General features: G+C 42.1%; 2 protein-coding genes across 5 annotated transcripts; one reads left to right on the top strand and one right to left on the bottom strand.

Annotated features, from left to right (window-relative positions):
• Nucleotides 1-34,313: 34,313 nt before the first annotated feature.
• TYW3 (tRNA-yW synthesizing protein 3 homolog) lies at nt 34,314-64,494 on the bottom strand. Of its 3 annotated transcripts, XM_075557351.1 has the most exons (7): nt 64,187-64,494; nt 57,374-57,454; nt 55,664-55,762; nt 50,383-50,454; nt 45,777-45,910; nt 45,442-45,554; nt 36,541-36,679 (listed from the first exon to the last, which is right to left on the bottom strand). In XM_075557351.1, exons 1-6 carry the CDS (start codon nt 64,358-64,360, stop codon nt 45,467-45,469), a joined length of 648 nt encoding a protein of 215 aa, XP_075413466.1. In that variant the 5' UTR covers nt 64,361-64,494; the 3' UTR covers nt 36,541-36,679; nt 45,442-45,466. The 3 variants fall into 3 exon arrangements, with proteins under 3 accessions (XP_075413461.1, XP_075413459.1, XP_075413466.1); XM_075557344.1 differs by lacking the exon at nt 45,442-45,554 and having other exon boundaries at nt 34,317-36,679; XM_075557346.1 differs by lacking the exons at nt 45,442-45,554; nt 55,664-55,762 and having other exon boundaries at nt 34,314-36,679.
• A 132-nt stretch (nt 64,495-64,626) lies between these two features.
• On the top strand, nt 64,627-97,668 carry CRYZ (crystallin zeta). Of its 2 annotated transcripts, none has more exons than XM_075557335.1 (9): nt 64,627-64,742; nt 70,681-70,804; nt 72,146-72,298; nt 77,752-77,915; nt 83,472-83,523; nt 88,395-88,544; nt 95,825-95,926; nt 96,047-96,142; nt 96,779-97,651. In XM_075557335.1, the coding sequence occupies exons 2-9, from the start codon at nt 70,694-70,696 to the stop codon at nt 96,941-96,943; spliced, it is 993 nt and encodes a 330-aa protein (XP_075413450.1). In that variant the 5' UTR covers nt 64,627-64,742; nt 70,681-70,693; the 3' UTR covers nt 96,944-97,651. The 2 variants fall into 2 exon arrangements, with proteins under 2 accessions (XP_075413450.1, XP_075413453.1); XM_075557338.1 differs by lacking the exon at nt 70,681-70,804 and adding an exon at nt 75,576-75,706 and having other exon boundaries at nt 64,633-64,742; nt 96,779-97,668.
• Nucleotides 97,669-144,179: the final 46,511 nt, after the last annotated feature.

Below are 144,179 nucleotides of genomic sequence, written 5' to 3'. Positions count from 1 at the left end.
ATAACACACTGTGGATAACATTGAGAATGGAAATTCCATTGTGCTGATGCGGAACAGTAGTTAGAACAGAACAAGGAAATTCTGTGCGATGTAAAATCAGGAAAGTTGTGCATCAGAGTGGTATCTTTCATGAGACTGATTCAAACTATAGAGTGAGCTTCGTATTCAATAATCTGAGAGGGGTAGATTCAATGAGGATGAATGTGGCGTAAGATTGGAGAAAGTCTTATTAACAACCTGCAATACGCAGACCGCGTGTCTATCTGTTTGTCACACTGTGTGGCTGTGTGTTGCTCTCATCTGGGAGTTCTATCAGCAGGATTTCAGATTCCGGCGGGATGACCCAAACTGAACAGTTTCAGCAGCTCTCCCAGACCACGAAGGAATGGGCTGTTCCCTTTTGCAGAACTAGCCACAGAAGCCATATGGATACCACTGAGACATTGTCAGTGCCGCAAACCCCCCTGAACCTTATCTGAGCTAGTGCCCGAAGGTGTTCCCCTCAGATCTGCTCACTCAGACTGCCATGAAGGAGGAGCTGTGTCCTCCAAGTCTGTAATAATGACATAAACGGGGCAAAGCCTTCAGGACCTTTATTTGCCAATGGAGCTTGTCTCAAAGCTAGAGAAACAGTAAGGCTTATTAACCACCCTCAGTGTGCCCATGACACAACCTTGCTTCTGAAAATGAGGACGGCTTGAAGCACTTGCTGATGAAGATCAAGGATTATAGCCTTCATTATGAGTTACAACTCAGTGTACAGAAAAGCAAGGTCCCCACAATTGGACAAAAAGGCGATCGTCTTGCTTGGATCCATAATCAATGTTCATGAAAGCAGCAATCAAGAGATCATTGCATCGGGTACATCTGTTGTACAAGACCTCTTTAGAGTATTGAAAAGTAAGAATGTTACCTTGAGGCCTCATCCAAACCTTGATATTTTTGCAGGTGAAAAATGGACCATGAATAATGATGACTGGAGAAGAATCTATGCATGTATATGATGATTCTGGAGAATATTTAAAGGACCTTGGACTACCAAAAGAACAAACAAATCGGTTTTGAAAGACGTACAGTCAGAATAATCCTTAGAGACAAAGATAGCAAGAATTTGTCTCATGTATACGTTAGTCATGTCAGGAGAGAGCAGTCTCAGGAGAAGGAAATCATGGGAAGCAAAAAAGATAAATGTCCTTGACAAGATGGATGGACAGAATTGGCTCAAATACAAGAACGGTTGTGAGGTTGGCAAATACCGGCACATGTGTTGTTTTGCTGTGCAGGGGGTTGCTCTGGGTCGGACCCGACTTGAAGGCACTCAGTAAGAACAACAAGACAATATTTGGGGACATTTTGCTGATAAAGATCAAGGACTGCAGGCTTCAGTATGGATTAAAGCTGAAGGCAACCAAAAACAAAATTCTCACAACTGAACCAATAGGAAACATGATAATAAACAGGAAAAAAGATTGACATTGCCAAGGACTTCATTTTGCTTGGACCCACAATCCATGCTCATGGACGCAGTGGTCAAGGAATCAAAGAGTGTATTGAATAGGGAAATTCTTCTGCACAGACCCCTTTAATTGATGTTTGAAGACTAAGGGAGGTCTGGCCAAAGCCATGGTATTTTCAATCACCTCATATGAATGTAAACACTGGAATAAGGATAACCAAAGAAGAATTGATGCATATTAACTGTGGTGTTGGCAAAGAATATTGAAAGTAGAGTGGACAACCAGAACAAACAATTCCGTCTTGGCAGAAGCATAGCCAAATGCGCATTAGAAGCAATGGCAGTCAGGCTTTGTCTCACATACTTTGGACACGTTATCAGTAGAGACCAGGCCTAGAAAAGGACACTACTCTCGGCATAGTAAAGACACGGCATAAAAGAAGATTGGCGAGATGTACTTCGGCCATGGAGTCAACATAACAATTGTGGGTATGGTGTGGGACCCAGAAAGTTTCCATTCTGTTGAACATCTGGTTGTTATGAATTGGAATTGGAGCAATGGCACCTACCAATAGCAACCGCAACATGAGTCAAAATGGACTTGATTTTAGTAGTTTGGCTTTGGGGTTTTTATGTAAATACATTTATTTTCCAAAACTTGTGGGGAGGGAGTTCAATTATCTGTCAATTCTTTTTTTCTATGAACTTTTAAACGCTCACTTGTATGTTATAAGATACACGAGGGGGTACCCTGCCTAAAAACTGATGCTCATTTGTTTTTTTGATGTGAGAGGGATAGCACAGTTGGAGTTCATTCCACCAGGTCAGACTGTTAATCAAGCTTTCAACTTAGAATTTCTGAAAAGATTGTGTAACAGTGTGAGGCAAAATAGGCCTGGTTTGTGGCAGACAGGGCACTGGTTTTCCCACAATAACAATGCACCTGTTCACTTAGCCATCTCAGTGTGCCAGTTTTTGGCAAAAGAACAGCATGCCTGTCTTGCCCCACACACCTGACTCACCTGACCTAACTCTGTGTGACTTCATTTTGTGTCAGCGAATGATGAAGGACATGAAAGGACAGCATTTTGGTGACATAGAAGAGGGGAAGAAAAAAAGTAGGGAGGTGCTGTGAGCTAGCCAAACAGATGAGTTTGAAAAATGTTTCCAGGAATGAAACCACTGATTTGAGAAATGTATTAAGTGTAATGGAAAGTAGTCTGAAGGTGACAAGGTTGTTTTGTTAAAAATATAATAAAAATACATAGCTTTGGACAAAAAACTAATTCCGTTGGTTTTGTTTTTGTTTTGCGTCCCCTCTCATATTTATATCATAGTCATCCTGCCCTTACTGTAGTATAGTCCTCAGGATGACCTCCCAGCACCTTTTCTGTAGTTTGTTGGTGAAGCAAATGGCCATCCTCTCTCTGTAGGATGAATGTGAACCGTGAAGGGTCAACCGTAGCGTCTGGCCCATTAGACAAATGGAACGTATCTACTACATTTTAAAACCTTCTACAGAAAATGGGAAAGACGTTCAAGGAATTAAAAAAGCATCTTTGGATATTTTAAATGACTGAATTTTATTTCTGTAATCGTATTTTTAATTGGACGGAGACCATTGCAGGTGTTCCTTCTCCCCTGGTAGCCTGCGGTACGTGTGCGGACAGTACTTTAGCTGGCGCATTCTCTCTTCTCTTGGAAGATAACAATGATGGTTTGATGTTCAATATTCCCCTCTCCCGGAATAGTACGGAGTCTCCTATGTTTCTTTTATCTGTGTTTATTTTAGTCTCAAATTTTCTGATTAGGTGCTTTCTCAATAGTCTGGCGATCATTCCCTCTTTGCTTTTTTTCTTTTTAAGCATGTGCAAATAAGAAGCGGAATGGCAGTTCTCTCTAGGTGTGGAATGGTCTAACGGGCTCTTCTGTTTATGGTGAGCTCCCTTGCATGTACCCTCCACATCAACAAAGGCTATTGTCTTGTACAGTTTAGTGCAAGAAAAATTCCAGAAAAGACTTCCAATTATATGTGTAAAGGCATATGCCAAACTGCCAGTATTTAAGGAGCTGAGAGCTGGTAGAATCATAGGGGCCTCAAGATTCACTGAGCACATTTCCTCAATATACTTAAACCTCCACTCTTCACAATTCTTTCTGGTGTTCTTCAATCCAAGGAATACACCTCCAGCTCTACAGCCATATGACTGGAGGGGAATCTGACAGAGGGTGTGTTAGGCTGGGTTGTCCAGTTAAACAAAACCAGTGACATTCTTGTAGGTATAAGCAGAAACGGTGTATCAAGAAGGCTCTCCATTCTAGTCTAACCCAAGTCCATGAATCCATTAGTAGTCAGGTCTCTCTTCAGACTAAGGTAGCTGCAAGCTGATGAAGCAGTAAGGTGAAGCAGGATGCAGGGAGATCACAGGCCAGTGGGTACCGAGTCGTGCGTCAGTATATAAACAGTTCCTAGGTTGGCTCCTATAGTCAGCAGCCCATGTGGAGCCATATCTGGAAACAGACACAGAACCCCAGGAAGTAGCAGAGAAAGTAGCAGAAGTGCCCACTATCTTTCTTATTCAGTGACCACACCCACAAGGAAGCCCAGGTCAGCTTACCTGATTGATAATTGGACTCCACATTTACAGTTACACACAGGTGTCAGGTGACATAAATCCTAACAGCCACCATTTACACTTTCCCCTTAATCACCTACGCTTCCACTTCCAGAAACACCTGTTGCTCAGATTGACTCTCAATTCTGATCACTGCCAGTTTGGGATGCTATTTCCTCAAATCACGCAAGGTCAATGATCAATCATCCATGTGCTTTCCAGCTTCTTAAACTGCCGCTTCTGTCTCCTCTCCCATTCTCTCAGTCTCTGTTGTTCATATCTTTAAAACGTGTTTTAAGGGATGAATTTGATGTAAATATGTACATTTAATTCACTATTTTAATTTGAAATATTAGCTCACAATTTTACAGAATTTATTTCACACAGTATCATGTTTAGTATTCTGCCATATTTGTGATCATTTTGTTTGTTCCTTAGCTATGAAACAAGATGTTTCACTGGGACATCACCACCTTCTATCTGAACTCACTTTCTAACCTATTAAAAAAAGCGATCATTCTTTTTTTTTGTATTTTTTTCCACACTTAGGGACATACTACTCTCTTCTCATTCAATAAAGGTAATGGGTATGTATCAGGTATCTTATTAAGCATCAGTTCCTTTGAAGAATGGTTAAAACATGTGTGCACGATGAAGAAAGAATCAAAGAAAGTAAAACACACATAGACAGGACAACAAGACAAAATGACAATTCTATGTGCTTAAAGTCAGAAGAACTTACTTTGAGTCCTTGGTTTGTTGCTTGCTTGCTGTGAGCATCTACGTGCTTAATTTAACTTCAGTGGGCTCAATTTTCTCATTTAAAACAGAGAAATACTACTTACTTCCCAATCAGTTCTGAGAATTTGTAGAATAGCCCATGTACCACATGTGGATCTATCACAGATAGAATCCTAGATAAAAATGGCAAATTGAAAGTGTATCAGAGGATTGTGTTACTTAAGGGAAACAAGCAATACACACCACAAAAATACATAAGAAAATGATCAGTAAACTTATAAATCTATCAATCATGAATAAAAACAGCCCTTTCTAAAGCAAACAAACAAACAACAACAACAATCTCCGCATATCATGGTGCCCTGGGCCAGCATGGAAACAATTGTAATGGTGATAATATTCCTTGCAGTCTTAATGCAGGACTTACAAGATTGACTCCCCTGTGGGCACGTTGGACTGTTTGCCACAAGGTCAGTCGTTTAAACCAACTAGCAGCTATAAAAATGTACAACACCAGAAGCCCTATCTATAAATCCACTATGAGGTGGAATTGCCAGGAGTGAATTTTTGGTATTAGAGCCAAATTATTTGGCTTAAAGAACTGAAAACATGAAATTATCATTAAGTGAGATACTGAACATTTTTGAGAAAGCAGGTTTAGGTAGATGGTAAGAAGAAATAAGGGACTTCAATTTGGACATACTATATTTGAGATAACTATTAGATATTCAAAAAAGGAATCTTGGTGATATAGTGGTTTGTGATTAGTACCAAATCACCAGCTACTCCAAGGGAGGGAAATGAGGCTTTCTGCCCCTGTAAAGTGTTACAGGCTGATAAACCAATGGGGAAGTTCTACAGAACTGACTCGATGGCAGTGAATCTGTTTATTTGTTTTTTATGACATATTCAAATAGAGATATAGAGTGAAGTAAGCAATTGTATATATAAATATAGAAATCAGATGAGATATCTGGTTTAGAAATATAAATTCTGGAAGTGTTATTATACACAAATTTTTTCTATCTTCCAAACTCCCATGGTGGGAAAAATAATTTATGTCCTTTAAGTGTATAAAATTATCCAATTGATAAAGCATAGTTATTTAAATTATCAAAGAATATCCATTTATTTTTAGAATACACTTTGTTCATCCAAACCATAGGTATTGAACTGGTACTAATGATTTCCTTCATCCCTTCCTGGCAAAACTTGACAGTCTTCCTCTCCTCCTTATCATTCTTGTCTTTCTTTGGGACACAGAGATTCAATACTCAGCTGCTTGATCTCACCAGTCACCCTATGGGAGAAAGATGTGAAAATCAACTTCCATCATTATCAGTAGCGTGTGAACCCCACCTATAGTGGAGCCCATTGATTGATGGCCACAAGCATCTAGGGAGAAGTAGCCCATTGTCCTTAACCGTAGGGAGTGGGCCCAACCTGTGGTGGGACCAGACAGTGGCTCAGTGCCTTCAGGGAGGATAGCTCTAAGCATCTGACCTCCCACCATTTGCTGCCAAATAGCCTCTAAAGTTTGGCGGGTCTTTGGGGGAGACAAAGCTGGGGAAAAGTCTTATGATAATCCTCGTGATCAATTTCTGCTTTCTCCCCCCACTTTCTCCTCCTCTCCTGATATCTCTGTTCTCATTATTGCCCTGAGAGTTTGATCTGTCCTGGATTTCCTGTGTTGTGGGCTCTTAACTGTAGCAGTGTACATGTTCTGATCTAGTCAGATTTGTAAGGTAGAATTGACGTCATCTTAGTGGATAGGGAGGAAGCATTAAAGAAATAGACAAAAGCTGTATGTTTCATCGGTACTATACTACACCCTGACTGGATCTTCTCTTTCTTGTGACTCTTCTGTAAGGGGGTGTCCACATGTCTACAGATGGGCTTTGGGTCTCCACTCACACACACACACACACACACACACACACACACACACACACACACACCTTTCACACTGGTATGATTTTGTTCTGGGTCTTAGATGCCTAATACCTGATCACATCAATACCTCATGATCACACAGGCTGATGTGCTTTTTCCATGTGGGCTGTATTGCTTCACAGATAGATGGCCACTTATTTATCTTTAAACCTTTTAAGACGCCAGATGCTATATCTTTTGATAGTCAGGCACCATCAGCTTTCTTCCCCACATTTGCTTATGCACCCATTTAGTCTTCAGCGATCATATAGGGAAGGGGAGCATCACAGAATGCCAGTTTATTACCTTAATATCTGAGACAGTTAAGGTTTATTGTGCCAACTTGACTGATAAACACGTAGGATTAACTGACAGGCAGAGAGAGAAATGGCTCTATGAGCCCCGCCTTTCTAGTTCTCCGTTTCTTGCTTTCTGATGGCCGGACCAGGGTGCAGCTGCCTTAGCCAGTTCCCTGCCTCAGCTGGCAAAGTTCACTTCCTGTGAGATCCCTGAGGAGAAGCCACATGGATCTACCCTGATGCAGCCCTGGTTGTTGGAGCAGCCATGTGGCGATCCTTGCCAGTGCTGAGATGCTTACACGCTCACTGATTTGACTTTCCTCCTGCAGTCAGCGGCATTGTGTGTGTTTTGTGAGATTGAGGAGGACTTTGTAAATTGGTGTGGAGCATATGGACTAATGTTGAACTTATGGGCTTGAACAGCACTGGATTGGGATGCTTTCTTAATATCCACTTGTCCTTTATATAAAACTATCTCTTGTACATATGAGTTTCTGTGGATTTGTTTTTCTACTCTACCCAGACTAACACAATACCTAACATTTAAATATAGGTACATAGATATATTTCCCTATCATTATATAAAACTATATTTACATATGTACATGCTTGTATTTAGATCTTTATAAATGCCCTTTGCCTCATAGTTCATTTGTTCTTCTCTTGTCCCTGGGTTGGATAACTCCTCCCCCCCTTCCTTTCCCCTATCTCTTCTTCCATGTCCCCTGGAACCTTCAGTCCTGTTGTTTCCTTCTCTGAATTGTTTACCATGCCTATCTAATCTAGATAAGCATGTAGAGACATGAATAAGCCCCCAAACAAGGCAAAGCCAAACAAAAACACAAAGGAACACAAATCCAGCAATAACAAAATAAAAACTAACAACAACAACAACAAAAAGCCAATTATAAAACAGGAAAAGCCTACAAATAGTCCCAAGTCTTGTTTTTTGACATTTAGGAGTGTTTTCCAGTGGAGTCTGATAGGGTGCCACACTCTCTCCCCAAAGTCTATTTTTGGTATTCCCCAGGGACTTCATTGCTTTGCTCCCCTTAGTGTTTTGCCCCAGTGTGATGGGGTCAGATTGAGCACAATTCCAGCACTGAGTCTCCAGTGTTGTCCCCCACTGGGGACAATGAGGGCATGATGTCTCGTGATGGGGACAGCCCTGTGGTTCTCTCGGTGCATTGTCTACTCTGAGCAGGAATATCGTCCTCGGGGCTTGGTGGGCCAGGATGTGTTCCACTCACTCCCCTTCTCTCTTTGTTTACTCCTGTGTGCTCTGATCAGATGTGTCCCTCTCCCCAAGATGTAGCCTCAGTGCTGTCCTCTTAAATGCATTCTTCTTGCGGTGGGAGTTGGGGTGCGGTCCACATGATTATTTTCAAGATTCAAGATTCACTGCTGGGTACTTTTAAACAGTAGACTCTAGAAACCATTAAAATGCTTGTCACTTTGATTGATGAAAGAAAAGCACATACACTTCTGTTACATCAGAGCTAAGCCATGGGTATTACAAGTAAGTTCTGTGTCTTCCTTACATTTATTGCTCAGGTGCATATATTGCTAAGATTTTGCTCTTGCTTCTACCAAAATTGACATTCAGCAATGGCTATGAAGTTGCTGCTGCAATTAATTGATTTTGCAATTGTTTCTAAGAGGAAATTATTTCACAAATATGAGGGATTTTAGTAAATTTGTGGGAAAACCAATTTTTCAGCACACTTTTAAAATTCCCTTCATAATATACTGTAGTGGGCATAGGAGAAAATGCACAGGCTTCTCCCAGAGAATACCTTCCTTGCATTTTGACCTTTCTTTGACCATTTACTATTACTTGAAGGATGAACACAAAAATCATAGATGTGTTCTAAACAATTCGTGACCTGGGCAACACTGGGCTTTAAAGTTCTGCTACCCAGCTACAAAAAGATTCAATATATAGAGAAAGAAATATATTATTCCAATTGTTTTATTTTTAGCTTATTCCCATAAGTATAGGTTTTCAGGTTATTATGAAGGAAATATATTGGCAAAGTCATTTCCTACTTACATGAATGATTTTATTTTTGATATTTTCTTTCTCTCTCCCTGTCAATCACTCTCTATTTAAACAACTAAATACAGAACTGATGAGATGCTGTGATTCATTGCGCGTTCAAAGGAGATTTATTTAAAAATTAAGAACTCTGTGCCTTAAAGATACAATCAAGGCAGTGAAAAGGAACCCTACAGACTGGGGGAAATCATTTGTGAAATATACAAGGAGTGCTTCCAATTCAATAATAAAATTACAATACGTTTGAAAGCGGGCAAAGCATTTGTGTAGGCTTGGTTCCAAAGAAGATCTAAAAGTATCTAATAATCTCATGAAAAGGTTCTCAGCATCATTAGCAACTTGGGAATACAAATCAAAACCCCAGTGAGATGCCGGTTTTCTCCCGCTGAGCGACTGGGATGAGCCAAGATTACAGTTGTCAAGAGGAGTTACAGTGGAGGGCGTCCAACGAGTCAAGGAGGAAGAGGAGCTAGAAATTATTTTGCGTACCATTGTAGTATTTCCACTTTTGAAAGAATTTGGGAACTTCTCAGAAAATTAAGGGCAGCCATTCCGACTCACAGAACTTCCCCATCGGGCTTCAGACGCTGCGCACCTTTATGGGCGCCGTGACCTCATCTCATTCCCGTAGAGCAGTTAGTTGCTGGGCTCCAACATCAGCTCTCTGTTTGCAACCCAGTACTGCGCGTTCAGTGTCGCTCCTTCCGTTTAGCGATGACCCGGTAATTCTATTCTTGGACATGTAGCTATGAAGATGGAAACATCTGCAAGCACAGAGACATCTGCCTGAATGAGCTGGTTGGCACTAATCACAACAGCAGAGGCAACTCAAGTGTCTCTCCGCAATGGACAGACAGAATCCGATATACATACAAAATTAAAATGAATAAAGTAACGGTACACACCACCTCATGAACGAACCTCCAGACACAAAAGGACACGTATTCGTGTTACTCCACTTACCTGATTCTGTTCCCAAAAGGCAGGTGCGTAGTGGAAGAACACGGGCGAGTGTTAACCTAGGACTGCAGGTGGGGCCGCAGAGCGGCTCCATTAGGTGTAAGGCTGCTTTTCAGGCTATTGGATATGTTTTAAAACTAGATATGGTAATGGCTGTCCATTTCAGTGACTATAATAAGATTCATAGAATTGTACTCTAAAATAGACATGTTTTATCATTGTTAAATTATTTCTCAACAAAGTGGTGGGGAAATGGCTAGGGTTCATATCTGATTTTTGAATGGATCACTGCTTCATAAGGTGATGCTCTTGTTGGTGAGCCTCACTTTACTCTCCAAGTTTATAATTGCTCAGGCTTGGACAATATATTTAAGGAGAATATATATGTACATATATAATAATTTTATTAGGGTATTGTACAATTCTTATCACAATCCATCCATCCATTGTGTCAAGCACATTTGTATATTTGTTGCCATCATCATTTTCAAAAAAATTTCCTTTCTACTTGAGCCCTGTGGAAATTGTTTAGACATTTTAGGTTGGGGTGACATGAGCAGAAGGGAAGCATTAAGGACACACCCTTAAATGTGAATTATTATTAGATGAGGACTAAATAGTGTTGATGCGTCTACTGGGTAAGCACTGGACTGCTAAACCTAAGGTCACCAGTTCAACCCCACGCGGGGGGAGAAAGATGAGGCTGTCAGCTCTTATAAACATTTACAAAGTTCAGGACCCCTCTTTAGGGTTCTATGAATTGCAATCAATTGGATGGCAGACATTCTGATTTAGTTTGGGTTTAACAGTATCCCAAGACGTGATCAAAATGATCTCTAAATTCCCATTTGAAACTGTGTTTCTTTGGAAACTCCGAAGAGTAAGCTATGTTGAACTTGATGCCTAACACAAATGTCCTGTTACTTTTGAAAATGATAATAGGTGTCTTTTTAATTAAAGAGACACAGAGCAAGTTTTGTACCAGAGACAATCAGACTCCCATTTCAAGCCTTTCATACCTTCTTCCATTTATCAACCTTATATGCTAAAAGTGTTATGAAATGCTCTCCCTCACCAAAACAAACAAAACAAAAGCCCTTATTTCCATGACGTTTCTGGGAATGAACCCTGTGCTGATGCTAACCGGAACACTGATACCTCTGCTCAGCCTTCCAGCCCTCGCTCCATTTGTTTGTTGTCTGCTTTGGGAAATGAGTGCGTCTTTAAAAGGACAATGGGATCTAACAAGCTCGAGTCTCCTTCCAAACTTATTTATGAGTCTAGAAGTCCACGTTCGAACATGATTGTCCTTTTAAACGAGAAACTTCTCTGCAAATACAGAATAGGGAAATTAAGAAGCCAATGTGCGTTAGTTACCTGCTCCCAGCCCACCAATAATTTTTTTAAGGCTGCGTCCCCATGATGGAGGCTCAAAGGAGGCAGCTGTGCCAAAGTAGTGGACCTTCAATCGCCGAGCAAAAATGAGAGGGGGAGGCTCTGATTGCTCGCAGTACAGGAGTGAATATGCGCTCTCAACCACAAATCAAGCAAGCCGGAGGGGGAAAAAGGCCCAATCAAGGCCGTAATGGCCTCCACTTCACAATCAGGCAAGTGCTTCTTACTTGAAAAATCCTACCATTTATAGCTGATTGCTAACCCTGGCCTCATTTCTAATCTAAAGGGCGAGTCATAATTTGGAAAAGGAATTATAACAACTTCCCAACAATTTAGCAAATTGTTATTATTTCAGGGGGAGGGGAGGAGGGTAGAAAGAAGCAGCTTTTGTAACATGTCTCTCCTGTCTGCTACCAGTTCCGGGACATCAGATCCCTTTGCAGCTATGCTGGGGCGGCCACTCGTCTAGATTGCAAACATGTAAAAAGGGGAACAGCAGCAACACAAAACTTGGAAGGTGATGTGTTGTACGTCGTCGCCTATTTCACTCTACTCCAAGTTAAGGGTCTCCAAAGAATCAGGGAGAAAGAGGAGCTGTAAGCTATTTGTACACATTAATTTATGGTGTGTCCAGATACTTTGCAGTAGATATCCTTTAGAATCACTAGTTTAGAAAGGATTATGACCGTTTGGAGTATTTCAGTGCATAAAAACAAAAAAGAATGCCTTAGATGCTCTACTGGGTTTTACTTTCAGTGTTCACGGACCTGGCTCATGCAGGATTTCTATTACGAGAAGGAGAGCAACACACACACACACACACACACACACACACACACACACATGCACAGTTAATATATACTACAGCAATATATACACATATATAGTTACGTTTCCTCTTGTACTCTGATCTTTGAACTTCTATAATAGAATATACATATATATTATCACTATATTGTTCCCATATTATATATCCTCCTTCATAGCTTCTATTTGCACTGAGCAAGGCCCACACACAAGCAAGAGACTGGGCACATACGTGTGTGTATATAACGCTCCCGTTATGCAGCTACCGAGTTCCTATCTATTATAATATTATGTAAATGAAGTTAGAATCATGCTGGTGTTTGAGAAAGAAAATGAAGTGGCATGAGTAGAGGAGAGAGCGATGTATTAAGTCACAGACCAATATGTAATGAAGCACCCGGGCCAGTCACTTATTATTAGAGGAGAAAACAGACCCCAGAAGGGTTAGTAACTTGCTACAGGTCAAACAACCCAGTGAATGACAGAGATGAAATTAAACCTTGGGTGTACTTACCCTGCCCCACCCCCACACGCACACTTTGCATCACATCCTACTCTGTCAATGCCTTAAGTGGCTTTACATTATACATTTCTAAGGAATGTGGCATGTTAGCCAAATACACATTGGAATTCAATGATTTAGGGGGATGGAATATGCATAATATTAGCATGGACCTTTTAGCATACAGAATCACCAATTATAAATGTTGTTTACCTTCCATTCTTTTTATGAAAAAAAAATCTCTGTAATTTAAAGCTTTTGACCTTAACTCTGAGAATGTTAAATTGGAAATCGATTTCATTCTCTTTCATTTTTCAATTTAAGAGCAGTTGATTAAAGAAATACTGTTAATAATGTATTAACCAAAATACCACGGATCTTTTGTGTTACCACCCAGGTAGGTACTCAAGGAAGAAGTGTGGGCAGAATGCAGGCTCGACAGCCCGAGCCGCGCATAGGACCATTGACATGTCTGAAGCAGCAGCTCCTTATGCCGACTCTAAATCAGAAGCGGTGCATTTTCTTATCCTTTGAATGAATATGTGCTTAATGGATGTTTTAAAATTATTTATTCATTTTTCAGTACACAAAATAACTTTCTTTTGGTAATTTCCATGCCTATTAAATAATAGATTTAGAAAGTAGATCTAGTACAAAACAGCTTTTGAATCAAAGGAAATACTTTGATTTCAAATTGAAAATATAAAACCTAATACTCTGTGCTTTCTGAAGCACAACAGATTTTAAACAGATCTAAAAAATTGGATTTAGAAAAACAAATATAGATATCTTTATTTATGTGTGTAACCAGAGAAAGAGGGCCATTTTTTAGTTACTCAGAAATGATTTATAGCTTGCAATTATCCACTCTCTTCAATATAAACAGGATCATAATTCATATTACATAATCTATAAAGCATCAAAAACACACAATGCTTGTGGAAAAAGATACATTTATCTAATATTATCTAGTAGAACTGTCTTAAGGTGAAATTTTAAAAAGAAATAAGGAAATTTTATTAGTAAGTCCCAGAGAGAGAAAATAGCACTTTTAGAAGAAGCTGGGAAATTTGAAAATATTCAAAAGTAGGAGACCCAGATAAAATGGAAAATACTCAGTTTGTGATAGGACAGAAAAAAAAAAAAGCTTAATTCTGGTGACTACATTTTTTATAATTCAAAGCAGCTTAAAACCATAGAAAAATAACGTGCATTTCACTGTAGCAGCTACAGGGCTTAGAACGTAAAAGGTAGAGCAGGATGCTGACGACTAATAGTGACCACAGCCAGGAGGTCACAGGAAGCGCCATGTCCTTAAACTTGCACCTGGTCATCATATAAAATTAACGAATGCACAAATAAAATCAACTTTAGGAACGAAACTCAAAGCACACCTTTGTTGTATACTTAAAAACTCGAAATATGCAACTACACATAGTCATCGTTTAACGACTGAAAAAATGAGGGCGCAGAATCCAGGACAAATATTTTCATATAGCACATTTCTAGGAAGTGTCCTATCCCTAGCATTTTCCTTTATTAAAACTAAATCGTTTACCATATTACCACATGCTAAAATGACCCCTAGTGTTGAGAAATAGATTCTGTACAGTGAATCAAGGGCATAAAATATTGTTTATAAATACAGTAATAATGCTAGTGAACACACTTTCTGACTGCCTGTAATACAATTAGCTGGTTTAGCCAACACGCACAGTCAATATGCGCACCATTTAAAGAAAATCTCTTCTTTACCTCATTAAACTAAGGAAGAGAGAATTTTTTTAATTTTCATCTCCAGAAAAGATTTTTTGTCTTTTAGTAAGAAACAAATGTTTCTAGTTATGAGTTCTAGCAACTATAGCGACAAGGTGGGGGTGGGGGCAGGGCCGGTAGCGTTTTTATTAAATTTCTGGTAACACTGTCAAGGTCACTGGAAGGTTTGCAAGTCAAGCTTCTTAAGGAGTAAAGTTACCCATTTGTGGGAAATCTCAGTTTCTATGGACTAAGCGTAAGACTGCTTCAGTTTTAGCTGTGTCAGTTGTCAGACACAAGTATATAAATATCAAAACGCACCTGTATCATTAAACCCACACAAGTGAATCCTGTGGTAGCCACTTAGCAATTAATTTCTCTACCTCCAAAAGCAAATCCTTGGGGAAGGATGTACCCACATTGAGGCAGAATACAGTTCCCACAAAGCGTTAGGGAAGGGCGACGTTTTTACTGTGAAGGGATCTTTTTACATAGAAAAACATTATGGAGAGAGGATTGTGCTGTAAGATTCAATGCTGACTCAGCTCGTCTGTGAATCTGCTGTGCTTGTGACAAGCAAATGAAACTTTCACACGTGCCAGTCGCTGTGGTTTAGGGAAGCAAGGCGGGATGAGAACTAAAATTAACACCGGCAACAAAAAACTTCATAGGTTCTAATTAATAATTTTTTTAAACATGAAAATGTTGAAAATCAGGCACAGATTTAAACTGTCTAGAAACTATAGCTCAGAAATGAGGCATTTATGTTTGAAATCAAAGGTCTTATTTGCACTGCATTATTTGTAAATGAAAAAAATTAAAAGTGAGAGAGCTAATAAAATACAGATAAATGATATAATTTAAAAATTACTTACCTAACATCCCAGCACAATGTAACTAATTTCCAGAAAAAATGATATCTACATGTAGATATTAAGAACATACAAAACCTTTTTCAAATATATGTTTTGAATTCTGCTGAGTTTAATATGAAAGCTTTCCTGGAAGACAAATAGGAGGCTCCTTTCTATGGGCTTATTGCTAGCAGACTAATTATCTAAGAAGAATATGCCATGATGATGAACTGCATTACTCCATAACAGTAGTAAACATTAAAATATTTAAAGAGTACTGTAATGCACTATGGTTTCGCCTATTTAAATATCACAATTACAGCAGTCTTTTCCACTTGCATTTCTCTATGGGATGAATTGCCAGGATTTGATAATCTGCAGCTAATGCAAGCTGATATTATAGTCATATGACCTAATTAAACATCAGGATTCATATTTGAAATATATAATTACCACAGTATCATTAAAAATGTAATTACTAGGTTCTGATTTAATAACAAAAATTGATGTTCATGTCAACAGAATCTTGGAAATTTTCTGGAAAACGTGTTGGTTTTTTCCTCCGCGTGGTGTAAAGAAACAATGAACAACCTCAGTGTTGAAAGCCCTTTTTTATATTTTTTGTTTACATAACAAGCTCCCTTGTATTTATCATTGTGGAGCAGTCTACTTCCAAACGTATATTATGCTGTTATTGTCACTTGGAATCCATTCATCTTTCTATGTGGAAACAACGTTTCCATTTTGGCCTCTGAGAAATTGACACACAGCCCTGACTGACTAACCTTGATGGGTCGCGAAACAACAAACTTCCATTATTTTAAAACGAAAGACACTCCAAGATTTAGGGCTTTGGGGTGGAATTTTGCATTCCTGAATTACACAAAATCATTCATAATTACCTCTTAGTGATTTCAAAAATCACAAATCCCCTCTGATTAGCCCTCTTTGAAAAAGAGCGAGCGAGCGAGAGACGAACCGATTCGGAATTGTTTGGCTCTGTTGGAAGCCTTGTCTTCGAGAAGGACAGACTATGTCATTAAATTGAGTCGTGTGTTTTCCATAGAAAGAAGGCATGATACTGGAACTGATACAAGCTGTGTGTTCATGTCTATATTTAGACGGCTCCGCATCCACAGGGCAGCGACACACCGACCTAGCGATGAAGGGTGAAAGGAGCGGTGTAGCTTTTCCGTTTTAAAATAACAACAAGGTAGAATGAAGAGGTGGCGGCAGAAAGAGCCGCTGAAACGGCATTATTTTAAAGAGAGATTCTGCATCCAGTGACTGAGAGCGTGTCCCCACCGACAGGACCTTCCCACTTAGAGGAGGGCTTGGCTTCAACAGGCAAGGGTGGAGGAATCTGGGGACACTGCTCCATGGAGGATCCCAGGAGGAGATCCAGCAAGAGAGCAAAAGGGTCAAGTTCACGGAGGAACGCACGGCAAACATCTCCAGAAGTGTGTGAGTGAAAATACAAATGCCATGTTTCAGAATGTTTTTCAGATGGAGGGGTAACCTACAGATTACAAGGATAAGCCAGATGGCAGTGTGACCACATCTAACACACAACAGCAGTAACAGAGAGACAAATCGCCGAAGATTTCTCAGTTGTGTTTATGTGCCCCTTTGCATTAAGGACCCTACTTCTTACCAGAGTTTCACGTGCACATTAACTTTATTTCGACTCCTCTACGACACTCAATGGTAACCTCGGTACCCGGCCACGCTGGATTTGGCAATCATCAGCACTGTCCCCTAAATGAAAAGTGTACGCTCCACATTTTGCATATATAATCACAAAGATGTTTCAATATCACCACGGTCACTCCAAATAAAAAGATGAAACAATGTACAAGATTTGGAATAATTTGTCGACAGAATCAGAGAGCATCAGTCTTCGAATGGCTCTTCGAAGGAATGAATAGAAGAAATCTTCTACATTTGTATTAGAATGTCAATCTGTAATTTTTATAGTTACTTGTTAATTAAAAGTTTTAAACATCTACCTTACCATTATGAATGATAGACATTAAAGCGTCTATTTTTTAAATAGTGATTTGTAAATCTATAATCCTGACAAATCAACTAATACCTAAACATTGACTAGGGAAAAGGAAAATTTAACACCAATAAGCCGAGGTAGAGATTTTCTCCAAGGTCTGCCAACAAATCAATAGAGTCATCATTGCAATCGGTGCTTAATTTCCCGCCCCCTCTCCCCCAAGGCGATGAGCAACAGAAACGTGGGTGAAGGGCAACAGCGGTCGGTGTAGAACATGAAAACAATAATAATTTATCAAGGGGCACGAGGGTGGGCAGGGAGGAGGGAGGGAAAAAAGAGGAGCTGATACCTAGGATTCAAATAGAAAGTAAATGTTTAGAAAATGATGATGGCAACATATGTACAAATATGCTTGGTACAATTAATGTATGGAATGTTATAAGTGTTGAAAGAGCCCCAAATAAAACGATTTAAGTATATATATTCATCCTTTGAATTTGTAAACAGCAATTTTTGGTATGAAAGTCTTACATATACACATGGTTTATGTGAAGAAGCTATTTAAAGATACAAACACAATCTTACAATTCTGAGTACAGATTTTATACTTTAGCAGACTAAGATTTTGAAGTGAACTTTGTTCCTAATAGTTTCTTAATTTTGTCCTTTAAACTTAATAGAATTTTAATTACATACTGTAACAAGTGAAAATTAATGAGTTCCTAGGTTTTGCCATTAAAATTTCAAATAACAAATAGCATCCAACATTAGATAATTTCGCATTGTAGAAGAGTAAATTGTTGAATTGTTTTATCTAATGTTATTCTTTTCTTTAACATAAAAACATAAGGCATCTTGAATTAGTCCTGAAAAGGGAATAAACCAAAGCTAACACCCATGATTTCAGTCTCCAATGAGGCTCAAAACAGTCTGCCAAATTGACTAGGTGTAGTGTACTGCCATCTGGCGGCTGGTTTGGAAAACTTTAGCCTGTATTTGGGTATTGAATTTCTCTTGGCTTCTTTATCTTAACTTTCCACTCTATTAAACTTAAGTTTCGCAGTCCCTGTTGCTGTGAGAAACATTGGCTAGTTTATGAGGCTTACTCATTTTCTTTTGCTTTGTTTGAAAGCATTGGTACACATTAGTCACTAGATGAAGAGCTTTGAATAACTGCTTGCCAATTGCTAAACAGAATGAAATTGGCCAGAATTTCTTGATCTCTTCCTCCTGGGAGTAAAGAGCCGTTTATGTAAGTCTTACCATATTCTTCAAAGTATGTTTGAGTGGGAATTATGTCGTGAAAAGAGCTGAGATTCAAGTAAATAAATTAAATACAGATACTGAGACAGTATTTGAGTCTGTTTGCTTCTTGCTGCTACATCCCAGACTCAGGAACTTAGTGGATGGTTCTCGATGTCGTTTCTGTCAACACATCTCATGGGCGATGTAAACTGCAGGGCCAGAACCTTGAATAATGGTTACTCGTGAATTGATTATTAAACACTGATGAATTATTTACATCATTATGAAACACCTACTTCCAGAATTTAAAGCCTAAAAACCAACACCACCTATAAAATTCATGTAGCTCTTAATTGCATGAAGTAGTCAATCTGGTGAGTAGCTTAGCTCCTTGAACCTGATAGCCAAGGGTCAGCAGTCTAATCCCCATTCATTATCGTCCGCCCTTCAAGCGGGGAAACTAGCTGTCCAGGTGATGCAAACTACACATAGCACCAGGCAGGAAGTACACTCATATAAATGGATTGTAGCAAAAACTCTACGAAATAAGTTTAACCCCAATATTTTATCTTTTTTGATTTATCCCTTGTCATTCCCCAAACAGCTGGTATCCTGCCAGCTGACCTGGCATGTGGGCGCTCAATCCTCCTCATCCCCTAGAAGGTGATTATTGTAGTGTGGGAATCTGTCTCCCTGGTAACAACTTGCACCTACATTTGAAAGGCCTCCTTTGTTCTTACGTTGGGCTTCAGGAACTTTATGAGCTGTTGAAATTGTACATAAATCTTTGTGCACACATGTCTCTCTAAAGCAGCGGTTCATTCATTTCTCAATTGATCTTCTGAAGATGCTGGTTCATGGCTTCAAAGAGATTATTTAAAATTTGTGAGTAACTCATCAGCACATTCACATTGCAAACTTTCTACCAGAGTTCTTCCCCTTAAATGAGACCCTGAACACTTAATTTCACCACCTTCTTCCTTACCATCATGCTCCATTGAAAAGAAAATCCTCTAAGTCTTTGTTTGTTTGTTTTATCTTGGTATTTTTTAATCATTTTATTAGGGGGTCATACAACTCTTATCACAATGCATACATACATCAATTGTATAAAGCACTTTTGTACATTCATTTCCCTCATCATTCTCAAAACATTTGCTCTCCACCTAAGCCCCTGGCATCAGGTCCTCATTTCCCCCTCCCTCTCCGCTGCCCCCTCCCTCATGAACCTTTGATAATTTATAAATAATTATTTTGTCATATTTTGCCTTGTCGAACATTTCCCTTCACCCACTTTCCTGTTGTCTGTCCCCCAGGGAGGAGGTCACATGTAGATCCTTGTAATCCGTTCCCCCTTTCCAACCCACCCTCCTTCTACGCTCCCAATATCGCCACTCACACCACTGGTCCTGAAGGAAGCCTCTCCCCTGGATTCCCTGTGTTTCTGGTTCCTATTTGTACCAGTGTACATCCTCTGGTCTAGCCAGACTTGCAAGGCAGAATTGGGATCATGATAGTGTGGGGAGAGGAAGCATTTAGAAAATAGAGGAAAGTTGTATTTTTAATCTTTGCTACATCGCACCCTGTCTGGCTCATCTCCTCCCCAAAACCCCTCTGTAAGGGGATCTCCAGTGGCCTACAAATGGGCTTTGGGTCTCCACTCTGCACTCCCCCCCTCATTCACGATGGTAAGATTATTTCTTCTGATGATGCCTGATCTCTGATCCCTTCAAAACCTCGTGATCGCACAGGCTGGTGTGCTTCTTCCATGTGGACTTTATTGCTTCTGAGCTAGATGGCCGCTTGTTTACCTTCAAGCCTTTAAGACCCCAGATGCTATATCTTTTGATAGCCGGGCACCATCAGCTTTCTTCACCACATTTACCTTCGGCTATTGTATCATGGAGGTGAGCACACAATGTTATGATTTTTTGTTCTTTGATGCCTGATAATTGATCCCTTCGGTACCTCGTGATCACACAGGCTGGTGTGCTTCTTCCCTGTGGGCGTTGTTGCTTCTGAGCTAGATAGCCACTAGGTTACCATCAAGTCTTTACAACCCCAGATGCTACATCTTTTGATAGCCGGGCACCATCAGCTTTCTTCACCACACTTGCTTATTCACCCGCTTTGTCTTCAGCGGTTGTGTTGGAAAGGTGAGCATCATGGAATGCCAATTTAATAGAAGAAAGTATTCTTGCACTGAGGGAGTACTTGAGTGGACACCCAATGTCCTTCTGCTACCTTAATACTAAACCTATAAATTTATGCACATAGATCTATTTCCCCATCCTCATATTTAAATATATTTGCATATATGCATGTCTTTATCTAGACCTCTATAAATGGCCTTTGCCTCCCAGCTCTTTCCTCTATTTCCCTTGACTTTCCTCCTGTCCCACTATCATCCTCAGTCCTGACCAGGGTTTTAGCAATTCCTCTTTGTTACATTACCCTTGATTATGCCCTACCAGGCTTCCCACCCCCTCCTCACCACCAATTTGGATCACTTGTTGTTCCCTGTCTCTGGGTTTGTTAACACCAGTACCTTTCTCCCAACCTCCCCCTCTCCCAGGACCCCAGAACTGTCGTTCCCATTGTTTTCTCCTCCAGATTGTTTATCCAGCCTATCTTATTTAGATAGACCTGCAGACATAATAACATGCACAAAAACAAGACAGAGCAAAACCAAGCAACAATATACAACAAACCAATGACAAAAAAAAAAGAACCCACAACAAGAAAAAAAGCTTATAGTTAGTTCGGGATTGTTTGTTGGCCTTTAGGAGTGTTTTCCAGTCCAGTCTGTTGGGGAACCATGCCCGGCCTCCAAGTCCACCTTCAGCATTCCCTGGGGACCTTGCCGCTCCATTCCCTTGCTGTTCTTTTGCACCCCCTTAGTGTTTTGCCTCAGTGTGGCCGGATCAGATTGGGTGTGATTCCCACACTGTGTCTCAAGTGTTGTCCCCTGGAGTGCTATGGGTCAGTGAGGGGCGTCATGTCTCATAGTGGGGCTGGCCATGTGGTCCTCTCTGTGGACTGGCTGCTCTAATTGGGATCATCATCCTCAAGGCCTGGTGGGCCAGTATGTGCTCCACTCTCTCCTCCTCCCCCTTCGTCAGCACCCGTGTGCTCCGATCAGTTATGTCCCTCTCCCGGAGCTACAGATTCAATGCCGTCTTTTGAAATAAATTCTTCTTGGGGGAGGGTTGTTTATTTTCTTTAACATCAAGAAACAGCAACTGTTTAAGGTAAGTTTAGGTTTTCCTGAATTCTTTGGGAATTCTGAGATCTGGGCGATTGGAGTTATTCTCGGCTCTGTCGTGCAATATTCTCTTGCTGCAGTTGAGCCAGAAGCCCTTCCCTGGCAGGTATTCCCTTTGACTTAGAAGGCAACTGTCAGCAAGGATCGAAACTGCCTTTACCTAGAGACTTACTGGGGTGGGGCTGGGGATGGGAGAGGAAGAAAAGAATTTTCAGTGGCCTCATGCTATCAGGCAGCTTTTATTTATTTTTAATTTTTTATTTTAAAAATATTTATTTAATATAATTTTTATTAAATCATTTTATTGGGGGCTCTAAACTCTTCACAAACCACACATCCATCCATGGTGTCAAGCACATTTATACATTTGTTCCCATTATCATTCTCAAAACATTTGCTTTATACTTGAGCCCTTGGTATCAGCTCCTCTTTTTCCCCTACCTCCCTGCTCCCCATTCCCTCATGAACCCTTGATAATTTATAAATTATTATTGTTTTGTCAGAGCTTACACTGTACAACATTTACATTCAACCACTTTTCTGTTGTCCACCCCCCAGGGAGGAAGTTATATGTAGACCCTAGTAATCGCTTCCCCCTTTCTCCCCCACCTTTCCACCACCCTCCAGGTATCACCACTCTCACCACTGGTCCTGAAGGGATCATCTGTCCTGGATTCCCTGTGTTTCCAGTTCCTATCTGTACCAGTGTAGATCCTCTGGTCTAGCCAGATTTGTAAGGTAGAATTGGGATCCTGATAGTTGGGAGAGGAAGCATTTAAGAACTAGAGGAAAGTTGTGTTTCTTCGTTGCTACCCTGCACCCTGACTGGATCATCTCCTCCCCAAAATCCTTCTACAAGGTGTGTCCAGTTGCCTAAAGATGGGCTTTGGTTCTCCACTCTGCACTCACCCTCATTTACAATAATATGATTTTTTTCTTCTTTGATGCCTTATACCTGATCCCTTTGACACCTCACGGTCACACAGGGTCATGTGTTTCTTCTATGTGGACTTTGTATATCTTTTGATAGCCAGGCGCCATCAACTTTCTTCACCACATTTGCTTATGCACACATTTGCCTTTAAGGATCATATTGGGTAGGTGGGTACCCACTGATGTGCGTTTTTGTTCTTTGATGCCTCATACCTGGTCCCTTCTACACCTCAAGCTCTCGGAAGCCTTCAGTCACTTCTCTGAAACATTTCTTCTCTTTCCTAAAGTATGTGACCCTATTCTCCAGTTCTTTTCTAACCTACCTGGCTTCTCTTTATCAATCTTCTTGGCTGGCTTAATTTCTCTAGTTGATTTTAAAGACTTAATGTTTCATGTAAACCTTCCCCCTCCCGTCCTAATGCTTTACTCTCTCTTTATTTTTAATCATTTTATTGGGGGCTTGTACAATTCTTATCACAATCCATACACCCATCCATTGTGTCAAGCACATAAGTACATTTGTTGCCATCATCATTCTCATAACATTTGCCTCTACTTGAGCCCTTAATATTGGCTGCTCATTTTCCCCCCTCCCTTTCCACTCCCCCTACCTCACGAACCCTTCATAATCCATAAATTATTATTATTTTGTCATATGTTACACTGTCTGATGTATTCCCTGCCCTCTTCTCTGCTGTCAACCCCCCAGGGAGGAGACTATATGTAGATTCTTGTAGTCCTTTCCCCCTTTCTACCCCACTTTCCCTCCACCCTCCAGGCTTTGCTACTCTCACCACTGGTCCTGGAGGAGTCATCTGTCCTGGATTCCCTGTGTTTCCAGTTCCTATCTGTACCAACGTACATCCTTTGGTCTAGCCAGATTTTTAAGGTAGAATTAGGATCATGATATTGGGGTGGAGGAAGCATTTAAGAACTAGAGGAAAGTTATGTTTCATTGTTGCTACCCTGCACCCTGATTGGCTCATCTCCTCCCCACAATGCTTCAGTAAGGGGGTGTCCAGTTGCCTACCGATGGGCTTTGAGTCTCCACTCTGCACTCACCCACATGTACAATGATATGATTTTTTGTTCTTTGTTGCTTGATACCTGATCCCTTCGACAGCTTGTGGTCACATAGGCTGGTGTGCTTCTTCCATGTGGGCTTTGTTGTTTATCAGGCAGCTTTTAAATGAGTGCCCAGGCTCCATACAGGCTTTGTGTCGCTTGGCTCCATGCTTGGACTGTCTCTAAAAATGTAATATTCCCAACCATATCCTTCTCCCATACACTATGCTTTTCTCTAGCTTTCCTTTTCCCAATCAATTGTTTTCTACCTTCCAGGAATTTCTCAAAATCTCGGATCCATTTTGGAACTGTGTTTTATTTAACAGGAGTGTTGTTTGTTGCCTCTTGGAAATAGTGAAGCCAGAAGAGGTCAGATGGGTCTCACTGCACTATCTTTCTCCGCACCGGGATTCTCTGTCTGCTTCTGAGATGGCTCTTGTATCTAAAGAAATGGCTGCGGTGGAGGTGTAATTTTTGTCTTTCGGCAGATCCTTTCCTCAAGGAAATAAAGGATGGTGACTTGTTCCACACTTGTAGAAAGGGGTGGACTCAGGATATGGCCCACCTCACTCCTGTCTATTAGCATAACAGAATTCCCTCTGGGATCATGACCACAGGCATAGACACTGGAACTGCTGGCACATCACATGAGGGCCTATGCAGTTAGTAGAAGGACCATATTCATTGAGACCTTGCAGATGCAATTGAGTTGGCTCAGACTCATAGCTGCCCTGTGTCCAACAGATCAAAACATTGATCATTCCTGGGCCATCCTCATAATTATTCCAACGCCAGAGCCTATGGTCTCAGCCTCCATCTCACAAGTATCATCCTCTTTTGTGCTGACTTTCCCAAACATGATGTCCTTTTCCAGGGACTGGTCCCTCCTGCTAAACTGTCAGAGTATGTCAGACAGCACTTCATCATCCTTGCTTCTAAGGAGCAGTCCAGCTGCACTTCTTGGAAGACTTATTTTTTGGTTTTTCTGGCCCTTAGTGGTCTATGTTCTTCACCAACACCATTGTTTGAATGCATCAGTTATTCCCAGTCTTGCGTATTCATGGTCCATCATTCATATGCACATGAGGCAACTGAAAATAGCATGGCTTCAGTCAGTATATCTTGGGCCTCAGAATGCTATCTTTTCTCTTTACCCCTGTACAGAGGTCTGGAACAGCACATTTTCCCAATGCCATATTTCCTTTGATTTCTTATTTGCTCCATAGGCAATGTTTATGAGTCCAAGTAAAATGAAATCCTTGAAAACTTCAATGTTTTCTCTCTATATCATGACATTATCTATTGGTCCAGCTGAGATGATTTTTGTTTTCTTGAAACACTACAGCTGTAGTTTTCATTTTCACCAGTTAAGTGCTTCAAGTCCTCTTTAATTTCAGAAAGCAGAATTCGTGTCATCTAAATATCGCACACCGTTAATGAAATGTCTTCCAATCCTGAGGCCACATCCTCCTTCATTTAATCCAGTTTCTCAAATGATTTGTTCGGCAGACGTACTGAAGGCCTCTGGTGAACGGATACAACACCTTTCCTGATTTTAAACCACGCAGTATTCCCTTGTAGATTTCCCACAACTGCCTCTGAGTCCAGATGAGTACAAGTAGGGTCCAGAAATTCCCATTTGTCTCAATGTTCCTATGGTTTGTTATGATCCTCACAGTAGAATGTCTTTGCATCATCAATAAAATACAAATAAACATCTTTCCAATATTTTCTGTTTTCAGCTAAGATTCATTTGACATCAACAATGAAATCCTCATTCCATGTACTTTTCTGAATTTGGCTTAAACTTCTGGCAATTCCCTGTTGCTGTGTTTGAATTATTTTTTAAAACAACATTTAACTTGCACATGATATTAATGATACATTCTGTTGGGCCAGGTTTCTTTGAAATGGGCATAAGTGTGGATCTCTCCCAGTTGCTTGGCCAGGTAGCTGTTTTCTGAATGTCTTGGCACAGGTCAGTGAGTGCTTCCAGTGCTGCATCAGTTTCTTGAACTAGTTCATTGGTCATTCTGTCAATTCCTTGAGCCTAGCTTATTTATTTATTTTGCTAATGTGGTCCGTGCAGCTTTCACTTCTTCAACCCCATCTTTACTTGGTCAAAGGCCCACCAATGCTTTGGTAGGTAGAGTGGCTCTGTGTGCTTCTTGCGTCTTTTGATTTTTCCTGCACGGTTCAATATTTTGCCGTGAAACCCCCAGTATTGCCAGGCAAGACTGGAAGGCCTTCTTCAGTTCCTTCAGCTTGAGACGTGTTTAGCTGTTTTCCCTATTGGTTTTCTAGCCCAGCGTTTGTAACATTGCATTTTTGTCCTTTACTTTGTTTTCTCAAGCTACCCTTTGAAATTTTCTGTTCAGCTTTTTTACTCTATCATTTCCCTTGATTGCTTTAACATCTCAGGTTCAAGACCATGGTTGTAGCTGTCTAGGCTTACCTTGGCTTCAGTTGACCCCCTATATTATCAAACATGGTGTCTTTGTCTAGTGATTGGCCTTGCCTGATGTCCAAAGTAAGTCAGAGTCTTGCCCTCCTCACTTCTAAGGTGCATTCTGATTGTATTTCTTTTTAAGACTAATGGGTGTATTTTTCCTGCAATTTAGCTTCAATATCCAATTTGAATGTATCACTTATTCTGCCTTCGCTTTTCATGTCTTTGTAAATATTTCAATCTTAGTGAATTTGTCATTACCAGTCTCCCATCTTGATATAATCCCCTCCAAAATGTTGAGCACGAACAGTGATAATTTGAAGCCGACAATAAAGAGATTTGGGGTTAGTTGGAGTTAGTCCTCTCTGGAAATATTTTGTTTCAAAAAGGATATTCCTGAGACATATATCTTAGTGAGTCTCAGTCTATTTCTAGCTGCCATTGAAATAAAATTATTTGTAACTTATCTGCATAAAATAAAATGAGCAATAAGCTGAAATTACATCTTTAATTGAAGCATTTTAAAGGCAAAGAAAAAGTGCTGATTAGGAATTCTTGGCAAGAATAGAATACATAAAATTCGAGGATAGCAAACTGTTGTTGGATTTAAGGGCATTTGCATTGTGGGTAATCAAAGCCTCCAGCATTAAGAGAAACCCATCAATTGACAGCTTTGCAGTCGGGCAGCCGAGGGAGATTTGAGGTCAGAGCCCATTTTCCACGACACTTATTTTAACCAAAAGGAACTCATTGCCCATCAAGTCACTACCAGTTCATAGCGATCCTGTGGGACAAGGTAGAGCTGCTTCCTTTTGAGTTTCTGAGACTGTAACTGTTCACAGGAGAAGAAAGCCCCATCTTTCTCCTGTGGAGCAGCTGGCAGTATCCAACTGCAGACTCTGCGGATCACAGCCCAATGCATAAGCACTACGCCAACAGGACTCCTTCCTCTCCCTTTAAACAATTTAAGGTCAGTTCAAGGGCCAGCCATGAGGCTGAGAGCAGTAGTTTTTAGAATTCCTCAATATAAGATCCAGGAATTTGCATGGCTCCTTGTGCTCAGATCATGACACTGGCCACTGTCTTTGCTCATATTTGCAGTCAGGTGGCTATTTGAAGAGGTCCTGGTTTTCTCCATCTCTGTATAGTCACTGAGACCTTAAAGCATTATGGGTGAGTGTTCAGTTGTTACACCATGCATGGTCCTGCCACCTCGGAGCACTTCATTCTAGCACAGAGAACCTCCATCCACTGCGCCTCTCCCAGTGGGGGCAGTAGGAGTAGGGAGCTTAGTTAGGAAGGAGGGGAGTCACCCATGCCGCTCGTATGCTCTTAAAACAGCAAACCTCCCATCCAGCCTTGGCTTCATGGATGTGGGATCTGTTACATAGAGTTTCCCATTTGGAAATGTCTCAACCTTCAGTTCATTTTCTTCTATTGCTGGCTGGTAATTCTTAAATATTTTTAAACAAGGGGCCACATATTTTCATTTTGCACTAGCCTCCAGAGATTATGTAGCTTGTCCTGCCCTAATCCTCTCCATAGTCTTAACCCAGGAGTCCTGGTGGTATAATGGTATCATGTGGGCTGCAATCCACTCAGTCAGCAGTTCAAAACCACCTGCCACTCCACAGAACAACACCGGTACTTTGTACTTCTGTGAAGAGTAACAGTCTGGGAAACAAAGTAATTCTGCCCTATCCACAGGGTTGCTATAAATTGGCATCAACTTCATGGTAATAAGTTTGGTTTTTGGTTTAGTGTCTTAACCAGGGCTTGCCAACTCTGATGTCCACAGAGACTAAGCACTGAGTATAAACAACTGGACTAGGTGAGGGGTCCTGGGACTATAGTGAACAGGGAAACACAAGCCTTGTCCAAATGGCTAAGGGGTAACTGATATTGTTAGAATATAGACCCAACTGGCCTGATTTTAAGGAAAAAAAGGCTTTTTTAATGTGAAACCATCATATTTTGAGATATTGGCTCAATTCAGAAAAATGTCCTCTGTGGGGGCCAACAGCACAGCTGCCTGGCCATATCTTGGCCACTACTTGGCGACCTCTGTCCCAGAACTTCAATAACAAAAACATGTTGCTTAGTTTCTCTCCTTATTCCTCAACAAACGGGGCAACATTTTTCCTCCTTTCAAATGCCAAAGCAAAAGCAGCGAGCTTCTAGTTAATATGGAGAACGCAGATTTTGGCTACGAATGCCTGCTTCTATCCTGGAGAGATAAGAACAATGTGTTCATTTTGAATGGATCAACTACAATGACAACAAGCCACAAGGTAATTCTCAGTAGGTTATCCTTTATCTTAAATTATCCCTAAACTGCCTGGCTGGAGATAATTAATATTTTTGATCAGCATGTGGATTGAATATATAAATAAGATAATTCATGAAAGGATTTTAGAAGTGACTGGGATTCCACATCTCATGAGTTTCTGGCCAGTACAGCATACATGCATGTACCCCCAAAGAGTCCTCCTCCCCTATTCCTTCTTGACACCTCTTATGTATTTAGTGATTTCTTTTGGTTTGTTTCCCTCTTGGACTTGTGCAGAATTCAAATTATACAACTGAATGAAGGCCACTCCAAAATCACCAGGGGGCTTCAAAAAGTCTGTGGGGGAAAAAAAGGAATGAAAATGGAATTTTCCCACAAACTTTCTGAAACTCCCTCTCTTGACTAAAAAAATCATAGAAACCTTTATTTTAAAAATATCAAAATATAAAGTAATGTTTTCTGGTATATCCTTTATCCAGGTCTATATGAAGGTGATCATTCTACCTTCCATCTCTCCAATTTGTCCCTAAAAATTTTGTTTTCTATCATTCACACCATAGCAAGCAGTTTGGGCATCGTTGAGGGACTCAGAATGTATTTCTTTTCCATGTTCTTTGTGGTTGGGGAACAAAATGAAATCTGAAGGGGCAAGATCAGAGCGAGGGTGAATGGGATTCATTTTCTCAGTAAAATTCTCACACGATCGTCTTTACTATTCTCAAAGAATAAACTGGTGCACTGTTGTTTTATAAAATAATTCATTGATGCCCTTTTCCTGGGCTTTTTCTCACCAATGCAGTTCTTCCACCTAAGAAACCCTGTGGTAGGCTAGGCTCTCTGGAGACATAGATCCAGTGACACTCGTCTGTGTGTAAGAAAGAGCTTTTTGTCAGGAAGTGACAACGCATCAAGAAGGCATCCTTGCCCAGTCCAACTCAATGCCAGTCCATAAGTCCCTCTTCCCATTCTTGCGGCTGAGGGCCAGATGTAGAAAGGTGATGCAGGAAGGTGACGCAGGAAGCTAACAGGCGAGGGGATTCAAGTGGTAGGGCTTTCACAGGTCTCTGAGTTGACAGCAGAGTCCCAGCAAGCTGGAGGGCACAGGGACAGAGAGAGAGAGAGAGTTCCCCAGTCCTCCCCCGCCCCACCCCAGCCCCCTTAAAAGACTCCCAAAGAGGCATCGCCACCCTGTGACCTGAAGGACAGGTGAGATTCCACTCCAGCACTTTCAGGTTAATATAAAATAATCTAACTACCGAAGTCCCCATGATCATCCTGCCTCTTTGGAGGAAATCTGTAAATACCCTTTTTAAATTCTCTGTCACTATAACCTTCTGAGCTGACTTCTCTGCCTTGAATTCCCCTGGCCCTTCTGAGGCGACTGTCGGATTGGATCTTTCCTTTCTTTGAAAGAGTACCAAAGAAACCCTGTGTTGCTGAGAGAGCTTGTTGGCCGTCACCCGCCCTTCCCAGAGACATGTTTAACCACGGTCCGTCTGGAATAAACGTGTGTGTGCATCATGTGGAACTCCAGGAGTCATGCTTTTGACTTACCTTCATATGTGTTACCATGCCTTCCTGGCCACTTCTTTTCTTGACTCGGTTCATTCCCTACGCTGGGTTTGAGCTTTCCTGGAACAATCCCGATCACAAGAATAAGCACTATGCCATGGTCTTTGGTAAGTTAATTCCATTACATTGGCCTTCTGTCTGCAAGAGGGGTTTTTTTCCCTCTAAGATCTAAGCAAAATGTCGTCCTTGAAACGGGCTATGGCTCTCCTTCACCTAGAATCATGATTCCTGCCATTAGGTTCCTATCAGCTGGTATTACAGAAATGATCCTCAAAATTCCTTTGCATAACCCTGATAGAATTTTTAAAACCATGTACTTATCACAAAGTTAGCGTGCACCATAAATTTGCTGCATATGTTTAAATCACTACTGGTGATATAACTTGCAGCATATTATAAACACCAGCTCTTCAAACTAGACCTGACATCACTTTTTAAGCTGTGTCTGAAATGATCTGAATGCTTGTCTCCCCTCAGTGCTGCAGCAGCAGGCTTCTTCTGACAAGCCATGTACTAACCAGGAGCTCCCTGGAGAAGCTGGGGGGTCATTGGGGAAATGAGGTAGGATTCCAGGTGAAGTCCAAGCCTCAGCCTGATCCTTCTGGGAGCTTCTATGTCAATTGCATGTCCACGTTCATCCCATTTCTGGACACCGAAGTTGCCTTTTGTAGTCTGCAACAGTCATTATTGGCTCTGAGACAATGGAGTATGTGGAGGGGGGGCAGGAAACAAGACTTTCCGGATCTCTCATCTTTCTTTCAGGCCAGAGAGACTTGGTAGCTTAAAGCTTTAGCAGCAAAGCACACCAGCCTGGGGAAAGCACAGCACTGAGGGAGGATCTGAAGACTTCCACCAATACGAAAATGACTTATTTGATACTATCAATCATTTATCAAATACATTAGACTTCTAATTCTAGGAATTAGGAATAGATACATATGTCTTTATTTCTTCTACTGTTAGGTGCTGTCAAGTCAGTTCCAACTCACACTGGCTCACTCTCTCCCATGCTCACAATTCTTGTTACACTTGAGCCCACTATTGCGGCTACTGTGTCAAACCAGCTCCTGAGAGTCTTCCTCTTTTTTCTTGTCCCTGCCCTTTACCAAGCATGAGGTCCTTTTCCAGGAACTGGTATTTGCATCCTGACTGGCTCATTTCTTCCCTGTGATCCCTCTGTAGGGGGATGCCCAACTGTCTACAGATAGGCATTGGGTCTACGCTCCATGCACCCCCACTCCCACCCCCAGTTCACTTTGGGTATGATTTTGTTCTGGGACTTAGATGTCTGGTACCTTATGGCTAACATTCTGTATTAGTTTGGGTTACTAGAGAAACAAATTTATAGACACTCGTGTATAAGAAAGAACTTACAAGAGCAATACACTAGCAATTGATAATTCAATACAAGAGCAATTGAATATTGAGAAAATATCCCAGCCCAGTCCAGATCAAGTCCACAAGTCCTATATTAGCACGTCTCCAAAACCAATCTATACATTCCTCTTCAGACTCATGAAACACATGCAAGGATGCCAAGTGCGGGAATATCACAGAGCAGTGGATGGAAAGTCGTATGGATCCAGTGGCAGTAGAAGAATGTCAGCACTGGCGTGGGTCTCCACATGGCTTCTTGAGGTCCTGGGCTTTACCATAGCTCCATGTGTCTTGTCAACAGGAATGACTCGCAGGGAACGAGTGTGTGTCCCACCTCCAGCAAGCTACTTATCTCCTCAGCGCCTCCAAATGAGGTCATCAAGCTGCAACCTGTGTGCTACCACACATTCCAACACGTTCTGAGAGCACGAATAGTTTACACCTAATGGTTGGCTGTTCAAACCTACTCAGCAACACCAAAGAAAGGCCAAGTGACCTGAAAAATGCAAGGAAACCCTGTTGGACTCTAACACATGGGTCCTCTGTACAGCAGAATTGACAGGTATAGGTTTGGTGTGTTGGGTTAACTGTGGCGACTGGTGTGACTGGTACAAAAGAATCTATGCCTATAATTTCTCACAACCCAGACCGTGCAACTGAGAGTCTGAGTAAAACAGATGGGTATATATTTTCACTAAGCCTGATCAGAAATGACAATGAAGACAGGACTCTAAATAGAGGAAATGCTGTGGTAGTTACATAACCAGTCAACTTGAGATTTAAGAGTGAAGGGTGGGGTTTAACCTGTCAATTAGGTCACAGCTTGATGACCTCATCTGGAAGCACTAAGGAGATAATTAACTTGCTGGAGGCAGGACATACTCTCCCTTCCTGGGAGACATTGCAGCTGACAAGACGCATGGAGTTTCGCTAGTGCCCTGAGCTAGAGGAGCCACGTAGAGACCCCTGCCAGCAATGAGCTGCTTACACCACCGCTGGATCCACAAGACTTCCCACCCACTGACCTGTGATCTTTCTTCCTGCCTCAGTGTCATTGCTTGTGCTGCATGTGTCTGAAGAATTTAGACTGGTAATGGACATATGGGCTAATATCGGATTTATGGACTTAACATGGATTCGGCTGGGATGTTTTCTTAATGTACAACTGCTCTTTGATATTAAGTTCTCTTATACACAGGAGTGTCTATGAATTTGTTTCTCTAGTCAACCCAGTCTAACACAAATGCGATAGAAAAGTGTAAGGAGTCAGAAAGCACTACCTGAAGAGATTAGTCTCTAAGTGCTTCTATTGTCTCTTTGCATAATGGTGATTCCAATGCCTAGTCTGATTACACCATAGGAATGTTGACAGGATCTAGTTAAATAAAAATGACATTATTATGCATATATGTTACTATTTGTTTTTCCATTCACACTCATCGTAAAATGAGAACACTGTCATACTGTTTCCAAAGTGTGCCTGATCACAAAGGGGACACATTTAAAGGGCAGTTCAGTAATCACGTGGTTGCTAGGTGCCGTCAAGTCGGTTTGGACCCACAGTAACTCTACACAAGAGGAGGAAACCCTGCAGGTTCTGACTGGGCCCACAACTGTTTCTCTCCTGGAGTCAATTGCTGCAGCCGCCACGTGAATCCATCTCTGAGGAGAGACCTTTTTTTAGCTGACCCTGGCCCAAATGTGATGCCTTTTTATAGGGTGGTCTTTCTCGAGAATACGTCCACAATACATGGACTGAAGTCTAGTCATCCTTGTTTCTCAGGAGCATGGATGCTGGCTGAACTTACAAGATAGATTTTTTCTCTTGGTAGTTCATAATTTATTCAATATTCTTGGTCAATATAATAATTTAGTTGTAATCAATTCTTCTGTCTTCCTTACTAAAGATAGCCATTTAGATTTGCATACCAGGAATTTGCCTTGTTATAGATGTGATCTTATACCTGCTTTTTAAAATACGTTGACTTTGTAGATAATTTCTTCTAAAATCATCACAGATGAATGCATATGCAAATCTAGTAAATTAAAAAGAATTTTCTTCACTCTTATGGACTGTTAACCTCAAAGTTGGTAGTTTAAAGCCAGCAGCCACTCGGCGGGAGCAAGACAGCACTTTTTACTTCAATAGTTAGTTTCAGAAGCTCGCAGGGCCATTCTAACCTGTCCTATAGGGCCCGTTTGAGTCAGCATTGACTCCACGACAGTGAGTTGTATAGTAGCTCTAAGGAGCCCTTGGTGACTTATCGGTTATGTGTTAAGCTACAGCAGTTCGAAACCACCAGCTGCTTCTCCAAACAGGGCAGTGGTTCTCAATCTGTGGGTCATGACCCCTTGGGGGGGGGGTTGGGTCAAATGACCCTTTCACAGGGGTCGCTGAAGATCATGGGAAAACATATTTCTGATGGTCTTAAGAACTGAGACACCACTCCTCTATCCATTTCCAGGTGGATCTGCCCACATGAGTACCAGGCATGAAGACTGTTACCCATGCTACACCATGCTTCAAGACAAAATTTTATTGATTTGTAATTAGAAATGAATATTTTATAATATATAATTACATATTGTTTTTGTGTTTAATCACTATGCTTTAATGATGTTCAATTTGTAAGAATGAAAATACATCCTGCATATCAGATATTTACATTACAATTCCTAACAGTAGCAAGATTACACTTATGAAGTGGCAACAAAATGATTTTATGATTGGGGTCACCACAATATAAGGAACTGTATTAAAAGGTCGTGGCATTAAGAAGTGAGATAAAATTTATTGTGCCAACCTGGCTGATAAACACATGTGGGGTTAATTGAAGGGTGGATATATAAATGGCTTGGTATCGCCTTTCTTATTCTTGGGTCTCTTGCTTTCTGATCGTCGGACCAGGGTGCAGCTGCTTTAGTCAGTTCCCTGCTTCAAGTGGCAAGGCTCACTTTCTGTAAGACATCCCTGAGGAGAAGCCACATGGACCTACCCCGATGCAGCACTGGGTGCTGGAGCAGCCATGTGAAGACCCCTGCCAACGCTGAGATGCTTACACATTCACTGACTCAGCTTTCCTCCTGTAGTCGGCATCCTTGCGTGCATTTTGAGATGGAGGACTTTGTGGATTGGTGTCAGATATATGGGCTAAAGTTGGACTTAAGCAGCACTGGGTTGGGATGTTGTCTTGATGTGCACTTACCCTTTATCTAACTCTCTTATACACAAGTTTCTGTGGATTTGTCTCTTTAAAGTACCCGGACGGACACAGGAAGGTTGAGGACCAGTTAGGGTCTTGTAAACCTACAGGAGCAGGCAGCAATACCCTGTCCACAGGGTCACTGAGAGCTGGAACCAACTCCTGCAGTGAGTTTGGTTTAGTTGGATTTTATCACTGCTGAACTGTGCTGTCCTCTCATAGGAGACTAATAATGACTAACTTAATTTCTTTTACATTCCTGGAAAGAGGCTACTGATCCTAATGTTAATTGCTTGAAAAAGCATCTGGCATCCAGGCATCTGCCCTTTTCTGTGGTACACCTAACCCATGGACTGTGTCTCTGTAATTTGAGGTTCCTTCAAGACCTGCTTTGCCACGCTACTGAAATATACATCTCTTGAGCAGGGGACTGTCGGACCCTGTCATCTGGCTGACTGTTGGTGACCTGCCTTGCTGTTTGCTGCCTGTGGCCAGATAGCCTGAATCGCTCTACAGAGGACTACGTAGAGGCCCTCAAGACTTGAAGGACTGCCAGTGTAATAGCTGTCTCACGGAAGTGAGCTGCACTGAGCCATTTGTACTGCTTTATAGATTCATTAACTGTTTATTTGTTATCTATATAAATATATTAGTGTCTTGGTTTTATTTCTCTAGAGAACCTTAACATAGTAGACAATTGGACATCCCATCACAGAGGGGACACAGGGAAGAGATGAGCCAGTCAGGGTGCAGTATGGCACCAATGAAACACACAACTTTCCACCGATGAAACACAAAACAAGCTCTTTGGTGTTTCCTTCCCCCCACTATCATGACCTCAATTCTACCTTACAAATCGGATTAGACCAGAACATGAACACTGCTACAGATAAGAGCCTGCAAAGTAGGGAATCCAGGATAGATAAACTCCTCAGGGCCAACAAGGAGAGTAGAGATCAGGTGAGAGTGGGGGGAGAAAAGGGGAATCGATCACAAGGATCAACCTATTAAACCCCCTCTCAGGGGGATGAACAACAAAAAAGTGGGTCAGGGGTGACGGAGGATGATGTAAGATATGAAAATAATAATCTATAACTTATCCAGGGTTGGTGAAGGAAGGGAGGGGAATGAAATGGGGAACTGATATCAAGGGCTCAAGTGGGAAGAGAGTGCTTTGAAAATATTAACGGCATATGTGCAAAAGTGCTTGACACCCTGATGAATGTATGGACTGTGATAAGAGACATAAGAGCCCCCAATAAAAGTATTTATTTAAAAAAAAAAAGGTATCATCATGAACAAAGAATTATACAAAGCAATTTTTAAAAAACCTCTGTCTTTAAAAGGTGGATTTCTCTATAGGTGCAGAGAAATTACTTCTCGCTTTTATGAATTACTGATACACTGCAGCTGAGTTGATACTGACATGATGGTGACCTCTGTGCAGAACTCCGCTTGCAGGGTTTTTCAAAGTCCCGTCCTTTCAAGGACAGAGTCCCAGGCCTCTCGTCAGGTGCCTCTGGGTATGTTGGAACCCCCAAACTGCCAGCTAGTTTTGCGCATTAACTGTCTGTACGTCTATGAAAGACGGATAAGCTCACCCAACTAAAATACTCTTACGAAGAGCAATTGTATAAAATCTATTAGAAACATTATTCTCGTGAGTTACTTCAGAAGTAAAGCTTAATATTCTTCAGGGAAGAGACTAACACTGAATCCCGGACCATCGTCATCATCTGCAGGCTCTCTATCGGTTTCTCCAGTGGTGCATCTGTCCTGTCCTGTCCCTGGGGTCCTGTTCTTCTTGTGAGTGTACAACAGCTCTTTCTCTTTGATCTTGGGATGAGACTTAGTAGCACTGCTTTCCCTTTCCAAAGCATGTTGGAGGCAATTGTACAATCTGTAAAGAAATAAACACCTTTGTTACATCTGTGTTTTGAAATTGAGTAACAAATAAATTATGTAAACTTCACATGTTTATAGAACGTGTCATAAGATTTGTAATTCCCATATTAGACTTATAAATATACAGGAAATCAAAGAAATACTATGCTTATTTTTATCACATTTGAAGTATGGAAACAATTGGTAAAGGAAAAGAACAACTTATTTTTAAATAATTTAAATAACCAGTGCATTTTATTTCCCTTCCAAACAGAGTAATGGGAATCAAAATCATTACATATTTTCTGCAAGACAAGCAGTCTTTATAAAGAACTTTAAATGCTTATTTCCTTCAACTTCCAAATTATATTTCTAAGTATTTAGCCTAAAAATATAGTATTTAGCCTAAAAGTAAAGAAACTCAAGCACATCATTTTCAAGTGTTTATCACAATTTTCTTAGTAGGAAAAATTTAAAGGTAATTCTCATGTGCTCCACAACTGAATAAATAAAGGCGGATTTTAATGATACACAACTATTGAAAATGTTATTTTATAGTTTAGCTGATGATATTGAAAATAGTCTCTGTAAATACTAAAAAATTGTAAACTTCATGTAATATCCCAGTTGTGTGAAAAATAATATGTATATGCATGCACAAATTTTACAAGGAAAAACTAACTTATTTTGTCAACTTTAACCCAAACCAACCCTATACCCACCCTGACACACATAAACTCACTCAACAAATTTTAGCGAATATTTATTAAGCATCATTCGAATGCTGGATATGATGAGATTAAAATTAGTAAGAAACTGTCTTTGCCATTGCAGCACTCAATACAATGGACTAAGTTTCAAGGCCTTGATTCATTCAATAAACACTTACTGGGTTCCTGCTATAAGCCAGATATCGTCATGGTTTAGAGCAAGACAGTTAAAGTGTGTGTGTCGGAAGTGGTGGTGGGGAGCTGGCAAGAGAGCGGTACTTTGAAAGTGAGTATCGCAGAGGGAAAAAAGATATATGCAAAGTGAAGTAATTGTAATTCAACAGAGTACAAGGTCTCTGTCTCACATTAAAGCATACACTGAAACACTGGAAATGATGATAAAAAGTTGATCCAAGGAAATGCCTCTGGCACTGAGTGTAGGATAAGAAATTTATTATGGAAGGGCTGGCATGATACTTCAGGTGAATATATTCAGAAGGCTATTGGATATATGGACCCAGACTCAGTACTTTGGAAGGGTTGCCCAGGGAAGTAACTGAAGCCACGGGGCAGGGACAGAATCCTGGAGAGCGATATTTAAGGAATAGGCAAGATACTAGGATAAATCCACAATATGAAGAACCACAAGCAGTAGGGATGACAGTAGTGGATGTAAACAAATTCAGACTGCTTCACGCTTCCTAAAAATCTGGGTAAGTTGAACCATTCACTGATCCCTATTTATAGCAAAAGTACTACCACCTCTTTTCTTTGTTCTTGCTGTTCTTTCTAGCTGTCACTCAACTCCGTTCTTCCCCAGAGCTCTTCATATAAAGTCCTGCCCGGCTTAAGACTCGGCTCATTGGTTTAGTCCACGAAGCCTTCCTTGATTAGATTCTTCTGCGTAAATACCTGACTTCAGTTATTTTCTTTTTAATTCCTGACCATTTTATATCTTTCTTAGAAAATCTACTTTCATGTTGAAATTTAGTTATTTGTGGGCCTCCCTGAACTCACTATTAAGCTGCTATAAGAACTGTCCCCAGGGACAAGGGAACAAGTGATCTAAAATATATGGTGAGGAGGGCATAGGATGCCTGGGGCTTGATCAAGGGCAATGTAGCTGAAAGGAATTACTGAAACCTGAATGAAGGTGGAGCATGATAGTGGGACAAGAGGAAAATAAAAAGAAATAGAGGAAAGAACTAGGAGGCAAAGGACATTGATAAAGGTCTAAATACAGGTATATACATATGTAAATATATTTATAACTATAGGGAATAGATCTATGTACATATATTTATTAGTTAAGTATTAAGGCTGCAGACAGACACTGGGCCTCCACTCAAGTACTCCCTCAATGCAAGAACACTTTGTTCTAATAACCTGGCGTTCTGTGATGCTTACCTTCCCTGACACTATCGCTGAAGACAAATGAGTGCATAAGCAAACGTGAAGAAAGCTAATGGTGCCCAGCAGCTATCAAAAGATAAAATGTCTAGGGTCTTAAAGGCTTGAAGATAAACAAGCAGCAATCAAGCAGAGAAGCAACAAAGCCCACATGGAAGCACACCAGACTGTGATTATTATAAAGTGTTGTGGGATTAGGTATCAGGCATCAAAGACCCAGAACAAAAAATCATATCAATGTGAATGAGGGGGAGCTTGGAGTGGAAACCCAAAGCCTATCTGTACACAATTGGACATCCTCTTATAGAAGGATTCATAAGAAATAGTTGAGCTAGTCAGGGTGCAGTATAGTACCGATGAAACAACTTTCCTCTAGTTCTTTAATGCTTCCTCCCTCCCCTACTATCATGACCCCAATTCTACCTTATAAATCTGGCTAGACCAGAGCATGTACACTGGTACAGATAAGAGCTCACAACACAGGGAATCCAGGAAAGATAAACCCCTCAGGGCCAATAATGAGAGTAGCAATATCAGGAGAGTAAGGAGAAGGTAGGGGAGAGGGGAGGACCAATCACAATGATCTACATATAACCCCCCCCCCTCCCAGGGGGATGAACAACAGAAAAGTAGGTAAAGGAAGACAGTGGTCGGTGTAAGACATGAAAAAAAAAAAAAAGTACCAAGGGTTTGTGAGGGTGGAAAGGTGGGGGAGGGAGAAAATGAGGTGATACCAAGAGCTCAAGTAGAAAGAAAATGTTTTGAAAATGATGATGGTAACATATATACAACTGTGCTTGACACAATGAATGAATTGTGATAAGACCTGTAACTGCCCTCAATGAAATGATTAAAAAAACAAAAAAACTGTCCCAGCAGGGATCATGTCAACTCATCTCTGAATTTTAGTATCTATGCAATGGTTATGCCCTAATAGAAAGGTTGATGATTCAAGCCTAGTGGTGGTTCTGCAGGGAAAGATGCGGCACTCTTCATTCATGATTTACAACCTGGAAAGTGGGTTTGTTGTTGGTGTAGTTGGCAGTCCATTACTTTTTGTACCTCCTGACACATATGAAAGGGCTTCAACAAGCTTTTGGAATACGGCTTTTTGAAAACCCTTTGTATATTTGTTGAAAGAACTAGCGTTCTTAAAAAAATATGTAGTCATCCTTAACTGTTACCTTTTTGATGGATTACCTATTTCAGAAATGCCTAAAGTACTTGCTGCTAATCGCAATGGACTTTTTCACGTGGGTGAGACTGAAGACAAGTGGACCGGGTTACCGATGGAGTGGGGATGTGTTTGGAAAGGAGCTGCGGCAGGGCAAGAGGCAGACAAAAAATATTCCATTTGCTCATCCTTTAACAGCTCACTTACTAGTGTTGAAAAAACCCCTAGAGACATCCCAATCATCTTTTTCTTTCATATTTCCTATATTCTTACCAGCAAGAATACAGGCTAATAGAATCTGCCTCTTCTTTATTTCACTGAACACTCTTCTTTGCATATTGTTCTTATTACTGGTGAAAGAAATATAGCTAGCTTCATTCTACTCATAATCAAAGGATAGTTTCATCAGACCCAAGTCCTAACCTTTCAGCAATGGGTTCAAAGACAGCCTTCTTTTCTAAATTAGTAAATAAATCACACTCCTATTGTTTACCTGGAAGTAATTATGCATGGGATTATCTTTCTATGTTCATAATGAAGAGTGCTATTTGCAGACCTTTCCCCCCTCTCCCCACTTCAGAAAACAAGAATCCTGCCTGCCAGTAATCCTGGAAGTACCCTCCCACCAGAAATAGGCTTTAGAATTTTTTTTTCACAATACCATTGTATGAATTGAATTCATATCACAAAATATGTATCTAAATTCTAACACCTGCAAAAGTGATCTTGTTTGGAAATAAGGATTTTCTTGTCTTAAATTAATGAGATCATCTCACACTAGGGTGGGCCCTTAAACAAATTACTTCTAAATGGTACTTTATAAAAGAGCAGAATAGACAGATACAGGGAGAAGACAAAAAGCACGTGAGGCCAGTCTACAAGGTGAAGTGCTCCAAGCACAGCTGGGAATCATCAGGAACGAGGAGAGGCTCAGGGGAGGAAACGACAAGGCCAGGATCCGACTGGGCTTCCTAGCCGATTCTCCAGTACGGTGAGGAAACACCTTGGGTTACTGGACGCCCCCACTATGGCAGCACCAGTGAACTAACACCAAGACCCTTCTTCGATTACAGCATTTAACTCTCCTCCCATCATTTTCACATTTCCAGTCAAAATGCTCATTGTTGAAATGTTTACTTATTAGAATTTGACTTTAAAATTTTTAATACTTTATATAAACTTTTTATCTACAAATTTGAGTACTAAATATCTGATTGCAGAACTCATCACCTCCAATGTTTAATTAGTTTTACTCTTTTCAAAACAGAAGAGGAATGTTTTTTCTCTGCATTTGGTTGAATGTGCAGCTGTTCTGAAAGGAGCCCCCTAATTTGTCCACAATTTCTGAATTCACATGTAATCTTCTAATCAGTATCTTAAGACACTTTTTACTCTTCTTAATTTTCCACTGATTTCACGCAATGAGCACGGCTCTCTCGACAGCAGCATGCAGACTATAATCTCAAAACAGACTTTTGAGGCAACGGAATTAAAGCGTAATTTGATTTTATAGTTGGTGAATATGGCTCAATTAACTTCACCAGGTGTATAGTTAGTTGATCTTGGGCTATATTTATAATCTTTTTTAAATTCAAGGAAAGAAAGAAAACTGATTTGCTTCCTTCTCTATTTTAGCAAACAGTCTCACTGGATTAGCATCTAACAAATGAAGTACACTTTTGGAATGACGCAAGGAAGTAATAGCGTTCAAACTCTGCATTTTGTTGTTCAGCTGAATGCTCTTTTATTTATTTGAAATTTTAACTTTAGTTAGAATGTTTGCTGTGCAGGTAGGACACCTCTTAGCTTTTTTGACCCAGGGTTCCATTAGAGATTATTTTTAACATTCACTGTATATAATGAATTAATTTCTCTACAAGGTCTCTGGGATAGTCTAAGTTTCATCCTATCCTTCCAAGAAATGAGAAAATCACCAGTTGAATAATGCTGTGGACTCTGTGGTTCAAGTGGGGAACTCCATCTGTGAAATTCTGGACTGTGGTACTGGTGTAGTTACAGGTTGACTCCCCATTTGAGTCAATGAAGAAGGGGGGGGGGACTATTTTAAACTGAGAATCCCTAACATGACAGGGACATGTGGTATTCAAAGCATACTATTAATTATTTAGTAACGCAATCGTGTAACCCATGTTACCTGATGCTCACTGACAGGGTCCTGTTGGCAGAGTGATTATGAGCTGGGCTCGAAACCACCAGCCGCTCGGCGGATCGAGTAGGAGCTCTGGGCTCCTGCAGGTTTAGCCGCAAATGCACAGGGCAGCTCTGCCCTGTCCTACGGGCTGCCGTGAGCTGGCATCAATTCCACGGCAGGGAGTCTGTGTTGAGTTCATTGTGCATTAATAAATACTCTATGAAGCAATTAAACTTATAGAACTCAACACATGTGCTACATCTATACTAACAATTATTCAATAACATAATGCACACACTACTTACATTATACGAATTTTCTTATAAAGCATATATTTCCCCCAAGTTAGAGGTGAAGAAAATGAAGGCAAGAGAGTTGAGTAACTTGTGATGGAACCGGTACTAAGATCCAGTTCTCCTTTACACATGCCTTTAATTTATCCTTGTCTGGAAATACTCATCTCTCTCTTATATTTGAGTGATAATTTTGCTGGATAGAAGGTTCCTGATTGATAATGTTTTCTTCTACCAGGATTTTATATGTCATCCACTGTCTTCTTGCTTGATGGTTTCTGCTGAAAAATCCAAAATCCTTCTTATGGGTTTCCTTGGCTGTTATTATTATCTGCCTGGCTGCTCTCAGAATCCTCTCCTGGTTTTTGAGTTTGACTGCCATGTGGTATGCTGCTCTTCTTTTGGGATATATCCCGTTTGGGGTTCTCGCTACTTACTGAGTAGTTACTTTTCCCCTTTTATGCTGTTAAAAATGTTTTTTCCAGAAATTTTTTGGGGCTATGTTCTCTGTGGGTTTGTTTGTTCCTTCCTGTTCTGGAATCCCAATGAGACACAGTTAGGATAGTTACCTTTCTTATAATTATGAACTTTATTCAGACTTCTTTGCTCTTTTTGTTGTTCATTCTTGTAAACTGAAGTAAAAAATGTCTTCAAGTTCACAAATTCAGCTGTCCATTTCCTTCTGTTCTTATTCCTCTACAAATCCTGTCATCTTAGTTTTTATTTGTCTTTTGGGTTTCATTCGCGTTCAGCCATTTGGGGGGGGTGGTGTCGTTCACTATTTGTGGCTGTTTCTCCTGTTTATTTTTCCATGTGGATCAATGTTTTCTGTTGCTTCATCAAAATCCTGATATAGCAGTAAGGGGTGGCAGGAAGGTTGGGCTGTGTGTGGGCACTTAAGTCCATCCAATGGCACAGGAGAGGAGTAACAGAAACTTCAAAATGAGTTTAGGAATAAAGGAGACAGGGTATGAGAGAGAGGGGAAAAAGAACATGTTAGTAGTAATTTTTTTAAATGTTATTGCTGTTAGGTGCCATCAAATTGGTTCCAACCCACAGAACCCTTATGTACAACAGAATGAAATACTATCGGGTCTTCAGCCACCCTATTGTTCCCATGCTTGAGCACATTGTTACAGCCACTGTGACTTTCCTCTTTATATCTTCCCCCCTATTTTACCAAAGATGATGTCCTTCTCCAGGGACTGGTCTCATAACATGTCCAAAGTATGTAAAACGAAGGCTTGCCACCATGCTTCTAAGGAGCACTTTGGCCATTTTCTTCCAAGACAAACTGGTCTGTCCTTTTAGCATTCCAAGGTACTTTCAATGTTCTTCTGCAGCACAATTCAAATGTGTCAATTCGACTTCATTATTCTTTATTCAATGTCCAACTTTCACCTGCATTTAAGGCGACTGATAATACCAGAGTTTTCAATACTCTGAAGAGTTGTAGAATAGCAGATTTACCTAATGTGAATTGTCTTTTGAACTCGACTGCTGCTTCCATCAGCATCAATTGTGAATCTAGGCAAGGAAAAACCCTTGACAACTTCAACCTTCTCTCCATTTATCATGATTTTACTTACTGATCTAGTTGTGAGGCTTTGGGTATTCGTTAAATAAAAAAGAAAAAGGAAAGCAAAGCATTGCTGCTTGGTCCTGGATGCCATGTCATGAGCTCTTCTCTCTTCTCTGTGCCTGTGCACATGTCTGGTCTAGTCCACAGTGAGAGGCAGCAGTGGGGTCATCACAGTGGGGGGCAAAGAAGCATCAAGGGATCAGAGGAACATTGTGGGTTCTAATAGTGCTTTACTGTCCCCTGGTTAACTCATCTCTTCCCTGTGGGGAGATGTTCCATTGGTTACAGATGGGCTTTTGGACTCTGTTCCTAACCCCCTTGTTCTCAACAATGTTTTTCGATATTTGTTTGATAAGGGTCTTCTGATGCCTTATACCCCTTCCCGATGACACCTCATGATCCCACCGGCTGGTGTGCTTCTTCCATGTGGGCTTGCTGCTTCTCTGCTGGAAGGCTGCTTTTGTCACTTCAAGCCTTTACGACTCCAGATGCTGTATCTTTTAATAGCTGGGCACCACCTGCTTTATTCACCACATTTGCTTAGGCACCCATTTTGTCTTCAGCGACTGTGCAGGGAGGGTGAGCATCACAGAATGCCAGTTTGTTAGAACAAAGGGTGCTTGTATTGAGGGAGGGCTTGAGCAGAGGCTTGAAGTCTATCCACTACCTCAGTGTATTGCCATATACATATGTGTACATAGGCCAGTACCTCTATTTTATGGAGTAATGTATTTATATGTATGTATATGTATATACCTATGTATATATGTATATACCTATGCTTATTCCTTAATCCACAGATTTTCTTCCTAGATCCTTCCTGCTTCCTTTCGCTTTCCTTCTGCCCTTCCATTATGCTTTCTCTACTTCCACCTCTCAATACTTCCTCTCAGCTAGACTGCTGTGTTCCAACACACCCAGGATCTGTATATGCCCCTTGTTGTTGATTTAGAGGGGAGGGGGAAGAGAAGGGGAGGAAGGGGGTAACGATTGTAATGATCAACACATAACCACACACATCCCCTCCAGGAGGAAGAACAACAGAAAGAATGGGGGAAGGAAGAGGGTGGTCAGTGTGAGATATGCAAATGATAAAAATTTATAATCTATCAAGGGGCCACAAGGGTATGGGGGTGGGAGATAAAAAAAGAGGAGCCGATACCAAGGGCTCAATAGAAAGTAAGTGTCTAGAAAAGAATGATGGCAACGTGTACAAATAGGCCTGAGACAACTGCTGTATGGACGGTAATAAGAGTTGCAAGAGCCCCCAATAAAGTGATCTTGAAAAACAATGTAGAGAAGCACACCAATGTAAATTGACAGCCCAGCCCTCCCTCCTGGATATCGATGACACCTCTAGATCTAAGCCATGACAGGCTGGGGTTTGAACTAGTCAGAGGTGCAGAGACATAAAACATGCATCACACTAAATAATTTAATCAGGCTGTTCCTCTCACCCGAGATCTTGCTTTCTTGGGGATTCTAGGTACCCTCCGATGGCTCACATCCAGGGCCACGTGCACCCGTCCTGATGCCTTCAAGTTGGTCAGTAAATGGTGGGCTCTCTTCTCTGAAAGATTCCAATTTTCTCATTGCTGCTGCATGCTGGCAGTCCTGGGTCCCACCATTTAGTGCCTATTTCAGCTCGACCTACTCTCACCTGTTACCTGATCATCTCTTTTGTTCATGGTAAAGCTAGGGACAGCTATGCAGTTTGGAATATAAACTGAAGATTGTGTACTAATATTTTCTAGGAATACAAAAATACCATGGAAATATCCAATCAATATACCTTTCAATTCGCTTCTTGTTTTCTTCCATTTTTTGATTGGCTATATTTAACAGGAAGTCAATATACTCCTCTGTCACCATCAGTTGTCCCTTGTGGCTTAAAGGAACTTCTAAGCCATGTGTACTCCGGACAGCCTACAAAAGAAACCACAATTTAGATGTGAAGACTTATTAATGAAGGTACCAAAGAGAATTTTAAAAAGCCAGGGCTACTCTTAAATGTAGTGTAGCTCCATAAAAGCTTTTATGTTTGTACTTGGAAATAATTTAGCTGAACCCAGCTGAATTGAAGGAGATTAAATAGGTTTTCCCATCATATAAAGTCATTTCTAAAGAAAGGCATCAGAGAAGTAGATAAAATCAAAGAACTCAGTAACTGTAACAGTTTCAATCTTGGTGAAGCTTAGATCGCTTTAGTACACAATTTAAAGAAGGGAAATAAATGAAACTTCTACAGAAGCGTCAATGGAAACTCGAAATGCATTGGGTGCCGAAGCGTCTTAGTGTGCCAAGAATGCTGCAAGCAGCACAGTAAAGCAACTGCTCCAGTGCACAAAGTGGCTGCATGCTCATTCAACCTACCACCCTGTTGATGTAGCACTGCGCATGTTCCCAGTAGAGGCTAAAAACAATAACCAAAACTATTAGAAGGCACAAAAGCCTTTCAGTGAAACTTTATGGAGTGAGGCTAGAGCTCACACTATAAAACAAGAACTAAACAGATGAACAAAAAGATAAACACCAATACAACATTGGTTTGGGGTTTAAGTAGCAATTTCACTCGGTGTACAGGAAGAGGAGAAAGGGAGAAGAGCATCCGCTCAAGGAACAACACATTCGTGGTCTAGACACATGAAAGGCTGTCAGACAGCTGGGAAACCACACGTATTTCTGTATGACTGGAGGACGCGATGCATCAGGAAGACTAGTAGATGAAGAGAAATAGAGAAGGCCTCAATACCGTGGGAAATATTTGGAGATCCTGAGAACACGGTCGAAGGGAAGACCATGAGCAAGAAGACTCATCAGGACATAATCGTAAGTGAGGGAAGGCGATGGCCAAAGCAGGGCTCGTGACGGGTGGAATGACAGAGTCACGTGTGGGAGATGAAAGGTGGGAGTGACGGGACCTGTAACGAATGAAAACATGAACGGCGTGGTGTTTGCTTGGGCCACCAGAAGCAACAGTGGTGCTAAGTGAGTGGGGCACACGTCAGTACCACAGGCCTGAGCTACGCTGCAGTCCCGCTTTCTAGATGCCTACTTTTGTAGCCCCCTCCATGGGTGCCGACCGTCACAAGCAGAAAGCAGGGAAATACAGGGAGCTGGACTATAGGGCAGTCTGAAGTAGTTAAAACTCAAAACAACTAAGCTATACAGGTTCTGCCAAACAGTCCGATAATTCATACAGGCCGTTCCCTCATTGCATATGTCTGATTTATGGACAACTGCTCACCCTTCAGTGTTATGCAAATTTGCCCTCACTTTGAAATGAGGGAACCCACCTCTACACAGAAAAAAATTCTTCAATACAATCACCTTTGTTTGTGGAAGGCCACCTTTTAAATGAAGGAAAACGCTTTGAAGCTTTTCTTGCAGTAGCCCAAACCCACTGATGACACATAGTGAAGCTAGAGGAGAGCGGAGAGGTGCTGGGGCGAAGTGAGCTGTCTCCAGGTGGCTCTTCCATCCATGTTTCTGTAACTTCCACCAGTGGGATGAACTAGGCTAATAGGGTGTGTGAAACATTCATAGTGGGGATTGGTCAGTCTTGGTTGTTATTCATATATATAGTCACTTCAAAAGGAGGGAAAGAGAATTCCTAAGATCATCAGGAAGAGCCAGCAGTAGAGCACATTCAACATTCCTGCCTGAAGTGGAGCAGCAGCAGAGCATATGCTCTGCTGAGCCCAGAGGTTGAGACAAGGAGACCATCGACTGAGCAGAGGAGTAGCACTAGGCTTGGAGGCGGAGCAGTGGGCTGGCTTCATGGTCCTCAGAGGCAGAGGCCAAGGGAGCACGTGCCTGAGAGGCTGAGTACCAAAGGGAGAGACTTGGATGCTGGCTGAGAAGAGGTCCTGTTGTGGACCAACGACTATCCTTACTGGGTTTTGTTATTCTGGCTTGTGGTTACCCATTAGCTTCCCTAATGACCCCTCCACAATTGTGAGTACTGTCTGTGAGTTCTTTGCAGCTGCTGCAGTAAATGAGCGAATGAACACAGCGGGAAAGGAAGAGTGTTGCCCCGACAGCTGGAGTGAGATCGCTAGAAGGAAAGATAGAGGCATGCCTGGCCTTTGCCTTGTGGCAACAGGCCTTGGGCTAGAGACAGGAAAGTAAAACGAAATAGAGGAAAGAACTAGGAGGCAAAGGGGATTTATAGAGGTCTAAATACAGGCATGTACATATGCAAATATATTTTATATGATATTGTGCATATATTTATAGGTTTAGTGTTAAGGTAGCAGATGGACATTGGGCCTCTACTCAAGTATTCCCTCAATGCAAGAAAACTTTGTTCTAATAGCCTGCATTCCATGATGCTCACCTTCCTGACAGGATCACTGAAGACAAAGCAAGTGCATAGGCAAATGTGGTAAAGAAAGCTGATGATGCCAAGCTATCAAAAGATATAGCATTTGGGGTCTTAAACGCTTGAAGAAAAACAAGCTGCCATCTAGCTCAGAAGCAACAAAGCCCAAATGGAGGAAGCACACCAGCCTGTGTGATCACGAGGTGTTGATGGGATCAGATATCAGGCATCAAAGACAAACTATCATATTATTGTGAATGAGGGGAAGGTCGGAGTTGAGACCGAAGACCCATCTGTAGGCAACTGGACATGCCCTTACAGAAGGGTTGTGGGGAAGAAACCAGCCAGTATACCACCAAAAGAAACATACAACTTTCCTCTAGCTCTTTATTCTTCCTCCCCGCTACTACCATGATCCCGCTTCTACCTTACAAATCTGGCTAGACCAGAGGATGTACACTGGTACAGATAAGAACTGGAAACACAGGGATTCCAGGAGAGATAAACCCCTCAGGATTAATAATGAGTAGCTATACCAGGAGGGTAAGGGGAAAGTTGGGTAGAAAGGGGGAATCAATCACAAGGCTCTCTATATAAACCCCTCCCTGGGGGGATGAACAACATGAAGGGAGACATTGGACTGTGTAAGACATGAAAAAAAAATTTATAAACTGTCAAGGGTTCATGGGGGTGGGGGGAGTGTGAGGAAAAAATGAGGAACTGATACCAAGGACTTAAGTGTAAAGAAAATATTTTGAGAATGATGATGGTGAGAAATGGACAAATATGTTTGACACAATGGATATATCTATAAATTATGATAGGAATTGTATGAGCCTCCAATAAAATGATTTTTAAAAAAGAACCACATGCATGTGTTGTGACTTAATTACAAATCTTTAACTAGTTAGAGATGAACCTTCTTTGTAACTCCGTACAAGGGATCAGAACAGGGCAAACTTTCCCAGGTTGGCGGGGCCAGGGCCGGCGCAGGAACTCTGGCAGACTCACAAAGGCATCTGCTGGTTACTTTCAGTGCAGAAGTGCCATGCTGTTCCAATAGCGGCATCAGAACTAAACCACACGCATCCACTCCGCTCTGGCGCATAGCACACAGGGCAGAGCCAAACTGCTCCTTCGCGTTCCAGATGTTGTGAATCTCTACGGCAGCAGGGGCCACGTCATCTCTACCCTGAACAGCTGGTGGCTTTGAACCACTGACAGTGCAGTCAGCAGTCCAATGCCTGCTCCTGGGCTCCCTCTGTAAAGGGATGGACAGACCCTCTCTGACTTTGTGTGCCGCACTGGAGAGGAGCACGGGTGGCACAGATGTCAACCCAGAGGTTGGCAGTTCAAACCCACGAGTGGCTTCATGGGAGACTTTTAGACAGAAAGACAGCCTGCCTCCATAAAGATTTACAGCCTTGGAAACTCTCTGGGGGTGGTGTTCAACTCTGTCCTATAGTGTCTCTGACTTGAAACGGATTCCACAGAAGCGGGTTTGGCTTGTATGGTGCCATACAATCTGTTGCAACTACTCAATTCTGCAGAGGAAATACAAAAACCACCTCAGACAATCCTTAAGCAAATAGATGACCAGGATGTGGTCCTAGGGAAAATGGTGTGAGGAGACAACCCAAAAACCAAACTCACTGCCATGGAGTCACTTCTGATATGGCTGCCAGGAAATTCAGGTGGCAAGTGAAGAAGGCACACGCCCACATTCATACAGCACAGGTGTGATGCAGCCAGCACCTGAACAGAGGCCTTTGTACTCAATCTCAGATAGGGCGGTGCCTAGTAGAGAATGACGGAGAGGAGCATATAGGATCAACCAGGTTAAAGCTGTAGAGGACTGTGAAACAAGGACTTCAAATATAAATCCAACCATTCTGGACCCTGCCCCAGAGGAAGCGTGAGCCACTGCAGGTGTTGAGTGGGGAGATGAGGAGAGAACGAGGAGGGCATCAGGAGAGGATGAAGGCAGGGGTCAGAGCAGAAGCTGAATTCGAGAGTTATTCTAAGGCTAATCACTTCACATCGAAAGAACTACCTGTCACCACAAGGTTCTTACCAACATTGTCTTCCCTCTCTTCCCTACTGTTATGCCGGAGTTCCTGAATCCAGAGTCTATTGCTACTGAATGCTGTAAGAGAAAAAAAAAGGTTAACTTGAGTTCATCTGGCTACTCAGATCCTCTATGACATTTCACAAACTCAAAAAACATAGAACTCCAAAATCTATTTTCGTATTTGTACCAATATAAATTTTGCTTAAAAGTGACTTTGATTGCATTCCTGCTAGAAATAATGACTCTTTGGAAAAGTCAGATAAAAACCAAAAGGCATATATTCAATAAAATGTACACTTGCCTATTTTTACAAGGCAGAAAGTGACTTTATTCCTGACACAGTGTGGTATAAAGGTAAAAACAAATACACGTACACTTAAAAATCTCTGAAAGTAACTGTTTCCCTCTGGAGAAGTAGGCTTGAGATTAGCAGCAAATTAAAAGGGTAGTGAAAGAATTAATTGGAATAATTCATGTGAAACATTTCTCCTGGTGTCTGGTAAATAATTACTCCTTAAATGTAAGCCGTGATTATTATGATTAGAACCACGATATGGAAAGACTGGCAGTGAATTTATGCTGTTTCCTGTTTCTAGGTCATCAGGATGAGAACTGCTACACGAACAAAGGAAATGCAGCCTGAATACGGAAAAGTCACTCTAAGGGCCCAAACTGCAGGGCCTTTCTGTAAAATCATTTGTTAAAATAATGAGAACAGTAGGTTTTTGATAGTCTGAGCATAGAGGGCGGCTTCGTAAATGACTTCACTTTAGTAACCTCCAAGTACTACTTAGACAGACCTAGGCCTCAGAAAACAAACACAATGAAACAGTTTGTTTCTGTAAGCTCCCTGTCTCTCATTTGGGGCACTCTGTTCTGGCTGATTTTCTGTACCCCAGGGAACATGCCAATGCCGGGTGACATTTTGGTTGCCACAATTGGGCTGGCGAAGGGGTGCGGGGAGAGAACTACTAGGATCTAGCAGGTAGAGGCCAGGAACACTGCTAATCATCCCACAATGCACAGCACCGCCCCCACCACAGAGACATTATACAGCCTAAAACGTCGACAGAGCTAGATTGAGAAACCTCACTCTAGCAACATGCTCTCCTTGTGGGAGCCTGTCCGGTCTCCTCGTTGAAACGCCACAGACATGTCGATGGCTTCCATTTCCAGCCCAGACCTCTACCCTGACATCGGCGGTTTTTCGTAAACCTGTTTCTCTCACCGGGTTTCCTATTCTCAGTGCATGGTACCTAATTGCTCAAACTCCAAAAGTGGGCCTTGATTTCCCACATCCAATTCCAACAGATTTTACCACCAAAATCCACCCCCAATCCATCCACTTCTGTTCCTATCCACTGTCCTCTCTCTACCACGTCTGGCACTTGTATTTCTGCAGGAGTCTCCCAATCAGCTTCTTCTTTCCCTCCGTCTCCTTTCCAGTATCGCCTCACACAGCAGCCACAGACAAGGTAAGCAGTACAAATCAAGCGGGTGATACCCCGGTGTGCCTGGCCCCTGCTGTCTTCTCCACCTCACCTGGCTTGCCTTCTGTTCTGTGGTTGTTCCTCACAGGGGCAGCGCGGCTGTCAGCCTCCACTTGCCTGTATCACCTTGTACTGTGTGCAGTTCTCTGCCATCTCTGTTCATTCATCTAGTTCTGTGTAAATTCTGTCTCCTCGGACACCTTCTAGAATCACTCCTTTGAGGTGCTCCCACTTGCTTCACGCCCCAGAAGAGCCCTGTGGATCTCCTCGTTGCACGGACCATGTGAGAAAGTTCACGGTTACCTACTTGGTTATCGACCTGCTGTTGGTCTCCAACGCTCTCTCTGTCCTGGAACTTTGTGAAGCTCCTCTGTGTAGATACCGGCTGTTAGGGGCAGTGTCTTTTCTTGTTTCCACTTTCTCCTGGGCTCTAAATGATTGCCTAGCACACTGTGAACGAGCAGCCGTGAAAGGGTGCAATTCCCAGTCTTTGCAATTCCACGGAAATAAGTTCCTCCGAAGGTAAAGAGGTCCACGAAAGCTTGGGCCCGGAAGAACAGGGCTGAGTCAACTCAGGATAGGCACTCTGAATACTATGCACTCAAAGCTCACTGCCACCACCGTCCGGGTCAATGCTGACCCACAGTGACCCGAAAGTACGGGGTAGAGCTGCCCTCTGAGTTTCCGAGACTGTCACTCTCCCACAGAGTGGCTGGTGGTTTCAAACTGCTGACCTGGCAGTTAGTAGCCCACCATGTAACCACTCTGCCAGTATGGCGAATGGGAGACTTTGGTAAGCTGCAGTGATGTAGCCTGGTACACCGTGACGAACGGATAAAGCGAGATGGGAGCTCAGCGGCACGGCAGGCAGTGCAGGCCTTGGCATGGAAGTGCACGCGTGGGGAGAGAAGCTCGCCGTGCTGGAGCTCCACCTGCTCCCTCTGGTCCTCTGACACGCTCGCCCCGGGGGTTTCACTTAGTCCGGTGACTTCAAGTGTGGTCTGCGCATCAATGCCTCCGGTCTGTGTGCCAGGCATCTATCTATCTGTGTACTGGACATTTTCACTGAGATGTTTTATAGCTATTTCTTGTCTCACCTGTGGCACAATTTTGATTTTCCCCACGGCACCCTCTAGCATGTTTGATTTCAGTAGAGGGTACTACCCTATAGCCAGGCACCCTCATCTCTCTGCCTGTCCTTTCCGATGACCCTGGTATTAGTTGAGCCCTAAAATATGTTTCACTTCCTTCTGAGCTATCCGAGAAAACGTGCCATCATCTCTTATTTAGATCACTGCAGCTAAGTCCTCCCTCATCTCCCTCCACTTACTCCCATCTCCAGCTCGCACTGCAGTGGGGCCGATGCCGACTCACAGCGGCTCTCCAGGACAGCGTACAGTAGCTCCTGTGAGCGGACCAGGCTGCAGCTTTGTCCGGGAGCAGGAAGCCCTGTCGTTCCTGGCGGTGTCACACTGTGGGCCTTGTGGTTGGCAGCTCATTGCGTAACCACTTCATCAGGCTCCTCCAATCAAGAGGGCGGCTCTTTGTGTCAGAACACAAATCTGACCAGTTAAGTCCTCGATTAAACAATTACGCCTTCCCTACCTTCTCTTTGCACTCAGAAAACCCCACGCGCCCTACGCTGGCCTACAAATGGAAACATCAGGTGTCTCAGAGCGTGCCATACACCGCAGGTTTTCCGTGACTGATTTCTCATCAGAAGTAAGACTGTCTGGAGACGTTGCTAGGTGGGCTTGAACGCCGAATCTTTTGGTGAGCAGCTGAGTGTCCTGTTTGTTCCTCCCAGCGACTCCCTAAATGCTTGTGTCTATCCTGTCTCATCTCTTCTCCGCTCTCCCTCCAAACCCAGTGTCCTTTCTGGTTTGTGAACACCATGTTCTTGCTGGTTACAGAACGTTGTAGATTTTCCGTTTGTGGAGTATTCTCTGTGCCCGTTGTATGCTCAGCACTTTCTGTGTCTTTAAAGCCTCTGCTTCAAGGTACCTCCTCAGAGAAGTCTCGGAGGCCCCTCTCTGTGCTCTTCTCTGCCAGCAATTTGTTCTCATGCTTGGAATATTTTGAAGAGTAGAGCCCACTTCCTTGGTCTGTCTCCTCTCAAGAGTGCCATTGTTCCACAGATTGCTCTGCCACAGGATGATTCAATTAGGCAAGCGCTGAATGAACGCTTATAATGCAATTTAATTTTTATATATGAACATACTGAAAGTATAAAAATTAACTAGGAGAGAAAATAGAGAACTAAATGAGTTATTTAGAACTCATTTAAATTAGGAAGAAAATAGAACACTACATGAAACACTTAATTTTACATGGTAGGTCCATGGTATTTTTTTCCTAATAGTTCAGTAGGCAAAAACAAAATATACAATGTTGAAGTAAACTCTCTAAATTGAAGCTTAAGGAAGAACACAAAAACCACAGTTTGGATGTTATATTTTGTGGTTAGCAGCCTGATGTGTAGCTCTCCGTGGTGGTGGGAAATATTTTAATATGGTTCTGCTGCCCACGTCTCTGTAACTCCCACTGAAAGGCATGGGGGGAGGGACGATGTAGACAGGGGGCTGGTCAGTTTTCGTGAGCACCCTTGTGGAAATGACGCGATGCTGAAGGCCATGAAGACCAGCCTTGAAACAGCTGAGAAGTCTCATGACCTATGTGTCAGTGTTTGCTGATTTCTTCTGTGACTTTACGCTTTGAACAGACTGTCAAGGACAAGAAAGTATCCAAGGTCTGGAAAAACAGGTGGTTTTATTTTCTCAAGGGTGTCTGGCTTGGCAGAAGATAGAGTTGCTAGGTGTATCAAATGTGCTTGCTTAACAATGAGATAATTAACCCCGGGTTGTTTCTGCATGGATGTAAGGAGTGTGTAGAATAAACTCGGGTGCTTCAGTCCATCAGACTGTTGCCCTCCCAATACTTTCTGTCTCTCTTTTTTTCCCTTAATCCTCACTCCCCCTTTCAGGACTGTTCGACTAGTCAGCTGGCTCCGAAAACACGATCTCTTCGAAGCAGCAGAGAGAGAAGCCCGAGGGTAAGATCTGTCTGGAAATGGGGGAGGCTGAAGAGACCAGAGGCATGAAAGACTGAGCCACAGAACTCGGAGGAGCAGAGCCTGCCTATGGGGTACCTTCTCCTGATCTGGCCCTGAAACTGGAGGGCAGAGTGGCAGGTGGGCTGTGGAGGCAAAGAAAAAGGCACCACATGGCTGAGAGACTCGGGACAGGAGAGAGACTTAGCTACCATGTGGCTGAGAGACTAAGGTGCTGGCTGAGGAGACCAATGACTGTGTCCGCACTGATGTTGATCCTGATTTGCGCTAACTAATTGACTTCCCTAATAAACCTTCTTAATTGTGAGTACTTTCTGTGAGTTCCGCATGGCCACTGCAAAGAATTATTGAACCTAACATAGTTGTACAGCAGCGTGGAAGGAACAGTATCAGAACAGGTAAAGAAGGCTAGACCGCAGAGGCTTCGCTGACCTCCGACTCGTGGCAATAGGGAGGCCACAGGAGGTCAGATGTGTAGACCCTCGTTGCCACTTATTGCACCCCTACACCCTTGGGACTCTTAGGATGTTGTATTTTGCCAGCAATGTTAGGGACTCTTTCTTTTCTAAATCTAAAATTAAATATATTGATAAGAGAAACAAATAAAGAAATCATAAAATAAGCTCATGCCACTAATTTTCTGATAGATTTAAATTTTAAAAGTAAATGTACTCATATCCATATACATATGTATATATATGCAAGTAAAATTACAGAATATTACCAGAAGCTGTGCATCCTGCAACTGTCGACATTGCACATGAAGAATAAATGGTTCGAATTTCAAAATGGCATCCCCAGCTGCTTTCTCCAGAGCAACCATCTGAAAACATGCAAAGTCCTAACGTCAGCTCGATGGTCCTGTGCTGCGGATCACGCCACGCCATCTCTGCCGGGCCACACTCGGGCCGCTCAGAAGAATTTCCCTGCAGCAACCCCTCCCTTGGCTCTCGGTCCTTCCTTCTCAAACCCTTCAATCTGGGTTTCCTGACATTCTCGGTGTTCCTTTCTCTCATAACCCTTCTGTGTCATTCTTTTCAAACAAATTTGTATCTTTAAAAAGGAAACTACAACTCTTCTTCACTCTATAATAAAGGTTTTTGTTTTTTTAATTTCAAGGAAGTAGGAGATTTTTAAAAGTACTGCAAGAACTGCTTAAATGATTTGTCGATAGACTGAGGTTACAGACACCTGTATTGCTGTCTGAGCTAGAATTTCTATCCGACAATTGCTGGTTCTGCCTGTCTTGCATCCTGGGGCACTATCCCTTGTCCTTCACATGATGTTCCTGGTGAGACTGTTACCCCTACCCTGGCACCCTGGCACTCTCCCACCACCACATCAGAGTCAACCTGAGATCTGTGTTTGACTGAGGACAGTATCCCACACCACTGGTGAAAACAGTTGGCCTAAGTGGAGGAAAACCCTAATCCAAGCAGAACTATGGATCAGATCCTAAGGGAAAAGATTTTTTCCCCTACTGGGGTTGCTGCCAGTTATCTTTCCCGCCGCAGAGATCCTGGGGAAAAGAAGAGAATGCGGACGCTGTACATAAACTAGGAGTGCGTGCCACCCCTTCTTTTCAGCGAAACCAAGCTTGCTGCTCTGGAGTCAATACTGACTCAGAGAGATCTCCACGGGTGCCTGAGACTATAGCTGTTTACGGGAGTAGAAAGCCCAATCTTTCTTCCTCAGAGCTACAGGTGGTTTCAAACTGCCGACCACGCAGATCGCAAGCAATGAATACCCACACCACCACCACAGCTCCACCTTCCTTCCCGGGACAGCTAAATTAGAATGTCTACATTCATTGGGGACCTAAAGGACCCGACCAATGTAATATAAACTTACGATGAGGGAACCTAAAAGAGTTTTTGGAAATTTTTCAGTAGTTTTTAATTCCATTTTTCCATACACTTCTTAAAGTCCTGTCATAAGCATAACTGAACATTTTCAACTAGGAAATTACTGTAGCACAGATTAGGTTTGGAAGATGCAATCCAAGTAAGTCATATGCAATTTATTTACATCAGTGATGACAATAAAGTGCGGATGTCTGGTGCACCCCGTTTTCTATAATTTAACCCATGGTCAAGTTACCAAGTGGCAGAACTGAAATTCAAAGTTACAATTAAATCGTCATCCAATATCCATATGCTTTCTGCTGTGTACAAGAGGATGTGATTTGTTGAGCTGCAGCAAATATACACACACACACACACACTTGAATATATGCTTGAATACATACACTCATAGATACCAACAGACGTTTGTCTCCTATAACCCAAAGTAGCCACTTTAATAAATGCTCCCTAGGCTTTATAATCTTAAATGCACACTTATGCACATATATCACTTTGAATCTTCTAATTTTTCCTCATGCATTTAAAGTAACTCCGAATTTCAGGTTATTTCTAAACTTAAATAAACTTACCACATCGTCTTTTACACAGGGTTTATGGGTAACCAGCAGCCAACAGCAGTTTTGTTTCTGAACTTCAAAACCACTTGCACCCTAAAATAGCAAATCATATGATTTAATAGAGTGATATACTGTTTACAAGAATGAGTAAGCACAGGCACAGCACGCTGTCTCACTGCCCTTGAACCAATTCCACTCCTAACTGCCCTGCAGGACAGAAAGGACTCATCCCTGTGGGTTTCTGGGACTGCAGATCTTTACAGGCGTGCAAAGCCTCACTTCCCTCCTACAGTGCTGCTGGTGGGTTAGAGCTTCTCACCTTGCAGTAAGCAGCCCCATGTGGAGCCACCAGAGCTCCTCGGGCTCTTGTAGACTTTCTGAGGTCAAGAATCCCAAGTGGTGATTTTAAGTATTACTGAGAACAATCCAGTTAAGTGTCTGAGTAAAGTTAAGCCCAAACTAAAAGGAATTCCTTTACAGTTTGAGAGAAAACAATGTGTCCATTAAGGTAAATAATATTATTTATATAGACATCAAGCCAATTCTGACTCATAGCGACCCTAGACAGGGCAAAGACCCTTAATATTGTCTCATCTAGTCACGAAGGTCAGGAAACAGAGCCTTAAGAAGCTGTATCCTAGCAGTCCTGAGTCATAGTGCAGCTAATATATTTGGCTAGTATTTTACTGACTGTGGTAGTCATATAATTTCATATCAACTTGATAAGTTAAGTGTAGGGGTGGAGTCTAGCCTGTCCATCAGGTCACAGTCTGATGATGCCTCCTTAGGGGTGTAACTTCCATGAGGATTCTAGGAATTTCCTCCCTCCCTCCTCCTTCCTCTTCCAGTTGACAAGCCCTGCCCTGCTAGAACCTCTTTCTTTCTGGTTCACCTTCCTACTGTTGAGCTGCTGGAGTCACAATGAGACCTGCGAGAGCCATGGAGATGCTTCCACCACCACTGGATCCACAAGACTTGTACCCACTGGCCTGTGATCTTCCTGCATCTTATATCATTGCATATGCTGCATGAGTTTAAGAGGGATTTATGGACTAGTATCAGACTTATGGACTAATATTGGACTTAATCTGGGCTGGGACATTTTCTTTTAAAAAAATTGTAATAAATCATTTTATTGGGGGCTCTTACAGCTCTTATAACAATTCATGCATCAATTGTATCAAGCACATTTGAACATATGTTGCCATCATCATTTCCAAAACATTTTCTTTCTACTTGAACCCTTGGTATCCTCCTTTTCCCCCCTCACTCCCTCATGAACCCTTGATAATTTATAAATTATTTTTATTTTGATCTTTTACACTGTCCTGCTTCCCTTCACCCATGTTTCTGTTGTTTGTCCTGGGTGGGGTTGTACGTCAATCATTGCAATCCGTTACGCCAGTCCCCCCCTTGCCCTACCCTCATGGTATCAATACTCTCATGATTGGTGCTGAGTTTTATCTGTCCTGGATTCTGTGTGTACAGAACTCTTACCTGTACCAATGTACAAGCTCTGGTCTAGCCAGATTTGTAAGGTAGAACTAGGATCATGACAGTGGTGGGGAGGACGCATTAAAGAACTAGAAGTTATATGTTTCATTGGTGCTATACTGCACCCCGGCTGGCTCCTCCCTTCCTTGTGACCCTTATGTGAGGGGATGTTCAATTGTCTACAGATGGGCATTGGATCTCTTTTCTGATCCTCCTTGTTCGCATCAAAATGGTTGTGTTTGGGTCTTGTGATGCCTGATGCCTGATTCTATCAACACCTCATGATCACACAGGTTGGTGAGCTTCTTCCATGCGAGATTTGTTGCTTCCTTGACCTTCAAACCTTTAGGAATCCAGATGCTATATCTTCCAAGTGCTGGACCTCATCCGCTTTCTTCACATTTGCTTATGCACCCATTTTGTTTTTAGCAATCTAGTTGGAAAGGTGAGCATCATGGAATGCAGGCTATTAGAACAAAGTGTTCTTGTACTGAGGAAGGACTTGAGTGGAGGCAATGTCAGTCTATCTTAATACTTCACCTAGAAATATATGTACATAGACCTATATGCCTATCATTCTATATTAATATACTTCTATACGTGCATGCCTGTGTTTATACCCCTATAAATGCCTTTGGCCTCCTAGTTCTTTCCTCTGTTTCCTTTTACTTTCCTCCTGTGGGGCATTTTCTTAAAATACAATTACCCTTTAATATAGAGCTCTTTCTTATCCATGTATGAGTATCTCTGGATTTCTCTAGTCATCCTGGTCTAACACACTGACGTGTTGAGATCTTTGGAATACTTCCTGAGTCTCTCGAGGCACGAGTTTATGATTACTAGATTAGACTATAAAGTACTTTAAAAAGGCAGAGCTAGGGCTGTAAGGGCACAATTTCAAGAAGTCATATGTTTTAACACCGACTTTATTAACTGGGAAAACTTATTTAGGTTCTATTAGTATTAGGTTCCTGCATGGTAAGTGTGCTCACTGTGAAAGGTTAGAGATTTTAGGCCACCGAGAGGTCCCTTGGGAGTGCTCTGGCAGTCTACTTCTGAAACTGCCACTGAAAACCCTTTGGAGCACAGTTCTACTCTGACACACAGGTCGCCGTGGTGTGGACGGATTCTACTGCAACTAGCTATTAGGTATCAGATTCTACCCGCAGGACAGTGGGAGAACCCAGGGGACCAGTAATCACAATGACTTCACAAAGTGACCATTTGCACAATGGGGTCACAGGAGATCATGCTATCTGGCCTTGAAACCAGAAAACCAGTCTCCTTTTTTTGTATGACTTCTGCTCCTGTGTTCATTGCTCAAACTCTATGCCCAATGTGTGGTCCCCAACCTGTAAGTTTATAAGGTCTAACGGCATGTTTGATTAGGTCTGGTTACATAATGGTTGCACAATGGGCTTCTAATTGCAAGGTCAGTAGTTTGAAGCCACTAGATGCTCTGAGGTAGAAAAGTCAAGGCTTTCTACTTTTGTAAAGTGTTACAGTCTCAGAAACTCTCAGGGACAATTCAATGTCCTATTGGGTCACTACTAGTCAGAGTTGACTCGAAGGCAGTGAGACCTTTTTTTGCTCACTTTATCTGTACTCTCTTTATCCAAATTTAAAACCATCTTCTGTATTTTCTTATTATGTCTTTTTGTAAGCTACTCCAAATCTTTCCTCACAGAGATAGAGTAAAAAGAAGTACATATACTAATAAAAGAGAAAAAAAAAAGAAAAAGCCACTACTTCCAAATCCATGAGAGTTCTCTGTGCAGAAGTGACATGCAGCTGTAAACTGTAGGGAAGTGAATCTGTGGACAGTGTGCAACAAGGTCTGTAGCAGACAGGCTGGTGTCCTGTGACCCATTAGGAAGCCAGCGCAGGAATCCAGGTCAGATGTTACGGCCAGTGAAAATCGGAGACCCTGAGTGCCAGTTCTCAAGAAGCAACAGATGCAGGGATAGGGCCTGCATGCTAACCTGGGAGATCCACCACCGAAACCCGACCATCTGGTACACTCCAACTCTCAGAGACTCTATGGGACAGACTAGAGCTGCCCCAGAGTGTTCCCAGCTGTAAGCTTTTTTATAAAAACAGGACAGGAAATCTGACGGAGACAGTGACTGGTCTGAAGGTTCCTGGGGGCCATGGGAGGGATATGAGTGGGGAGCTAGCAATGATGAGTACAGGGGAACAGTAAGTGTTCTAAAATTGATGGTGAAGAGGGTGTAGCTTTTCTGGTCATGTGTGATCAATCAAATTTTATCTGACAGGAATCACTGAGAAGTGAACGACGGGTAAACATAATAGCGCAGAAGGAGGAAGAAAACAAATTAATATATGTGCATTTGTTTTATGTACGTATATATACACAAATGGAAGAAGGAAGCAGATGGACCTTGGGACTCTACTTAAATCTTACCTCAGTTCAAGAACGGTTTGTTCTAATAATGTGGCATTGTATGACACTCACCTTCCTGACATGATCAGATGATCGGATTGCTGAAGTCAAAATGGGTGCATAAGCAAATGTGGTGAAGAAAGCTAATGGTGCCTGGCTATCAATAGATATAGCATCCAGGGAGGGTCTTAAAGGCTTATAGTTAAAGAAGCGACCATCTAGCAGAGAAGCAACAAAGCCCACATGGAAGAGCACACCAGCCAGCGTGAACACAAGGTGTCAACAAGAGGTGTCAGAAGTTCAAAAACAAGCAACCAGATGGATATGAAAGGTCATTGATGTAGTGGAAACTCAAAACCTACCTGTAAGATAATTGGACTTATCCTCTCAGAAGGGTCACACAGGATGAAAAATTCAGGGTGCCGTATAGTACTGATGAACACATAACTCTCCTTTAGTTTTTTATATTTCCTCCCCTTACTATTATGGTTTTTATTTGTTGAGATAGTTAGGTTTATTGTGCCAACCTAGCTAATAAACACATGTGGAATTAATTGAAGGGCAGAGATAAATGGCTCAGTTCTTAGTTTTGATGGTCGGACTAGGGTACAGCTGTCTTAGCCAGTTCCCTGCTTCAGCTGGCAAGGCCCACTTCCTGCAAGACATCCCTGTGGAGAAGGCACATGGACCTAACCTGAGGCAGCCCTGGGTGCTGGAGCAGCCGTGTGGAGACCCCTGCCAGTGCTGAGATGCTTACACATTCACTGATTCGGCTTTCCTCCTGCAGGCGGTGTCATTGTGTGTGTTTTATGAGATTGAGGACTTTGTGGATTGGTGTTGGACATGTGGGTTAATGTTGGACTTGTGGGTTTGGGCAGCACTGTGTTGGGATGCTTTCTCAATGTACACTTGTCCTTTATATAAAACTATCTCTTATACATTGAGTTTCTGTGGATGTTTCCCTAGTTTACCCAGACTAACACATTTGTTTTACCTCATTAATCATGTTAGATTTGAGTATGTTCATTTATTTACTTAAAATTGTTCAGTATATGAAAGCCAAGATAGATAACCCTTCAGAAACAGTAACCCTCGGGTGACAAGAAAAGAGAGGTGGGAAGGGGGAAAAGGGAGCTGATAGTATAGATGACTGCATAACCCCCCTCTATGGGATCAAACAACAGAATTGTATGTGAATGGATATATCGGATCATGTAAGATATGGCCCCAAAAAAAACTATTATAGGAAAAAATGGGGGGGGGTCCTAGCAGTAGGGTATAGGAGGGCGGAGATAAAGAATATTAAGGTATTCAAGAAGAAAATGTTTTGAAATTGATAGCAATTTTACAATACTGCTTGATGTCGTTTAACTATGGGATGTTATGATATCTGTAAGAGCTCTCAATAAAATGATTAATTATAATAAAATTTTTTGAAAAGCAGACTGCCACATCTTTTTACCTCAGGGTAATGGGTTTAAGTCCAGGGACCTTTTGGTAACAAGGCAAGCACTTTAACCACTGCACTACCAGGGCTCTTTTGTGGGTGACCAAGAGTCAAAATAGTGAATTTGTGTCTTCCATGCTCTCAATGGCTAAAATTAACTCCCTAACAATGTTTACGGAACATGTAGTGTGGCCAAGCACAAGGCTAAACGTTGCAAACGCATTACTCTATTTCCGCCACACAAAATCCCTATGAGGCAGACCCTCTGATGGAACAGCAAGGGCTGAATTTAGATAACTTCCCTCAGCACTTAGCCAACAATTCTGCTATGGAAACTTAGCAGTCTCTTTCTAAGGTCTGAGGGATCGAAACTATCTGTATGGCTCTACTTTCTATTGCTTTACCTTAAATGACCTAAATTCAGCGCAACTCCTACGTGGGCGCCACAGGATTTTCTACGGCTGGCTTTTCGGAAGTAGATGATATCTGGGACTGGACCAGAACCTCTAACTTTTCCATTAACAGCAAGCTGTTTAACTAGTGAGGCGAACAGTTGGACCACTCCGCCTTCTTTTAGTTTTGTGTAAATTGTCTTCCAGTGGGTTATGATTCAGAGCACCCCCATGTGTTATTGCTTAATGTAACAGGAAAATACCCAAACTGTAAGACGACCATATGCCACTCGGAAGCAGTGAACTCTCAATTTTGGAGGTGTTCAGGAAGCTCTCCCAGCCATCGAGCTGATGCAGGCTCAAGGCGACCATATAGGCCAGGGTAGACCTACCCCTGGGAGTTCCTGAGACTGTTTATGGACGTGGAAAAGCCCCTCTTTCCACAGTGGAGCAAGTGGTGGTTTTGAATGGCTAACCTTTGGGATCGCGGCCCATAACCAGTATGCTACCAGGCCTTTTCCAATCAGCTAGAACCAATAATGTGGCATAGCAGTTGAAGACAGTAACCCAGCATGCTTCCCTCCCTAGGCTAGCTAGTTCTACTCTGCACCTGCACGACAAGGTCGCTGTGAGTTAGAAACGAATTGATGGCAATGGGTTTGGTCAGTTTTATTTTGTATTTAGTATTCTAAATCAAATTCTGCAATCCCTGACCCTCAGGACGGTCTCAGGGCCAGCAGTTCCGTCATCACCTGCTAGTTATATTTTGAAAGATCCCCGGGATTAATTCATTGCTATGAAGTCTCCCGGGAACCTGCAGGACAGAACATTCCTTAGTTTCCAAGCGGCGGTGGGTTTGGATTCGAACCTCTAAACCGGTTCGCTGCAGTTGAGCTCCTTTAAACGCTGCACCACCAGGGGCCCTTGCCAAGAGGAGGCACTTCAAACTTTTAGAATAACTGACCTAACTCAATTTCCAATTTCACAGATGAAGAAAAAGGGGGCACACCACCTGCCGGAAGGATAAACACAAACTGGATCAGTGCAGCGGACTAGAAGGAAACCAAAAGGGCACAAAGGGGCCTCACCCTGTCAATGAGGAGGATGCGGCCGGAGCAGGAACTGGTGGTGAAAAACTGATCTCGCGAGTTCAGCAACTGCACTATCTCTTTCACGTCCTCGTCCACACTGCCTCGCCGGCTGAGGTCCGCTTTGCCCAGACACTGCGCCTTCGACTTCCTGAACTGTACGCTGGGATCCATGAGTTTTAGGGTTTTAGGGAACGAATGCTCCACGTTCCTCTTCGCATTCCCTTCCGCTGGGTGCCGCCATATTGCGGTGACGGGTACCGTAGAAGCCCAGACTTCTTCGTCTCGCGCGCGGGGCGGGTTTACGTGTCCTCTGCTGGGGGCGGGAAGAGGCGGACGGTGGGAGGGGCTTCTGTTGGGGCGGGAAGAGGCGGGCGGTGGGAGGGGCTTCTTCTGGGGGCGGGAACAGGCGGGCGGTGGGAGGGGCTTCTTCTGGGGCGGGAAGAGGCGGGCGTGGGAGGGGTTTGCGGACGTTTGAGCCAGTCGCGCCCGCCGCCCCTTTTTCGGACGATTTTGAGGCGTCTTCGCTGATACTGATTCCCAGTTCTAGAGTGCGGTAAGTGAAGGAAAGAAAGTTTCCTTGGGCGTCCAGGCGACTGTTCTCCCAAGAGCTCGTCGGTACCGAACCAGGCTTTTCGCTGGATGGTTCTGCTCTGCCCTCGGCCTTCGGCCTGCCCCCGCGCCCTCAAATACAGAGTCTTGGGCCCAGGCGCTGACGCTCGGGTCTTGAGTTCGACCTGCTCTGCTGGTTTCTTTTCTCCGTGCCTTGTGGGTCCCACGGGCCGCCGGGTGCACTGCTCCCCACGCAGCAACTTGACTTTCCCGGCGCCCGGGACCCCGAGGTTCGCGTCCGCGCCCGCTGCCCACCAGTCAGCTGTGGGGGCGTGTTTGCTCGGAGCCTGGCACTCCCGGTGTCTTGGGGCTCTCTGGCCCATCTGCCAAAACCAAAGTTGCGAATCTTACTCTTCCTGACCTTTTCCTCCTCCCGGAGCCCCATGTTCAGAGAGGTGAAAAATGACAAAATGCCAGCTGACCCGCTGTGAATGTTTACCTGGTTTCTCCAGACCCGAGAACGCGTGTTGATGATTAAGCCTTGGAAAGGCGAGTTGGATAAGCGGTCAGCTCAAAGGTTAACGGTTCCATTTGAGGCCTCCACCAGCTCCGCGGGAGAACTGATCAGGCATCTGCCCCCCCTTTTCCATGGATCAGTTCCACTGTCCTCTAGCGTCGCCATGAGCCCAGACCCTGGCGGCACGGAACAGCAAGAAAGGCCAACGCGTGGACCACTCACCCACCAAAACCTAGCCCCGTGCCTCCTGATGACATAAAACTCTGAAACACCGTGGGCAGGTCCGACCGCCTGGCGGTTAGCAATCCAAGGTTTACCAGCAGGGCTTGCACAGTGTGATTCCCACCGAGAGGCCCCGGGAGTGTTGGACACGGCACTGGCAAGTTTAGCCCTCCAAAGCTGGGTGTGGCTGTCCCTGTGGATCTCATTATCCAGTGGGGGTCCACATGTAACTGACAACGCCACAATGCCAGCGAGAGACACTGGCCATTGAAGAGTTTTTCTTTTGCTTCATTTCTGAGTTAACCAAATACATGTCATTTGGGGGCAACAGTAGCACGCTTTGTAATTATCGATTCCATTTCCTTCCACGTTTTGAGGGTTTTTTATTTGTCCCACCTTTTATTTGTAATTTTATTTTTTGTTTGTCCCAAATTTTTATTTATAATTTTACTTCTGCTCATATCTCAAAACGTGCTTTAGCTCTGCTCTGGCTTTGTGAATTGACTTATTTATTCTGTTAAAATGTATTTCCAATTTTTTTTCTATATCTTTAATTTTCATCTAGCCCAATGGATTCAGACACAGTCTTGTAAAAAGTCACTGCTTAAGGAAGAACTTTAAATTTCATACTTCCTAGAGTCACATGTGGTTGGCTACCAATCAGAGGTAAAGAATTAAAAGAAAAATTAAACCCAGGCATCTTAATTCATTTTTGAAGCTTATATTTGATAAATAGAAGAACCCATTCGAACAATGTGACAAGCCTGCTCACCATAAATTATTTTGTCTAAATAATAGTTTCTAATAAAAACTTGTGATTGCAGCCTTCTGCATGCTATGAATAATGCACCTTATATATTCTGTTGCAGTTATACTTCATAAGAAATCCATACCAAGGGATTATTTTTCCTCTTTGTCAGGAAATTAAGTTCCTGGGTCTCATCATGGTCTCTGTACCTTTAGTAGATCCCTTGGCATTTGAGAAATATCAAACTCTAAGATGGCTTAATCATAAAATAATTGTGATCCGACCTGCTGATTACAGACCCCTGGTAGTGCTGTGGGTTAGGCATCAGAGAGATGATCAGTTCAAAACCCACCAGCTGCCTTGGGAGAAAGATGAGACTAACTTCTGTAGACATTTATATCCACAGAAACCCAAGTATAGCAGTTCTTCTCTTTCCTATGGGATCTCCTAGGATAGGTCATCTTGGCAGCAGTTTTTGTTTGTTTGGGAAGATTAGTTTAATTTCAGATTTTTAAATCTACTTCATTATTATCACTGTAGATTATCTTTCTAAGAAATTAAATTTCTCAAAATTAATTAAAGGGTCTCTTGATCAAATGTACTTACTCCATTATGTCAAAGGATGAGCTGAAAGAAAGGAAATAGCATTAGCTCACAACATATAAAGTACGAGGCAAAAATGGTGAAACTTCATCTCACATGCTTTAGATGTCAGGAGAGACCAGTCCTTGGAGAAGGACATCATGCTTGGTAAAGTAGAGGGGCAGAAAAAGAGAGGAAGACCATTAATGAGATGGATTGACATAGTGGCTTCAAAGCAATTGTAAGGATGGTACAAGGCCTGGCAGTGTTTCATTCTGTTGTGTATAGGGTCTTTATATGGCACCTAACAATAACAACAACAACATTTAAAGTATAGGACATTGGTTCTAGTTCTGCATATATGTGATTCTAGCAAATCACTTAGCCTCCTGCTGTTTGTTTTCTTATCCATAAAATGGATAATAGTTTCATATATATAATAAAATTGTGGCTATAATAACTTTTGCTTCACTATCTTATTAAAATGATTGTGTCAATGGAGGACTAGTGCTTTTTAGAAGAAATCCGGTGTTTTCGAAGTTTAAGACAGACCATACAATAACAGGTGCCCTGTAATTTGACCCTTTTTGAATCTCCTCTGATGTAGTATCTGTATTATCAAGCTATGATGGTCTGGTGGGTAGCTGAGGGGACTTAAGGACTCTGAGTACAAACTAGAGCCTGATCAAGCATAGTGGCACAGGCTCAGTGAGAAACAGGATCCGCAGAAACAAAGTAGAAGAGAGTGCTATAAAGGTATGTCTCCTTAGAGGCTCCGTAGAGCAGGGTGGCAAAGTGGTAGGTCTTTGAAATCCAGTTTAAGGATTTCCCTCCTTTATTCCTTTTCCCAACATAGTGCATACCAGAATGCAGGGTGGGAGTCTGTGTGTTAGATACAAGGTCAACAGCTTGTCCCAGGCATTTGGTATTATTTCCATACTTTTTGAGGATTATGGTGATGGCTGTTGGATAGATGTGAGTGTTGTATCCCTGTGTGGTGTAAAAGGGCTAGTGATTAACTATTAGCAGAGCTGTCTCTAAAGACAGGCCTAATGACTTACTTCTGAATGGTCACCAAAACTCAGACTCACCACCATGGAGTCAGTGCTGACTCACAGTGACTGCCCTCCCCGCCCCCCCCCCCCCCCAGCCCCGTGGGTTTCCTAGACTATAACTGTTCATGGGGGTAGAAAGCCTTGTCTTTCTCCCTTCGAGCTGATGGGTTTTTTGAACTGCTGACCATACAAATCACAGCCCAAATCATAACCACTACACCAGTAGGGTTCCTGACTGAATGGTCACAGTCTTAAAAATAGTGTAGAACAGTTCTGCTGTGACCACATGGTCCAAAGCTGGAATTGGCTCTTTGGTAACTAACTAAAAACAACTGATAGATAATTAGGAGTCCAGAATAACACGAATGATTCCGCACTCAACTGCTAGTCAAAGAGTTGGCTATTTGAACCCACCCGGAAGCACCCTGGAAGGAAGAGCTGGCAATCTGTTTCTGGAAGCTTTTATGCCTTTGAAAATCCTATGGAGCAGTTCTGTGATCCTGTCCAGTTGTCCCTGGCCTCCCACTTCACTTTCCTTTGAAGAATTGCGGAGTCATTGGGCCAGTTGCAGAAGGAAAGTATCACACAGGCACAGGATCTGACTCAGTCAAACATTTATTTCAAAGTGAAAGTACCTGCCCAAGAAGTCAGACTCTGCGGAGTGGAGACAACCTAGGGCGATATAATGCAGAAATATTTATTCTACTTTTACAAAGGTACAGTAGCTAAGGGGAGAGATATTTATGATTGTTTAGGGAGAATGGGGGGACTGTCTGATAGTTTGGGGTCCATTCCTCACTTTTCCTTATTCAGTCTACTCGGAAGTGGCCTGGTGAGCTCCTAAGTGATGGTAAACTGTCATGGCACTAGTTCACTGACATCCAATCGATGATGGTTCATAGGGACCCTATAGGACAGGGTAGAAGGGCCCCTGTGAGTTTCTGGGTTTGAAACTATTTATAGGAGTGAAAACCCTTTTCTTTTACCCACTGAGCAGCTGGTGGTTTTGAACTGCTGAGCTTGCAGTTAACAGTGGTATGATTTTTGTCATAATAAGGAGCAAGGTTCTTTCGGCCATTTCCCCCCCACCACAATACTCAAGGTGGGAGAGAGTTCTATATTTGATGGGTCCTTGAATTAGTAAAATTTACTGAAGTTTATCAGCTGAATTCTTCTTTATTTGGAGAATGTTTTTCAGTGACTTTTCCTAGCTCCTCCGTCCTGTCTCTTACAGTTTCACTTAAACCCACTCCTTGATTCTGTCCTTCAATGTTCCAGCTGTGACCTCCAACCTTTGGAAATTTCACTTTATCTTGTCAATCAATTTAATATCAAATTGATTTTAAATACAGGGTTTTAAAATGATACAAACTTCTGATGAATCATATTAAGAGCTTGCCTTTAATAATACACCAACTTTTTTTTACTTGCCCCTTGTACATGGAATGATAAGTGGTAATGGGCATGGTCACTACTCTGCGTCATCCTGTGCCAAGCTTCAATACACTAGAAGCCTGAATTCTTTCCTTTCAGGTCCTCGGTCCTTTCTGATGTTTAAGCTGTTTGTGGTTGGTGAATAGGATTATTCCACTAGGTAGCAAAGTAGTTTGTGGTTGGCAATATGATAATTCCACAATGTAGCAAAGATGTTTTAGGTGGAGGCAGAATCTAATATTATCTGAGGTGGTTAACTTCAACAAATTATGATAAGCCTTAAGCAAGATGATAGAGATATAGTTATCTAAATCCTTTCATGACATTACTATTGGTCCTGTCCTGGTAGTGTAGTGCTTATGTTTTGGGCTGCTAGCCTCAAGGTCAGCAGTTCAAATCCAGCAGCCGCTTAGTGGGTAAAAGATGAGGTTCTCTATTCTGTAAATAGTTTCAAACTTGGAAACCACAGTGGCAGTTCTACACCCTGTCTTATAGGGTGGCTTTGAGTTGGAATTGACTCAATGGCAGTGACTTTTGGTTTTGCAGCAAATATAAGTTTATATGTAAATTTTTTTTGCCTTTGGGTTTGTTAATTCTGAGGATTTGTTTTTTCATTTTAATGTTAATAGCAGTAAGATAGCAAGGCCAGCTTAATCTTGTACTTTACAAAAGATTATGTACACAAAGCAAGGGTTTTCATTTTTAGTGCATTTCCCCCTTAATGGAGCTGAGCATTTAACCACTGCTTCACCCGGACTCCTTGAAGATAGGCGCACCCACAACTATCCAACCAATTCCAACTTATAGTGACTTTCTATAGGGTTTCCCAGACAGTAATTGTTATGGGAGCAGCCTGCTTCATCATCCTCCTGTGGAAGAGTTGTTGGGATTGGGCATGGGCATTTCAATTATGTAAAATTTTAGATATTAAAATGCTAAGCTTTGTTAAAACTAGATGGTATGTAACCATTTATTTGCTCTTTTAAAATTTTTTTCTACATTTAAAATAATAATGGGACAAAAGGAGGTTTTTTCCATCTAATATCAAATATAACTTTCATTAGTTTCTAAATATTCCAAGAAATTGTCACTGAAGTGTGCACAAAAGGATACCTAAGCTGTAGGGTGTCTATCCAGATGTTTTTGTTTGTGTGTTTGATTTTCTTGTTGAAGGCACTGAATGCCTACAGGACGAGTATTAAGTGTTTTGCTTTGTAGCTGAAGGATTTGTAACATGAAAGGTCTTTAAACATGAAATGAGATCAGTAGTAGGCTCATGATTTAAAATGTTGGTTGAGACATTATTTGATCTGCTCCCCCCAAGGGAGAAAACACAGTGACAGCCTAGATACAATATGATAATACATTGATTTTTTTTTTTTAGTATCTAGATCCCCATGGCAACTGGACAGAAGTTGATGAGAGCTATTAGAGTTTTTGAATTTGGTGGACCAGAAGTGCTGAAACTCCAATCAGATGTTGCACAGCCAACACCAAAAGACCGTCAGGTGGAAACAAGTAGTTTAAAATGGGCAATAATGACACCGAATGTGAACATATAGCACATTTAACAAGTTCAGTAAAAGCAGGCTCAATAATTTTTAAGGCATTGGGTTAAGACAAAATTTGTATTGTTCATATGTATGAACTCTGAGTTAACACACTTCCAGCAGTTAGTAACAGAAGTATGAAAAGCTCTGACTATAGGAAAAACTTATAGCCAAGAGTCATCCATGCAATGGAATGCCTCAATTATTTTGAATGAAGTCATATTCTAAGTAGTTTTGCATAAAGTATTTTGTTATAGACTTTTAGCATTTTAAGATCAGTAGGGAAACAAATTTTTTCTATTTGTAAGCTTTTTTGCATCTTTTCATAGAATGCAAATGTAGAGTTTAATTATATGTGATGACTTTAACAACAATATACCTTTAATTCAAAATTATGTGTGTTTTAAGGTATCTCCCATGGTTCCAGAATCTAATTTCCTTAGCAAACCTTTTGAGAGTTTTTTCAGTTTAGCTGGAGGCTGGCTTCGCGGATTCATACCCCTTCCTCTAAGGGTGTTGTATCAACATCGTGTTCTATCTGGATTCTCTGTGGAGCCCTCTCAGTCCTTCTGGCTTTCCACATTTTATCTCTTTGACCTGCAACACCTTGGGAGGCTAGCCACAAGGTTAGCAGTTCCAGGTTCAAATCTACCAACTGCTCAGGGGCGAAAGAAAAGACTTTCTACTCCCCTAATAATTTACAGTCTTGGAAACCCACAGAGGGAGTACTACTCTGTCCTACAGGGTTTTTATGAGTGGAAAATCATGACAATGAGTTTTAGAGTGACTCTTTTGCTACTCGTATCTGTGAAAGAAACCAGAATATAAAACTTTTCTTATTTACTCAGGATGAATAGGAAATAGGTTTTATTTCAAATAGAGCTCGCTGAAGCACATCCCCAACAATGTTTCATACATTATATTTTCAAAGGAGCCCTGGTGATATTTGAGGTTAGGTGTTGGACTGCTGACTACAAGTTTGATATTTCAAAACTACCATCCATTCTTTAGAAGAAAAATGAGATTGTCTGCTCCTGAAAAGATTCAGTGTCTCAGAAACCTTATACAAAGCCATCACGATGAGTGAGAATTGACTTGATGGTAGAAGCCATTTTGCCTTATCTTTGCAATTACATTTTCATTTACTGCAGTAGAAGATGAGCTTGTTGAAGATTAGGGCCTGGTTTTTGTTACTTTGATTTCATTTTTATACATCTCGTAATCAGCACAGTCCTTGTATAATACTGAATAATTGCCCGAATGTCTCTCTATGTGAACTAAAATACATTGTCCTTTCAGGTTCTAATAAAAGTCCATGCATGTGGTGTAAACCCAGTGGAGACATATATTCGATCTGGTACTTATAGTCGGAAACCAAGCTTGCCTTATACTCCTGGCTCGGATGTGGCTGGAGTAATAGAAGCTATTGGAAATAATGTATCTACTTTCAAGGTAATGTATCTTTAATAATTTCTGTTTGGGCTTAAAACATAACTGTAAAGTGTATCTATATTTAAGAATTTAAAAGACCGCCATTGCATATTGCATCTTACATCCATTTTGCCACTTGGGGGACTCCTCTAGTCAAAAAAGAAAGTGCTTTTTATTCAGATGCCTTTTTGTTTTCATTGTTGGGGATACAGTCTGTGTAATTTCTTCCCATAAACTTGAACTGTGATCCCTTTTGATTTAACAGAAATTCACAAGAAAAGAAAACATACACAGAAATTATGCTATTTTCTAACCCTTGTAATACACATGACAACATGATTTTCAATCCTTTGTATAGATTGAGCTTCACAGAATAAAGGGAAGGTTAATTCTCTTGTGAAATAAGTAAAAGATGAGAAAATGCAAGGTCGCCATATAGTTTTTAGAGCTCTGACTCAGACGAAGGTGACTGAGTCGATGAAAGTGTTAGGATCATGGCTTTTGTTATTTATATTCCAAAAGGCACATAAACCATAGATAGTATATCTGTAGTCTAGCATCCTTCCTCATAATTCCTTGACCTAATCAACTTTGGCAGGACATTTACCAGAACTGAAGCGACACAGAGAAGATTAACGTGGCCCCTGCATAGGACGACGGGCAAATTCCTACAGCTTTCTGACTTCTGCCCTCATGACTGCACTGAAATGATTCTTGCTAATGTTACTAATGGCCTCTATATGGCTGAAGTTAATGGGCCCTTTTATGTCATTATCTTTCTTGACTTTTCCGTGACTTTTGACATTCTCAGATACTTATTTTTCTTATGAAAAATCTTTTTCTTCAGCTTCTGTGACTTCATTGTCTCCTGCTCTTCTCCCCTCTTCTGATGTCGACATCCGTTTTCAGGGCTCTTTTCCTCTGGATGTGTAATTATTCGTGATGCCTCAGCTTTCTGCCTACTTTGACCTTAGCTTCTTGTATTATGTACCTTCTTTGGATGTACGACATTTCCATCATCAAAGAAGTTCTGTTGGAGAGTGTTGAATCCACATGGTCAACCTCCAAACCCAAACCAAACTCTCTGCTCTAGAGTCAAATCTGACTCTTAGTGATCCCATAGGATAGACTAGAACTGCCCCTGTGGAGTTCCAAGATTGTAGCTCTTGACCGAAGTAGAAAGCCTGACCTCTCTCCTATGTGGCAATGCAAAAGCTCACTGCCATCGCTTCAATTCCGACCCATGGGTTGAACTGCTGACTTTACCATTAGCAGCTCAATGCATAATCCCCTACATAAACAAGGTGCTTGAAGTCTAAATTCAAAGTGCCATTTCTAGGGGAAGGCTTTCTGTGTTGGCTCTGGGGATAGGCCTTTGGCTCCTTTCAACATTTGTGGATTTGTGGACCTTCCTTGAAGATCTCCATGTGTCCTGGCAGCAATTTCCTCCTGGGTCTAGGAATTTCTTAGTGTAGGGAGGCTAGATCCCAGGATGGACTCTCCTCCTGGCTCTTCTTTCTTGGTGGTATGAGGTCCTTCTGATATTTGCTAACTTCTCTGTTTCTTTATCTCTTAAAAAATAAAAGGTGTTGCAGGCTGCACTCAGGAAAACTCCCCTTTTGATCAGGGCCATGATGCAATTAAGGTTGTTGCATCTTGTCCTTGATCCTTGTTTTGATTTATCACATCAGATTTCATTATAAAGGATCCTTATATATCCATCATATACATCATTATATTACTGCTAAACCAGCGTATTATGGTTCAGCTAGGTTGGCACATATTGGGGGGATGCAATTCAATCCATGAAAATGATTTTTATCTGAATTTCTATGAAAAAAAAACCCAACTTATTGCCACCTCGTCAACGTCAACTCATAGGGTAGAACTGCAACTGTGAGTTTCAGAGGTTGGAACATTTTTCCAGCCTCATTTGTCTCCTGAGGAGCTGCTGGTGGTTTCAAACTACTGACATTGCAGCTCACAGCCCAATGAATAAATAATCACTAACCACCAGGAATTTCTCTAGTAAATACTACCCTCCTTTTATCCTCCTCAAATTTGTCCTTAGTCAAGGAGTATTTTTTCAAAAATGTGAACTTGGTTGTATTACACCTCTGTTTTAATTCTTGCTTTCATCCCCGATGGTGCTGTGGGTTAGGGTGTTGGGCTGCTAATTGCAAGGTCAGCAGTTCAAACCCACCAGCTGCTCTATAGGTTAAAGATGAGTGTCTGTTTCAGTCTTGAAAACCTGGCATGGTAATGCTATGTGCAGGAGGCAGTTTGATGGCCATGGGTTTAGCATGTGTTTTGGTTTTAATAAATCCTTATAGTCTTCAAGCTATCTTTGAAACTCATTCTGTTATGAAATAATACTCCATGCTCTCTTCCATCTGTCTTTCCATTCTCATTTCTTACTCTCTCACCCTGTAGGTTATGTTTTAATAACGAGTTGCTTGTCATTCCCAACACATTTATGTTCTTTCATCGCAGTATCTTTGTTCAAATTGGCTCTTCTGCTTGGCAGAATTAAAATGGAAGTCATAAACATGAGTTCGGTAGAGTTTACACTTCCACATTAATCTTTTTCTAGTCTGTCTCTTCAACATACCATGTACTGAACTACTTGTTTACTGGGTATAAATGCAGGTAATTTCTCAGCAGTTATTCATGCCTCTCTTTCTTAGTTTCATAAGACAATTATTCCAAATTACTAAAATTTGTGTGGCTTAAAACAACATAAATGTATTATCTCATACTTTTAGGGGCTTGAAGTTTCAGTTCAGGGTATCAGAAGATTAAATCTCTGTGAAAGCTCAAAGAAGATCCTTTCTCATCTTTCCTAGCCTGTGGCAGCATGACTCCAATGTCTGTCTCTGTCATTACATGGCCATCTTCCTACTGTCTCTCTCTCTCTCTTGCTCTCTGTGTGTCTTTTCTCCTATTTTATAATCATTTTGACTTGGGACACATTGCATTTCAATATGACCTCATGTTAACTTAATCATACTTGAAAAATTTTGAATTTCTGAATAAAGTCACATCCACGAGTACTGGAGTTAGAACATAAATATATCTCTCCGGGAGACTTAAATTAATGCCAAATTACTGCTCCCTTTTCCTGTAATAACTTTTCCAAATTCTAGTTTTCAAAATGTACTATCCTTCATATATTAGCTTCTCAATGACAATATTTTTGATTTCCTCAGTTTAAAAATCTTTTTTTAAATACTCTGATGACGATCATATTTTTCCCATTTTATAATTATTTCTATCATCTTAATCTCCCTCCTCCAAGATTTTAGGATGCCTGAGGCTGCTATTGTTAGTTGCTGTTGTGTCTGCACCGTCTCTCCTGACGACTATATCTAACAGAATGAAATATTGCTCCATCGTGCACCATCTTCACATTAGAGTGGCATGTCCAGAGTAAGTGAGCTGACATCTTGCCATCTTCCTAAGGAGGATTCTGCGTGTATTTATTTTCAGATGGAGTGGCTCATTCTTCTCCCACTCTGCAGTGCACTCAGGGGTCTTCATCAACACAACAGTTTGAACACATTGTTTCTCTGTCTTCCTTTTTTGCTATCTAACTTTCCCATGCATATGAAGGAAAGGCCAGCTTTGGGTCAGATGGGCCTTAATGTTACTCATTAAGGTGACATCTTTGGTTTTTAACACTTTAAGAGAGCTTTGCAGCAGATTTTCCCAGTGAAATACACTGGTTAGTATATTGACCACTGTTTCCATTAACTTGCTCATTCAAGTAGAGTGGATTTATTAGCAACTCCAGTTTTTTTCTGTTTATCAGTTATCAGTCCGATTGTGAGGATTTCTGTTTCTCCGTATTCAGGTACAATTCATTCTGAAGACTATAGTCTTGGACTGCCTGTTTGAGTTGGTTTCAATACAGTTCAAACATTTACTAAGATTCAACTATATGGAAGCATTTCTTTATGTTATACAAGGAATTCTATTAACAATAATAATCCTCATCGGAAGCAGGAAAACCTGATGCTAGAGATTACAGAGTGTCTTGCTAGTATTTTTCCATATAGAAGTAAAGCAACATTTTCTAGATAGTGGGTTCTTAATAAATATTTGGATTGTATTGAGATCAGTTCAACATATCTTTTAAGCTGTAGAAACAAGGTTAATCTTGCCATGGTTATTCTAGACCATTTGCAGACAGCACTATTAAGCTGGTAATGCTTGCCTGATTCCTAGATACCTTTCAAACTCCTTCTTTGTCCTTCTGTACAAGTGCTGTGATTTTTCAGATCTCTTAGCTATACACTATAGATATTTGAGCAGGTATTGTCTTAATATCCTTCCTGTTAAAGAATCATTATTTTTGTTTTCATGAAAGAGGGGCTAAGGGAGGTCTTTGTAGTGGGCAGGTTTATTTCTCCTACTGTTCAAGTCATATTAGGCTTATGCCTGTAGAGTGCCTTACCTCTACCTCATTCATATGTGTGCTTCTGAATGACAAAGATTCAGTAGACGTACTGAGAGTTTGCTGTTCCTAGTGGTGTGACAAGTGAAGAAGCCTGGCCTGTCCTATCCTGCTGACAAGATCCTAGGTTTGTTTTTTGCTATGTGGTGCAGGGATGAAAAGTGGTGGATATGCAGAAGTGAAGAAATTCATGTTTGGTCTGTAGAGGAGACTACATGGTATTTGTTTCTCTCCTGCAGCATTAAAAAAAATCATTTTATTAGGGATACATACAATTCTTTTCACAATCCGTGCATACATCATTTGTGTCCAGCATTTTTAACAGCTAATAATGGTTTGTGCTATCACACATTTTCTAACTACTTGACTTTGAGCAAATTGGTGAACTTCTTTATAAAATTCCTCTTCTATATAGTGGGATTAATATAAATTGGAGATAATAAAAGTACCCACTTTATAGGTTGTTTTGAATATCAAATTAGGCACTAGGAAGAAGATACTATATGTAGTACCTAGCAAGAAAAGTTCTCTATAAAGGTCAGTCATCTTTATCATTATGGCATCTGAGGGTTCTCCTTTAATCTTTAATGTTTATTATTTCTTTAATGTTTTAAAATTTTCTTTAATCTTTTTTTCCCACAGGTTCCCATTACTAAAACATTATAAAATTTGAATATTATTAAAAGTTATTTTTATTAGATCTAATAAGTAGACAACAAAGGAACCCCGGCGGCACTGTGGGTTAAGTGCTGGACTGATAACTGCAAAATCAGTAGTTCAAACCCACCAGCTGACCCACAGGAGAAAGAAGAGGCTTGTCACTCCCAGAAAGATACACAGCCTCAGGAACTTCTATACAGGGTCACAGTGAATTTGAATGGACTCGATGCCCATCAGTTTTAAGAGACAACAGCATATAGTCACTTGTTTTTTGACAAAGGTTGTGTTATAAAGGATTGTGCCTGGTTTGACTTCTCTTTGAATCCTGATGCATTTATTAATTGATCTCTTCCCCTAGAAAGGTGACAGAGTGTTCACTGTCAGCACAGTCTCTGGGGGCTACGCAGAGTACGCTGTTGCGGCCGAAGACATGGTTTACTCACTGCCAGAAAAGCTGGACTTTAAGCTAGGAGCTGCCATCGGTGTCCCTTACTTCACTGCATGCCGAGCTCTACTCCACAGGTAATAGCATGCGCTGCCAAATAGAACTAGCACCAAAGAAGGGCGATATTAACCACCTTCCTCCTGCCATCTGTCCCTCCACCTGCCTGTCACTTTGGCTTACCAGTTGCTTACCATTAAGCATTTATGGAGTGGAAACTGCTCATTTGGAGGGGCTTGCTCATCACTGGGGATACACTGAGGAGCAAAATGTTCTTTGTTTTCAAGATGCGTATGCTCTAGCAAGGGAGATGATGTAAGAGGAACAATAGGTGCATAGGACGCGGAAGCTGCAGTGGTAGAGATGCGGCTCACAAGTGTGTGCCGATGGTGATCAGACAGGGCTTCTTAGTAGGGTGGGAGGCTTGGCATCACTTAAAGCCCTGGCTCCACAATCCTGTTGCACATCAGAATCATGTGAGCAATAATTCAGAAGTACAATCCAGTGCCCTGTCCTGGGTCTGCTTGCCAGTTTTTCGGGCTGGAACCTGAGAAACAGCATTTTAACTGATCTTGCAGCTGTTTGAAAATATCAGAAAGAAGCTAGCCTGCGGAAGAGCAGAAGGAGTTTTTGGTGATGAGAACAGCGTGGAGCACGGGGAGAACAGTGTGTCACATTGGAAGAGGATAGCAAGTTGGCTTTGTTGCATAGGAGCTTTTGAGACAAAAAGAGGCAAAGGATAAGGCTGGAACATAGTCCTCTCATTGGTAAGTTCCGAGTTACAAAAACGTAGAGTATAGATTTCACACATTGTTCTATAAGCGATTGGAAGGTTGGACATCAGGGAAGAGACGAGCCAGTCAGGGTGCAGTGTAGCAACGATGAAACATACAACTTTCCTCTAGTACCTAAATGCTTCCACCCCCCGTGCTATCATGATCCCTATTCTACCTTACAAATCTGGCTAGACCAGAGGATGTACACTGGTACAAATAGGAACTGGAAATGCAGGGAATCCAGGGTGGATGATCCCTTCAGGACCAGTGGTGTGAGTGGCAATACTGGGAGCGTAGAGGGAGGGTGGGTTGGAAAGGGGGAACTGATTACAAGGATCTACATGTGACCTCCTCCCTGGGGGACAGACAACAGAAGAGTGGGTGAAGGGAGACGTTGGGCAGTGTCAGATATGACAAAATAATAATTTATAAATTATCAAGGGTTCACGAGGGAGGGGAGAGCGGGGATGGAGGGGAAAATGAGGAGCTGATGCCATGGGCTTATGTGGAGAGCAAAATTTTGAGAATGATGAGGGTAACGAATGTACAAATATGTTTTATACAATTGATATATGTATGGATTGTGATAAGAGTTGTATGAGCCCCCAATAAAATAATTAAAAATAATGCATGGGAGCAATGATGCTAGCTGTCAGCACTTGACTCTTTATATTAAAGAAATGATTATAATACTTGTAAAAAAGAGAGAAAGAGATTGGGAGCTATGAATTGTTTTACTGAGATTTTTTTGTTTTACCTAGATCACTTATCTGCTGTGTGAAGGATGAATTTGAGGATAGGATGGAGACAGTTAGGAGGTTCCTGTAAATTCTCCTTCAGATAAAACACCTGTGGACAAGAGCAGGGGACCTGGTAAAAGGGAGGAAGAAAAAATGACAGCTATTTAGGAAGACAAAATCAGGATTTTTATCAATTGTTTGGTGAAAGCGACAGGAAGGCTTAAGCATAGTCCGCACTTGGGTAGTATCTCACTGAAACAAATGAATACTACGTTCCAAAGGGAATGATAAGTCCGGCTTTGGCTCGAAGCTCAGAGATAGATACCCTAACGGAGACGGCTAGCAGTCTGTTGAGTTTAGGGATCTGAAGCTTAAAATTTAGAGGCAGAAACGTGAAGTTATCAGCACATACGTGATATTGGACAAGATAATAAGGCATAGAAATATAGAATGGGTATGAAACCCAGGGAACACCTGGGTCCCCTAGCATTTCCGAGGATAGTCCCTGGAAGAGGGGACAGTCTTGGGGAGAACATCCCAAGATCAAACACATCTAAATATCCTAGTATAAGAGTAAGTGCAAGACAGAGAGTAAGTTAAGGACAGATCTGGGTTAGAATACTGTTCTCACTGTCCACTAGCTGAGTGACTAGGGGTCCAGTTGTTTCTCTGTCTCAGCTATCGTTTTCTGATTTGTGAAACACAATTATTAACAGCATTTACTTTATAGAGTGAGGTGAGAATGAAATGAGATGATGCATGTAAAACAGCACAGAAACTGACATATATTAAGAGTTTCATGTTTAAAATTTTAAATTGGCATCTCTAGTGGTGACAGTTAATGTTGGACTAAAAGAGAGAAATCCATCTGTCAAATGCTTCCATGAATTCTATTTAAGAGACTATCAGTTGGGTTTGGCAATTCAGAGATCATTGGTAGCTTTAGATTACTTTCAGTAGATTGATGTGGCAGAGGTTGAATGGAATGGGTTGAGGAACAAAGTGGAATTCAATTTATTGAATGCGAACTCAAACCCAAACCCAAACTCACTATCACCAATTCAATGTAGACTCATAGCAACCCTATAGGACCAGGTAGGACTGCCTCTGTTCTTTCCCGGAATGGTAACTCTTTACAGGAGTAGAAAACCGGTTTTCCTCCTGCAGAGCAGCTGGTGGTTTTCGAACTGTTGATCTTGTGGATCACAGCTCAATGCATGACCACTGTGCCACTAGGGTTTTTTGTTTGTTTGTTTGTTTTTGTAGGAAACCCTGCTGGATCAATTCAAACACACCAGCTACTCCAGGAAAGAAAGATGAGGCTTTCTAGTCCTGTAAAGATTTGCAGCCTCAGAAATCCCATGGAGAGAGTTCTACTCTGTCCTATAAGGTCAGAATTGACCCAATGGTTTAGTTTTAGGTTCTTCTTCCAGAAGGATGAACAACTTTGTTTTGGAAGAAATGCAACCAGAGTATTCATTTGAAGCAAGGAATGTGAGACCTTCGTCTCATGCACTTTGGATATTTTATCAGAAGGTCAAGTCTCTGGAGAAGGACATCAGGCATAGTCAAGTAAGAGTGAAAAAGAGGAAGGTCTTCAGTGGGATGGTTTGGCCTGGTGGCAGCAACCATGAACTCAAATATAGCAACCATTATGAGGAAGGGGAGAACTGGGCAGGATTGTGTTCTATTGTGCACGCGATCGCTGGGAGTTGGAACCAACTTGATTGCACCGAATGGCAACAATGGGGACAAAGATGGCTTCTCTTAGGATGTACTTAAGCATGTTTGTAGCTTGGTGAAAAGACCATGTGGAGAGAAAGAGATTAAAGTTGTCACAGAAGAAGCAATCGCTGGTTGAGCAAATCGTATGTGAGGCAAGGTAGAAAGGTCTGAGACAGAGGTAGAGAATTTGGTTTCTAGTAAAAAAGATCGGTCAGCCGTTAAGCCTAGGAGAGGTAAAGATGGTATCCTTATAGAAATGTCTGTGGGTCAGGAGTGTGGGAAGCTCATCGTGACCCCATTTCTTTTCCTAATTAAGTTATAGTGATCTTTTGAGAATGGAACTGGCACCAACATGCATAGTTCAATGACGTTCTTCTCCAGTGCTCAGCCTTTGGGATAAAGTAGCAAGAGGGTAAATGTTGTCATTAGCCTAGGCCTGGAGTGCTGGTGGCAAAATGCAACAGCTGAAAGGACAGGAGAGCACTGGTGAGAAAGAAGCTGGGGACATATGTGGGCCATGTAGGAAAGAGGGCATGTGGCCAAAAGCACCGAGTGGGCAGACACGGCTCTTCTGAGGCCTAGGGGTGTCTCTGCAGTTAGGATTGTATAGTTCATTGGTGTCTGATGTTCTCAAGTGGGATGGCTGGGCTTCTTGAGCAGACTGAGCTCCCGCGGAGAGTGGCCCGTGTGAGAGGAAATCCAGGAATGGCAGTGCTGGGATTTCTTTGGGTGAACGTTGCCATCTCCTCGATCGGGGCAGAACACGCGGGAGAAGAGAACGCCTGGCAGTCTAACGGTAGCGAGCCAGCAGGTGGGCCTGTTCTCTCCTCACACTTCTAGATCCCAGGTCTTAGGACCATGTGTTCGTAGTCTTGTTTATAAGATTGTTTTTGTTTTACTTCATTGAGAAGTATTGCATGTTTTGTCCACTTAGTCCCTCAGTTTAACTCACACACAGTCCCCTCTAATCCCCAAGCTAGAGGGTGAGAGAAAGTGCCATTAATTTACTGTTCCCTATTGCCCTGTGTTCGCCGTTGGCACAGAGCCTTGAGCAGGACTCCAGGTTTCTGTGTTCTCACCAGCTTGAGTGTAGCATCTCCACAGTGTGCCTGACTCGCATTGTTCTAAGGAGTGAGATCTTCCCGGAGAGCCTGAGCTGCATCCCGTAGCAGCTGCTGCCATGTGACATTGGCACTCATCCATCTGGAATACTAAAGCTCTCCCCCAGCCCCCTACAAGCTGTCTTGTTTCTTGTTTTTAGAACATAATAGAAACATTATGTACAGAAGTAAAAAGAATGAAATGTCATTTTACCACAGACCCTAGCAACTTTAGTGAGTAACCTGGGTACTTTTGTGGCAGGCTTTCTTGTTCATTACTCTCGTACCTTTGCTGAGTGAGTATTGCATTTTGGTCTGTGGACATAAGGCTTGGCACAACCTCATATCTGGTGACCTGGAGAAGTATAAATGGTATTTTCTCCTGGGGAAAAAGAGCTTAGCCCCTGTGTTTACTTGGAAATTAATCTGGACTACAGAATAAAGGATGAGCTGTAATAAACCTGTGTTGACACTTTTCTTTGGGAATGAGTGAGATGAGACTGTAGGTCCTGCCATTTCACTTAACAGAAGCTGTAAGGGCTGCAGCCACTCCTATGCTGAATGAGGTCCCAGCATGCAGCCCAGGGCCTGGCACGTGATGAAAACTCTCTCTCTCTCTCTCTCTCTTTCTGTCTCTCCCCCCCACCCCCATCCAGCCCAGGACCTGATACGTGATGAAACCACTCTCTCTCTCTCTCCCCACCCTCCAACCCCCCCATCCAGCCCAGGACCTAGCACATGATGCAACCACACACATACACACACACACAGCTGAAACCCTTTTCTCAGAGTCTCTTCTGGCTGGGCAAGTCCACGCATTGTGGAGTAAAACTGCACTCCACAGGGTTTTCATGGTTGTGAGCTTCTGGAAGCAGATCGCCCGGCCTTTCGTCCACAGTGTCTTGGGTGGGTCAACCTTCTAGTTAATGGCTTACTACAAACCATTTGTACTCTCAGGATTCTTTGTCACATAGAAATCGTTGTTGTGTGAATGCGTGAGGAATAGGACGGAACAATGGGGGTAAGTTAGGAAGGAAGGAAAGGAAAGAGAAGGGATGAAGAAACGGAGGAAAAGACGTTTCTTTACCAATGGCCATGAAGGACCATTGTTTGATCCCATGGCACTTGGGGAAGAGTTTTGGGTTGGATGGAGGGATGAATTTTCTCTTGGGGTAAATGCTAGCCAATCTGGGGGAAGAACTTCATTAAACATAATGAAGAGCATCTCAGCTTAATTAGCTTCAAAAAATAAAGTGATGGAACCTTTGTGTGTGTGTTTTTTCCCATCCCACCAGTGCTCGTGTGAAAGCTGGAGAAACAGTTTTGGTTCATGGGGCAAGTGGAGGAGTAAGTATTTTTATTTTATCCTTTTAAGTTTATTGTCAGAGAGCTTTGTGGGCTTTCTATTATATTTCTTTTAGTGATTTTTCAAAGCTACAGTTATAAATACAGTGAAGGGTGCCATTTTCTTTTCTATAGTGAAGTTGCTTCTGAAGGTACCACATATACTTGGGTATAAGCTGACCCAAATATCAGCCGGGTTACCTAATTTTAACCACAAAAACTGCATTAAAATGTGCTGAAAAACTTGGCTTATACACAAGTATATACAGTAATCCTTCTGTCAGTCGTTTCGCATTGTTTGGTCAATACTACCGCATCAAAAATGTAGTCTTAGGATTTGTACCTGTGTTGAGTGTGGACCAAGACAATCTGCCCTCCTGCTTGCTTGCTTCCAAGTAGCATCTATTAAAAGACTGTTTACTGAATTTTAAACAGCTCTTTTTAGGTTAATATTAATTCCACATTCCCGCAGATAAGGAAACAGAGGCTCATTAAAGCTTTACCTACAAGGTAGCGCCAGACAGAACTGCAAAGCCGCCCTGTGAATTCCTAGTCCTGTCTCTCGTTCCTGCCTTGACTTGCCTGCTGCGCTTTGATGACATTCATGGAGCGCACGGTGTACAACTGTGTCCTTAACACCACAACCTATGGCTTAAAATGCTAATGTTGGGTGAGAGGGGAGGAAGAGAAAATTCAGAAGTATAAAATAAGCCCTTCAGTGAAATCAGCCACCAGCCACATGGCTGTCAGAAACCTCTTCAAGAAACCAGCTGTCAATCCGCCTCTAAGGAGCTTAGAGGAAAAGTTAGAGTTCTGAGGTTGGAATTTAACAAGAAATCCACATGACCTCTATCCTGCTTGTGGAGGCTTTAGAAAATTTTGGAGACAAGATTTCACATTTCTAAAATAAAGGGTTTGAGGGTAGATGGCTCGCTTTGAGGAGGCTGGTTAACCCTTTCTGAGTACTGTGTGTTTTGCAGGGGCATGGGGGCTAAGTTGAAAGAAGTACCATGTGAAAATAATCCCTTGCCCCCAGAATAATGGAGTGATATACTGAAAGGTTAAAGCTAGGCAGGTTAAAAAAACAAACCATTGTATTTTTCTGTTACTCTTACAAGGTTTCATACCCAGTTCCTCATGTACTTCACACAGAACAATTTTGAGGGGCTTAATAGATCGTTACTATTTACTAAAACCATCAAGAGTCTCTCTCTCTAGGACCTGAGAAAATGTGACCTATAGGCCTTGTCAAAACTCCCATTGTGTGGCTTCATGGAAGAGGCCATGCTTGGGTTAAATTAATCTTAACCTTAAACAGCTAAAGCATCTATCAAACGAATGCATGTATTTAAATTGTTCCGGCTTCCAGAAAGCTCACCTTGAGCTCTGTGTAGAACAAGGGATTTCAGTGTGGGGAGGTGGGGGTGGGAGAGAAGAGTTTAAAGGAAAATCTCTTTTCAGTCCCTTCACACGCCTGTAAAAAGCCCAGTTGCTTCACTGTGAATTTTTTTTTTTCTTTTTTCAAAAAGGCAAAATCGGCACTGTTCTCTGGGCTGGCAGAGAGTTTGTTAAATCCCTGGCTGGCAGGGATAGGCTGCCGACCTGGGGTGTGAAGCAGCGCTTCTGATCCTTACTGCCCTGTCAGAGGAGCACAGAGCACTGGGCTTTGTCTTCCTTCTGTTTGTACTTTCTGTTCCCTTTGAATTCAGATTTGGGGATTATGTTGTATATTTTAAATGGTGTAGAATTTACAAACATAGCCATTATCCAGATATGTCGGTGGAAAGTGCCCTATTTTTGTGTTTGCAAAATATGTAGAAGGAGTGGTACATAATCTATTGAAAGAATATTGCTAGTGTAATTGTTGAGAAGAATAGAAATAAGCAGTGCCTTTAAAATAACTATTGAGCTCCCTTTAATGCAGTTGAAGCATAAGGAGAAGTTATATTTACATTAAACTTTGAGTTGAAAATTTCATTTAGAGGCCTAGATTTATAAAAATTGAAAACTAAAGTGGTCAAAATCAATTGTGCTGACCCCGAGTGTATTGTGTTTCATCTAATTAGATGTATCTCCCTCCCTGTGAGTTCCATGTGCTTGTTTGATTGTTTTGGGTTAAATCAAGTCAGTCCCTGCCATGACGAGAGTCAAACTCATCTTCCCATGTCTCCCTGCCTTCAAGGTCCATGTCAATGACTTTCAGAGTCAGTGTTTCTGTCCTAATTTTAATTCATTTCTGCCATCAGTGTCCATTTAAATTATTTTCTCTTTTCCTTGGCCCATCATGATTTTACCATCCTCCAAATCAGTGGTTGTCTGGCACCCTGGTGGCATAAGGATTTACACATTGGGTTACTAATCACAAGGTCAGCAGTTCAAAACTACCAGGCTGTCCATTAGAGATAAAAGAGAGAGGCTTTCTACTACTCTAAAGAGTATCACTTTGGAAACCCACAGGGGCTGCTCCACTCTGTCCTATAGGGGCTTACCCATTGTGCTGCTAACCCATGCCAAGCTCAGCAGTTCAAAACCACCAGCTGCTCAGAGGGACAAAGGTGAGGCTTTCTATTCTCCAAAGGGGAAAAAGTCTCAGGCACACACAGGGTGAGTTCTACCCTGTTCTATAGGGGTGTTGTGAGTTGGCATCAACTCGATGCCAGTGCGTCTGGTGTTTTTTATAGAGTCATCAATTGGAATTCACTCAGCAGGAGTAAGTTTTTGAAAATCAGTTGTTATCAAGGATGTGATTCATTGCCTCCCCCAAGGACACTTAGCAATATCTGAAGACATTTGATTGTCACAACCAGGGAAGGGCATTCTAGGCAAAGCTTGCTACTAAACATCAATGCACAGCACAGTCTCTCCCAATAAAGAACTATTCAGTCAAAATGTTAATGAAACTAAGGTTGAGAATCCCTGCTGTAAATATATGTGACACCTGTACCTTTCCTTTGGCATTTCAAACATCTATATCTTAGGATTTTTAGGTAATTAAGTTACTAGTTTATCTCTATTCCAGAAATTTTTCTGTTCCAAGCACAGTAGTCTGGTATCAGTGATCTCATGCAGTCCTCGGACCTTACTTGCCTCCTCTAAGCTAGCGAATTTAAAATGTCTCTGTCCAGCTTTGAACAATTATGTGTCTTTACCCATGCTTGGCTTATTGCTGAACCTTTTCGATGAGCAATATGTAGCTCAGCGTGTTTGAATTGTAGAGCGTTCTTGATCCTTACACAAACTAGATTCTCTGTAGTCTTTTCTGTCTCAGTTAATTTACTCAGTGAATCTGGCCAAAGGTGGCATCTCTGTTTTTCTCTTTTCCTCACCTCCCAGTTTCTAAATTATATTTCCACTGCTTTTTATCTTTCTAGTTCTGCCACCTTAGTCCAACCCAGTGTCTGACCCAGACACTATTCTCCTAGTTGATTGCCCTCTTCCCATTTCCCCGGCCCCCCACATTCCTTTTGCATCACTTATAGTTGAAGTAATCTTTAAAAGTCTACATAAGAGCATGTCACTTCCCTGCTAAAGTTTCCCCCCATACTTCTCTGTCTCTTTTAAATAAGTTCCAAACCCTTTGCTTATACCGTCTAGGTCCTGTGTGATTGACCACTCTGTATCTCCCAGGCCCAGTCTCCATCCACTCCCTTCCACATTGACACTCCTTCTGCCTTTTGATCTCTCCCATTCCTTCCCACCTCTCCACTTCAACCCCTACACTCACCGTGCTTAGATGGTCACACTTACTTCAGTCAGTTCTGCAGTTGACCTAGACCCCCCACCCCCATCTCCTTCTAACCTAGTCATCTCTCATATTTTCCTCACAACGTTTACCATTTGCTGAATTTAATTTAGCAATGTGTTTATTATTGTCCTTCCTTTTGTGGATGGCACATAATTTGTTGTTGGTGTTAAGTGTCATGGGCTTAGTTCCAACTCATTGAAATCCTCAGTACAACAGAACAGCCCTGGGCCGGCCTCCTGTATGAGCCCACTGTGTCAGCCCCTCTCGTCACAATTCATCCTCTTTCGCTGACCCTCTATGTCACCAAACATGATGTCATACTCAATAAATGTTGGTCATATGAACAAATACATCCATTTTCCCACTTACCTGTCTCTTAGAAATGGTAGAGGCCTTACATCTCATATATAATAGTGTATTTGCAAATTAAACTACGGAGTTAGTGACCATGTTTTTATGATCTTTTCTCTAACCTTCTTCATAAAGTAGGTGCTAAGCACACATTTGAGGGCCCTGGTTTAAACCTGGTTTAAAGCTCTGCAGCTTGATTTGGCCCAGCTCCTGTTTCCCTCTCTAGAATGACCTGGAATAAGCCCCATTTCCTCATCTATCGACAGCATCTACTTTGTAGGGTTATTAATGAGGATGACATTAAACAGCATATATGTATATATATGTGTGTGGGGGTGTACATATACATGTATACATATTCATATATCTGTATAGACAAAGTACTTTATGTGGTACAGTGTTCATGTTAAGTGTTCAATAAAATCCAGCTATTGTTTTTCTTATTTCTTGATTTAGACCAGCGGTTCTCAACCTGTGAGTCTTGACCCCTTTGGGGGTCGAATGACCCTTCACATGGGGTGCCCAATTCATAACAATAGCAAAATTACAGTTGTGAAGTAGCAACGAAAATAATTTAATGGTTGGGGGGGGGGGGTCACCACCACATGAGGAACTATTAAAGGGTCATGGCATTAGGAAGATTGAGAACCACTGATCTAGACTGTTAGTTCCTTAAGGACAAGGTCTGACCGGGAAGACTCTTGAGGTCATTGTATATATTTAATAGTGCTTGGAGGACTAACCAATCAAAACTGCTGGGCTCTGTTTTGTGCTTCAGGTTGGAATAGCAGCATGTCAAATTGCGAGAGCTTATGGCGGAAAGGTCTTGGGCACAGCTGGTACTCAGGAAGGTCAAAACGTTGTCTTGCAAAATGGAGCCCATGAAGTATTCAATCACAGAGATGTTCATTATATTGATGCAATTAAGGTAAAATTTCCTACAATTCTCATAAGGCAAACTTTGTTCCTTTACAGATCTACTTCATTTTAAATAAGTTCTTTACCAACTACTCTCTTAAAATCATTTTTGTTGTTATATCTGTTGGTGTGTTTAAAAGCTGATGGCACCATGTGGTGGTCATCAACACGGGGTCAGAAATTGGAGCCAGGGGACCCAGGTTCCCGGATGTGTGTGCCCAGGCAGCCTTCTCAGCGCTTTGTCCTGAGATGAATAAAGTGTACTTGTACCGGTAAAAAAAAAAAAAAAGTTGTTTGATTAATTTAAAAACTGAGATGTTTGATTTTAAACCTTCACTTCTATTTTTGTTTTTGCGGTGTGTATCAAATGAAATGTTGCCTCTGTAGATTTTTTGTAACAATTAAAATGGATAATTTTGAATGCGAATCACATTCATGCAAAGCAGTAGCTTTGTACTGGCCACAGGAGGTTTCCTTAGTACGATGTTTAATATAATGTGGTGTGGGTTTTCCATGGACAGTGAGGTATTTTACCCCAGATTACAGATGGGATCTGTTGAGACCTTAGGAGATAAAGGTTGATGGAGTGGGATGATTTCAAGGAATAATCACCACCTCATGTAAAGCCACAAGGTAGCAGTTCCCATAGTTTATGTAATTAATGTGCAGCCCATGTAGTTAACATGGGCGGTCTATGTTTTGTGGGTCAAGCCCCACCCCCTATAGATCCATAAGCACTCCATACTAATTTTTACATACACTTAGCTGTAAGTGAATTTGAGAACCCCCTTGAGTCTTCTATTTGTAAAGTAGTAGAGATTTATTAAAAAGTGCTTATTTTGGTAATCCTCAAACCACTTGCTCATGTTGAGAAAAATTAGAATTTTAAATTAAAATTTATAGTAATTTTATATTTACTATGTAAATATAAACTACATCACTAAAAATATGGGAAAATATGAGTAAGGGCTTAATTTTTACAACTAAGCCATCTTTCCGAAACACTGCACAAAAACCCTCTCATTTGTTATGTGTCCAAGAAAACTTGATCCTGTATTCATTCCTGATACCATTATTCAAGAGTATTTATAATTATGAAAAATGGAGTTATTTTAAGAATATGATTTTGTTTTGAAATCATCTATTTTATGGTCTTACAGCTTATAATTGCCCTCTCTCCACTGCCAACAAACATGCTTATATTGTTCCTATTTTCACAAATATAAGTGTAACTTTTCATCTAACCCACCTGCCCCTCCCTTAAAAAAAAACTTCTTGAAAAAAAAGTGAGTGCTTTATTGCCTTTAGTTTCTTATCCCCTACCACCTCCCATTGCAAGTTGCTTCCATCCAACTTTTAAAACTGCTTCTCAGAGTTCACTTATAGCTCCTGATGACCAATCCCCTGGGGTTTCTGGCCTCTGGTTGTCAGTAGCAGGTGTAGGCACTGATCACATCTTGTAAGGGATTCTCTTGGTACCTTCTTGATTGTTAATTTTCAGTCTCCTTTTTTTCAAATCCCAATGGCTTGAAAATGGACTGCTAACTGCAAGGTCAGCAGTTGGAAAACACCAGCTGCCCCATGGGAGAAAGACAAAGCTTCTTACTTGGAAACCCACAGGCAGTTCTATCCTGTCATCTAGGGTCTCTGTGAGTTGGAATCAACTCGGTGGCAGTGAGTTAATACTAATGAGTCCTTTCACACCACTTCAGTGTTGGTGTCCCCTAGGTCTTTCCTTTGGATCTCCCATCTTCTTTGGTGCTAGACTATTCTCCTGATCAATCTCAGATACTCTCATGGCTGCTGTTATTACCTAACTGCTTTTGATTTTAAAGAATCCTCATGGTGTCATGGGTTATGTGTTGGACAGCTAACCTCAAGGTCAGTAGTTCAAAACCACCAGCCACTCAGCAGGAGAAAGATGATCCTTCCTATTCACATAAAGCTTTACAGCCTCAGAAATTCACAGGGGCAGTTCCACTCAGTCTCCTAAGGTCTCTATGAGTTGAGTTGACTGGATGGCAGTGAGTTGTTTTTTTAAAAATTTTGGGTGGTGTAGCAAAGTTGGTGGTTCAAACCCACTAGCCACCCCATAGGAGAAAGATAAAACTTTCTGCTCCTCTAAAGAGGCAAAAGTCCGATAAACCCACAAGGGCAATTCTACTCTACCCTATAGGGGTGGCTATGAGTTGGAATAGCCTCTATGGCAGTGAGTTATTTTGTTTTTAGTTTACTATTGATTTTTAAAACTGTATGGCCTAGGTTTCATTCCACCACATCACCCTGTTAGACATACCCAGTCACGCAGGCTTCACCTATCAGGTCACCTGAGACAAGAATCCTGCATTTCAATTTTCATTCCTTTTTATCACTGTTCTCCCTACCACCAACCAAGCCGATGACTTTATCCTTTGTGTTTTATCTATGACATATCTTTTTTTTAAATTTTATTAGGGGCTCATACAACTCTTTCCACAATCCATACATACTTCAGTTGTGTAAAGCACACTTGTACATTCTTTGCCCTCATCATTCTCAAAACATTTGCTTTCCGCTTGGGCTCTTGGAATTAGCTCCTCATTTTCATTTTTCCCCTCCCTCTTCGCTCCCTCCTCCCTCATGAATCCTAGATAATTTATAAATTATTATTATTTTATCATATCTTACACTGCCCGATGTTTCTCTTCACCTACTTTTCTGATGTCCATCTCCCAGGGAGAAGGTTATATGTAGATCCTTGTAATGTAATTAGTGCCCCCTCCCTCCACGCCCGTTTCGCTCCACCCTCCCAGTATCACCACTCTCACCACTGGTCCTGAGGGGTTCTTCTGTCCTCGGTTCCCTGTGTTTCCAGTTCCTATCTGCACCACTGTACATCCTCTGGTCTAGCCAGTTTTGTAAGGTAGAATTGTGATCATGATAGTGTGTATGTGTGTGTGGGGTGGGGGGCATTTAAGAACTAGAGGAATGTTGTGTGTTTCATCGATGCTACACTGCACCCTGAATGACGCGTCTCCTCCCCACTACCCCTCTGCAAGGGATGTCCAGTTGTTTACAGTTGGGCAAGGGATGTCCAGTTGTTTACAGTTGGCCATCTTGCACTCCCCCTCATTCACGAGGAGAAGATTTCTTGTTCTTTGGTGCTTGATACCTGATCCCTTCAACCCCTCGTGATCACACAGGCTGGTATGCTTCTTCCATGTGGGCTTTGTTGCTTCCAAGCTAGATGGCCGCTTGTTTACCTTCAAACCTTTAAGACCCTAGGTGCTGTATCTCTCGATAGCCAGGCACCACCAGCCTTCTTAACCACAATTACTTATGCACACATTTATATTCGGTGTTTATATGGGGAAGGTGAGCACACAATATGATTTTTGTTCTTTGGTGTCTGCTACCTGATCCCTTCAGCACCTCGTGATCATACAGGCTGATATGCTTCGCCCATGTGGGCTTTGTTGCTTCTGAGCTAGATGGCCATTTGTTTACCTTCAAGCCTTTAAGACCCCAAGCACTATATCTTTTGATAGCCGGCACCATCAGCTTTCTTCACCACATTTGTTTATGCACATGTTTGTCTTCAGTGATCGTGTCAGGAAGGTGAGTATCATGGAATGTCCATTTAGTTGAGAAAAGTGTTCTTGTATTGAGGGAGTATGTGAGTGGAGGCCCAATGTCTATCTGCTACCTTACTACAAAACCTAAAAATATATGCACATAGGTCTATTTCCCCCATCATCACATATAAGTATATTTACATATGTACATGCCTGTATTTAGGTCTCTATGTATACCCCCCTTGCCTCCTACTTCTTTGCTCTATTTCCTTTTGCTTTCTTCTTGTCCTACTACCATGCTCAGCCTCAGTTTCAATAATTCCTCTCTGTTACATTGCCCTTGATCACTGCCTACCAGTCCTCCCACCCCCTCCTTGCCACTGGTTTTGAATCACTCATTGTTCCCTTGTCCCTGTGTTTGTTAACACCTCTTCCCTTCCCCCACCTACCACTATGACATATCTTTAAAATATATTTTTTCTTTATTCTCTCCTCCATTGGGCCTCATCTCCTCCAGCCTTGAAATTACCATGGTTCCTATTTGGGTCAATATCTATCTTTTTCTTTTTCCTACTGCTTACCAATTTCTGGCTCTCCCCTTTAAAGAGGTCCTAGAAATAACTGAAATAGAAACTCCATGAGGACAGAGTTTTTGTTTCTCTTGTTCCCTGATATATGTACCTCCATGGTCTAAAACAGTGCTTGGCACAGGAATGAGCAAACACTTACACCTCTCCTTGGTGCAAGGCTCTCCAGGAGCCTTGGTTGCATAGTGGTTACACATTGGACTGCTAATCATATGGTCAGTGGTTTGAAACCACCAGTGGCTCCATGGCTTTCCACTCTGTAAAGATTTACAGTCTTGGAAACTCACAGGGACAGGTTTACCCTATGGGGTCACTATGAGTCGGTATTGATCCTGTGGCCATAAGCTTGAGCTTGGATCCCTCCCCCATTACCAAATTTAAAATCGTTAACGTGGTGTTCTGTATATTTTCACAATATTTATTAATTTAAAGTTCCTTCCACCCCACCCCCTACCTCCCACGACTACCCCACTTGCTCAAATACATAATCTAGCTTTCCTTGTCTACTCTCTAGTGCTGATTTGTTCTAATTCTTATGCTTTTGTTTTTCTTCAGTCTGGACTGCCTGTGTCTCATAGTTTCTTTTTCCTTGTTTTCTTCTTTTTGCCTAGAGACCTCCTAGTCAACCCTCAAGACCCAGGCCATCATATCTCTGAAAGTCTCCTGGAACTCAATAGGCTACCAGACTTTCACTTTTTCCTCTATAGCCTGTAGTTTATTTCTACTAATGTAGTATCAGTTCATTGCATTGTAGCAAGTTATATTGTATTATCCATCTTTGTCCCTGGCTATTTTTTTAAATTTTAAGATTCCTTTATCCATCTTTGAATTTCTTGTTGCTAATGCAATGTCTGGCACATGTATACATTTTTTTCATTAAAGTAAAATTTATATTTTTGTCATTGGCTTTTTGTTGTTTTCTTTTGTTGCTTGGTTTTGCTCTGTCTTGTTTTTGTGCATGTTATTATCTCTGCAAGTCTGTCTAAATAAGTTAGGCTGGATGAACAATCTGGAGGAGAAAACAACGGGTCTGATAGTTCCAGGGGGACATGGCAGAGGGGGAGTGAGGGAAAAGGAAGTGGTGTTAATAAACCTAGGGACAAGGGAACAGTGATCCAAATCGGGTGTGAGGAGAGTGTAGAAAGCCTGGTAAGGCGTGATCAAGGGTAGTGTAACCGAGAGAAATTACTGTAGCCCAAATGAAGACTGAGCATTTTAGTGGGACATGAATATAAAATGAAATAAAGGAAAGAGTTAGGAGGCAAAAGGCATTTATAGAAGTCTAAATAAAAGCATGAACATATCTAAATGTATATATGAGGATGGGGAAATAGATTTATGTGCATATGTTTATAGGTTTAGTGTTCAGGGAGCAGATGGACATTAGGCCTCCACTCAAGTACTCCCTCAATGCAATAATACTTTGTTCTATTAAACTGGCATTCTGTGATGCTCACCTTCCCAACACAATTGCTGAAGACAAAACGGGTGCATAAGCAAATGTGGTGAAGAAAGCAGATGCTGCCAGCTTAAAGATATAGCCTTTAAGATATAGTCTTAAAGGCTTTAAGGTAAACAAATGGCCATCTAGCTCAGAAGCAACAAAGCCCACATGGAAGAAGCACACCAGCCTGTATGATCACAAGGTGCCAAAGGGATCAGTTATCAGGCATCAAAGAACAAAAAAATCATATCATTGTGTGTTCACTTCCCAAATACGATCGCTGAAGACAAATGGGTCATTAAGCAAATGTGGTGAAGAAAACCGTTGGCGCCCTGCTATCAAAAGATATAACATCTGGGGTCTTAAAGGCTTGAAGGTAAACAAGTAGCTGTCTAGCTAAGAAGCAACAAAGCCCACATGGAAGAAGCACACCAGCCTATGTGATCACAAGGTGTCTAAAGGATGAGGTATCAGGCATCAAAGAACAAAAAACATCATTGTGAATGAGGGACAGTGTGGAGTGGGGACCCAAAGCCCCTCTGTAGTCAATAGGACATCCCCTTACAGAAGGGTCTCGGGGAGGAGATGAGCCAGTCAGGGTGCAGCATAGCAACGATGAAACATACAACTTTCCTTTAGTTCTTAAATGCTTCCTCCCACCCACTATCATGATCACAATTCTACCTTACAAACCTGGCTAGACCAGAGGATGGACAGTGGTGCAGATAGGAACTGGAAACACAGGAAATTCAGAATAGATGATCCCTTCAGGACCAGTGGTGAGAATGGTGATACCAGGAGGGTGGAAGGAGGCCAGGGTACAGAGGAGGAACTGATTATAAGGATCTACATATAACCTCCTCCCTGGGGGACGGACAACAGAAAAGTGGATGAAGGGAGATGTCGGACAGTGTAAGATATGACAAAACAATAATTTATAAATTATGAAGGGTTCATGAGGGAGGGTGAGCGGGGAGGGAGGGGAAAAATGAGGAGCTGATGCCAGGGGCTTACATGGAGAGCAAATGTTTAGAGAATGATGAAGGTAACGAATGTACAAATGTGCTTTATACAATTGATGTATGTATGGATTGTGATAAGAGTTGTATGAGCCCCCAATAAAATGAGTTTTAAAGTAAAATTTATATACTATGCATATATAGAGCTTTTAAAGGATATGTTTTAGATCCTGAGAATCAACATGTGAAAACTAAAAAGGAAACCACTATAGACCAATTGGTTGTTAGCCATTTAGAATAAAACTGAGTGCACACACTGCATCTCATGACACCAAACAACCAACAGTTTTCCTTTTTAATAAAAAACAGAGGCCCTTGGGGGCTTGGAGTTGTCAGGCTTTGCTTCTCTATGAAAATACAGTTGGACATAGAAAATTCTGAATTGAGGAAAACATGTTGTAGCAAATTGAATTTAAGCACCTGAAATTCCAAGCAAATTTTACTTAGCTATAGCACTTTTTTTCAGTAAAGTTTTTGTCATTTCAGATATTGTAGCTCGTACCTTGAAATCACACTATCATTATATAATGTGATCACTTGAAAATTTGTGGGTTTTTATCTTTAAAATACCATTTCCTAGGTCATGTGAAACATATTTCTAAATTACATTAGCTATGGAAGTTATTTCACAGGCTTTTTGTGCTCATTTTCTAATCCAATTGTGCCCTCTTTTGTATGTTGTATAGAAATCTGTTGGTGACAAAGGAATTGATGTGATTGTTGAAATGCTAGCTAATATAAACCTTAGTAATGATCTGAAGCTTCTATCTAAGGGAGGACGAGTAATAGTGAGTATTTCATTTTTTACTACTTTGAAATACCACAGTTTACCATAGTTTCAGATTTTTAAACCCTACCTTTAACCTTCTCTTGAGGCAAAATGGGAGTTATGTTGTTTTTCACGACAGATTGTTGGCAGCAGAGGTCCGATTGAGATCAACCCTAGGGACACCATGGCAAAAGAGTCCAGCATCATCGGAGTTGCTCTCTACTCATCAACCAAGGTGGGCAAAGAAATGGCTCTTGTTTAGTTAATTGAAAGATTGCTAAGTCAGGTACACCAGAAGGCTAATGAGTAGATGTTAAACTCAGTTATCTGACTAGCGGAGTGGGTAATTCATCCCTTGAAGATAGTAGGACAGCACCCTAATGTATTTTCCAAGTCAGATTACTTTTGAGAAAGAAAGGGTGTTAATAATAAGTACTTCAGAGCAGTGGGTGTAAAATACACGGAGATTATCCCAAGAGGACTAGGAAGTGTGGCTGGTCTTTGTGAACTGGGAGTCCTGGGGAGTAGTGGATTACGCATTGGACTGCTAACTCCAAGGCCACCCATCTGAACCGACGGTTCAGCCATGGGGGAAAGATGAGGCTGTCTTCTCCTATAAGGATTTTTCAGCCTTAGAAATCCACAGGGGCAGTTTTACTCTGTCCACAGATTTGCTATGAGTCAGAATGGACTCAGTGGCGATGAGTTTATTTTGTTTAGTTTTTATTGAGAACTGCTTTCTCTAAAGATGTGTTGATAGCTTGACAAAAGCCACACATATGTAAGACACTTTTACCTATAATACTTAGATTTTTAAGTTTTTTGATGCCACGGAAAGTTCAATCATATGGTCCTTTCATTTTTTCTTTAGGAGGAATTTCAACAGTTTGCGGCAGTCCTTCAAGCAGGAATGGAAATTGGTTGGCTGAAACCTGTAATAGGTTCTCAGTATCCATTGGACAAAGTGGCCCAAGCTCATGAAAATATCATTCATGGAAGTGGGGCTACTGGAAAGATGATTCTTCTCTTACAGTGATTCTGATATATTTGCTCTGGCATTAGAGTCACTTACCCCAGTTTTACTTATAGTATTTTTATTTTTACATTAATTAATATTCATTTGGATCACCACTTTTCTTATATTAGAAGGCAAGGTTTTCCTTAGAGATCATGGAATAAAATTGATTTTGATAGCTTATAATATCTTTATATCTTCTACCTTTAACCAAGGAGTCATCATAGTTGGAGATAGAATATTATGACTATTTGGTATTCAAGTATAATCCAGGAATTCTGAACTGACACTTGATTCATTTTAGACCATTATCTAAAATATGCTAATTTAAAATAAAGATTTCTGTGCTTGCTCATCCTTAAAAACATTTGCAGTCTCTGTGATTAGCTCAGTATTGTGCTGCACTCTCCAGTGTCGACAACTAGAACAGACTTCTTTTCCAAAGCGACCTTATCGAGACCCACAAATCTCTTGGAATGGAGACAACAAGAAAACATTGTTAGTTTTACCAGCATTTTCCAAATAGTAGATCATTCACCATTTTAATGATTAATTACCAGTGACTCATATGATGTTTCATGTACCATGGCACCAAGTACAGAGTCTCCATGTAGATATTTTTAAATGTCTAGATATTTTAAATAGCAGAGTTAGAGCTATCTGTTTGGATAATAGAACTACATGGTTTTTTAAATTTGAATTAGTATTCTCACAAATTTGACACATTAAGAATGATCTGCTTTTGTTTTCATAACATGATCTGCAAACAGTTCTATAGGAAATTAAAAACTTTATCTGTAGTAAAAATGACTATAGTAAATGTTTATAATAGACCATAAATTAAAATAATGTTTCAGAAATATATGAGAGATCAAAACATAAGACATGACTTACAGGAAGCAGATCTATAGCTTGTATCAATGTCTACATATCGTTTATGCATCGTCCTGAGTGGTTACCTCCTAACAGTGCTATGTGCTGGAAATTTTTATCTAAATAGGTATAAGGATAGGGATAGTGGATCAGACATCATTCCATCAATATTTATACCAAGGAAAGTAAGATTTGGTTATTATTTTTGTTCATTTTTACACTACCTTACCTGCTATTACTTAGCATGGTGAATTCTCATGACCCAATTTGTATCTGTTGAAGGACAGTTTCTGGATTTCTCATTTGATCATGAAATCCTGCTTAGTAGTAAACAGAGTGAACAGAACACACTGCTAATTTTTTATAATTGAGGGTATCCTTAGCTTTGGAGTTTTTAAGGCAAGGCTGAAATGATTTTATTACTAATGCATTCTGACTTTATTCACTGTTTCTTATACTGGGTAACTCTCCTGTGAAATAACATGTTCAAAGAAGCACTGAAAATCATTATTGTGAATCCAAAGACTAGCATTTTCTGTACACGTTTAAATGGAGAATGCTACTTCCATATGTGAAGATAAAAAATAATATTTCTGTACAAGTCAATGTAACCTATTTGCACTTTTGCCACCTCCATCAAATGAGCTGAAATGAACTGACAACTTCAGGAAACTTTGATAATACTTTAATTTAGAAGACTAAAAACAAGCTAACTGTATGTGTTTTTAAGGACTATAAATATAATTAGAGGAGCCCTGGTGATATTGTGGGATACCTCTTGGGCTGCTAACCACAAAGTTAGCAGTTCGAAATAACCAGCCACTCCTCAGGAGAAAGATGAGACTTCTTACTCCCTTAAGATTTACAGTCTGTGACAGCCACAGGGGTCAGTTTTACTCTGTCTTACAGGGTTGCTGTGAGTTGGAATTGACTCACTGGCAGGGAATTTGGTTATTTTAATTTTTTGATAAATACAATTATGTTTGATTGAGTATGTACATGGTAGGAACCTCATTGTTATATCAGCACTACTCTTGTCCCTACATACCCACCAACTAAGGTCACTGCTTTGTTGGTGCCTTAAGGGTAACCCTTAAAGGTATTACACCAATCCCTCTCTCTGCCTGTTGGGAAGCAGAAAATAACCTTTCGAAAAAATAGGCATTGGTTCATCTCTCAACACTCTGCTCTGGATTTTTGTTCCTGTTTGCTTTGACTCTCATGACTCAAAATCATACAGTGTGCTAGAGACCAAGTGGCCCAGCCACCCTGAGCCAAGATTAGGGAAAGGACGTGCCAAAATCTCAACTTGCTGTGATTGAAACTCAGCTGTTTTGTTTGTTTATTTGTTTTTTAAGTAGGCTTTAGATGTAAACTTACAACATGGTGAATTATAATTTCCTGGACTGTGGTTTTCCTGGTCTATTGTATCTCTGGCTACTCTCGGAGCTGCGATGCTTGTTTCCCATACTTTGTTGCCTGTGATTCCTTATTCCTGACCCTGCTAATCATCTTTACCTCAGTTTCCACCAATCTTGATTTGACAGCCTTTCAAACAATTTTCTGCTTATCCATTTGTTCAACAAATATTGATTGAGTCCTTAAAGTGTGACAAGGCACTGCACCAGAATTTGATGCTACAAAGTAGTACACCTCCTTCATCTTGCAGCTGAGTAGAAAAGCAGTGATAAAGGTCTCTGTGGGGTCAGAGAAGGGACTCCTGGCATATCTTGGGATTTGATTTATAATTATACAGTTCATGTTTTTGATGCATATGTTACTTTCTTCCTTCCAGACAGTAGCTGTGAGCACAAAAGTGTACAATCACTTGGGTGCCTCTGAAATGGGGAGAAAATGTTAAGCACTTCATAATGTTCTAACTCAGTTTTATTAAAGCAATACGTTATAGGTATGTTGTGAAGTTTCCATAGTCCACGGTGTATAGAGCATTTTTTTAAATGTTGCCCTGCATGAGATAATGCCTGAGAATAGCAAGACCTAGTAGGTCCCTTTATCCCAGGCGATTCAACCTCAATCATGTTTCACTAAAAGAAAACCCAGGTGATTTTTCCTGACCCCATCTCAATTTAAACCTCGAGTCTCTCTGATATTAAGAGTTAGCACAGCGAATTCTTTCCCCCTGAAAAACAGTGTTTTAAAAAATATTACAACAATTTAATTACTACATAGTGTACACACTAATCCATACAAAGTATGGGAACTTCCTCTCCCCACAGAAAACGCCTAGGAAATGTTCTAAAATGAAGCCTTACTTTATTCCAGTCTATGTTGATGTCCCCTGAATGTTGATGAAGACAGTGTTTTTTTAAGAGTAAGTCGGACGTTAACCCAAAACTCATCGTATGACAAATGCGTATTCGATGTGTACTAGACAAGTCACATATTAGCAGTCCCTATTTTATCCTTTAAATAGAAAATTATCAATGAAGACCACAATAGCACTGGAAGCAAAATCTCTGAGGAGATTCTGTGCCAAAACCCATGGGGAATTTCTATGAACTTCCATCAATCAGTGAATTAATTACACCAGCTACAAAATAGGTTTGGAAAGCCACAACTCAGTTGCTGACTCTATTTCAGGCACAGGATCTATGCTACTGAAAAATTCACAGCACCAGTTAACTATCAGAAACCAGCTGAGCTGATCTATACTGGGCCTCAGAACTCCTCAGCTCTGGCTTCCATAAGCATTTAGGGATGACAGGTGTGTGTTTCCAGATCAACTGCAGATTGAAAAGGGAAGAAGAACTTGCGCCCTTGCATGTAGAGTGACTACAAAGGAAACATGGCTAATGGGTGAAGGTAGGAGGAAACTGGGTTGCAGAAAATATGAGAGCATACAAAAAGAAAGAAAGAAAGAAAAAAAATTGGTTGGATCCTAGCAAAGCCAAATTATCTAGCAGTTGGAACAGAAGATGACCATGCTTGAGTCCAGCCGGCATTAGAATTGACATAAGATACTTCTGAGGCCACTCATTTTAAGTGCAGCTCTGAACAGGAAGAAGGCAGCTGAAACCCTGACAGATGTTCAGTGACTGAATTATGAAGGCAGACCTGCTTTAAATTTTGATTCTACTACCGAGTAGCTTTGTAACCCAGGGAAAAGGACATAAGTATTTGAAATCTCAATTCTTTCATAAGTACTATGGAATAATAGTATCTATCTCAGAGTTTGTAAGAGTTAAACAAGAGTTATTAGTATTTCCAGGAGTGGGAGGGAAGGGGAAAGAGGGCACAAGAGTGATGGTAAAGTTGTATCAATTGAGTAGAACGGCATAGTCAATTATTGGAATTGCTCTCAATAGTTGCACACTTGTAAAAAGTGGAACTGACACAGTGGTATGATAGGTATGTTTATACCTACCAAAAAAAGACAAAAGTTAAGTAGGGGCGGAAAGCAATAGTAACTGCTGAGGTTACCTATGTACAACCAAACACGTCATGGGATGTAGTTCTTTGGTTTCAAGGCTTAGGGTCATAGTTTCATAGGCCAATCCAGTTAATTGGCCTCATAACATGTTGAATGCTTCTGTTCTTGCCCTTTGTTCATTGCACAGTACCTGGGACCTTAGAAACTTGCAAGTGGCCATCCAAGGCATCACAATGGATCTGGACTTGCCTGGAGAAGCATAGGAAGAAGGGGGAGCAGGCAGAGGAAGAGATAGAGCACATGGCTGATGGACCCCATGCCTACTTTGCCATGAGACCAGGAGGATTGGATTGTGCCCAGCTATAAATAATGAACATTTGATCAAAGATTCTATAAATTAATTCTGATCAAAAGGGATCAAATTCTCATGCATGCCAGACTATCCCTGAAACTATTTCCTTTAGATAATTTTTACTCCTTGCAGCAAAAGTATCCACTGCAATATTCTTAAAACCAAAGATTGCTTAGCTTAACTAGTAAAAAGGTGATCTGACAGAATGCTCAAATTATAGAAAAATATTACTGCTCTCACATGCAAGTAAAATTCTGCTGAAGATCATGCAACAAATGTTGCAGCACTACATTGACAAGGAACTTGCCAGAGGTTCAGGCAGGATTCAGATTTAGAAAGCCAAAAATAAAGAACACGCTCAGCATATCTTAACTGAAAGAACTTCAGAAAAATGTCAAGCCTCAAGTTTCAATACAGAAAGATTCTCTGAGCAAAATATTGAATGATGCAGGAAGCATCAAAAGAAGATGGAAAAAATACACAGTCACTGTACCAAAAAGAGCTAGTTGACATTACACTATTGCTAGCATATAAGCAAGAACCAATGGTGCTGATGGAAGACGTTCAAGCTCCACTGAAAGCAATAGCCAATATCAAGTCACTAGAAATTGATGGAAAACTAATTGAAATGTTTCAACAAGCTGGTGAAACACTGAACACATTTACTCATCCATGCCAAGAAATTTGGAAGACAAGCTGTTGGCCAACTGAGAAGAGATCCATATTTATACTCATTCCAAAAAAAGGTGACCCAACAGAATGCTCAACCTATACAACAATATCATTAATATCTCTGTAAGTGAAATTGTGCTGAATATCATCCATCAACAGCAGTTGGATGCAGCAGGACATTGACAGAGAACTACCAGAGGTTCAGGCTGGATTCAGAAGAGGCCATGGAAGAAAGGATATCATTGCTGATGTCTGATGGAACTTGACTGAAAGCAGAGAATATCAGAAAGATGTTTACTTGTGTTTTATTGACTCTGCCAAGGTTTTCAAATGTATACATCATGACAAACTAAGAGTAGCCTTAAGAATGGGAATTCCAGAACACCTGACTGTGCTCTTTCAGAACTTATACATGGATAAAGAGTCAGTTTGGGGAACCAAACAAGGGAGTAGGGCATGGTTTAAAATCAGGAAAGATGTGTGTCAATGTAGTATCCTCTCAACATACTTATTCAATCTGTGTCCTGAGAATACAAGTTGGATTATATGAATAAGAATGCGGTATCAAGACTAGGGAAAAGCTTATTAACAATTTGTGATATGCAAATGATTCGACCTTACGTGCTAAAAGTGAAGAGGATTTGAAGCATTTGCTGCTGAAGATCTAGGATTGCAGCGTGTAGTATGGATGATGACGCAATGTAAATAAGACCAAAGTCCTCACAACTAGACCAATAGGTAACATCATGACAAATGGAGAGAGGATCAAAGTTGTCAAGGCTTTTGTCTTGCTTGGGTCCACAATCAATACTCATGGAAACGGTAGCCAAGAGATCAAAAGTCCCATTGGATTAGGTAAATCTGCTGCATAAGACCTCTGCAGAGTACTGAAAAGCAAGAATATTACTTTGAGGACTAAGGTGCACCTGACCCAAGCCATGGGATTCTCCATTGCATCATATGCATGTGAAAGTTGGATCTTGAATAAGGAAGACCAAAGAAGAATCAGAACATTTGAATTATGGTGCTAAAGAAGAATATTGAAAGTACCATGGACTGCTAAATGACAAATCAATCTGTCTTGTAAGAAGTATGACTCCCCAAAAAAGTATGACCACAGCCCTCCTTAGAGGCAAGGATGTGAGCCTACACCTTACTTACTTCAGACATGTTGTCAGGAGAGACCAGCCCCTGTAGAAGGATATCATGCTAGGGAAAGTGGAGGGGCAGCAAAAAAGAGGACGGTCCTTGAGATGGATTGGCACAAGGGCTGCTGCAGTGAACTCAAACATAGAAACACTTGTGAGGATGGCACCGGTCCAGGCACAGGTTGTACACAGGGATGCTGTGAGTCAGGAGCTACTCAGTGACACCTAACAACGAGTAAAAATGTCTACCTTGAGCATTATATTCACTGTCATGAAGTCAAGCCGAACTCAGAGTCACCCTATAGGTCAGGCTAGATTTGCCCCTGTGAGTTTCCAAGACCAAATCTTCACAGGAGCACTGGAGTAGAAAGACTTGTTTTCCTTCCGTGGCGGGTTGCTGGTTTTGAACTCCTAATCTCCTGGTTATCAGCCCAACACATCACTACTAATTTGTCCAAAAACCCTTTGAAGTTCCCTCACATATAGTAGAGCAAACAAAAACCAAATGAAAATTCAAGCTTTGAATTGTAAGCATGCCCATTAAAAAAAAGCAAAACAAGACAACAATAACAACCAGAGAAATGAAACTTGTATTTATCAAAGAAAATGTCCTCAAAACAATATTTGAGTTTATACATTGATTGTATTTATTATGCCTAAGCAAAATTTGTGAAAACTGCTAGTAATAAGGCATATCCTTGCATTTTTTTCAAAATCAAAGAGATATTTAACCATGGAAGAGTCATCACTTATAGTTCATATGATGATCAAAAACATGAAAAAAGCAAGAGAACAAACAGAAGGAAAAATGAAAGGTGGATTATTGCATAATAAACATTAAAATGTATACAAAGTAGTCATTTTAGTTAAAAAATAAGGTAAAAGTCAGAATATTACCATTATTGCCAATTTAAAAAGAACAGTAAAATGAAAGTCACCCTTTTAATAAGAAATATACAGAACTTTTAAAAGGAAAATTATAAAGTTGTTATAAAAGGCATAGAGCGACCTGTGGGTCATAACTCTTTTGGGGTTGGAACGACCCTTTCACAGGGGTCCTCCAATTCATAACAGTAGCAAAATTACAGTGATGAAGTAGCAACAAAAATAATTTTATGGTTGGGGTGGGGGTCACACATGATGAATTGTATTAAAGGGTCACAGCATTAGGAAGGTTGAGAACCACTAGCATAGAGGAATACTAAAAAGGGATTCTTGATCAACCTCATGTAGATATTCTTTCCTCATACTCTCAAAATTCAAAGTTATGTCTACTAAAAATTCAGAAGGACTTGTATTAACTTGGAAAGTAGTTTCCAAACTTTTTGGAAAATGAACTTTGGTAAATAGCCATGAAAATTCAAAAAAGAAAGGGAATTTGAATCAGCTGCAGAAGATATGAACAAAATTCTCAAGTTAAGTTATTATGGTAGATCCATATTATTCCAAGAACAACTAGAGCAATGGAACAAAATATAATTGCGCAATGCTTCTCATATTTGTGTATGATAAATATGATATTCCAGTGGGGAAAGCGACAATTCATTAAAGAAACTGGATATTTATTGAGGAAAAAATTAAAGCTAAAGTCTGACTATTTGAAACCTTAAAGAAATTTTAATTGTTTTGAAAATTTAAGTTGAATCAATATAGTTAAGTAATACAAGGATACGGTAGAATATTTTAATAACCTTTAAAGGGAAAAGCTTCTTATGCTGTTACTTAAAAGCCCAAATAAAATAAAACAACTGGCGAATTAGATGAAGCAGAAAAATTCACAATTTGACAGTTGAAGATTAATAATTTTAAAGGAGTTCTTCAAATTATTGAGTTAATGATGAGCACTACAGCAGAGAAACAGACTCATGTAGGTAACTCCTGGGAATCCCTGAGAGGAACAACCAGGTAAGCATTCAACTATTAACTGGATGGTTGGTGGTTTGAATCAACTCAGAGGCACTTTGGCAGACAGACCTGGAAATCCCCCAAACTCACAGCCTTGAGAGTCCACCCAGGTCAGCAGGAGTCAGAATCAACTCAAAGGTTACAAACACCAACAGTAGTTAATCCATATGAAAATAAAAGCATCTTACCAGGAAAGTTATGGAAAGAACTCCAACCTCATTAGGAATAAAAGAAATGTTCTGTTGACATGATTAGAAAGTAAATTCTGTTCTGGTGGACAGATTGATATTATGTTTATGTTTAGATGTGTGAGCTCTTATATCCATTAATTCAAGTACAAAGATTTATTCTAGAGAGAGCGGCATTGTGGTTAAAGCATGTGTTCAGGGTCAAGATCATCATAAAACATCGGATACTTAAATTTCCACCGAATAATTAAAATGTTGATATTCCATAAATGGTTATGTAATGTTGCTATTATAATAATAATGAAGATCTTTAGTTAATGACATGAAAAGAAATTCAAGGAATGAGCCTAAGAATTTCTAATTAAAAAATCAATACAGAACACTGTATAATTCCACTTCTATATGCTTGTGTGTGTGATTATATATTCCAAGGGAGACCTTGTAGTTATATATATCAGAATGTTTTGTCTTAGTAGTAGAATTATAAATATTTCCCAAATATTTTCATTTAAAAAAAAAATAGTAAACATTTATTTTTATTGAAAAGACATTTTTCATGATTAAATCACTAGCTGAACTCTATTTAAGAGAACTAATTTCTTATATAATCAGTAGAATAGGCTCCAAAGAGTGTGATCTCAAAAATCAAAGTAAATGTCTAATTAAAATCTCAGGGTATACATTTTCCCCTGTAATTGTATGTTTATACATATAGAATTAGTTCTTAACTGTTTTGATAATTTAGTTTACTCTTATGACATGCTCTGCTAAATGTTGTAGTGTATTTGTATTACATTTGCATTAAGTGCATATGAATTATTTATTTATTTTCTGGTTTTGAAATAATTCCTTGGCCTTTGACAATATTTTATTTTAAGAAGATGAAAAATTCTGTTAGTGATGAGAACTCTTTTTATGAGAACTCCGATGTGGGAATAAATGAGGGGGGGGGGAAAAGATGAAATGTATTTACACTTCTAGAGATGTATTATCTGCTTTTATTAATTCTTTATTAATATAAAACCAAGTTGAACTTAGTCCTATCAATTCATGTTCGATGTTTATTTTGATTGAAGCATTATATTGAAATCTAATTGTAAGCATCATAGTACTTCTAATCAAATCTCTTTTTTAGGTGTGGCAAACCCATTCGTACAAAATTTTACCCATGTATTATCAGATTAAATATTATTTTGCTAGAAATTAAGACTGCTATTCTGTTTCACAGTTTATTGAGTTTCACAATAATTTGGGTGTCTAAATATCTTGCTATTTCTACCATCCTAGAAGGGATTTTGAGTTTACTAAACTGGTTTTACTTAGTCTTGTTCCTAGGTCTATTAATATTGCTTTTTGGTGTTTTTCAAACGATGTCCCCTTTTATGTTCAAACTACATATCCACATTATTGTTGGAAATTTTTACATTTCTGGAATTCTTTGTCTTTTTATTGTTAGTCTGTTGGTTAACCTAATAAGCTAAACCATTCTCTAGGGCTTTAGTCTACCCATGGTAGGCAGTTAATCTGGACATTTCTTTTCACCAAAAACAAATACTACTATTTAAGCCAAAAATTTTATTTGCATTGTTTTGTCCTCACGGGAGATAATTAGTGGAAACAGCACGGATTCCACTGAACTGGCAGCTGAGAATGTACCCTGGACACTTTGGGCTTCTCATGCCTTTGGATCAACAGGTCAGGAAGGGTGTCACTGTACTAAGTGGTGTGATTAATCCTGATTACCAGGGAGAAATTGTACTAGTGTTACATAATGGAGGTAAAGAAGAATATGTCTGGAATCCAGGAGATCACATAGGCCGACTCTTAGTGCTACCATGCCGTTATTAAAATAAATGGTAAGTTACAGCAACCCAATCCTGACAGGACTTATAATTACTCAGACCCCTCAGGAATGAAGGTCTGGGTCATCCCACCAGGCAAAAACCACAGCCAGCTGAGGTGCTTGCTGAGGGCAAAGGTAATACAGAATGGGTAGTAGTAGAAGGTAGTTCTACCTATCCATTACGACCACATGATCAATTGCAAAAGCAAAGTTTGTAATTGTCAATGTATTTTCTCTTTATGTGTTTATTGCATAACTTTCCTTTGTTCAGGTATGATATATCAGATACATTAGGACTCTGTGTTTTCATTTCTATGTATGAGAGATGATTGATGATAAGTATAAGTGTGATTTCATCAATGTCCAGAAATTATATAAGTATATATGGCTAAAGAATTGTGTACAGGTGTCAGGTTGGCAAGGGGTGGATTGAGATAGTTAGTTTATTGTGCCAGCCTTGCCGATAAACACAAGTGGGATTAATTGATGGGTCGAAAGATAAATGACTCTGTGAGCCTTGCCTTTCTTGTCTCTTGCTCTTTGATCATCGGACCAGTGTGTGACTGTCTTGCTTGTTCTGTGCCACAATTTACAGGCTACACTACCTGTGGGACACCTAGCCTATGAACTATGTCACTGTAAGTTGAGGTCCCTTTAAGACCACATGATTGGAATGTACATCTCTGGAGCTGGGGACTGATGGTTGGTGACCTGCCTTGCTGTTTGCTGCCTGTGCTGATATAGCCTAGCTCTCTCTACAAAGGACTACCTGGTGGCCCTCAAGACTTAAAGGACTGCCAGTGTCTTTTAAGGAAGTGAGTTGCACTGAGCCATTTGTACTGCTTTATAATTTAACTGTTCATTTCTTGTATTATATATCTATCTACCTGTATATAATTTAACAGTTAATTTCTTGTGATATATATTACTAGCAATCTGGTTTTGTCTCTCTAGAGAACCCTGTCTAACACATCTCGTTTCATTGGAAGAAGTGATCCTCCATTTTATTAAGCTTCATTTCTTTATTTTTGCTTTGAATTTATTTTGCTTTCATTGCTTTTCTCCTTTGCTCCTTTGTTTCATCTCTTTCCCTTAGTTTCTCGATCTTCAGCCTCTGTCTAAAATTTTTTTAACATCTCAATTTTTTTTTCCTATCTTGACTTCCAGAACATTATTAACCTGGTGCCCAAGGATCAGCTTAGTTTCCTTTACAAATATATCTCCCACTCCTTTAATTTTTTTAACATTTTATTAAGGGCTCATACAACTCTTATCACAATCCATACATATACATACATCAATTGTATAAAGCACATCCATACATTCTTTGCCCTAATCATTTGCTCTCCACTTAAGCCCTTTGCATCAGGTCCTCTTTTTCCCCCTCCCTCCCCTTTCCTCTCTCCCTCATGAGCCCTTGATAATTAATAGATTTTTATTTTGTCATATCTTGCCCTATCCGGAGTCTCCCTTCCCCCCCACTCCTTTAATTTTAATGGTCATTGCTATCTGATTTATTTTTTCTATAGAAACCCTCTCTCTAGTTGGCTATCTGAGCTCTGTGCTGATGAGTCTTAAATCTGCATGTCCCGCAGGTAGTCTGGAGATACTTAGGTCACACAAGATTATCTGTTAGATTCATCACTAAACATCACTTGGATGTTTCAAAAACTTTTAAAAATCAAGATGTACATCACGAACTTGTTCTTCCTATATTTCGTATCTTTCTATATACAACAGGGTTACCCACGCTTGGCAGTCGTTCTCAAATTTCCTCCCTCCCATAACCTCAACACGATATTAAGCTGGCTCTTAATAAGTGGAATCTGTCTCCTTTGTATCCGTGGAACCTGGCTTCTCTTCCCTTACCTCCACTACATTGTCCTGAGTCTTTGGTACCTCCACTACCTTGTCCTGAGTCTTTGTTGCTTCATGCTTGGCTTGTTACAATGGCATTCCAACCACCTGTTCTGCCTTGATTGTGGTCCCACCTTAAATCCATTGGACACACACTGTTAGAGTAATTTTTGTAGAATGAATGTTTTATTAAAATCTTAATGTATCACGGTAATTTTAGAAAGGACATATGGACTCCTTAGCTTTGCACAAAGGTCCTGTCCTCTCAGTCCCATTCTTCACTATACCCCCCATCCTACTGGCCTTGTCCAAACGGAAACACACCATTCTTTTTATTTGTCTCTGTTTTGATAAGGTTTCTCCCTCTTCCCACTTATTAAATCGTTCTGATCCTTCAAAATGCAGGTTGCAGAACATTTCAAAGAAACTGTTCCTATACTATCCTCATTATCGTCGGCTGCCCTTCTCGTGTGGTCCTGGGCCAGTTTGAACACTTGCCATCCTGCATAGGGTGTTTAATACTTTTTGGAAGTAGAACAGGTCCACACAACATGCACAAGCACACAGTGCATAACAAATGAGCACAACATATTTCAACAATGGTAGCCCTGGTAAGGAGTAGGTAATGCATTGGGCTGCTAATCCCAAGGTCAGCAGTTTGAAACCACCAACTGCTGCATGGGAAAAAGACTTTCCCCTCCCATAAGGAGTTATCATCTTGGAAACCCTCATGGGCAGCACTACCCTTTCCTATACGGGCGCAATGAGTCAGAATCGACTTGCTAGCATTGCGCTACTTAAGGGAGTAAGGAAACATCAAAAGACGATCCATAGTTGCTGTACCAAAAAGAATAGGTAGACATGCAATGACTTCAAGAGGGCGTGCGATTCAGAACTGACAGTACTGAAGAAAGAAGTCCAAGCTGAACTGAAAGTGTTTGCAAAAAAGCCAGTCCAGGAATTGATGCAATACCAATTGAAACATATTCTTGGTGCATCTCTTTGAGCACACACTAATCTAGGACAAGAAATTTGGAAGACAGCTACCTGGCCAGCTGACTGAAAGCGATCCTTATCTTCGTTCATTCCAAAGACAGGCAACCCAATAGAATGCAGACCTTATTGAACATCATTACGAAGACCACACACACAAGTGATTTTTTTTCTGAAGATAATTTAAAAATGATTGCAGCAGTACATCAACAGAGAGCTGCCAGGAATTCAAGCTGAATTCAGAAAAGGAGGTGGCACCAGCTCTAGCATTACTGCTATCAGATGGATCTTAGCTGACAGCAGAGCCTACCAGAAATGTGTTTCTTTGTGCTTTATTAGCTATGCAAAGGCTGCCAACTCTGTGAACCCCAGAAACTAGAAACTAGGAATAACCTTGTGAAGACATCCAGGACACATAATTGTGCTCTTGCCGAACCTGTACATAGACTAAGAGGAAGTTTTAGGGAAACTGAGGAGTGGGGAGAGAGTATATGCAGATGAATTCTTTTTTCTCATATTAAAAAAAATCATTTTTATTGAGAGCTCTTAGAATGCTTATTACAATCCGTACATCAATTGTATCAGGCATAGTTGTACATATGTTGCCATCATTCTTTTCTAGACAGTTACTTTCTATTGAGCCCTTGGTATCAGCTCCTCTTCCCCCTTCCCCGGCTCCTGTCCTCCCCCCTCATGACCCCTTGATAGATTATAAATTATTATTTCTATGTCTCACACCGACCACTGTCTTCCTTCCCCCATGGTTTCCATTCTTTCCCCTGTAGCGGGGTGGGGTGGGGTGGGGTGTTGCATGTCAATCAGTTTCCCCTACTTCCCCTCCTTCCCCTCCTTTTACCCTTCCCATCTGGTATCTCTCTTCCCATTCCTGCTCTGGGTTGCATGAGTCCCTAGCTCTTATCTCTCATCTACAGCTGTGTACATGTTCCAGTCTAGTCCGAAGTGAGAGGCATCACTGGGGTCATGGTTGTGGGGGTGAGGAAACCTCAAGGAACTAGAGGATATTGTGTGTTTCATTGCTTTACTGCACCCTGGTTGACTCATTCCTTCCCTGTGACCCCTCAGTGGGGGGGGGGTTCCATTGTCTACAGATGGGCTATGGGTCTCTGCTCCCTCGTTCTTAACCATATGAATTTGTTTGTTTGATTGTTAAAGGTCTTCTGATGCCTGTTACCTGGTCCAAATGACTCATCATGCTCACATAAGCTGGTATGCTTCTTCCATGTGGGCTTGGTTGGCCGCTTGTTTCACTTCAAGCCTTTAAGACCCCCGATGCTCTATCTTTTAATAGCCAGGTACCATCTGCTTTATTCACATCTGCGTATGCATTCATTTTGTCTTCAGTGATTGTGTCGGGAGGGTGAGCATCTCAGATCGCCAATTTGTTAGAACAACGTGTTCTTGTATTGAGGGAGGGTATGAGCAGAGGCCCAAAGTCCATCTACTACCTCTGTGTATTGCCATATAAATATATGTACATAGACCAATACTTCTATCTTTATAGATTAATGTAATTACATATGGACACCCCTATGCTCATGCCTCTATCCATAGTTTTGCTTCCTAGATCATTCCTCTGTTTCCGTTTTCCTTCCTTCTGCTCCACCATCATGTTCGCTCTATTTCTACCGTATGTTACTTCCTTTCAGCTAGATTGCTATTGCGCCAGTGCTCCCAGGATCTCTGTATCCACCTCGTTGTTTTTTATTCCCTAGTTGTTCTCCTGTCTATGGCACTGTTTGCCCATTGCACCTTTCCCCCTTCCCCTTCTCCCCCATGTCCCCCAGGACCATTGAGCCCATTGCTTTCTCCTCGAGCTTGCTTCCCATGTCTGTCCAAACAAGTAGAAAACAAACTTTGACCCCCGAGAGAGACAGAGACAGAGACAGAGAGAGAGAGAGAGAGAGAGAGAGAGAGAGAGAGAGAGAGAGAGAGAGAGAGAGTTAAGTGAGGAGGAAAAAAAACCCAAAACAAAACAGAAACAAACAAAAAACCCAAACAGAAACAAACAAAAACCCAGAAAAACCCACAACAACCACAGCAAAAAAAAACAAAACCCAACAACCCCAAAAATGAATGCTTCCAGGTCTGTCCACTGACCTTTATGACTGTCTCCCCATTGGACATGGGGAAATTCCGGGAACTGCTCCTCCGAGCCTGGTCTGTTTTGGGGGCTCTTTAGGGATTTTGTGGCTTTGTTTTGCTCCCGTTACTGATCTGTTGTTTTCCCTTCTTGGTTTGGCCCATATTCACATCTTGTAAGAGCCTTGTGGGCCAGAGTTCTCAGGTGGAGGGGGTCCTTCACCCTTGTGAGTTACAGATGAGTCCCACTCTCATTCTCACATTTAATACTGTTCCCCGCTTATTCCTCCCCAAATAGTGTTACCCTAGAGTTACCTCTTCCAGACACATGGCGGAGGGCTCTGGAGCTGGCAGTTTTCAGTCTAGGAGGAGACACGTGCTAACGTTCGCCCTGATCAGGGACTGTCACCCCACCCCTGGCACTGATGTTAGGTTACTTCTCCAATTAACTCAGGTACTTTGGGGGTTAGGGTACAGCCTACTTTGTTACATATGTGGTTACCTGTAATTAGGGGGGCTCGCATGCCCAGAGAGTATGTTGTTGGAGATATAATCTCTGTGTGTGTGTGTGCACCTGGTTCCTGAAGTGAGCCCTTGCATGCTTTATCTTGTCTGATGTCTCTTTATATACCTTCAATGACACCACTGCCCCCTTGGCCCCATTCAGTTGTTGGGACTGGCACACCACAGCAGTGTGTAAACATAACCGGGGAACACTGCGTGATTTAAAATCAGGAGAAGTGCACAGCAGGGTTGTATCTTTTTACCATACATATTCACCTGTGTAATAACCTGAAATCTGGAATGTGGAAGAAGAATTTGGGGAAGACTCACTGACAATCTGTGATAGGCAAGTGGCACCCCTTACTTGTTTCACACCAGGAAGACGTGAAGCACTGACTTATGAAGAGCAAATGCTGCAGTCTTCAGTGTGGACTGGAATTCAGTGTAGAAAACTTCACACAACTTGATCCATAGATAATATCAGGATAAATGAGATCTGCAAGCAGTGCTCATGGAAGCAGCAATAAAGAAATCAAATGGCGAGCAGCAATACTAGAAGGGTAAGGGTACGGGGGTGGGCAATTAAGGGGGAACCAATCACAATGATTGACATATGGGCTCCATCCCAGGGGAATGGGCAGTAGAAAAGTGGGTGTATGAGACAGCAGTCAGTGTAAGACATGAAAAAAATATTATAAATTGTCAAGGGAGCATGAGGGAGGGGGGGAAATGAGGAGCTGATGTCAGGGACTCAGGTAGAAAGAACATGTTTTGAAAAAGATGATGACAACATAGGTAGAGATGTGTTTGACAAAATGGATATATGTATGGATTGTGACAAGAGCCCCAATAAAATAAAATAAAATAATTTTTAAAAAATCAAATGGCATATAGCACTTGGCAAATTTATTGTATTTGGCATCTGTTAAGTTATAAAGGCTAACGATGTTATTTTGAGACTAAGGTGAATCTAACCCAAGTCATAGCATTTTCAGTTTCCTGTGTTATGTGAAATCAGGAAAATGAATAAAGAACATTGAAAAAGAATTGGTGTCGTTTTGTTACAGCGTTGACAGTGAGCATGGAAAGCACCATGGGCTTCCAGAAGAACAAACAAATCTATCTTGAAGTGCAGTCAGAATGCTTCCTGGAACTGAAGATGATGAGACTTTGCTTCGTGGACTCTGCACATGTTGTTAAGAGAGACCGGTCCTGAGAGAAGGCTTGGTGGAGTAAAGGGTCAGGCAAAAGAGACAGGCCCTTGAGAGATGAGCTGATGCGGCGGCTACAGTATAGCTCTGGGTGGCACCAGACCAGGCTGTGCTTCGTTCTACCTGGCGTGAGGTCATTATGAGTCTAAGGCACATAACCACATGGAGTTTCGATGTTCTATTCATTTATTTATTGGTCTGCTTCTCTGAGAAGGTAGGTACTTTTTCTTTTGTCTCCAACACCCATCTCGGTACCACACTCAAACAAGGCACGGAATAAGTCAGCAAATGTTTATGATACACCAATTTATGAAACCTACCTTTATTTCTCCATAAAATGCACTCACGTACATTTGGAGAGTCAGAATGTTCTCCTTTTTCTAAGGGACAGGAAACTTACAACTAGGCAGCTCTTCCCAGCATGCTTTCTGGAGCAGTTCAAAAGTGCAGAGCCAGTTTTACTAGGGGTTGAGGTGCACAGTGGGAAATCAGCAACACTGCGCTTCTTGGGAAGGCCGCCGGCTGACCAGCACTGGGTGTGGAAAAGCAGACTTGGTCTAGAGCTTGGACAAAATTGTCCAGGGAGCCAGGTGTTCTGAGGCAGACACTGTAGGCACTGAAATACTAGAATTTGTTTTATGGTTACTCATCCCACTCTGCAGGTGACTACTGGATATGTTTAGGACCCACACCTTTTCTAAATGTGGTCTTGTTGCTGTTTGTTGCCGCTGCCTCCCTTCATTTAGTCATGCCTGCATAGGACCTTGGTTCAGTGATTCTGCTCATTTGATTTCCCATTTTTCTGGAGTCATTTGGGCTTCACCTACCCTCGCATCCCACCAATGTAACTTGACCACCAGAAGACCCTCATTCTTCTTGAACCAAAATCTTCCATAAAAGCATGTGGTAGATTTTAAGCCTGGATCAAAACCATTATCCACCTTCAACCTGCAACCTATTTTTACCAGAGTAGCATGTGTGCCAAAATTTCTTTTCCAATTTTCTCCTTCAAAACACAGTGCAATATCCTACCTCATTTTTATTTCTCACTTATTACCCTTTCTCCAAGTTAATTTGGAAATCAAATTAGTTGATTACATTTAAGGTGATTTGTACACACAGCTTTCTAGATGCAGTAATTTGAAGATGAAAAAAGCGTCCTCCCCCTTGGGGATGTAAATGGGATACGGAAGCTATTTGCCAGACAGCACGTAACCTTCCAGTGAAAGCAGATTGCTATAAACCACAGAATAGGAAAGAAGAAGTCAAGGCTAAAGTTTCATGTGATAGACAATTACTGCTCAGGAGGGGTGAAAGCAATTGTCTTTTTCCTTTTTTTTGCACTCCAACATGGTATTTTCAGTTGCCTCACATGCATGTGAAAGCTGGATATTGAATAAGGAAGACTGAAGAGTTGATGTATTTGGATTATGGTGCTGATGGAGAATATAAAAAACATCATGGACTTCCCAAAGAACAATGAGTTTCTGTCTTAGAAGTACAGTCAGAATGTTCCTTAGAAGCAAGGATGGCAAGCCGTTATGCCTGTACTTTGGATATGTTATCATGAGAGACCCATCCTTGGAGAAGGACGTCATGCTTGGTAAACAGATCAGTGGAAAAGAGGAAGACTTTCAACAAGATGGAATGACACAGTGGCTACAACCAGGGGCTCACACAGAAGAACGTTTTTGAGGATGGCAAAGGACCAGGAAGAATTTAGTTCTGTTGCATGTAGGGTCACCATGAGTTGGAATGGATTCGATGGCACCTAACAACAACAACAACAAAAACAACAACAACATCAACAACAACAACATATGTTAATGGGAACCCTACTAGCAGTACTTAGTGCTACTAAATGCATATATTCTCATATACATATATTTATATTTCAAGTTCAAATTTTACTTGCATTACAGAAGAACATTCAGAGGTATGTATAAATGTTTGGACCTAAACTCTAAAGTGCAAACGTGACATTTGACATTGGGTTCAAGCACGAGAAAGTTAGCTTCATGCACTATCAAGGCTCAGCTCTAGGGGTTTGCCATCTTTCATTAAAGAATATCTATTTTGGAGGTCTAAGAAGAAAAAAAAGTTAAACAAAAAAATAAATAAAATAATAAGCTATTATTTTTTTCTTTCATCATTTGAGTCAATGTGAATCTTTCTCTTTTAACCTTATTGATACTAAATTTTTACCTTTAAAAGGTTTAACAGCCTAACTCTTAAACTTTTATTCAAAAAGGGCAAAGTGAAGGTCACTATTTTAAAATGTCAATTCAACTTAATATAAAAATTTAAAAAGCAATAGATTGTTCTGGTAATAATGCTCACTTGTTTTTTAGCTTGTTATATCAAAGCTTGTAATTTTATTTAATTAGAATGCAATATAATTTCCCCATGTCATCGCTGTACTGTTTTCTAACAAGATGATTCTGACTCCTAATGGCTCCATAAGACAGAACACAACTGCCCACAGGGTTTCCAAGGCTGGAACTTTACGGAAGCAGACTGGCACATCTTTCTCAATACAACCACCGGTGGGCTGGAATCACCGACCCCTGGCTAGCAGCCAAGCATATAATGACTTCACCACCAAAACAAACAAGCAAACAATTTAAAAACTTACTCCCATTGAGCCAGTGCCATGATAGTGCCCTAGGGCTACTTAATTGCCACGTCAGTTATTTAATTATGTATTATAAATGGAAATCCTCACACGTGGACCAATAAGAAACATCATGATAAATGGAGAAAATATTGAAATCAAGGATTCCATTTTACCTAGATCCACCATATACACCCATGGAAGCAGAAGTCAGGAAATCAAAGGACATATTGTATTGGGCAAATCTGTTGCAAAACATCTCTTCAATGTGTCAAAGAGCAGAGGCGTCCCTTTGAAGACTAAGATGTTCCTAATCTACACGATGATACGTTCAGTTGCCTCTTATGGATGTGAAAACTGAAGAACGAATCAGGAAGACTGAAGAATTGATGTCATTCAAGATCGGTGAAGACTATTAGGTATCCCCGAGACTGGAGAAAGGATGAACACATCTGTCTTGGAAAAAGTGAGGCGGAATGAGTTTGTAAGTTCCTCGGAGGATCATATGAAGGAGGCGCTTGACATGAGCAGAATGTCTGCTTAATCCTATGGGATCGCACCTGACAGACCACATACTGATGTCTGAAGTGATCAAATACGTAAAAATTGACAGTGAGAGTTAAGCTGATAGGAAAGGATTATTATTATTTGTCCTTTAGGGGGACGAAAAGCTGCTGACCTCAGTTCTGACGTTTGTTAAGAAAACCCAGAAAGTGATGCAGCGGACACATTGATGGGCCGCATTGAAGCCGATGGTGATGCCAACCAACCACGCTGAAAGGAACAAACAAGATGGGCGTTTTTAATGGATGTGCCAACCATTCATTTAACTTGTGGGCTCAGCACTCTTGCTGAAAATTCAGCCCGTGTGCAAATTTTCAAACCCTTGAGACAATGCTTTCTTTTTGGCTTGCTTCCATCAGTGGGATGTGTTAATCGACCCTACTGGAGCATTCAGTGAAAAGGCTGTTGATAACACTTGGGAGCTCATGCGGCAGCCAAACCAGTTCAGAAAAATTGGTTGGTTTGTGGTGGCAACTGATGCACTTTGTGATAAAGATGTGAACTCAGAGGGAGCAGCCCGATGTTTTTTACCTGTGCCACTTGAACTCCTGCAATACCTTCAGAACAAGGGGTTAACTTTCAACAATGTGGTGACAAAACCAGGGCCATATAATAGGGCCCTGGTGGTGTAGGGGTTCTATGTTGGGCTAACTGTCAGGTCAGCAGTTTGACCCACCAACTGCTTGGTGGGACCAAGATGAGGGTTTGCACTTCTGTAGAGATTTTCGTCTCAGAAAGCCATAGGGATAGCTTTACCCTGTCCCAGAGGGTCGCAGCAGTAATTGACGGGGGCTACCAGACGTTCCGGCCAGATCAGAAGATGTTAGCACAATAGCTAGCATTGCGAATGGCAGAAGGACCTTTGCTGAAAGGAGCAAATACCAGAAAGAGCTTTACCTACTGGCTATGCCAAGGCATTCGACTGGACGGCTCTTACTAAACTAGGAAATGCCGGTAAAAATGGGAAGTCCAGAACCCATCAGTGTGCTCTTACAGGTACCCGGATCAGGTGTGCGAACACAAGGGAATATTGACTGTAAGGTTTAAAATCAAGAAAGATGTAAGTCAGGGTTGTATCTTCTCACCATACTTATTCTGTCTGTGTGCTGAGCAAACCATCAGAGAAGCTGGCTTATATTAAGAAGAACGTGGCATCAGGATTGGAGGAAGGCTTATTAGCAGCCTGCAATGTACAGAGGACACAGCCTTGCTTGCTGACAAGTGAGGAGGACCTGAAGGATTTGCTGATGAAAGTCAAGTATTGCATCCTTCAGTATGGATTCTGACTCAATATGAAGGAGACCACAATCCTCACATCTAGACCCAGAAGTAATATGATAAATGGAGAAAAGGTCGAAGATGGCAAGGTTTGGGTCTTGCTTGTTGGATTCGCAATCAATGCTCATGGAAGCAGCAGTCAAGAGCTCAAAAGATATGTGCCATTGGATAAATCTGCTGCACAAGACCTCTTTAGAGGATTGAAGAGCAAGGATTTTACTTTGAGGACTATGGGGCTCCCGCCCCAGGTCATGGAATTTTCTATTGCATCACATGCATGTGAAAGTTGGACATTGAATAAGGGAGACTGAAGAGGAATCGAGGTACCGAGCAATGGGCCTGTGGGGCTCCAGGCAATCGCAGGGGTAGCAGCATCTGCAGCAGGAACTTCAGGAAAAGGCAGTGTCTGACTCTGCTACCAGGGCAGCACAACAAAGAGAAGAACGTGAACCCCTAGCACAAGAACCAGGATGCACAGTAGAACCCTTTCCAGGTCTGAGGACCCGCCAGCAGATGAAAAACCCCATCAGCAACAGGAAGAGAAAGAAAACGCCCAGGTGACCATTACGAAAATGCTAGAAAAGGAAACCAAGGGAGTGGAGCCTGATATCCCTCTCCCCAAGTTCAAGCCGAAAATATGGGAATCAGGGGGGGCGTCCATCCAGTGCAGGGAGCAGGAGGCCCAGCACGTGGTGTTCCTCGGCAGGGACCAGGCTGGGTGGCAACCCGAGGTGTAGACGGCCCCTGAGAGGCAGAGAGAGGTCAGAAGTCAGAATGCAGGAAAGCTTAGCCGGCGCGTTCCAGGCCAAGGCTGCAGGGCTACTGAGCCATGTGGCTACCGGCAGAAGTTGTCTGAGTATGTGAAGGAAAATTCTGGGGTGTGCCTGCCCTCTCTGCTGAGGTCTGTGGGCTCCCAGGGACCGAGTATGCTGAGGATGAGATAATGGAGTGCTGGCAGAGCCTGTCCTGAGAAGATGGCCGTGTTGGGCACATGGAATAAGTCTTCTGCCTGGCTCCTCTCCAGCAGCTGGTCATCCTGTTGGGGAGCACAAGGTCATGTCTGCTTTTAATGAGCATGACCTACATGAACCGGCCCCAAACCTGGGGGACTTCCTGGACGAGGACCTCAAGAGGCTATGCCAGAAAGTGGACACGTGTGTGAAGACCTGTAGGAGCCCGAGAGTGAGGAGGAGAGAAGGAAACACCTGTTTGTCAGGAGGATGCAGAGGACACCAGGACACTTGTTGAGAGTGGAGCAGTCTTCTGAAGGACCTTCTATAATATCCAAACGATTCGGCCACTCTGGTTACACAGGGTGGCTGTGAGTCAGGACAGACCTGGCAGCGAGTCACCACAACATTTCTTCAGTGGGGATCGTGGTAGTTTTATAAATTCATGCCAACTTGATATAGGCATGTAGGGGTGGAGCCTAGTCTGTCAATCAGATCATAGCCTGATGGTTCCTCCTTGTGGGTGTCGCCTTCTCATAAGGAGGGTCCTGGGAACCTCCCCACTCTCTCTGCCTTCACCTTCAGGCTTGTTGACCCTGATTGCTGCCTGAGCCCTGGGGATGCGTTCACTGCCATTGGATCCACAAGACTGCACCCACCAGCCTGTGATGTTCCTGCATTCTGCATCATTGCATGTGGCTTTGTGAGGCTGAAGAGGGACTTACGGACTAGTATCAGACTTACGGACTTGAGTTGGCTTGGGCTGGGATGTTTTCCTCATATGTAACTACTTCTTAATATAAACTTGATATAAGCTACTCTCTCTTACACATGAAGGAGAAGAAGAAGAATGCATGCCTTTGATTTGTGGTATCGGTGAAGAACACTGAAAGCACCATGGGCGCTAAAAGGATGAATGCATCTTATCTGTCCTGGAAGAAGCACGGCCAGAGTACTCCTCAGAGGCCAGGATGGCGAGGCTTCATTGTACACACTCTGGACAAATGGTGTCAGGAGAGATCAGTCTCTGCAGAAGGCCATCATGCTTGGTAGATTGGAAGGGCAGCGAGAAAAAGGATGCCTCCTCAATGAGATGGGTGGACACATGACTGCGGCAATGGGCTTAGGCACCGGAACCAGTGAGGGTGGCGCAGGCCTGGGCAGTGGCTGTTCTGCTGTGCCTTGTCGCTATGGAGAGGAAATGACTCGGTTTGCGCCCAGCAGCAAAAACAACTCTATGGCAGTGAGTTTATAACAGACGAACCACAAGTGGGTGGTTTTAGCAAAGAGGCATTTAATGTCTCCCAGATTAGAAGGCTCCAAACACCCAAAACGGAACTCGCTGTCCTCCAATCTATGAAGTTTTATAGGAAAGTAGAACTGCCCCATAGCTTTCCAGGACTCTTCGGGGTAAATCTTTACCACAGTGGAAAGCTTCGTCTTTCCCCTGCAGAGCAGCTGGTGGTTTGAACTGCTGACTTTGCAGTTAGCAGCCTAACTCATAACCACTGTGCCTCCGGGACTTCACAGGTAGAAGGTTGGAAGTTCAAATTCAGAGAGCTGGCGCTAAGGGAAAGCTCTCGTTCTCTGTGTCAGTGCTGGGGAAAGGTCCTCTCCTCTCTTCACCATCTGTGGGTGGGACTTAACGCTCCTTACAGATCGCCAGGTGCCTTGGCAGCAATCATCCGTGGTGAGAAGTTCCTCGGTGTATGGATCCCAGGTCCTAAGGACGCACTCCACCCCCAGCTGTTCTTTCTTGGTGGTAGTGGAGCATCTGGATGTCTGACCACTTCTCTTACCTTTCGTAAGGTCAAAGGGTGCTTCATAGCTGGGCAGGGGTGGGATTGAGGGTGGTCTACCCCATCCATAACTCTTTCAATTGATTGATTTGGGGCATTGGATCACATCATGGTGGATCACTGTATAACTGCCAAACTAGAAAATTAGAGCCCATGGCACGTACCTGGGGGAGGGCAGGGCGGCAATTCAACCCGATTGGGAGCTCCGCGCACATAGTGGGTTAAGCGGCAAGGTCAGCAGTTGGAAGCTACCGGCTGCTCTGGGAGATAATGATGGTGGTCTCTATTCCACAGAGGGTTACAGACTGCTCTGCTCCACAGGGTCCCGATGAGTCAGAACCAACTTGACGGCATCAAGTGTTGGCGTTTTCTTTCTTCTTCTTCATTCAATCCATATCAAGGGCCAAGATTTTTCTTTACAAAGAATGCAGTCACTTAATGAGAGCATTCAACTGAATTGCTGCTTTTAAAAATCAGTCAAATCCGGATGGCTGGGGAGAGGGAAGAGGATGGCAGTCAGTGACAGCGGTGCTGGCCTCATTGGAGCAGAGGCCAGCGAAGGGTCATGCATGAGTGCTTGGGTCATTTTCATTCCGAACTCCACGTCAGATCAGGATCCATCAGAGAAGTAGCGGCCGTGCTTGAGAAAGTTCAAGGAAAGATTCTCATGTCTGTCACCGAAGAAGAGATGAAGGTATCTATTTCTAAACTGACCACTTGCTATGATGATATATCTGAGAGCGAGCTTTGTACAGAAAGACTAAGGCTGAGAAAGCTCCTGAAAGCAGCAGACGTTGGTCCATGGGAAGCCAGAGTTTGGGCAACACTGGGTATTTGGACGGTCAAACTGGCAGGGAACATGGAAGTATCTCCCACCCATCACACGACTACTAGAGCTCTGGCTGACACCGTGGGCTCGAGGCATCGTGTGGCAGGCGTTGCTCAAAGCCGAAACTTCTAAAGAATCATTTGTGATCTAACATGCTGTGGTCAAGGCCTCTGGATATCACGATGTTAGAGTTTCAAGTGAGTTGGTGGAAAACTTTCGTTGAGATGTTCACTAAGTGCTAAAGTGATTGTGAGCTTGTCCAGGATTGCTTCTTGTGCTATTGTTTAATGTATAAATAGGGCTGCATATGCATTTATCTAGAAAGTCCACACGATTTGACCTATTGTGATTATACAAAGATTGTCCAGTAATGCATCTCATGTACCGGTTACATTGACCATGTAAGTAATATAATTTCAATATAGTTCTAGAATGTTTCTTCTTCAAATTCTACTATTTTCTTGGCAGATTTTCACTTGAACCCCCTTTCCAGTATGCAAACATAACTACACTGTAAGGATCCCGGAGGAGAGGTGGGTGAACTGTGGGCTGGCTAACTGAACGCTCAATGGCTCGAACCCACCTGGTGCTCCTCGAGGACCATCGATCAGCCAGCTTCCAGCAAGACTGACGGTCTCAGCAACCCCATCCACCACTCAGAGTGCTTCCTATGTGGCTGCTATGCACTGGAATCTCCCCAACAGCATTGGATGGTGTGGTATGATGTTGTAATTTGAGGGTGCAATTTTAATTTTGCTAGTTGTTTGGGTCACTAGAGCTGCCATGGCAGGCAGTGATATGTGGTGAGATTACAATTTAGGGGTAAAGTTAGTACAAAAGTCCTCCCTAAGAAGGCTGCCTGGTCCGGTGTGTGAGAAGGTCTGTGAGGGTGGGACGGCACCAGGCGTCACTGCGTCCGTGATGAGCACCCGGTGATGCCACTCTCGTGACGACTGCATGCTGATTCCGCTGAAGGCCACTCTTCCATACCCAGGACCGGCTCTGTGATCTCTTGTCTTAGGTCAACCTGCCACGCTGAAGTGGTTGGTAGGCTGGGACATCGTCTGGTTCGCCAGTCTGACTAAGAGCTTTCATAAATGTGCTGAAAGGATGTGACTCATTCATCAGGCATTTGCCTACTCTGGGTCATGCATTGTTCTGCAGGCAGGTTCGAGACCCCTGGCAAAACCTCTGGTTTCTGAGAACTTGTATCTTCGTGGAGAGCAATTGTAGAGAAACAGGTAGACTGGTAAGCATAGGGTACGCTCAGGGTGAGAAGTGCTACACAGGGAAATAAACGGAGTCAGGAGGAAAGAGTTGGGTGCAGTCGTCATGTATGTAGGTCATCCGGGGAAGCCTGGTCGTGACAGTGAGAGTTGACCAGTCCTGCAGGAAGGGGCGGAGTCGGCTGTTCAGATAACTGGACCAAGGGCTTGGGGGTAGCAGAATGCTGCTTTCACTAGCTGACTGCGTAGTCTCTTCTGCCCAGCACCCCCGGCCCCACCCACCACTGATCTAATCTCTGCCCGGTGCTGCCCCATCCCCACGGTCCGGTTCTGGCACTCGGTAGGATTTTCTTAGGTGATTTTTAGAACTCAAGGACCAGGCCTTTCTCTTTATTCTAGCTGAGTCTGGAAGAGCTTGGATCTGTGGGAAGCATCAAAACAGCACGCAAGCCTTCACTGACAAATGACAGCAAATGCAAAAGCCCTGAAGAAGAAATACGCTCAGCATGTGTAATGTGAAAAATAGCATGAAGACGCATGTCTGACTTCCTCTAACTTTACTAGGAAGAGGGAGAATCAAACTCCACGTCAGACCAAGGCGAGTCTTCAGAGACTGCGGTCAGATATACCCCCCCATCTCTAATCTGCTTACGGAATCGGACACTCGCCTCCTCCCCACAGCACTCTACTTCTCAGTGGGGTTTGATGATTCACTGCGATAGCCGCAGAACTCACAGATCATACTCACAATAGTAAAGTTTATTAGGGAAATTCACAGGTTATTAAACAGGTTATTAAATTAACAGGAGGAGAAACACTCAGGACACAAGACTTTTCGGTCAGGATTACCTCCTTCCAGCCATGCCCACAGGCAGCTCCCTCTTTCTCTGGGCCTGGCCTCCACCCTGGGAAATGTCCTGGGGGATGCACAACTCCTCCAGCAGCCTCAGCCGGGAGGTGCTTAAGGACTCTCCTAGCTTGCTGGGTCAACAAACATAGCTCCACCAATAAAATGCATTAAGTGCACCCCACTTCGCCAGTGAGCCTCCTGCATTCCGTTTTCCTGGCTCCAAGGCTGGGCAGCCCACCAGATTGTGTCTTGGCTCTGTTGCTGTCATTCCTCTGGTGTCACAGCTCTCTGTCCTCCGATGGAGGACTTTCAGCGCACAGGAATTTCAGGTCCAAATGAAACGCTCCACTCCTGAATCTTGTCAATGGAGGGTTTCGAGACCCCCTTTCCTGCTGCTGATATGGCTCATTTAAAACCAGCAGGATGGCAAAGTTCACTAATCCCCATGTTAGATTTCCAAATTTTCCCAATCACAAGGAACTCTGTTAACAATTAGTCACAACTGAATCATCAGGTCCTCTTAGCATTTCTTCCCTTCGTCTCTTACCCAGATTCACCGGGAAAAGAGCAAACACACACTACTCATGGTCACACGCAACCATGTGGTTGGAGTCACAAAGACTCCGCGAGTCACAGCAAGTCATCCCTGCGCTGCCCTGTTTCAGGAATCCCAAGCATCCCCTATGACGGGGGGGGGGGGGGGGGGTGGGCTTAAGGGAGGGGGACTTGGTAGAAGATGCCCTTAATGAGGTTAGCAGAGCTCCTTGTAGTAGATCATTGGGAGTATGTAGGAGTTTAGCCTGAGTTAATTGACAATGGGTGGGATGCAAGATAAAACACTCTGTTAGGGGAGGGAGGGAGGGGGAAAGTGAGAAGCTGACACCAAGGGGTCAAGTAGAAAGAAAATGTTTTTAAAATGATGATGGCAACAAGTGTACAAATGTGCTTGACACAATGGATGGGTGGATTGTGATAAGAGTTGTTCGAGCCCCCAGTAAAATGATTTTTAAAAACCCAACAAAACCATCTTCTAGTTAGAAAATAAGGTACTTTATTTAGGGGTTAGGTGCTTAGAATCAATGGAAGAGGTATAGGAATGGTCTCCAGGCTGGGCCTCTGGGAGTGATTCTAGGAGGCCTGGCAAGAGAGCTTCTCTCTCTGCTTCTGTCAACTGAATGGGAAGGTAGGAGGCCACTGGGAGAGGAAGAGTGAACCCCAATCGCCGCAGGCCAGGGATTCGTGTACCATCAACAACACCAGACCCACGGTGACTGCTTCTCCACACCTCACAAGTTAGTGACGGAACTCTTGAACACGGAAGAGGGAAAATTCCACATCTCCATGATTCTACTCATCAACAGTCGTGGCCAAATGGCAGGAAGATGGCCCTCTTTAACTCCCACTTTTCAAATTTTGCTTGGTCATATCAAATTTGGAGAAATTAACTTAATCACAATCTTTGGCAAAACTAACATTTTAACTAGAGACAGGAGACAAAAAGGAGGCCCCCACAAACATCGATCCTGGCTGCTGGGCCACAGAAGGCTATTGAACAAGTGCCTAATCAGAAGGGCATTTCAAGAAGGACGTTCTGGCAGCTCTGTCGGGTATGCCAGCTAAGAGGCCATTACCATAATCCAGTGGTAGATGCTGCTGCTCTTATATTAGAAGAAACTTTACAACCTAGTCCAATTCATGTATTGATGTTATTCCATCATTCACCACGCCCAGATCAATGCCTTGCCAAAGAACATAAAATAGACATATTGAGTAGTAAAATGTGCTCTTTTTAAATCTAAGGAGCCCTGTTGGCTTTGTTGGGTAGGCATTGGACTGCTAACCACAAGATCAGTGGTTCAAATCCACCATCTGCTCTGCAGGAGAAAGATGAGGCTATGTGCTCCTTCTACAAGATTGCTGTGAGTGGGAATTGATTTGAGGCCAATGAGCGGATTTCTAAATCTTGATAAATAAACATGAGTGAATTTATTCAAAAGTGACAAGAACATCTCAAAAAGAATGATAAATAATTATTTATGGTTATCTAAACCAAAGCTTAATTAAAAATAATTTTCCAAATTATGATTATACACATTGCGTGATCTAAATAAATGTGAAATCAGTTGCCATTTGGTAACAACTAAAGAGAGATGAATTGATTAGTTGATTTCTTAGTTCAAACTCACTGGCTTCATGTAAAGCATACTGAATTTGTGGGAATGTCAGTGTATCAGTCTAGGTAGACCAGAGAAACAAATTCACACTCATATGTGTACAAGGAAGAGGTTTATATACAAGACCAATCTATAAAGTCCTCTTCAGACTCACGAAACACATGTGATGATGCAGAGCGCAGGGAGATCACAGGGCAGTGGTGGGAAGGCTTGTAGATCCAATGGCGATGTAAGCATCTCAGCACTGGCAGGGGTCGTTCTTGTTCCTCCAGCTCAACTATGGCTGCATCAGAGTAACTTCATCAGGCTCTGCTTGTAATGTCTCTCTGGGAGTGAACATAGCGAGAGAGTGTGTCTCCTGCCTCCAAGGAGGAAAATACAGGAGTTGTGAGAATCCTCAGGAGAAGGCCATGCCCACATACAGGTCTCCTTGGCTATATCCTGATTGACAGGCTAGACTCCACCCCTTCACTCTTGATTCTCAAATTGACACCAAATTATTAGCCCCTTACAGACCTGATATGAGATCAAAACACCTTACACATTTGGCAATATTGCTTTTTTATGACCCTCATGAAAGTTTATTATTCTATAGAAAAGAATATGTTGATCCAGCTTCTGATAAAGAAATCAAGATAATGTAGCCAGTGCTGATGTTTATTAAAATTTTGATTCTAGAGGGAATGCAGGACAGAAAAACCCCTCAGGACCAATACTGGGAGTTGCAATACCAGGAGGGTGAGGGGAAGATGGGGGGAGAAAGGGGCAACTGATCACAATGATCTACATTTAACGCCTTCCCAGGAGGACACACAAAAGAAAAGTGGGTGAAGGGAGACATTGGCCAGTGTAAGATATGAAAAAAAAATTATTAAGTGTTAATGAAGGAGGGAGGGTGGCAGAAGGAGGGCAAAAGATGAGGAGCTGATACCAAGGGTTCAAGTAGAAAGAAAATGTTTTGAGAATGATGATGACAACAAATGTACAAAGGTGCTTGACACAATGGATGTATGTATGGATTGCGATAAGAGCTGTAGAAGCTCCCAATAAACTGATTAAAATTTTTTTGTTTTATATTTGTTTCTTTTTTCATTGATTGCAATTTATTGATTTCTGTAAGATTCCAAAATATGAATAAATTTCACCTGATCAAATTTATGTTAGGCACTGAAATACAAGCTTTAGTTAATAAATAGATGATTACAGATAGATTATAATAAATGTAATATTTGTTTTTATGAACAAATAATTTTGCACGCAAATAGAACTCAGCTTGCACATTTTGCTAGTATGAAATGCAGCAGGGCTCAACTTTCAGGTGATGGCTCATATTAGTTGGCAATGGTAAATTGCTTTATATTTGAATGTTTGTTTTCCTATGTGCCACATTCTAATATATTTGATACTATTTATACTTTGCTCTTTAAAAGAACATGGTCATAATGATTATTCTATATGGAATCATGTAATAAGAGAAATATTTTTAAAACATGCACTTCTGCACATCTTCTTCATATAGTGCCTGTATATTTATATAATCAAACCCATCACCGTACAGTCCATTCTGACTCCTACTCATCCTGCACAATGTGTCTGCATTTGTGAAAGTTTACATAAGCTCACTGCCTCATTTTTCTCCTGTGGAGATACTGGAAGGTTTGAATCACTCATCTCCTTTCACTTGGCAGTTCAGTGTCTAACTTTCTGTACCTGCACAACTCTGTCTGTCTATCTATCTATCTACATTGGTTTTTATAAGTTTCATTTTATGAAATTGATTAGGCAATATTGAATTATTAGATAATGTGATATCACAGCATAGAGGAAATTAAAGTTGTTAAGAATTTCATTTTATGTGGTTCAACAATTCATGTCTATGAAAGTGTCAATAAAGAATCAAATTACATACTCCATTGAACAAATCTGTCAAAAACAAGTTATGAAACTTTTTAGACATAACCAGACACCTTGAAGAAATGAGTCCTTGGACCTGGGCTCAGGACCATAGTCTTCAGGGTCTCCAAAGGCAATTGGCATATAACACAATTTACAAAGACAATGCTGTATAGCCTACTATGGGTGAGTAGCAATTGGTGTCTTAAAGGCTTGTGAGCCCTCGTCTAAGGAAAAGAAGATGAATGAAAACCGAAAAATACATGGAAACCATCAGTCGACCATCAGTCTTAACCGCCCTGAGATCAGACTAGATGGTGTCTTGCTACCAGCTGCCTTGAAAAGGATTTCATTAGAAGGTCTCAGATCAGGGGTTCTCAACCTTGACTAATGCCACGACCCTTTAATACAGTTCCTCATGTTGTGGTGACCCCAACCATAAAATTATTTTCATTGCTACTTCATAACTGTGATTTTGCTACTGTTATAAATTGGGCGACCCTTGTGAAAGGGTCATTTGACCCCCAAAGGGACCGTGACCCATAGGTTGAAAACTACTGTCCCAGAGAGAGTGGAATAAAATTGTAGAACAGAATTTATAAACATAAAAGTGATATAAGTTTGTCAGGTTGGTCAGACCCGTGGAGTTCCCAAGACTATGACCCTTACGTCTGGCACTAAATTTACACCCTTGTAAGAATCACCAGTATTTAAGATCAAAGGGCAGCATTTGTCCAAGGACAAAGCTTAGAGCTTTAGGGAAGAAGGAGGAATGGAACAAAAAAGGAGGAGATGGGATATGTGATGGTAATTTGAGAGATTGCAACCAGCTAGTTGAAACAAAATACGTTCAATTGTTGGATGTGAAACCGATGATCTGCGCTGTAAACTTTTTCTTAAGTCACAATGCGGTGGTTACATAATCTGGTATCAACTTGTGGAGGTGGAGTCTAGCCTGCCAATCAGGTCGCAGCTTGGTGACCTCATTTGAGGCACTACGGAGATAAATAGCTCACTGGAGGCGGGACACACACTCTCTCCCTGCAGGACATTCCTGTTGACAAGAACCATATGATCTTCCTGCATTTGGCGTCATTGCATGTGTTGTGTGAGTCTGAAGAGGAATTTATAGATTGGAATCAGACATGTGGGCTAATATTGGATTTATGGACTTGATGTGGACTGGGCTGGGAGGTGTTCTTAATGTACAATTACTCTTTATATCACGCTCTTTCCTATACACACGAGTGTCTGTGAAGTCATTAGTCTACCACACCAGACTAACACACATAATAGAAAGTTCACAAATCTTCAGAAGACCTCTGTAGAGTGTTGTAGAACAAGGATGTCCCTTGAAGACATGTCTGGCTCAAGCCATGGTCTTTTGGATTGCCTCTCACACAGGTGAACGCTGTACTGGGGAAACAAAGGGCAGCGGAAGAATTGATGCATTTGAACCACGGTGTGGATGGCATCGAACACACCGCGGGTTCTCAGAAGAACAAACGAATTTTAAAAGACAAGCAGAATGCTCCCTCCAGAGAAACATGGGTGGCGAGACATCAGCTGACGAATTGTTAGGAGAGGGCACTAGGCTAAGTAGAGTAGAGAGGGTTGGAGATAAAGGAAACTTAACAAGAAGCATTGACGCGATAGGTGCCCCAAGGCACTAAACATATGATCATACAGCTGGCGAGCACCGGGTGATGCTTCATCCGATGACACTTGTGCCTAAGGTCCTTCTGAGGCAGAGTCAACTCAGTGTCACCGAGACCCACAACAACTGTGTGGTTTCAGCACAAGGTCATACTCTGTTCATAGACAGATGAAATCAGCTAAATTCAATGCTCTCTTCACTACTGAGGAGCTCTGCGGAATGGTGGGTATGTGATGGACTGAGATCCTCGAGGTGAGCAGTTCAAAATCACCAGCTGCTCCTCAGGAGGCAAAGAGGGGAGGTGTTCTGCTTCCTTTCATAGTTGTAGCCTCGGAAACTCACAGGGGCAGCTTGATCCTGCCCAATGGGGTCACAATGAGTTGTATCGAATCAATGGCAGTGAGCTTGCTGTGGGGTTTTTTGGATTCTCACTATCTGGCTTTCACAGGGAAAATATGTTTATTACAGAAAGTACACACACTATTTATATCTGAAAGGAGCCCTTCTGATGCAGTAGTTAAAGCACTTGTCTGCTAAACCAAAGGTCGGTGGTTTGAATCTTGGAGCCCCTCTGAAAACCCCAGGGGAGCTGCACTCTGTTGTACAGTGCCTTTTTGTAGGGGAATTGAGTTAGCAGCCACGGGTTTACTTATTCTTGAAAGACAAGAAACTTTTATTTTTAATGTTTGCAGCTTTCATGATTGCCTGTACATCAAACAGTCGATAAATATTTGTTGACAATGAATGGAAGTGCACGCCCTTGCCTGATGCTCACTGGGCCAAATGACTTCCTCACAGTGCTGCTGACAGCAGCGGAAGCCATGGCTCCCTTTTTATTCGATTCCATTTCTCTCTTCACAGTTATAACTGCACATCCAAAAATGTCAACCTCCCTTTGGAAACATTTACAGTGAGCCTCATTCCCCCGAGACCTTCAGGGTGTTTTGGTTTTTTTAAATCTGGGAGCTCAAGGACTGTTGATACAAATTGGCGTCTCTGGGCCCTTGTTTCCAAATGGCACTCATTAAATGTTGTTTTCAGGTGCGATCAATAATTTTGAATGTCTCCAAATCTTGTTTTAAAATTGTATGCTTGCGTTTGTGAAGCGATTATGCTCTTATATGATGAGAAATAGGTTAACTCTTTCCCTGAGACCATGCAAAAGCAAAGGAACCATCTACATGAAACAGCTGAGCTGTCTCCCTTTATTTGCTGGCCTTTCACCAGGTCAGCATCAAATGTCCTTTACAATCCCTCTCTTTTCTCAGAGTCCACATCCAAATATCTTCTAATAGTCGCTCATTTTCTTTCCTCCAAGTGTACAAACTGTTCTCTGTGCACCCCTGTTAACTGTCCCAATTCAGGCCTGCCCTTCTCCAGAGCTCTTTGGTCAGTCTCCTAATTTGGTTTCCTGATCTTACCTGGTAGCCCTCCCTCCCCACTGAATCCAGGCTGTTTTCCTGTTGTGAACACCTGCTCGCATTTCGTCTTGCTTCTTCCAAAGGTTCCGCTCTCCTGAATATGGACTCGGGAGCTGAGCGTTCAAGGCCATTCCCACAGACCCCTCTCTACCCCTCTAGTTTCATTTCTACACATGTATTGTCTCCTCCAGCAGAACGGAAGTAAATTATGGTCAGTAAACAACACCCCCACCCCACCCCCTGCCCCCAGGCTCTCAGCTAGTGCACATGCTCCTCGTTCGTTTCTGATGTGCAGTGTGGCCCTCTTTCTCCTTTGTTTCCTTGCGAAAGCGAATCCTCCTCCAGACTTCAGCATCACCTCCTCTGTGAAGCCCTTCCTGCTGCATGCGAGTCAGGTGCCTCTAGGGGCTCCTCACCTGTGGACTGTTGTTGATTGCCATCAACAATGATAAGGACCATGTGTGCAGAGCAGCACTGTTCTGTGGGGTTTTCAGGATGGTGACCTTTCTGGAGCAGACTGTCTTCCGAACTACTTTCAGATGCATTTAAACTGCAAACCTTTCACCTACTCGTGATGAGCTCACCCCTTTGTGCCGCCCAGCGATTCTATTGCAGGCATCCCCAACCCTAAATGCAGTGCTAGCATACATGATTGCAATCTCTCTAAAGCTAGCTAAGAAGACAGACTTCTTCCCTAGCAGTCTGTGACATTCTTGAATATAAGGTTACCACCTTTTTATCAGTAATTTCAGTGTCTGTCACAGAATCTGGGAAATAGTAGGTATTCACAAAAGAGGTTTGTTGAAATAAAATCTGTTCAAGAGAACTATTGTCTGAATCTGTTTTGCTGCCTTTACAAATGCAGTTTTCTGCTTGACCAGAAGGTGTCGCCCTCGCTCTATAGTTTCAACACACGTTTGGCTTTTCAGCTTTTCTGTAGCATATTAATTGGACTGTTGTGGGAAGGAGATGATAATTTAGGCACTGTTTACAGAATAAAACTGATTTAACCTTCAGTTTTTCTGTGAACATTTTTTTCAAACGTAGTGTTCCAACTGAAATTGCCAAAGTAAAAGAAAGACTTGGAATTTCAAAAGCGATTAGAGTGAAATAAAAATTCCAGATAAAGCATCAAGTTAAGAACACAGGAAAGATGGGAGGCACAAAATCACACCTCAGAATGGTAATGGCACAGTAATAGCTAAAGCCACACAACTGTTTCTTTCTGTCTCACTAGCAAAACGTAAATTGTGTTTGGTATTTGAGCAAGGACACTCAAAGGGGGAACAAAAGAAAACAAACAGAAAACAAGGCCCAGAGAAAAATAAGCTTTCTTTGCAAGGATTCCTTAGCTTTGAAAGGCTCAGGATCCTGCATAAGAACTTTTAACCATCAACCTATTCACATTAGCCTGATAACACTTTCACAATCTAAGTACTTGAGGAAATGGAGAAATAAACAGGAAAAACAAAAACAGAAAAGCAGACAAGAAAATGCCTACAGATGATCAAGGATTTTTAAGGGGTTGAAGGCATCTAGTGAAGACAATATTACACATAAGTCAGGGAAGGAGCTGGTACACAGCCTTGAATACTTGGGGCTCCTCGTAGCAGAGGAGAAAGAGATTTGGGTTCAGAAGGTTCCAGTTATGTTTTCCCCATATACTTGCTGTGCATGATATTGTGTGTGTGTGTGTGTGTGTGTGTGTGTGTGTGTATACATACAGACATGTAGACATGTATTGGGCTATATATGCCAGGGGGCTTCGCGAAGCATAGAAAAATGCTACTATCCTTTTATTCTATTTTTCACAAACTTTAACAAGATTTTTCTCATTTTTAAATATTAGGGGTGCTGAAAGGGTGTTTGAAGGATCATGTAAAGATGCGCCAGGATCTTGAAAGAGCTCTGTGAACACAAAGTCTTATTAAGCGTACTGATGCCCCCGCCCTCCAGTCTAGTGCACTCTGACGCGCTGTGACCAGACAGGGCAGAGGAAAATGGTCCCTTTGGGTTTCTGAGCCTGTAAATCTGGAGAGCAGTTGGCTGCAGAGGCACTGGAAGGAATCCTCTAGTTGTCATCTATGGACAGTGCCCTGGTACCATAGTGGCTGCGAGTTCGGTTGCCATCTGAAAGGTCAGCGGTTGGAAACCCCAGCCACTCGGAGGGAGAAAAAGAGATGGGGCTTTTTCTACTCCTGCAAAGAGCTACAGTCTCAGAAACTCACAGGCACCGTGCAGGTTTGTTCTGAGTCAGAATCAACTCAATTCGTTTTTGGTCTGGTGTGGCAGGTTGGCAATAACGCGTTATTTGTTGGGCTGCTAACTGGAGATCAACAGCTTGAAACCACCAACGGCTTAATGGTAGAAGGGGGAGCCTTTCTGCTCCAGTGAAGAGCTACAGCCTCGGAGACCCACAGAAGCAGTCCCACTGTGCCCTAGAGGCTCGCTCCCCTGTGAGTCAGAATCAACCGACTGGCTGGGAGTTTGGGTTCAGGGTGGCACGTGCAGTGCAGGCACTTGCCATGGGAACACTGCCTCCCTGTGGCACAGATTCTCTCAAATGTCCCCTAGTCAGGAATTGCCACCCCAGCACCTTCGTCCCCCAATGGCTCTCTTGTTGGTACAGTCACCAGGTGACAACGAGCACCTCTAGGACAAGGAAAGGAAGGTTGCCAAAACACTGGAAGGTCTCCAGGAAGGCGCGGCTCTCTCCGAACCAGGGGATCTGCGTTCAGCTCTTTGGTGGAAGTCCTGTATTGGAATCAGTGCTTCGAGGGAGCTCCGGATGTATCATATAGTGCATTTGCCAAGGAAATTCTGGTGGAAGATTTCTTTAAGGGTAAAAAACATTTAAGAGAATTTCTTATCAGATCAAGATCACATACCTCTTATTCTTTTCAGGAGTGTATATGAGCCTTTTTTCATTCAAAGATTTATTCTATTTCAAGGTAAAACAAGTCTTGGAAGATGATGTCTTGGGACATCACGAATAACAGCAATTATTGATTGAATAAATTAAGATGATGACCTATCTCTGGAAGCACTAGCAACCTATATTTCTAAAGTTACTGACTCCAATCTATGTGTAAAGTCTTAAATTGGTGGTTAGAAGTTTCCATTCCAGAAATAATTGGACTTGGGTAGGCAGGATATCCTGTTCTGTGTATTGTACATACTTTGGGGTGCATTTCAGTGTACCTTGGTCTTAATGAACATCACAGGGACTGGATGAAAAAGAAAAGAAAACACCCAAACCTTACCCTGGTATCGAATATGCCCTTCATTCCATACCAACCTTCTCTCCTCTTACTTATCTGGGCTTTTATGCTGATTGCATTGAGGTACTTCCTCTCAAAAGAAACCAAGAAACTTCTTTCTACAAAACAATCGTTTGCCGAAGCCTGGATCAGTGTCGCACAGAGGCTGGTAGGATATTAGCAATCTGTGCAATGGATTACAGTGTTCACTCCCACAGAATCCCTGGTGCATGTCTGCAAAACTTCATTATTTCCATGCCTGTTGAAATGAAGCTATTTCCCGTTACTAAAGAGGTAGGTCAAATATTATGTCAATTGCTGATTAGCAGCTCCATTCCTTGACAAGGTTACCAGGGCTGCCATTTGATGTTTGCACAGCCTGGAATTAGTGTTGTTCCAGGAGCTAATGGTAATGAGCTAAGTTTTGCATCCACGCAGGACGCTGGACAGCGGGGAAGTCTTGCACCTTGGTCTTTATCTGTAATCAGATGCTCTCTCAACACAAACCCTGCCTGTCAAGTTCCCCAAATAAGCTGGGCTTATGGATACGGGTCGTTCCTCCTTGTCACGATAATGAGTTCTGCTGCTGGTGGTCGTTCAGAGAACCACAGAAAAGCCAAGCAGAGCCCCTGTCATGAGAGAGCACACTACACAGGCCGTGGGGATTGGCGGTGGCTTTTAAACTCCATGCCATTGATGGTAATTTTTGGTTGTTTGCCTGGTTTGCCTGGGGCACCTAAAAACATCACCCTAGTTTTATTCAGGCTAATTGTCAGCCTGTGCAGTCATGCCAGATTTGAGAAATGATTGACAACCAGATACGCATCCTCAGGTGTGTGCACCGGCAAGTTCATAGTCATTAGCCTCTGTTGGTCAGGACGGGTCTGCCTCAAAGACATTAGCGGAGGCCAGAGGGCTGCCGAGCCGCCAGAGCTCCGGGGGGAGCAGCAGCAGATTCTCAGCCAGGTGTTCACAATTCGTGCTGCATCATCGATCATCCTTGTGTTGAAAGCTAGCTGGCTTAGCACCTATTGACGACCTTGTGTGACACCCATTTGTGTGTGGACGTGGTTCAGGCTGGACACCATCTGTGCGGAGCCGGCCAGCCATTTGGTCACGTGCTGTCTCGCGAGTGATGGATTTCTCCGAACAGCGGAGTGTGGGGAGAACTGGCAGTGTCAGTTAAAAGCACAACCGAGCCCTGGTGTGGCTTATAGCCTTTCCTCTCCACCTCCAAACGCGTCAAGCCTGTGGCTCTGCGACGGGCCTGAAAACACCCTGTAATTTGGGGGAACACAGCATTATTAAAGAGATAATGCCAATGTCCCGCATGTCGCCTCTCCTCTGCGACATCGCATCTAACCTCTGATGTGTCCCCATTTCTTCAAACACACCCCACACCGTGCAAAGGAGTGATTCTGTGCTTATCACTGGTTTTGTACTTCTTCTCTAGTGTGTAATCACATTTGCATCACAATTAGAATCCGGAGGAATAAGCTCTCATCAGATCAAGCCAGCCTTCTCAGAAGTAGCAGAGTTCTAATCTGCGGTCATGTGCTAGACACCCGTGGGTAGTGTTGTAACCACAGGCAGTTCTTAGGTGGTCTTCACAGAGCTCTAAAAATTAGATTTTCACCCCAATCATCTGGCTCTTTGGCTGTCTGGGGAAAATCAGAAGATGTGTCAATATTAGGCCTGCATTTGTAGATACAATAAAGAGCTGAACCCCCAAATAACCCCCAACTAAACAGGCCCCCAGCCCACTGGCCTCCCACAAATCTGTTCCTTCCAAGTGTCTTCAGCTTCTCTGCCTTCTCCGCATGTTTGACTCTGGCTTCAGACCATCAGAAGGAAGAAAGTCATTGTAGATCGCGGACACCTGCGCACAGTGAGGCTTGTCGCACCTCACTGCCACGGAGTCCATTCTGAATGACGGTCACCCGGTGGGACAGGGTGGAATGGTCCCTGCGCCTTTCTGAGACTCTAACCTCTTTATGGGAGCAAAGCCCGTCTTTCTCCAGTGGCTTCAGACAGTGAACCTGTGGACCTCCGCCCAACACGTAACCCCTGCGCCACCTGTGCTCCTGGTCGACGTTGTCAATGTGCTGAGATGGAAGAGGTTCTTTGTGCGTTTCCAAGGTGTGGCTTTGAGATCTTTCAGGAATAAAAGAGCAAAGGAGCCCGTCGTTAACCATATCCACCTTCTTCATGGCTTTTGCTTGGCTCTGTAAGACCCGAAAGAAATGTTGAGAATCTCCTACTGAGGACTGGATCCAGTGGCTTACACATGGCCTCGGTCATCTTCCAGGTGAAGGGACTTTCTTCTAGGATGATGGGAGGTTCGTCATCAGTTGCTGTCATGTCAGAGTAAAGCTGTGCCCCAGAGGCCCTGTCTCAGAAGGGGATCACCATATTTTGTTAGGTAGGGGCTGGGACGTCCATTATGCACGCCCACCGGTCCGAGCTACAGAAACAGGAGTGGTGCACTGCGCATGCTCAGAGGTTCAGGTTTCCCGGCAGGTATGCGTGAGTGGGTGCTGCACCTGGAATGGCCCACCTAGGCCAGTGAATTCAATTCAGCCAAATGGGGTCGACCAGCGGTCGTCCACCACGCCTCCGCGCAGAATCCTTGAAAAGGCAGGAGCCGGGAGTCGACCCTGAGACTTTGTGATCAGTTTCTAGGCAGGCTGCACTTTCCTGGAGGAGCCCTGCGGGTGCCTGTGTGAACCAGAAGCTTCTTCTAACACTCTTAACACTCACTTGGATCACAAACCAGGCTTCGGCGTGAATTCTTTCTCGGGCGGAGCCAAGGACCAAGGTATATCTGTACCGCCGAGAGATCTAGCATTTTCCTTCCAGTTGGTCCACTCTAAACGTTAACCGGGCGTTTAGGAGTTGAGCGTGTTCTCATTGTGCCTCCCACCGTCTCTGGAGCATTCCACACTGCTGAGCTTAGAACTCTGTAGACGCTGCTGCCCTTCCTCTCTGTGCTCCATCCAGTAATCGCCTCCGGACCATTTCTCGCTGCCTCTTCTGGATTACTTCTACGGGCACAGCCCTCTTTACCAGCGCATACTGCCCACTCCATTTTGGACTCGGCTTCTCTGACCTGGGTGTCCATGTGGCCTACCTCAGAGCTTAGCTGTGATAAGGTTTTTGCTTATTGTGTAAAACCCTTAATGTTGCTATGGCATCAATACTCTTTCTTCTTTCGACTGAGCCAAAATCCAGCTTGTAAATTCTTGTCACCTCCCACGGAGCCTCTCGTTTCTTCCCGATTTTACTTAAAATCCTTTCAAACAGTGGACAAAACAGATACTTCACATAGCAGTGTCATGTTTAGTTTAACATCATTAGTTTTGAAAATGGTTCCTCAGATGAAATGATCTCTAAAATGCTCACCATGTTAACTGCCTCCTGCATGATGCCAGGTTTTTAACATGGACCTCTGTTATTCTGTGTGATGGCCGTGGTGTCCCCACGAAGTTCAGCAGGCTATTAAGATCGTATCTGTGTCCCTTCATTCCAGCCGCACTCCCAACGGTAGGCAATACCACAATAGGTGCAGTCTTAGCTTCTTGGTGCTTCTGTGACAGAAACATGGGTAGAGCGTGATTGTAATGAACAGTGATTTATTTTCTCACAGTTTTAGGAGAGTAGAAGTCCAAATTCAGGGGGCCTGCTCCCCTCTAGAAGAAGTGTGGGACACCAGCCCCCACAATCGAATGGCTCCAAGGGGCGGTTGTGTAATTGAGCAATAAAATTAAAAAGCCATCAGACAAGATAAAGCATGCAACTACTCACCTCTGGAACAACCATGATCTCAGCAGCCAGATGTGTGCAGAGAGAGATTTCCAATCAAGGCTTATATACACTCAGTGGGCGTGCAAACCCCCTAATTACAGGTGACCACGTATGTAACAGGAAGGGCTTGTGCAGTAGGAAGGGGACGAGCTAGGTGCATGCATGCAGTAGGAAGGGGATGAGCTAGGTGCATGCATGCAGTAGGAAGGGGTGGCACTAGGGGCCTGCACGTGACAGGAAGGCGTACACGGAACAAGATAGGCGGACTCTGGAGTCAAGATGGCAGTCTAACCTTCCTTCTCTCTGAGTTGGCTTGCCCTTAGTGTCTTCGGCCTGTCCTTCAGAGCAACAATCTATTATCCTTATCAGAAGGGAGTGGTCTCTACTTAGGGCGGGCAGACAATAGGGTCTGATTGCTCTAGATAACTGACAACCTTCAGGCAGACTATAGGGTCTGATTGCTCTAGATGGCTGACAACCTTCAAGCATATAGGGTCTGATTGCTCTAGCTGGCTGACAACCTTCAGGCAGACTATAGGGTCTGATTGCTCTAGCTGGCTGACAACCTTCAGGCAGACAACCTTAAGCAGTTGGCCACCAAGTGGACGGTCAGTGCCTTAGACTTGACATAACTGGGAATCACTTCTGTTTCCCACAGGGAAGACCCTGGCTGTGAGCTCTGGGGGAAAGGTTTTCTCTCTTTCAAGTTTTCTCTGGATCTCTACATTGCATCCATCATTCTCTCTTTGGGTTTCCTGTTTTCTCTGCCCTCCCTGCTCTTTTTATGCACCAAAAGTGATTGCTCCAAGTTACAAAGCTTCTTATATTAGGCTGTGACTCCGTCGGAGGCCACGTACCTACATATCTAAAGGGCTAAAAAATTTGGTTACAGTAATGTGCAACGATCAAAAATTCATTCCAAATCAAACATGTATCGAATAGGATACACAGTGCATATTTTGGTGGGGCATATTTCAACCTATAAAACTCTTGTCTCTAAATGTGGGAAATACAGAGACTGATGTAAACCTGGAGCTCTGACTCTGTGATGTGAGCATAATGTCCAAATGTGATTGGATTAGCGCAAACGGACACATGTGCACAGATATACAGGTGATAAAATATGGTAGGATCACATTTCTGTTTTACTTGGAGTGCTATAATGTTTCCTTATGTTACGTTTTCAAGCAACCAGAACATCCAGCTGTGTTTCTCATGTGAATGGCTATTCTGCCAGATACCTGGGAATTTTAATCTCACCAATGATTTTTTTCCAAGTTTATCTCTGATACAACATGCTAATGTGAATTCACAATGTCTTGATTTGTATCTCACCTTGTCTGCTTCTTTGCTTAACCCACCCGATCCCTCTGAGCCTGGTCTTCCCATCAGTGCCATGAGAAGACCATAATAAGTTCCCCTAGGAATGGTGAAGATTAAGTAAACTCGCGCGTGTTTGTTTAGCAGCGTGGAAATATCAGGCAAGGACTGTTTCCTTTCCACCTCCTTGATGACACGCTCTAGCTGCTGTTAGGCTCATTCTTAAACATCCTGCAGGGGACAGTATAAGACAGGGGCTGAGGGCCACTGCTAAGGAGGTGCCATCACTTGCAAGTGTGTGACTTTGAGTAAATTATTTCAATTCTCTGTTCTCCAGAACCTTTCTCTGTAAAAAGGACATAGAGGGAAGATAATGGCATTTTCATGTATAATGACACGTGACGTTTAAAACATTTAGCACACAACATGCACTCAGCAACATGTATATATATGTATATAAACCCCACTGTGTCGCTGCTCCTGCTGCTGCTGCTGCTGCTGTCTAGTTGCCTCCTGCCTTTGATGATGGGGCCTGTAACCGTTCTCCAGAAGCTGCACAGAGCATCACCCTGAAACACACTTAACCACTGTCCTTGCTCTGGTGACAACAAAGAGTCTTTCAATTAGTCTCTATGAAATCAGTGGTTGATTTCTGCCAGCGGGAGGTGCAGGGAGGAGTAGCCCCAGAGTTCCATTTGACAATCTCTCGCTCCTTAGTGTACTTGGACTCTGTCACTTTCCCATCAACCCCTAGCTCTACCTTTCATGGAACCAACTTTCCAGGAGTAGCTTCCCTCTGGGATTCCTGGTCTTCATTCCCCAGCTGCTCCCTCTACTAACACAGCGGCAGAGCCCGTGCGTCTCTGATTGGAACAGCCTGTGTCATCGGGGAGAAGTATGAGGTGGTCCGCTCCCATACACAGTCACAGTCTTGGAAACTCACAGGGGCAGGTCTATGCTGTCCTGTAGCATCGCTATGAGTCGGCATTGATTAAGAACCACTTGTGTAATTCTATGATCACTTTTATTATCTGAACTTACTGTCATGAAAAACACTCTCTTTTTAACCAGTTCAAATGACAACTATAGTCATGTTTTCCCATGCAAAAGCCAGGCTCCCTGCGTGAAAATGTTCATGTGCTCAGGGGCTAGCTGACAATTTAGAAGTCAACGTCCATGCAGAGGTGCCTCTGAAGGAGGGTTGGCAAGCAATTTCTGACCAAATGAGCCGCTGACAACTCCATGGGGCACAGGCCACTGTGATACACGGGACTGAAATGAGTTGGAATAGACTCAATAGCAACTGGTTTCGCCTATGAGTGAGCCTCATATGCCACAAACAACGATGCATTATAAATGGATAAAAGAATAAAACCGATCAAACAAATGCCCCTGAATAGGAACAGACTCAAGGGTAACTGGTTTTATCTTGACTGAGCTTGTGCCGTCATGCCCTCTGTAAACACTTTATTTATTCTAGATGTGTGCTAATCCCAGGGATAGCTTGCAAGTTTACATTAATGCCTTAATAAACCCTTAGGGATGAGTGATCCCACATTGGGAATTGCTGGGTATAGCTTTAACTCGAATCATTAGCAAAACTCATTTAGTGAAAAAAAGATTCTTTATCCACTGAAGGGTACAATGCTTCAAAACTCACAACAATTCATCATCTTTCTCTTTGTCCTTTAATATTGTTTATCACGATTGCTAATAGGTCATCAAATCTCACCTATTTGTAGGAAAGTCATTGCTTTCTCCTACAGGAGGAGAGGGGGGGGAGGGGGGAAGAGGGGGGGGAGGAGCAAAAGCTTGGATCAGAACGATCTTGTTAATCTTCTTAGAGATGACTTACCTCATAATTGAGTTGGCATTTTCATCATCTGGGAAAAAGAGAACAATAATATTTGCTTCATTAAATTAGCGTGAGATGTAGACCAATGGATCAGAACAGAGAACCCAGAAATAAAACCAAGTACCTACAGACACCTGATTTTTGATTAAGAACATTAAATTGGAAGAGATAGTCTTTTCAACAAACGGTGCTGGGAAAATTGGATCTCTACCTGAAAATGAATGAAACAGGATCCACATCTCACCCCATATAGAAAAAAGAAACCCAGATGGATTAAAGACTTAAATATAAACCTTAGAACTATAAAAAAAATTAGTGAAAAAATGCAGCCAAACTTAAGGGTTCTAATACAAGGCATAAATACATGACCAAACATAAGGAAAAACTCCCACACTACAGAATACAAAATAAAAGGTTGTGACCTGTTGTCAGGAGAGACCAATCTATGGAAAAGAAAGTCATGCTTGGGGAAGCAGAGGGTCAGTGTAAGACCAGAGAAAGGTGGTCAACGAGTTGACGCAGAGCCTGTGAATAATGAACTCAAACATTATTCAACAACCACGAGGCTGACTAATCAGTGTTCTAGTCTGATGTCCATGACGCTGCTAGGAGTCTGAAAGGACTCGATAGCTCCGAATAACAAGCCGGGGCTTAACACTGTGACTTTCCCAAATCATAGAGCGGATATGTGGCTGTATGAGTCACTGTCAGTTAGTGAGAATGAACCACCTTAAAATGTCAATGACTCCAAACAGCAAAGCCTGTTTCTTATTCATTCATTCATGTCCATCAGGGTTCATGGTTATGTCCTCACCGAGAAGGACACGTCGAGGAAAGCATTGCCATCTGGGAGGCTCCTGACTGCTAGGGGCAAGGCAAGACTGACGGAGCATCCTACAGGACCTCTTCAATGATTCTGCACAGTAACACTCATTTCCCTACTCATACCTCATTGGCCCGGGTAAGTCACGCGGTCATGCATAACGCTGAGAGTGGTGGAGACATGCAGACCTCTCCAGTAGCCCACAGTGGAGAAGAGTCAGATAATGGTGAACGATAACATCTTCCACAGCGACAGAGCCAGGTTCAACTCCAGAGTTCTCATTTACATGGGCAATATAGGGAAGCTAGAACCTCTCAATTCTTCTTGATTTTATTTTTTAAAGTAACATAACATCTGAAGATCAGTCTCAGAATTTTAGAATAACACCCTTGGTCATGTAGTAAGTTGGTTTCACTTGTGCATTGCAGCTATTTGAAACCACCAATTTCTCTGCTAGAGAAAGATGAGGCTTTTTAATCAAGTAAAGAGTCACAGTCTTGGAAATCCATAGGGACAGTTATATTCAGATCTGTAGGGTCCCTATGTGCTGGAATTGATTTGATGGCAGTGAGTTTGTATGATAATCTAAATATAAAGGCTTAGGGTCAAGAAAAATGGAGAAATGTATAGGCTTCTACAGCTGACATGCTTGTAGCATGTGTTAGGTTGGGTGCCCTAGAGAAACAAAACCAGTGACGCTTGTATGTACTGTAGACAGCAAGAGATTTACATCTAGAAATGGCTTACATAGTTGCAGAAACAGGTAAGTACAGACGGGTTCAAGCCAGGGTAGCCCACTGATGATGGCTCCTGGAATTGGCAGGCAATGCAATAAGAGATCGAGGAACCAGAAGAAGGTAACCAGAGACGAGGGAACACAGGCTGGTGGAAGTAGAAGCCTGAAGTTGGCTAAATAACACCATCGATCCATTGTCAGTAGTCTGCTGATGGCTCCTGGCATCGTCAGGCAATGCAACAGGAAATGAATGAATCAGACACAAGATCCAATTCCAGCCGCAGGCAAAGGGACAAAGAGGATTCAGCTCTCCTAGGTCTCTCTCTTATACAAAAAGGCCTATGATGACAAGGAGATGTCATCAGGCTGTGGTGCAATGGACAGGTTGAACAACTGATACAATTGATAGGTTGAGCACCTACACTTACCCAGGAATGTGTAGTTGATATAATCCATATCTGTCACATGGGATACTGGAAAATGAGGCTGTACCCTCTCTGTGAGACTGTTACTTGTTTACAGTTGAAGGCAGCGAAGCTGGTGTTCCTTCCCTTGACTCCTTCCCCTGCCTTCTCACACAATAGCACATCCCAGTTTCAACCACTTTGGCATACAGCTTCCAATTTCAGTGTTCTGGAGCTTCCTTCAACTCAGCCTTGCACTTCTCCTGGGTCCTCAACTGACTGATCATTTAGTTCCCTTTGGTGATAGGCCTGCTTGCCCAGGTGCAGAGAGTAAACCTGGAGTAAATTCTGGAGCTAGAGTATGGAATCTGATGTAGTCTTTATTAAATGAAAGACAAATATATTGGGAAAAATGGGAATTAGAAGGAAAAAGAAGGAAATGCACAATCTTGGATGGTAGCTCAGCTCAGGGGGCCATTGTACAACACCGCCCTTATCTCCAGGAACCACCTGCCTACTTCCTTCTTGAAGTGAATTTATAGAACTTAAGAAATTTGTGGTGCATGGGAGCAAATGAAAGGGGAGGAAGAGAGAATGGAGCACAACCTGGCCTACCAAGCCTTGATGACGAGATTCTCACTTAGAGCAGCCAATCCACTGAGAAGACCATTTTGATGGCCCCACTATGAGACACAACATCCCTCAATAACCCACAGCCCTACAGGGGATAACACTGGGGACACAGTGTGGGAATTCTGCCTCA

The sequence above is a fragment of the Tenrec ecaudatus genome, chromosome 1 (assembly GCF_050624435.1).
Source record: "Tenrec ecaudatus isolate mTenEca1 chromosome 1, mTenEca1.hap1, whole genome shotgun sequence".
Lineage (NCBI taxonomy): Eukaryota > Metazoa > Chordata > Mammalia > Afrosoricida > Tenrecidae > Tenrec > Tenrec ecaudatus.
This window is presented reverse-complemented; position numbering and strand designations above follow the sequence as displayed.

Coding starts and splice junctions, on each gene's coding strand:
- CRYZ (XM_075557335.1), top strand. CDS start 70,694: ATGGCAACTGGACAGAAGTTGATGAGAGCTATTAGAGTTTTTGAATTT. Junction 88,545..95,824: donor ATTATATTGATGCAATTAAG/GTAAAATTTCCT, acceptor TATGTTGTATAG/AAATCTGTTGGTGACAAAGG. Junction 95,927..96,046: donor CTAAGGGAGGACGAGTAATA/GTGAGTATTTCA, acceptor TTTTCACGACAG/ATTGTTGGCAGCAGAGGTCC.
- TYW3 (XM_075557344.1), bottom strand. CDS start 64,360: ATGGATCCCAGCGTACAGTTCAGGAAGTCGAAGGCGCAGTGTCTGGGC. Junction 50,455..55,663: donor TGCAGGATGCACAGCTTCTG/GTAATATTCTGT, acceptor TTTCTCTTACAG/CATTCAGTAGCAATAGACTC. Junction 45,911..50,382: donor AGAGAGGGAAGACAATGTTG/GTAAGAACCTTG, acceptor TTTCTTTTGTAG/GCTGTCCGGAGTACACATGG.